Below are 140,009 nucleotides of genomic sequence, written 5' to 3' on the forward strand. Positions count from 1 at the left end.
ACACAAGATGAATACTGCGCTCAGCTCGACGCATCGCACTTAAGTTTTACATGAACAACAATTACGATACGGAAAAATTGATGTGGCCAGAGTAATTCGTATTCACTACCAGATATTTAACCACTCCAAAATATTATGATGAAACATCTCAAAAGAAACATCGCAATAATTCTGAATAACAAGATGCTGCATTTTACAACGCGTTTTCATATTTCTTTGGATTTTCACCGCCACCGAAATCCGATGTCCTTCAGTAAAATAGTATGACTTCATCACGCCCTACACGATATCATGTAAACCAGGCTCACGTGATAACGCAACAAACACTCGTAATGTTTTAAAGGTAATGATTTCTGCTAGGTTAGCGTGTTGAAAAGCCTTCTTTGTCTCCAGCTCCGTTTGACGGATGACAGGTTGCTCTTGTGGGTGAGAATCTCGACGACCCAGTGGAGCAAGATATTCTTCAGTCGTGTACAGAGTACTGTCGAAGTATATAGGCCCGATATACAAAGTACTTGACATTATTAATTGGGAGAAAAATGGAATAAATGCCTCACTTGTCACTTTCCTTCTCTCGGATATTGCTATAAAGTATTTAAGCGACTTCTAATATACTCTGTATGAAATATATAAATTACAAGGACTTTTCACCCCCTCACTATACTAATAGGAAGAACGATTTAGACGAAAAAATAAAACATTGGTTGCCTAGCTAATTTGATGGAAGTCTTCTGCACCACTTATCAAACACAATTGCTTGGTCCAGCGAAGCTTTTTCGATGGAATAATTATTTGGTTGGGGATGCGAGGGAAATGTTTCAAGTTCGTAACTTGTCAGTGGATTTCCCCATTCCGCCAACCAAACAACCACTTGCTTAAAGTCTATACCCCGGGCCGCCGCTCGGGTTCGAGTCCTGGCAGCGGCCGGGTGGAATCACACACTGTTTGGCTTGGTGGGGCTGAAGCTAGAAGCGCGTCGTTGTGTTTGGCTGCGGAGGCCCCACCGTGCTGAAGCTCAGAGTCCGGCCCCGGCCGCGGCCCCGGGCCCCCACCGCTGCCTGACGCCGAAAGACGGCGTCGTCTTGTTGTCATTGCCGCCAGCCCTTGGAGCGGTACTGGCACAGCAGGACCTTCTTGAAGGCCTGCCGGAACACCTTGTTGAAGATGGTGTAGAAGATGGGGTTGACCATGGAGGACGCGTAGCCCAGCCAGGTGGCGCAGTCGAACACGGCCGTGTGGATGCTGCGCTCGCACTCGACGCCGCAGATGGCGGGCACTAGGTTGAGCACGAAGAAGGGCGCCCAGAGCACCACGAAGGTGAAGAACACGACGCCCAGCACCTTGGTGGCCTTCTGCTCGAGGCGGATGATGCGGCCGTGGCGCGACGAGTTGCGCGACATGACGGACGAGCTGCGGGAGTGCTGGCTGCGCACCGTGTTGTTCCGCGTCAGGCTGCAACATGCGTGCGGTGGCGTTAGTCCGCGCTTCAAAGTGGGGCAAGGAACGCGGACGCGGAGCTTTTCCAATTTAGTTCGTTACTGTGCGCATGATGAACTCCCTAGATGCCTTTCATCAAAAGTGGGCCGCTTCCTGCGAGGAGCATGTGCCTGCCTCGCGTTACAGTGTACTGCGCCCCGTCTAACTACGTCAGGAATGTCGTCGGCCTGTCTATTAAGCTTACCTGACGTTGACGTCGTCCATGCCCTGGCCGTTGTTGTGGTGCCGCAGCGTGGCCGAGCGCCGCAGCAGCGGAATGCGCTGGGACAGCTTGCCGCGGTGCACCGGGGTGGAGTCCGCGCTGGCCGAGCCGCTGGAGGGCGCCTGCCTGGCGGCCGGCTGCCTGGGCGGCGCCGCGCTGCTGGCCGGCGTGCTGGTGCTGCTGTTGTCGTCCAGGCTGGAGCGGAACGTACCGTTGTCCCACGTCACCACCATGCCGCTGACCTTGGACGTCGACGGCGAGGCCGCCTCCTTGGGCATCTCGCAGCTCTTGCTGAGGTGCTGGCGCAGCGCGGAGCGCACGCCCAGCCCCGCGCCCAGCCCCGCGCCCAGGCTGCAGGCCTCGGTGGAGGGCACGATGATGATCTGCTCCGTGCTGCGGTTCGCCGCGGGCAGCTCGGCCGCCTCGCCGAAGTACGGGCAGCGGCACGGCGGCGGCAGCGGCAGCGCGGGGGGCGTCGACGCGGACCCCGTCCTGGAGGCCGCGTCGTCCTCGCCCGCCACGCGCACCTCGGGCACCTCGGACACCAAGCCGTCGCTCTGCTCGTGGTAGCTGTGCACGAGGCGCCGCGGGGTCGAGGCCTCGTCGCTGCCCTCGACGGCGGCCTCCACGTCGAACCGGTGGCGGCGGCGCACCGGGACCGGCGGCGTGTTGGCCGACTCGCCCAAGCCCACGGAGTTGTTGTCACTGCGCGAGAATGAAGAATCAGAGTGCCAGCCGCGAACGACGAACCGATGTCCGCGGTTTCGAAAACGCAAACCAAACTCACCCGAAGTTGTCGCAGCGGTGGTGCCGCATGACCAGTCCGATGCCCGGCATGGGCAGCGGCATGCGCAGGCAGGGCCGGCGCTCCGGGTCCTCGTCCTCGTCGGTGTCCTCCACGCACGAGCTGGCGGCGGCGTCCTCGGCGGCCCCCAGGCCACGCGACAGCTTGAGCATCTCGACGCCGAACTGGTGCAGGGCGGACATGGTGGAGGGTGTGGGCTCGGGCACGGAGCTCTCGGGCAGCCACAGCTCGTGCGTGTCCACCATGGTGAGCTCGGTGTCCGTGGAGGCCATGTTGTGCATGTTGTGCTGCGGCGTGGAGCACGCCGACGGCGGCTCCGACCGCGACGACCGCAGCATCAGCCGCCGCCATTTCCTCCGCCGCAGCCCTGCAAGGCACACCAACATGAAGCGCCGGGTGGCGGGGATCGAACCTGAGACCTCAAATCGGCACACTTTACCGGCGCTACACGCAGAGAATCAGAGAATCTGTATGGGCCCTGCGCGCCGCGCGCCGCACGCCGCCGCGCGCAGTCTGGAAAACGGTCACGTTACTGCCGGCAAGTGGAGCATAAGTTGCTGTCATTGGATCGTGCGCCGCGTGCCTCCAGCGGGGCCGAGGTGGGGCACAGTGGGGCAGAGCGGGGCACAGCCTGCGCCTTGTGGCCGCCAACTTGCCCTCACGCGCCGCGCCGCACCGCGCCGCCACTGCGCCGAACCAAGCCCACGCAAGCCTCTAATCCAGGCACGGGAAGGGTGTCAACCCGAAGGGAGGGGCGGGGGAAGAGGCTTTAAAACGCGCCAAAAATAAGATGAGGCTGGGGCCTACGCCGCCTCGACCCGCCACGGCCAGTGCCGGGAATCCACCCGACACCGATTACCAACCCCCCTGCCTCTCCCTCCCCCTTGGAGTGGTGGCCTCACTGCACCAAGGCATATCTCTCACCCATGAGCACCGGCAGCGGCGGCAGCCCAGCGAGCCGAGTCTGCAAGAGCCGAGTCGGTCTCCGCCTCGCCTTGGTGCTCGCCTCCGCGGCAGCAATCTGCTCGCCAACACTCGGCAGGAATTCAAAGAATAATGGGGGCAATCAGGCGGAGCCTTGAGTGGGGTTGGCTTCGAGCTTCGACTCGTGCAGCTCCTTAATTTAGCGCAGAAAGGCAAAAAAGCATAACGAAGAGGGGGAGCGGCGGGGCAGTGAGGCGGAGTGCGGCGAGCGTACTGCCGGCACTGCCGCGCAGACTCCACCTCTCGACTTGATTCCTCATCAGGCCTCACCGCCGGGCAGGCAGACAGGCAGGCGGGCAGGCAGGCAGGCGGGCAGGCAGGCAGGCGGGCAGGCAGGCAGGCGGGCAGGCAGGCAGGCAGGCAGGCAGGCAGGCAGGGAAGAAAGGCAACCTACACCTCGGAAAGACGAGACGGAGAAGGGGGAAAAAGGAGGGAAATCCCGTAGAAAAATCCTACTTCCTTTCTTTCTTGCCGGGAGCCTGATAAAGGGAGAGGGAGAGAGAGCGATGGAGTTACGTCACACGCCTTAAAGCGCATCAAACATGGATGGCGCGCACACGACGCGTAGGTTGCAGGCTCATTCCGAACGGGTCGCTCTGTCTCCCTCGCACTCATGGGAGAGGCCCGTGGCGGTGCGAGAGAGACGGAGCGACGAAACGACGCTTCGGTATCGCCCGGGCGCGCCCGGCCGTGGGAGACGCCTGTCGGGCCGGGGTTAGGCAACGCGCTGGGCACAGGTGTCGGGCGGGCCGGCCTACGCTCGGGCTGGCAGGCGCTCTGCACCGCCGCATGTGGACGCTGTGGACGCGGGGACCACCAAGCCGATGCACAGTGGGCCAGAAGATCGGTGGAGGCGGCCAAAATTCCAGACGCGTTTTCAGCTCCAGGGTCGGTAAACAGGACTCGAACCGAACGGGTGACCCCACCAATGGATTGCTCTCCGACCAAGGAATCCATTGGCGGGGTCACACGTTCTGTTCGAGTCCTGTTTAGCGACTCTGGAGCTCAAAACACGTCTAGAGTTTTGGCCGCCTCCACCGGTCTCCTGGCCCACTGTGCGGCGGCGCGGAGCGACACGTACTCGGAACGAGGAATCCATTGGTGGGGTCACACGTTCGGTTCGAGTCCTGTTTAGCGACTCTGGAGCTCAAAACGCGTCTAGAGTTTCGACCGCCTCCACCGGTCTTCTGGCCCACTGCGCGATGCCACCCGCGACAAGCAGACACGTGATTCATACCCCGGTTCAGTGCCGTGTCTCCTGGTCCGCTTGAATGCGATGCTGCTGCGGCTCCTCAGATTCCCTCGCGTGGAGCGCAGACCAGCCCATTCTCGGGCCGTTTTTAATTTACTGCTCGCCTCTTACCCAAAGTCTTTATCCTCCGATTTCAATAGCCCGATCATTCGCAAACTGCGCGCCGTCTCGTGTCGCGCGCCGGTCCCGCGCCCGCCCTCTCTCACACGCAAACCCATCCACGGCGTCAGGAAAGTGCGTGTCTTTAAATATGAACACCCTCTCTATATGTTAAAAGACACACGGGAGAAAGGAAGGAAGGCAAGGAGGAGGAAGTCTGTCGTGTTTTGCACGCGTTTTCCAGGAAAGCAGCCGTAACCCGATTTCTCCCCACAGCGAGGCCCCGCGCCCTGCACCTCGTGTTTTTGCGCCTCGTCTGTTTCATTTCACACCGCCCGGCCCCTCGCCGGTCGCCGCCCCTCGCCGCCCCGTGCCTCCACCGGTAATCGCGTCACACGCCGTCGGGGTGCACCGCGCGATGTGTGTGTGTGTGTGTGGTGTGTGTGTGTGTGTGTGTGTGTGTGTGAGAGAGAGAGAGAGAGAGAGAGAGGCCGCGCCGTACAGTCTGCTACCCGCTGGCGGCGTGATACTCACATGCCCGATATCGTCCACGCCCCAGGCCACGCCGCGCCGCGCCGTCACCTGCTGGGGCTGGCCGGGGTATGATTGCGTGAAATAATAAACGTGCCGCCATTGTCTGTGAGGGACAAAGGCCTGCACCACGTGCCCGGTGCTCCGCTCCGTGCTCCGGGCCGGACAGACGGGCTGGCAGCAACAAAGGGGGCGCCAACACTGCAGCCCTCGACCCGTTGCACCACACTGTGTCACCTGCCGACCGACTCCGAACGGTCGCTCCGTCTCTCTCGCACCGCGACGGGACGCCCCGTGAGGGCGACAGAGACAGAGCGACCGTTCGGAGTGGGCCTGCGCTGGCGCGGCGACGCCACGGCGCTGGGAGACCCGGACGAGTGGACGCACACTGCGTGTCTGGACACGATTTGAGCTTCTTGTCCTCCAGCGGGGCTCCAGTGAACCGACCGTGCGAAGGTAGCGACGGATCCCAGGGGGCAATCGACCGGTACCCTCGGGCCTCATTCGCGTCCTTTGAGCTCGGGGCGCTTTGTCTGTTTGGGATGCACTGCACTTCCAGCACTGCCACTGCACTGCGATTAGTGTCACCGTGGGGCTCTTGGCGCTTCGGGGGACGAGGGCCGCGCCGCGCCACGCCGGGCCGTAGGGCTGTGAGCCGTGCGGGTCATCAGTGAGGCAGCAGGCAGGATTGTTTGCATTGATCCGCCGGCCCGGGGGGCACATTCAGACGAAAACGCCGAGGCCGCCCTGCGTTTATCCCTTCTGATTGGCTGGTCGCTCAAGGGCCCCGTCAGAGGGCCAATCTCGTTCAAAGTGCAAGGGCTGCTGAGACTCCGGGCCCCCGCGCGGCCCAGCGCCGCCCCTGCGGGGCCGGGGATGAATAAGGACGACGCACACTCACTCTCTCACACACAAACAAAATACACTCGCAAACTCACACAAACGCGCCGCGCACCCGTCCTCTCTCTGTCGCTCCCTCTCACACACTCACACCAGTAAAACACACACACGCACACAACACGAAAATTCAACATTCTTACCTCTCGGCCGCGGCCAGCGCCTTGTTAAAATATGCAAATTAAAATTGCACGAACCTGGCGTGGAGGGGTGCCAGCCGCCGCCGCCGCAGAGGTTCTGCTGCTGCAGGGCGAGCAGGCGCACGGTGAGGGCGTAGGTGAGCAGCATCACGCCCAGCGGGATGTAGAAGCACACGATGCTGCCTATCAGCTTGTACAGCGGGTCGGGGATCTGGCAGGTGCCGTCGATGAGCACCGAGTCCTGGTTCTGCAACAGAGACACCGACGTGTTTTCACTTTCGGACGAGGAAAAGAGGGGTGTTTTCTCGCGGGGCTGGGGCCGTATCCGGTTTAGCTGGCCGTCAACGGTGGCATGGACTGCACGACGTGGGCGTTGGGGGGTCGCGCAGCGAACAGTCCTGCCCACCTTCCTCCCCTCGCTCTCCCCTACCGGCCGCGCTAGCTATTATTCAAGGCGCGGCCGCCAGCCGACTCTGAAGAGTCCGCCGCGCGGTCTCTCTCGCACCCCGCCGCGAGAGCGACAGAGACGGTGTGCCCCTCCGGAGTCGGCCCCGGGCGGAAGGGCGAGACGAGGAGGCACGGCGGTACCGCCAAGTCGCACCGGCACGCCGCCGCCGCCGCCACGCAGGCCCTCGTCCTCATCGTGAAGCAGGCCGCCGCGCCAGCGCGCCGCTCAAGGTCGCGAAGCTCCGGCAGCCCGACGGCAGCCCCTCATCGCGGTCGACTTGGGGCCGGGCTAAGTGATCTGGTCCTGGTCCCCACTCCGCACAGTGGGCCAGAAGACCTGCAGAGGCGGCTAAAACTCTAGACGCGTTTTGAGCTCAGGAGTCGCTAAACCGGGCTCGAACCGCACGTGTGACCCTACCAAAGGATTTCTCGTTCGGAGAGCTATCCATTGGTAGGGTCACAATTCCAATTCGTGTCCCATTTGGCGGCTTCGGAGCTCAAAACGCGACCGGGATTTTGGCCGCCTCCACCAGTCTTCTGGCCCACTGTGCTCCGTCTGCCAGTCTCCCATCGACCCCACACTCGTTAAAGACCAGGCCGCCTTCTTTTGGTCGCGCCCACGCTGATATGTCGCCCCAACTAGTGGCCTCCGCCCGCTCCACCCTCAACCCCCGCGCGTTAATGAAGCCCCGATTAAGCCGAGGGCGGTGGCAGTGCTCCTCGCTCCGGGACGGCCCCCGCAGCCGAAAGGGTTGCGGCACACTGGCACACGTGCGCGGCGCGCAGCCGCTCCCACGGTCAGGGCCATCGAGGCCATCGGGGCCGTCATCGTCATCCCTAACGGCCAGGCAGTAGTGCCGCGCCACTGTGCAGCACTGCCCGGCACTGCCCAGGGCGAAGGGCTACTTTGTTGCGCTGGCTGCACTCTGGCCTCGCGATGGCCGCGCGGTGGGTTCGCGGTGGGTTCGCGGTGGGTTCGCGGTGGGTTCGCGGTGGGTTCGCGGTGGCCTCGCGGTGGGTTCGCGGTGGGTTCGCGGTGCGGTGCTGTGGTCAGACGGGCTGCCCTCACGTGCAAAATAAACGGATCTCGACTTTGAAATTTTTCAACGACCCAGTTCTCCTTTTCCAAAAAAAACTCTTTTGAAGTTGTTTACCTTTATAACGCCATTTGTCTGGAATTTCTGCTCGAGTTTCGAGACGCAACATTCCAAATCAGTTTTTTTTACTGAGTGTTTTGCTGCCTGTGGTGAGAAAAGTGTCGAAAAATGCCACTGCCAGGACCCTGGACCTTCTTCTTTTTTTTCGCGTGCACTGAAAAACCAAACGTGGTCTAGACCGCACCACTGGTGTGGTCAGATGGATGCCATTTTGACCGCATCAGTTGGTGTGGTCTGGACCACGTTTGGCCACGTTTGGTGTGGTCTAGACCACACCAAACGCCCCAAACGTGGTCTAGACCACACCAACTGATGCGGTCAAAATGGCATCCATTTGACCACACCAGTTGGTGCGGTCTAGACCACGTTTGGTTTTTCAGTGTGTTGGGGAAGGGGCCCACGCGTTGCTTCGCACTCGCCGCAGGGAACACTTTGAGAATATTGAAAAAAACATGACCGCGTGGTCTGCGAGGCGAGGCGACCGGGTCCCAGCCCACCTTGGCGCCCTCGGCGGCCTCGGCGGGGCTTACCCGCCGGAAAGGACGTGCCGGCAGCGTGCCGCCGGGTCGCGGAAGCGCGAGGAGTGGCGTGGGTGGCGACGACGCCGAGGCTGCGTCCGAGTACCGGCTGTCGGAAGAGTGAGTCAGCGTGGAGATCGGAAAACAGATAGTTGGAGAACTTCCGGAACTTCCGGCCCAGCCTGGCGGCGCGGCCTGGCGCGGCGTGGCCGGCTCAAGATGACGGCGTGAACGAACGCGGGACGCGCTAATACGCCCTCGCTGAGACGAATGTGAGTTTTGGCTGTTCTTTATCTGGGAAAGCCATGCGGAGCGCGGAAGCTCGGCAGAAGGGACCGGCCGGTTGAACCGCGTCGTCGCCGCTCCTTTTTTCCTTGCGTTTTTTTCCTGTCGCGCAGTGGACAGAGGCCGTACTCGTGCGGCAGGGGCTCGACAGTCTTGGTCACGGGACTTGAATTTGTCATGACACCCGCCCCGCCCCTCGCGAGGAGGGTCGGAATAATGAAGGAGGCTGAAGCGCTGCACCGAGTCAGGCCGAGTCTGCACTAGTTACAGTGTGGGGCCTCGCACCTGCACCAGGTGACGTACTGGAGAGTCGCTTTGGCCGGGACAGCCGGGCCGCCGGGGCAGAGCCGGCGGAGCGCTCGATCCAGACGAACATTCCACGACGGTCCTGGCGCCCGGGGCGGGGGCTCCGGGGACCGCTCCGCCCCGCCCCTCCCCACCCCCGGGGTGTTTGCAGGCGGCTGCCTCCGTCGCTGCCCCGGCATGACACAGAAAGGCACGCCGCAGAAACTTTGGTGCCGATGCCACGCGAATTTTGCTCCAGGCTGTCGCGCCTCGCCGGCTCGTTCTCCGAGTGGCCGTCGCCGTCGCCAGCAGGCAGACCTGGCGAGGGGACAGGTTTCAGAGCTGCTCGCGTTGTACAGCCCCGGCACTCTAAAAAAAAATTCTTACTTTATGCCGAGTTTGGAACTGCACTGACACCAGCCGGCCGGGCACAATAGACAACTCTTTACCGAACTCGTTGAAAATGACGTCAAGTTGTCCCCTCCCTTCCCCGAAAGTCCGCGCACGGTATTGCGGCCGGTCTGTGCCGCGGACTGTCACCTGCCAGGAGCTGCCAGGCTGCCGGGGCTCCGGACACTGATTAAAAACGCGTCGTCCTCGTCGTCCTGGCTGTGGTGGCCGCTCTCTGACGGACGAGCAGGACGTTGGGGAAGATGGGGCCATAAGTCTGTTGGGCAAGCCAGGCAGCCAGTGAGGCAGGCAGGCAGGCAGCCAGTCAGGCAGCGAGGCAGCCAAGCGGGCGAGGCGACGGAAACGCGCAGCACACCGCCGCCCCACTCCGCCCCACGGCCACGCGGCGCGACGTGAACATGCGCATTTATCAAACAAAACAATTTGGGGAATGGGCGCGCGATGGCCCCGCCCGGACGCTACGCCACAGCCACGGCGCGACCACAGCGCCACTCCGCCGCCTACACTGGAGGAGGGGTAGACACGCTGCGGGTCCGCGGCCTCTACACTCCGAGTTCCCCGAGCACCTCCACGACGACGACGGTGTTGTCCTCCTGCTTCGAGAGCACCTACTCGTTTTCGGATGGCGTATCGGTGCGAGTGCAATGCGGGGCCCAAGGGAGGAGGGGCAGCGGGGGAGGTTCTCGGCGCGCAAACTCCTTGGTTGTTGCAGCACTCCGTCTTTACGAGAAGCAAGCGGAGCAGCAGCTCAGAGAAAAGTGAACAAAATGCGCGCTCTGGGCCGCCGGACCCGCATAGCTTCCGCCTCCTCATCGCAAAGACGATTAAAAGTAGGGAGCAGGAAAACAAGTTGCCCTGCTGGATACAGCTCGGCGCGCAGCATCGAGCTGGTGTTGAACGCGCGCCCCGGGGCCCTGGCTGGGCCTGGGCGGACATCCCTGAACAGCTCCTTTACAAACTTGAGTTACAAAGCCTCCTGGCGGGCGGGCCGGCTGGCGGCGATCAGACGTCGAAGCGGAAACGACAACGAGGACAACGTCGCGGGAGCAGGTTTTAATAAAGGCACGCTGTCGTTAACAGGCGGCCCACGGCACAGCCCTTCTGACCTGATCGCCTCAGCGCCGCAGTCGGCTCCCAGGGGCCCTAGATGGCTGGGCCAGGCAACAGCGCTGCGCTGCTTGGTGCCCCAGGAGGGGCACCAAAATCCGGCCGAGAGGAGCGCCAAAATGCTCAAATTAATTAGGACCCGCTCCCCCCTCTCTCCCTCCGCGCGTCGACGCGCGAGCTCTCTATTTTTCGTCTGATTTCCGGTCACCACTAATTTGGCCGCTTTCGTCCGCAGTCTGCAGGTGGAATTGAAGACGACCGGAGCGGCAAAATCGATTCCGGAGGGCCAATGGACGTGATGGAACACCTCGGTCGAGTGGCCGGGAACCGACGGGAGCCGAGGGAGCCGAGGGAACCGAGGGAACCGCAGCACGGCCTGGAGGAGGCGGCGGGACTCCGGGCCTATTTCGAGTGCCGTTCCGGGAATGGGACTGGATCAAACACACATTGTGGTTCCAATGAGGAATACACCGCGTTGGTTTGAGGAGGACGGCTGAAACCGTTCCAGCGCTGTTGGGTCCCACCTGCGAGTGGAGGGCCAGGTAGCTGTATTAACGAAACGAAGCGGGTTGGCGCCGCTGTCCGAGAGGAGGGCCATTCTGCGGCCATCTGCCATGACAATGACGGATTGGCCAGCCCCGTCCCCCGCCACACCCCGCCGCCTACCGACACGGCGCGGCGCAGCGCGGGCCTTGTCTGGATTGCCACAAGCTGGGTGCGATCCCCATCAAGGCCCGCCCTCTCCGCCTCCATCCACGGCACACACATGGGGCTGGTGCGTTGTTTCCTCGTGAGATCCTCCCCCCTCCTCTCTGCTCGACGGTAATGCTTTGTGTCAATGTGCCGAGACGCTTCAAGTGTGACTAAAGTCGTTGGTTAGCCCGGTGATTTCCACGAAAATGACACGAAGAGGAATCCAGTCCGCAAACATTTAGTCGCCTCTGCAGTCATTCGGATTGTTATTGGACCACTTTCCTTTTCCGTGTAGGAAGTTAATCGCGTTTGTTTCCGCGACGGTTACAGCTGTCGAAAAGTTTCCTTCGAGGAGTGATTTGACGGCCTCCCCTCCCACAGGCCGCGCCGTGGATGTCACTGCCACTGGTGACGCCGTAGTTGATGGCGGGGAGGGTGGCTGCCGGTGGCTGCCGGTGTCTGCGCGTTGTGATCGGCGTGGCAGCGACGCCCAGAATCGGCATCCCAGCCATTTCCGCTTGGTGCTGACTCAGCTTCAGGTGGCCACACCATATCGAACCGCCGTCGTGCCAGGCGCCACTACTTTTTATCCGCGTGCTCTCTCAAAGCTCGCTCGGCCCAGATGGCCGACCGGCCGCGGGAGCGAGCTTTTTCAGCCGCATAAGCGGGTGCCACTAGCCGCGCGGGGAGCAGGGTTAGTCTGTGCCAAATTTCGATGTGTGGCAGTATCTGCGGCGCCGCTACTTCTTCCAGCGCGTCTTTTTTCACTCGGCAGTCCTTTCCGCTTTAAGAACCTCGTCGGCAGGGCGGAGTCAGGGCGGAGGCAGCGGTGCCCTCGGCCTCGCCGGACTCAAGGGCCTCCGTTTTTTCCCTTTCCAGTCCTTTTTTTTCCACGATGTAGTGTGTGACACGGACGTGGTCTCTGCTCCGCACTCCGACATTAGCCCGCGACCTTGCCGGGCTCGCCACGCTTGCCACGCTTGCCGCCGCGCGGCCCGCCAAACTTTCAAACTGATGAGCGTGGGTTGCTAATGAGTTGGCGCGCAGCGCACGCGACGGCACGCACCCGACACGCCGACAGCCCCTCGACCCACATAGAGGCACGGTCAGGTGGGACAGATATATATATTTCTCATGTACCGCGACCCTGAATTCTCGGATTTGATCTAAACTCAACCGGAGGTATTACTTTGGGTGCCCTTATGCGTTTCCGACGATAACCAGACCCCGTGGAATTGGGAAAGGGGCAAGGTCCAAACAGAGGTGCCACTCGGCGAGGTGACGCGGTGAATGCTGGCAGCCATTTATCAACACCTCGCGGGTCGGCTCTGGGGTTGGCAACTTGATCTGTCCCTCCCCCTCCCTTTTCTCTAAGTCCTTTGTGGGCCGCGCAATCATTAGTCGCTTGGCGGGATGGTGTTGTATCGATTCGCGGCCGCCTTTGACCTCCCTCTGCATTTAGCGGTGTGAGTGTCCCGTCCGGATCCGGGAAACCCTGGCCGCGGCCTGGCCCCCTCCGCCTCCAGAGGCCTCGGTAGGACGGTGGGGCTGTATTTGATCAAAAGACTCTCCCGGCCGATTGCAAGGCCCGTTTGTGTATACACTGTGCGGCGAGGAGGCCGCCGAGCGGGGCTCAGTGCCGCTAGCGGGATGTCTGGTTGTGCGATCATGAATACGCCAGCCCCCTGCCCTGTGTATAGTGTTCGCAGGGGGCTGCGGTGTCCTAGTTTGCAAACACACCCTGTAATATGCACCGTCCAAGTCAGAAAAAAAATGTTTACCTGCGAATACATGAGGCTGAGCGGCAAGCTCATCGCGATCGAGAGCAGCCACACGAAGACGATCTTGAGCGTGACCCGCCTGCGCGTCTTGTTGCGGCCGAAGCGCATCGGGTAGCGCAGGCTGAGGTAGCGGTCCACGGAGATGGTGCACAGGTGCATGATGGAGGCCGTGCAGAACAGCACGTCCAGGCAGATCCACACCAGGCAGTACACGGAGGGCAGCGGGAAGAAGCCTGCAACAAGCGGGGCCGCAGTGTTTCAGAAAAAAAGAAAAATGAAGCATGAATATAACGGGCAGGAAAGACGCGCATCTCCGGGCAAATCGCTCCGCCCGCCAACGTGCTGTATACCTGCAGGCGTCGCGCTGTCTGGCCGCCAGCTCGGGCGCCCGGCTGCGAATATAGGTTGCCTTTTCCACGCCATGTACCGGGGCCGCGCTGCCTCGGCAGTGCCAGGGCCGTGCCAAGGCCGGGAGTTTGCAGCCTCCCTGAGCATCGGGATTGATATAAATCGGGATGGATGAGATATGCGCTGAGGCGGAACGAATCGGCCCGGGTCCCCGTCGCGAGTCAGACGCCGGGGGGGGGGGGGGGGCACGTGCGAGTTGAGGGTCCTGGAGACCACCATGCACCACGCCACGCACACACACACAGGAAGCACGCAACCCCGGCAATAACACGCCACATGCGAACAGAGCAGCGTGTGTGTGAGTGTGTGTGTTGAGCAATCTAATTTCTCATACGCTTTGAGGCCCCCTGATGACATCCTCTCCTCCCCGAAGCCCCTCAGCGACCAGAGGACCCTATGTGACCGCAGACACCGCATTTGGGTAGGCGTAGAGTGTTGCTGCAGCCCTCCCCACCCTCAAGACAGGGATTGGACAGCCGTGTGCGGTTCACGTCCCGAGGGCCGGGCCTAAGGCCAGGCCTGTCTGGCAGCGCTCAACACAAACCTGAAGTAGTGGCGCAGGTGAGGAGGCAGCCCCAGACAATGCAAATAGGCTGGCCTCAAAGCAAGAAACACCCACCACATCACAGAAACGCGCTTACACACACACAGCGAGAGAGTTCCCCATAACTCCGCCCGAGTACTAGTATCCTCTCCGTCAAGCTAATTTGTGTGAAGCCGTTGCTCTTCTCGCCCCCTCTCCTTTCAACTCAACGTCGCATCTCGTCCGTCCACTTTACATGATAGACTGATTCAATGAGGTGACCGACCTACCCGTTGCTTGTGCCGCAACCAATTTTCCCCTGGCCATACGGTCGTTGTGATTTTCGCTTAACCTGGCCCTGCCCCAAGGTAGGACACCTAAATCCCGGCTCGCCCCTGCCGCCCGGCAGGTTTGCCTCCCGGAGCACCTCGCCGAACCACCTGCCTCGCACCCGAACACTTTCCATCCCCGTCCTCATCCACCCGGCCAGGGTCCACCAACGTGGTCACGGTTGGGCCCTAAACTTGATCTCGGCCAGTGTAGCGCGTCTCATAACGACGTGGAGCTCCGTCACGAGTGTGTCACGCTTCGTGTCCCGCATGCCGTCACAGGCGTGCCTCGCGCTCCCTCACGGGTGAAGCTCGCGCGCACGGCGCCAACCTGTTTGCCGCACACATTCAGCTGACGAGCAGAGCGGCACCGCGACGAATATTTCATGTACCGAGAGATGAAAATATCGAGCAAGTCGGGAGGGCGAGGCGCACCGTCAGTCCGCGGACAGAAAGGGGAACTCAGTCAGACTGCTCCTTTTGCTGACGGTGGCAAAAAAGCAGTCAAAAGTGATAGGTACTACACTCAATAAAAAGGCAGAAAGAAAACAGAGAAACAGAATAGACAGATGGAGAAGCAGCAGTGGCCGCGTGATCGATCCCTTTCCTAAGCCCACCCCGACATGTTTTGTCAATTTCTCTCTGCTGTACCTAAGTGCTATTTAAACGAAGCGAACGCGGGGCGCAAGCACACGCAGCACATTATTCGGGATGTTTATTTCATGGGGGGTGAGTCATGGCCCAGTATGGCATTCCGCTTTGCTTGCTTTGCTTGGCAGGCTGCAGTGTTGGACCCCGAGTTGCACGGACCAGAAAAAGAAGAAGAAAAAGAGGAAATAATGTAGTTTTAAAGCAAAATTTTACAGGAACTGTTGGTTTTTCTCGGGTGGCTCCAGCACGGGCGGGGATAGGTGTAGTAATGATCTTATAACCACAACATGGTGACTCCAGCACCGCACCGCCAAATCGTGACAAAGTGAGCTTGGGCATTAGGCTGCTGTGGGAATGTCTTGGGGACAACGCTTGACCCAGACAAAAACGCAATGCTGAAAGATGTTCGTTCCAAAACTGTGCAAAACTACAAATATGATTGGAACGTGGCTGAATTGCACTGCTGCAGCCTTTGCAAGTGTGTGCTTGATCAATGATATTCTTTCTGAATTACGCACTGATTCTTGGGGTGGGTTTGTGAAGTGACCTTAGCTTTTTCTTGGATCCAATTTCCGGAGTCGAATGCCGTGACCTCTTGGGCGGACCGAAACGGCCATAGCTATTATTTTAAAAGGGCGCGGCAGGTGGAGAAGAAACCGCGTTATACACTCCCACAGCCCATGCTATCGAGTTCCAGGTCAGCAGCCTAGCGCATGGTCAAATCGTATGTTCTTTTCTCGATTACGTTGAAGCCTTGCTCCAGGAGGCAGTTAAGGTGACCGCCGACGCCATTTTAGCTGCTCCCATCCGTTCTGCCGAAGGCCCCGTCACATCGATGCCATGCTACACCCTGAGAGGTGCCATTAGGGGCAGAGCGGACCATCCATCTCGACTAGCAAACTGCTTCCAATCATTGCTCCGTGGCTCTACGGAAGCCCCGTAAGTGTGAGAGAGACAAAGCGACTCTATTGCGAATCAACCTGCTGTCAGCCCTTCCCCTACCGTCCTGCATGTCATCACTCCGAGCGTCGTCGGCAGCGTTAACAAGGCAGGCTGCAGCATAACCCACACGGCAGGTAAGTGTCGCGAACAGGGCCTCAGTTTTTAAACAGTTTTATGCAAACGACATTAAAAATGAGTCACGCTGCTGGAATTATTCACTGAATCTACGGATCCCGCCCGCCTGAGGGCCTCGAGGAACCAGGTCATGGCGCAGAAAGCTGGGAGCCTCGGGAAAAGCCACGCACGGCCGAATGCAGAGTTGACGGTGCTCCTTATCTTCCCTCCAGGCGACTGGATCGCCTCCTCACGCCTCGCCCGGGCCTCGCCCAGGCCTCGCCCGACTTTAGAGAGAGTTGGTCTTGGCGACGCGAGACGTCGCAAGGCGCCGCGATCCCCTGCAGACTGATAATGCTATCGGGGCGCGAATTATCGCCCGGAATTACTTTCCGCCGGCACTCTGTCTCTTTCTCTTTCTCCGGGCCGAGCGACGTCCTGGTCCTTCGACGGCGCGGCTGCCCTGCAGACGCGTTCTAAACAGCATCGCCCCATCCATCTCGCACCCATGATGGTTTGGCCCCGGTGGGAGGGAGAAAGAGCGACGAAAGACCGTTCGGAATCAGCCTGCAGGCCTGGCCAATTGAAACGAACGGTTTAATTAGGCTGGATAATGCGGCATGGCGGGCCACGGCTCCCGAAAGACGTCCGTTTGGCTGTCTGTCTGTCTGCCCATCCTTTCCCTGGACACAAAGAAAGGGACGTGCAGAAAGAGTGGACAGAAAGAAGGTGCGTCTTTGATGACGGCGAGATTAACGATGCCTCACCCCTTGCCGAAATGATCACGTGCAAAGTGAGTTAGAATCCCCCGAAAGAAGGGTCGGACCAGACAGGACCAGAAGAGTGCCGTCTCTATCGCATTCGCGTTGCGTGGAGGTGCGAGAGAGACAGAAAGCACTCCTCGGAATGGGTCTGCCGGCCCAAGTGCCCTCCGGCGATCGTGCGCTGAATCACGACGCCGGGAGTCGCGGCAAGCAGCCCCGGACCGGCAAGCATTCCGCCAACTCAAAACAACAGCCATTCGATTGGATTCCAAACTCCGCGGAACGGCCATTATGGCCTGCCGTTGGAATTGCCTCAAAATTAAACGTAACGTGATTGAGAACTAGGTTTGGAAAGAATTGGGTCCCGCAGGCGGCAGTGACGCGGCCCGCAAGAATGGAGGATGAAAATGGCGGGAAGTGGTAAGGCCCCAGCTGGGTCTCACTCGTCCGTGTACCTGGGACAACCACAAATCTGCAACTGGCAGTAGCTTTGGGTCTCCTGAGGTATTTTTCCATGCGAGGAGTACATCGTTTACGAAGAAGTCCGTTCGAAGTTACTCCCACTCCCCACAGAGGCGCGACTACAAGCTCGCAGCACTGTCTTTTCCTCACCTGCGAGACAAACATTTTGTAACCCCACTCTCCCCACCCCTAGCAGGGGAATTCGCTCTAGAGGGCTCCAACAATAACCACCCCACCTTGCCCTCGAGAGGGGCGCGGTGCCGCGGGGTGGGGCGGCTAGGGCGCGTTGGGGTGCGATGCAGCCCCCCGTCGCGTGCCACGGCGTGTCGGACCCCGCCACGTTAATTGTCTGCTTGATTTGACACGACATACCCTCTCATCGCCCAGACACCCATCACTTCATTGGACAAAGGAACAAGCCACACAGAGATACAGCGGAAGAAATACAATAAACAATTATTCGGAATCCGTTTTTGTTTAGACATTGACGCGGCTCGGTACGTTTTCAGTTTGTTTGGGAAGCCACGCTCCATGGTGTTGCATTTTTGAAGAGGCAGCGTAGTTATTGGCTTTTGGCTCGGCCGTTTCGTTGTCCGCAGGCAGGCGCATATTTGCGCCCAGTAAGCATCGGTGGTGGCGCCCAGCAGGCCCAGCCCTCCCCCAGGCCAGGCATAAACCGTCGAAACAATTTGGCCGAAACGCGGTGGCAGCTCCAGGGTGCGCCGAATAAGCTAGACTGGACATAGCGAACAGTCTGCAACAAGTCGTGAGGTGCAATCATACGTGTGTGTAGAGAGCGTGCCCTCTCACCTGCCTGTGTTCTGTTCTCTCTCCCACGGGCAGCGTGCGACCGGCAGTGTGCGAGGGCAGATATAAAACCGGCATCGGCCCTTTTTTGAAGCCTCGGCATCCAATTATTATGGCCCCGCGCAGTTAATATGGAACTAACTCGTGTTTTCCAACGATAAACAAGGGCAAACAATGAACAAAATCAAATATTGATGAGGCAGAACACTTTTAATGAACGATCGTAGTCTTTACAGGGCGCAGTCAGACAGGGACATGCAAACTTATACAAAATGTCGGGTATTCAAATTATGAAACAGTAAACAGTACACAATTGGAAACGGGACTCTTCTATCAAATACAACTGCAGCAAACGAACACCACATAACGATTTTTCTGACACGCTTAATATTCATGATCCATGGTGCTCTTCCGTATTTCAATAAAGAGCAACACGTTGAACATTTTTTAAAACACGTTCTAAGGAACAAGATTTGTTCAACAGAGTTGAGCAATCCGTCCTCCCTTCCCTGAAGTATTTACAGCGACTAAAGCGCAGATATTGGGAAAAGCTTTGATTGCGGTGAGACAGTTAGCTTACTCCAATAAAGGTAGGGAGAACCTCAAGGACACCTGCAAGAATATTATCTTGAGGACTCTGCGTTGCGAGGAAATAACTCATTGATTCGTGGTCTTGTATTTATCAGCGGATATAAACAGGAGAGTTATGAAGTTGAAACACACTAAACAGATGCTATTGTTCACTGACAAACACATTACCTGTGAAAAAGTTAAGTCTGACTGACTTATTAGTTAGCTTCGCTTATTTTTACTGCGGGGCAGTTTCTTAATCGATTCACCATTCCTTACGATATGAACTAAATTTGAGTCGATTCAATTCATTTTTCGACAGTGTTAACTTATTGTGAGGACGTTGCAGGGTGAAAATGACCGATGTCATACACATTCAATATAAATTCAATATCAAAAAAAGTAACAGCAATCATGTTCACTCTGCACCACAGCACGCACTTTTTACACCATCTTGCGCAGGTCGGCTTCCTCCAGGATGTAGATGGGTGGCGACTGCACGTCCTTCTTGACCAGGATCTTGCCGTAGCGGGACCAGACAAAGCGGTAGCCGAGCTCCCTGGCGCGCTGCCTCGTCCTCCACATGAGGCTGCCGTAGAGGGGCGAGGCGGCCATGTACGAGTACCCGCCGCGCACGGGGCCGGGCGCGGACCCCCTGGGCGTGAAGGTGCGCTCCGTGGCGGGAGTGGGCGGCGGTGGCGGTGGATCCGGAGCGGCAGAGCGGCGAGTGACGACCGTGGAGGCCACCTTGATGACGGGTGGCGCCCCGGCCCGCTCCAACAGCTCCACCTTGAGGCGCACCTGGATGTCGCTGTTCACGTCCACGACGACGTCCTGGGGCTCGGCCCGCCGCGTCTGCAGCACCTCGATGTGGTTGTCCACCACGGTAGACGAGCGCGCGGCGGCGGCCGCCGTGAGGGCCGCGATGGTGGCGTCACGCTCGCGCAGTTGGCCGCGGAGCTCCCGGATGGTGGCGGCCAGGTTGGTCAGCTTGGAGTTGGACGAGTGCAGCAGCAGCTTGAGGTTCTCGAACTGCTCCGCGGTGCATGGCGGCGCTGGCAGTGGCTTCACGTCGCGGTGGAGGGTCACGTAGTGAGAGGGGATCAGCTTGTACACGGACATGGTGGCGGCGGGCGGGCGGCGGGGAGGCGTGCAACAGGTCAACACATGACCTGGTCAGACTGGACCGCGCCGGGACCAGGGCGGTGTGTCGCGGTCGCCGTCAGGAGGACGTCTGCGGTGCAGGCGGAGGCGAGCCGACGCCAGGCCGATGCCGTGCTGAGCGATGATTCCAAAAACACTGGCGGCTCCAGGCGGCTCGCGGCGCGGCCCGCAAGGCGCACCCCGACAACCTGCACCACCCCGCCACCCTTCCCTTCCCGCCCACTTGCGTTTCTTGGTGCCTGGCAGTGCTGGCAGTGTTCCGCGGGCCGGGGGCGGGCCGGGGGCGGGTCGGGGGCCTCCTGGGGAGGGGGAGTGGTACACACACGCCACGCCCGCCGTGCCACACCGGGCCACCGAAACTCCGACAAGGACAGCGCGCACGCGAAGGAGCCATTTCATCAACAGCTGTCCTTGGCCCCACCTCGCCCCGCACGCGTCCCGGCACTGCCTTGGCACTGCCTGGGTCTGCTCCCCAGACGGTTGTTTTCTTCCAAAGTCATCTCGGAAAAGAAGATGAATTTTCAGAGCCACCGCCGGAAGGTTTCGAACCTGCGGGCTCGCGGTGTTGGCCGTCTTCCAGCATCACACAGAACGGCGTGGAACGGGGAGCAGCCGGGCCGGGGCCGGCCTTCCGACTTGCTTGCCTTCCCCGCCGCTGCGGTCGGCGCGGTCCAGTCGGACGGTCCGGCTGGACGCGCCGAGCGGCCGAGCGGCTGGCCGCAGGACAGTGGCGGCGCTTCGATGTGCGGATTAATGCCGGCAGAGCGCGTTGGCGGGGCTGGGCTGGGCGGGCAACCCCGCCTTGTTCCGTTGCGATTGGGGTGGGTTCGGCCCCAATCACTGCACAGAGTGCATGTGCACGTTTCGCCGTCATTAGTGCCAGACAGGCTTTACCGGCCGAAGACCCGGCGGCTTTGTAACGTGGCGCAATCACTCACTCACACGGACACACACGCACTCACACAGACACGGCACGCTCGGGGCGGCGGCATTTTTTAATCTCCGTAAATAATCGCGTTTGCTTTCGATAACGCGAATTGGCCGGCAACGGGGCCGCACATATGTGTTGCTCGTATCGAGTGCCACATTCCTTTTAAGTGACAAGCTTTTCTCGTGATTCGACGCTTTTGCCACTTATCCGCGCGACGTTCCGAGAAATATCCGAAAAGGCAGTGTGGGATGGAGCGGCGCTCTGATCGACATTCCAATTTTTGCTGCACCCCCATCCCGCTCTGCTCTCGCTGCAGGCAGTGCTTTTCGTCGCTCTCTATCACACACACTCAAAGGGCGTCCCGTGGGGGCGCGAGAGAGACAGGGCGACGTGTGTGGAATCGCTTTGCCGCATGCGAGTGGTGGCTAATTGAAAGCCGCCCGATGTTTTTTTGTCGAGCGTTTCGCGGCTGGGTTGCTGAATAACGCAGTGGCGAGGGGGAGGGGGTAAATCATGCACGGCGCTGTGTCGCCTCGGGACGGCTGGCGCGGGTTGCGCACTCCGAGCACCGTGGAACAGATTCCCCCTGGCTTCAACGGGCTTCAGAGTCAGTGACAGCTACGGCAGTGTCTCGGAGCGACAACCAACCACATATTTCAACCTTCTTATGATTTATGCCATAGTCTAGCGTCTTCGACGCAAAGTCTTTCGAGTTCAAGCTGACTGCGATAGTTGTATCGCCTTCGAATCAGACCGGAGTTCCCTAAATCCCCTCTCTCCGAATCATGCTAGTGTTGGCTCGTTTTTTACGTTTGCCAACGAGCAAAAAAGTGCGACATGCTGGATGCACGCACAGCAGAGCGGGTTATCGAACCGATAACGGGCAAAGGCTATGCGGCAACGGCAACACAACGACGAGTGTGGAAAACGAGATGAGTTTCGGGAAAGGTCCTCTCGGAAACACGGAATCGCTCAGCTCGTGTCAATAATACAAAAATAATTGAATTTGTATTTGAGTTTTTCACCATGTCAACATACAATCAACCCGTGTCTAAAATCAGTTTTTTCCAGATTTATTTCGGACACATCCCAAGTGTAGTGGCGCCTCTCAGTGCTCCAGTCCTGCTCACGTCTTCGCCTGTCACTTCCGCGGGGTCTTTGTGGCCCCGCGTTTCCGCTGTGGCTGTCTGTGGGTGGTCGCAACCTCCATAGCCTCGACAGCCCACTTCGGAATGGCGTCCAACAATCGGGCCGGCCGTCAAGCAGCGCAAAGGCGCTTATGTGCGTTCTCGGTGCTGCTCAAGCCCCGGCCCAAGTGAGCGTAAAAATACCCGCGCTGGAACAACAACTGTGAGCCCAACCGCGTTGCCCCGCCCCCGCCTGCCTCGCCCCACCCGGCCTGGGTTCGTCGGGACGGGCTGGTAAATTATTACCCCTGGCCGATTCAGTCCCCGCAGTGGACTCGCGAGGCTTAGGTTTAGCCGCGTCACCGGGGGCACACTGCTCGGCGTGGGTGGAGGCATCAAGTCCACTCGGGGAAACCGCCGTGACAAATAGGGAAGACAGGGTACTCGAAACCGCCATGACTTTACTTTCTCACCAAACTCTGAAGTTTCCGAGACTCGCTCTGTGGTGGATTTTAAGAGCAAAGCGATATTTTATTGGACAGGTTCGCAGAGAGTTTTCTGGCAGTGTATGCACTGGCCAGTGTCCAACAAGCTGCGAGAGAGATAGAGAAGAGAGAGAGCAACAAACATTTCCATCTCTCCCGCGTTTTAAACCTCCGCGTAATATGCAATCCGGTTCAGCTTCCTTCCTTTTTTTACCTCCGGATTATGACACGGCCGGGCTCGTGGGAAAAGGCGCCCCCGCCACACCGCGCCGCGCAGCACACCGCGTGGGTGGCAAGCTGTTGTGGGGCAGTGGCCATGATTAATGCTGCCTTGTCTCGCCTCGTCCCGCCCCCTCACACTTCGTTTTAATTTTAATCATTTCTCGGGCGGCGGTAAGACCAAGACGTGCCGCCGCGCGGTCCTCCCTCCCCGCCAACTCGTTTCCAGAGTCGTTCTCGTCTCTCTCTCTCTCTCTCGCACTCCCGGAGCGTTCCCCTTGGGCGCGAGAGAGACGGAGCGACGAAAACGACTCTCGGATCAGTCTACTGCTGGAGCGAAACGCAGCGAAGCGCGCGCGCGCCGACCGCCAACTAGTTGGGGTCGAGGGGAGCGTGCTTTGCTGCGGGCTGTTGCCGAACGCGGCTGCGTCGCTCTGTCTCTCTCACTCTCGCAGTGCGTGCCGCAGGGGTGCGAGAGAGACAGAGCGACGACAGCTCGGCCGGCCACACCACTGGCAAGGAGAGTGGAAAACCGCGACGACTGCAGCGACTGTAGTCGGCCGCCGTTTGTTCTCTAGAACACGCGTGGTGTCTAATTTTAGAGGGCGTAAATCACCGCGCGCCGCCCTTCCAGTGTCAACACGCTGGAACAGCCGCCAGGCCCACCAGGAACCACCAGGAGGAGCAGTTTACAGTGGAGTGCCGCAAGGGAAAAACCTAGGTCAAAACTATGTTGCAAGCGGCGAGTCAAAAAATTGTTTTTTTTTTATTAATTTTGTTTTTTCTTTTGGCTAAATTTGTTAGTTGAAACACTTTTGCTTGTTCTCGTGCAGAGGATCCCCGTCAAAAAAATAAATACGAAACCGTGACGCGCAAAGGCGTCCGCGCGAAAGAGGCCCTCTCTCGTTCTGTTTGCAGCGAAACGACACGCGGCTGCTGCTCATTACGTCGTCACTCCGTCTCTCTCGCACTCGCAAGGCAGCGCGCGAGAGAGACAGAGAGATGTGTCCGTTCGGACGCAGCCTGCAGGTGCATCGTGACGCAAAAACAAAAGACTGTCACCGTGGCCGTGACTGAGCCGGGCCCACCGGGCCGCACTACGTCTTGCTTATCGGCCGGACACTAAATCAAAGCGCGCAGCCACGGCGCAGCCTTGTGAGTGTTTTAATAGCGGGCCATTCTTCTCTGTAGCCCTCCGCCGGCCCTTGCTGGCCGTCGCTGGCCCTCCGCTGGCCCTGGAGGGCCTGGACAACGGGGATAATGAATGCGTCGACTTCCCTCTTCCTCGCGGGGACTCGCTTGCTGGGCCTCTCGGGGGCCCGTCCCGATGCAAAGGACAAAGCCGGGTCGTCTCTGTTGGGCCTTGGCAAACGCGCGCGTCCCCGTCGGCCCCAAGGCATCCCTCCCAAGTGCAGCTCGGCAGGGACGCGTGCGTGTTTGCAGTCGAATCGACGGGGCCGAAAGAACATGATTAGCAGCGTGCAGGTGGGGGCAGGGCCCCCGCCCCCCCGCCCCCTCTCCCCCTCTCTCTCACTCATCCGCGTTGCGATTGGGCCGTCCCCCTACGTGTGATTACCTCGCCCGTTCTCGGAAGCGCAACACAATCGCGTTAAAAGCAGCCCGGTTTAACTTTCCACAAAAATCTTTGGATTTCGCTTTTCAACATGACGCAATGAAGTGGTGAGATGAACCACTCTTCCTGCTCATTTTTAACAGAAAGCGTTGTTTCATCCTCATGGCTCACACTTCAACGGTGCCCCGCTCCCTGGACCCAGTGTGTCCTCGAGGACAACGGACAGTGAGCCTCGTGAACAGTTGTACAGCATGGAATGCTTTCCCTTTTTTATTTCTTACAAACCATTTTTTTTTCGAGTGGCCAGAGGGTCGGACGAGAAGAGCCATCCTTGATGCAGATGTGGATCGATAGGACTATGCAACCCCCTCCCCCTCGGCCCCACACCCCTTCAAGTGTCATAGATGCCAGGCTAGACTTCATGTGGCGGCCCGGAACGAACATGTTCGGATCTTTTTTTTCTTTCTGGAAGGGATTTGTTGTTTATTCATTGACACTTTTTCTGCTGGAGGGATCGGAGACAAAGTCATTGTAGCTTCAATTAAATACACGAAGCGGCCCTGCCCCAAACAGCACTCACGGGCAGAAGACGTTTGAGCTAAATGGAAACTGTCTGTAAAAAAATTAATCATCGACGTTGTGGAAGTGTATAAGCGAAAACCAAATTTGGTCTTATCGACCTCGGACTTTGCGAAATGTTGAAAACGTCTTTTGTTACGTTACGACGGACCTGACAACCACAATATCGACGGTGGCGGAGGGCCAGACCAGGCCGGGCCGGGCGGGACGTCAGAGCAGGGCACAAAGGCAGCAGAATGGTGATAAATCGCGTAGATAACCCTAAAGGGGCCCTTTGCTACCAGGGCCGTGGGCCGTGGTGGCCCTGGTGAAATGACCAATCAAACTTCCTGACAGAAAAGTATTATTTGGGAAAGTTGTTATTTTTTTTCGTTGTCTTCTGAGTTGACGGCGAGCACTGACCGCCTGACAAGATTTCCTTTTGGGTCACACTTAAAAGTCGCTGCAGTATTTACAAGCAGTTTTTGAGCACGGCGATGCATTATTTCTGTACACAGGGCGGCCAAATCGACGGCCTTGACTGCTTTCCAAACACGCCGTATGTACTCGTGCACCAGCCTCCCAGAGGGAAGCGGGGCGCGCTGGCGGCAGAGCTTTGGCTTTGTCCGCTCGGCTGCTCAACCGTGCCAGGCAAAACGGCACACACATAAATTGGACACATGACCTATTCAGCGTCTTCAGAGGGAAGGGAGGAGGTTTACTCGGGGCATTTCCGAGAAAAAACATGCTGCCTCGTGATTGCTGTTGACTGGCGTGTTGACACGTCACGGTATTTTGTCCGCGAGCTTCGCGACGGACGACGAGGCCCCTTCGCGGGAAATGCACACAGCAGGACAACCGGGCGAGTGCAGACACGTAAAAACGCACCAAAAGACATTTTTGATGCATCACAAGTCTCCTACGGAAGGTATGACAAGGGTTGTGCGTGTGGCCTCGATCCACTCGTAAAATTGGCAGGGACCAATGAAAAGGTCGCTCTCCACTAGGAGCGAGAAAGCGAGAGAGAAGGGAGGGAGCGCGGGTAGAGTGACGCAGTCCAAAGTCATTCGGCATCCCTGGGGCATTTGCGGCCACAGATTGGCTGAGCACAAAAAGTGTCGTCCTCAACTCAATCCAAAGTCGGCGCAACTCAAGCGCGCCGCAATCAGCACCCTCCTCTTTCCGTCGCCGTCCGACGCCGTCCTCGCGGCGTCCGCCAACGCAAACACGAGTCGACGCTACGAGGAAGGGGCGTCGCCTGCAAAGGGGCGTTGCACACTGCGAATCCTCTCGCATTTCTTGATTGAGTTACAGCATGTACGCCATTTGTCGAGGCAAAGCGCGCCGAAGCGAAACAAATCGTCAAGTTATGACACAACTTTTCCTCGCCCAGAGAGCTTCTCTGCCGTCGCTTACGAACCAACCCCTCCCTTCCTCCCGGACTCGGCCGACTCAGCGCCACGATCCCTTCAGTTCCGTCCTTTTGCGGCGGGGAGGATTCGCGTGTCACGAGCAGGAAGACCGAGCGAGTTGTATTTTTACATCGCGCCGGCTAGCATCGGGGCGTCCACGGGCCGTCCGCGTGGCCCGGCCATTCCACGCGTCCATTTCGAGCGTTTGTCCCCCGGCCGGAAAAAAAAGGTGGTGAAATTCGATGTCGCCTTGTTTGTGGATGAGCGGGAAGAAGCGGCCCAGCGGGTGGCGTCGCGAGATAAGGCACATGATAGATTGTTTGTCGTGGAGGTGAGCCGGGGGAGGGGAGGGGGGCTAGATTAGGGCAAGGTTAAGGTGGGGATGGCGCAGGCCGGAGGAGCGCGGCTCGAAATGACGGGGCGTTGCGATGGCAGCCAAACGGGCAGCCAGACGGACAGCCAGACAGAGAGGCAAAGCCGCCAACGGTTGTCGCCAAAAATGGTGAGGCTGGACGTCGGCGTGCCCCTCGGGAAGCAGAGCAGATGCCGTTGTTGTCGCTGGCGCTGCTGGCGGTGCTGGCAGTGCGCGTGGGAGGACTCCAGGAAACACATTCACCATCACGGAGATTTTTCCCTAATGGGAAAAGAGGTTATCCAAACGAGGGGGGTTCGGCTCACTCTGTCAGTTAGCGCGTTTCTTTTCAGTTCTTTCTCCTCTTTTTTTTTAGCTTTGCACGGCAAAAACGGAACCTGGTTTTCCCAGGAAGCCTATGGTAGAGGCATAGGCGATTTCCAGGGAGCTCCTGGGAAAACCAGGAACCGTTTTTACCGTGTGGCAAAGGCTTGGGCATCAAACGCAGGGGATCAAAGGCGGTACAAAAGGCGACGGCGCGAAGGCGGGGCGGGCCAAGTACGGCAGAGCGCCTCGTTTGGCCACTTCTACTTTGACTGCACGCCAGTATGTTAACAACCGGGCCCTTAAGGGACACCCGGCCAACTTTTCATTTGCCTTTTCTCTCAGGTTCACCTGCCTCACGCTGCGCGACGCTGTGCCGCTCCGTCGCGTTCCCTGCCGCTCGTTCGGGTGCTTCCGGCAGCGCGTCTCTGTCGGGTCTGTCGCCCGGGGGCGGCGGTGGGGCGCGGCGGGGCTCGCGTGCGCGCAAGCTCTGCCGTCTGCAAACCGGTTTCGGTTTGTGCGGTACGAAAACGAGTGTCACTCCGTATCGACCATACACCGATTCGCGGCGGACGGGGATGGGGCCAGTCAACAGAGCTTGGGGCAAAACGAGGGAGACAGTGCAGTCCTCGTTACGCGGAGTCACGCCCCGCCACGCGCCGGCACGCGCACGCCACGCGGCCCGCCCGTTCCGGAGCGTTTTATGACAAGTTTATGTCGCGGTGTGGCGTGCATCCCCTCGGCATCCTCCCAGCCGCACCGTTTCCGGCGGCCAGACTCGGCGGCCGGGAAGTAATCGAACGATTACTCGAAAAAAAAAAGGAACTAGTGAAAAGGACGACATTACAGGCCAGTTAGAGCGTCCTTTGCCGGCAAATTGGAACCGTTTAGAAGCCGCCCCGCCGGCCCAGGGTACTCTGCCGGTCAAAGGGCATCGGCAACGCCACGCGGGTACTCATTCGCGGGCTGCGCGGCAGGACCGCCCAAAACGGCCACTCGTTCGCAGGGTGTGCGGCCCGAAAGCGGGATTCATCCATTCACGGGGTTCAGCCGGAATCCTCAGCCAGCTGCGTTTTATTACGCAAGCCCGCTCCTCTGCGCGGATCGGTCCGTGTTTACATTGAATTAATCTGAGGACAGTGTTGCCGTTGTGAGCGGCGGCGCTCCCGATATCGAGACCCCCGCAATATCTCCCACGGCGATGAAAAGGCAGCACCAGAGAAAAAAAGCAGGGAAAAAAGGGATCAGGCGCCGATATTGTCAACCGTGCCGAAATTTAATGTCTGAACGAAATTGCCTTCCTGTGGAGCCCCCTCTGTTTTCGACTTATTAATAAAATGAAAGCCGGAGATGGTGAGGTTTTTCGTGGTGAAATGAAAAAACAGTTGTTGTTAAGTTGTGAAGCACGCCAGACAGCCAATCAATGATTGAGCCGGATCTGGACCTTGCACTGACGTGTTTTGTGGAAACACGTCACTGCTTCATTTCTGATGACCGTCAAACGCACGTCCAGCGGCAACAACCAACACGGCATTCGGTATTCTGCGTTTTAATTTGAAATGCTTAAGTACGTCACAAACAGGGAGGGAGCAACAATTTGTTTTTTTAGAAAATTACATGAACTTACATAAAATATGAACGGGTGTGAGCATGTCTGAGTGACCTTGCATAAAAGTGTGAGAGGTAAGAGGCTTCCCTTCGTGGTGTGGTGGCATGGAACCGCGGAGGACGGCGGCGCCTTGCGCGACGAAGACAGACGAAGGGGTGGGTGCGCTCGGCCCATGGCGCGCACGGCGCCCACAGGGTCCAGGCACGGCGGTATCAAACTTGAATGCGATTAGCGTGCGGCTGGCTGGGTGGCACGGCGCGGCACGGCGCGGCACGGCGTGGGGCAGGCGGGCAGGCCGCAGTGCGAGAGGCGGTGCGCCGAATCCACAGGTGTGGCGGCACCACAATGGGCTGGCACCGCGACTAGCGCGTCTAGCCAAGCGAGCGACGCAAGCGACGCAAGCGAAGCAAAGCGAAGCGGCCCCACGCATTGTAAGCCGCGGTCGCGGGGTTGTTTGTTTCCAAGCGGCGTCTGCTTGGACCTTGGCACGGTGCCTGCACGACCACACACACAGTCAGTTGCTCTTTCTTTGGGATTTATGCATTCGAACCACCGGCGCCGCTCCCCCGAAAATTAGATCCAAAGTCCAGGAGGAAAGGGGGCACTCTTTGGTTTATTTATTTTTATTTTGTTACCTTTTTTTTTCGGGACGCGTCTCTTTGTGTGGGCTTTGACCGTAATTACCGTGCCTTCGTATTCATGAATATGCAGCCATTGAAGCCGGTTCCTGTTTTTTCGCCGGGCGACGGGACCTGCCTGGACCTGGCCAATTTCGGCGCTGCCGGCCGCCGCCTTGCCGCCTTGGCGCCTCGCGTTTCGCCCGCCGCGCTGCCGCCGCGCTGCCGCGCCCAAAAGGGGAGGGAAGGTAGCAAAAAGTAAAGAGGGCGGTGACGAGCCCTCGCCTCACGAAGCGCAGCGCGCGCAGCGGCCGCAGAGGTTTTCAGCTTCCATCTACATTATCATTCCCAACGGCTTGCTCGCTACTCGCGGCAGCGACACGGAGTCATCAAGGTCGTGAAAGCTGTGGAGTACGTATTTGCAGAAATTACGCCGAGAGCCACTCGTGGGATGGAGCCTAAACAGCGACATCAAGTAAACAACACGGTCTCCATCGCGCTCACTGATAATTCACGTCGTGTACTTACGTTCGGTTACTGTCTAACTAAACAAACTTTGGTCCAATTCATTCCCGGCTTTGTTGGTGTGTGTTCGGGTCGCGCCATCATTCCAACCTGCCCGTGGTGCTCTGGAGATCCCTGCTGGCGCGGCCGGGACAGTGCTTCCTGAGCTTGCAGTGTGTGCGCGGCTGCGCGGCGGGAGGGTTGGGGTCGCCGAGCGATTATCGGGGGTTTGGAACGCGGCTGCCTTGGGGTTTGTGTTGGGGTTTGGAGGATAGGGCGGGTTTAGTCCGGCGGGGCCTGGCGTGGCCTGCAGCCACGGCTGGGACGGGTCGCCGGGCGGTGTCCTGGAGTGGGTGGCTTTGAGTTAGAAGGTCCATACCACTCACACGGTGCCTCTCCTGAGTGCTCCGCAAATGAAACCTGACACCTTCACCTCCCCGGCCAGCAGCCCGGCCTGCACGGTCTGCCAGGCCGGGCCCCTTCACACTCCTTTTTGTTCCACCCCTTTCACCATTCTATTAGGGCCGGGCCAGGACAGCACTCATCCGTACTGCGACACTGTGATTCGCGCGAGCTTGCCCGCCCCCAACTCGCTTGTCCTGCAGAACGCGGCCCGGAAGCAAACTGCGCTGTTTTGTCGGTTTCTCCGGAGCCAAAGAAAGTCGGAGTTATCAAAGCTCAACTTTTTACGGCCGCGCGGTGGAGCCGGGCGAGGCCCAGCCGTGCAGTCACAATAAAAGTAAATCGGCGGGGCGATTGGATGCAGGAACACACATCCAGTGCACGCAAGCGGCGCACAGTGGGCCAGAGGACCGGTGGAGGAGGCCGAAACTCCAGACGCGTTTTGAGCTCCAGAGTAGCTAAGCAGGACTTGAACCGAACGTGTGACCCTCGTTCGAATAGATTCCTCGTTCGGAGAGCAATCCATTGGTGGGGTCACACGTTCGGTTCGGTCGGCCCACGGCTTGCCGCGCATTGAGGTGGAGGTCCCCCTCCCCTCCAGGAGCACGCAGCGAGGACGTCTCCGCTGGGGAATTCCGGCGCTCCTGTTCCACTACAAGCAGGTATGTAAGGACGATCCCCGCCCCGGGCTAGGCGAGCAAGGCGAGCAAGGCCGCCTTGAATGCCACCCGCGTGCTTTTAGAGTGGACGACGCTCGAGTCAAGTGACTAAACAGCGCGTAATTTAATTTTTCGATATCCGCGCCGCGCCCCCGCCCCGTCAAGATAATGCGGCTCCACTCCACTGCAAAAAAAGGGAGTGAGAGGGAGAGAGAGCTGGCGGTAAACAGCATTGTTGGTGGATGCACGCGGAAGAGCACTTTATCCGCCTCCCCTGACACGACGCCATCATCACTTCCGCAAAGAAATGGCGGCGCCACGAGACCAGAATACGCCGCGGTTTCAAGTTCAACGACAAAAAAAAAGTTGGTTTTCGAGATTTTTAGTTTTTATTCGGGCTCGGTCGCACAATGTCCCTCCTTGGCATGCTCCCAAATTAATGATGCCTGGTTTTGGCGGTTGCAAGGCAGGCGAGGCGGGTCAGCCGAGTACTTTTCGTTTTGTTGCTGATCTCTCTTGTTGCTGAAGTTACTGTTGCATGAGATGATAAATCATGCAGGCGTATCGAACCCCCGGCGTCGCCCCGCGCCGCCCTGCGACTCCCGAGTCGAGTCCCGCTCTTGCCAAACAGACTGAAAGAGCTCAGTAGTGCGTTGTGTACCGGCGAGGCCGCCGGGCGAAAAATCGCAGAAAGGGGAACTGCACGCGCGCTTGCGGTCCCTGGGTCTCAGTTTCAGCAGCGAGGAACTCTCGGAGGAAAATCAAAGGGGAAATCCAACTCGATTTTGACAGGTTTGGCTGGCAAACGGAAGACTCTGTCGCTAACTGCTGGCGGCACGGCCGGCACGGACGCTGTGGGCGGTGGCTCGGAAGCCAAAGCCAAAGTCACCAGTTTGGACCGCTAGTTCGCCGCAAATCCGCCGGTCGCCACGCCGTCTGGCTTCTCGCTTTAGCTGCCAGCTCGGGCTGGCTGGCCGGCCGGCTGCTCGGGGGCCAGGGCGCGCCAGACTCGGCGGTGTTTACTTCGGCTTTTACTTGCCAAGTTTCCAAATTAAAAGTTGCGGCGCGATGATCGATGCTCCTTCTTCATTGTCTCTCTTTGAATGGACACCGCAGACGGCGGCGGCGCGGCAGGGGCCTGGGCCGCGGCCAGCCTGGGCCGTCCTGGGCCGCGAGTCGCACCGGGACACGCGTAGTCACACTCTGCTCACACACTCAATCTTTCTCTTTCTTCTAAACTTCTTGTTCTTTTACGGATACGTCTCTCTCCCGGTCCCCTGCCGCTACTCCCCTGACGAAACCCCCGACCGGCGGACAGTGTAGGCAACGCGGCAACGCGGCGTGTGTGGCGGCACTGCCTACCCCGCGCATCGCAGGCGCTCTCTCTCCCTCCCTTCTTCTATGCTGTTTATCTCTATCTTTATCCCCCTCTCTCTCTCTCTCTCTCTCTCTCTCTCTCTCTCTCTCTCTCTCTCTCTCTCTCTCTCTCTCTCTCTCTCTTTCTATCTGTCTGTCTGTCTGTCTGTCTGTCTGTCTCTCTCTCTCGGACTCGCCCCATTACTTGTCACAGCCAGGGCGTCGTGATATAAAGAGGCAGCGGGGTGCAGCCAAGATCCGCAAGGCCATATCCTCTGTCCCCATTTTGCTCCTCACGGTCCGTATCGTTGACTTGGTGGTTCCAATGACTTCGTCTCTCTCTCTCTCTCTCTCTCTCGCACGCGCGCACACACACACACACACACACACACGCACGCACACAGCCACGCTCTAAGTGGACGCACCGGGCTGGTTATGAGGGGGGAGGGGGGTTACGTGAAATCGGCGAAACCCACTCCCAATTTGATAACTTTAAAAAAGATCTGCAAAATAATGTGGCGCGAGGGAGATATCTTGGACGGAAAATCATTCCGCTCCGCGCCATTTGCTCCGCGCTTTCGCGCCTGCCGAGAGGAATAACGAGAAACTTGGCGGCGGCGTTAAATGTTAGCTCAGGCCTTTCCTTCTCTCTCTCTCTCTCTCTCTCTCTCTCTCTCTCTCTCTCTCTCTCTCTGCGCGCCGCGCCCTCTGCCAGCGCAGGGCAATCTCCGCAGCCGGCGAATATTTAATAACGAGCGAAGCGGAGCGGTTTGGGGTAAGCACGGGTAAGTGGGGCAGCTGTAGGCAACCCACAAAGCACGCGGAGAGAGCGAGCGAGCGAGAGAGAGAGAGAGAGAGAGAGAGAGAGAGAGAGAGAGAGAGAGAGAGAGAGAGAGAGATGGAAAAATAAAAATCGATGCCTGTGAAGTGGCGACGCACTTGGCTTTTGTTTCCCCACACACAGCCAGGAGGCAGAAGGGCGTTCTACAGTGGGCAGAAGATCGGTGCAGGCGGCTAAATTTCCAGACGCGTTTAGAGGTCCAGAGTCGTGAAATGGGACTCGAACCGAACGTGTGACCCAGCCAATGGATTCCTCGTTGGGTGAGCAATCCTTCGGTGGGGTCACACGTTCGGTTCGAGCGACTCTGGAGCTCAAAACGCGTCCGGGAGTTTTACCGCCTCTACCGGTCCTCTGGCCCACTGTGCGCAGGCGCGGATCCAAGGGGGGGGCGTGAAAGGTAGGCAAAAAGTCGCACATTACCCCTGTAGGTAGGCAACTTTCGCGACATCCCCCCCCCTGAACCCGTCCCTGGATCCGCCCTTGACTGTGCGAAGGGCGTTGTTTAACCGCGGTGCCGTACTGCCAGCTCTGCCAAGCGGTGCCAAGAAGGTCGCCAAGCACATCCCTCTCGTCTGTATTCATACGAGGGCGATGGAGTCCCTCCCCGAGGACGGGCAGCCCGGCAGCCCCAGGCCGTGGAGCGGCGGCAGCAGCAAGAAACTGTTGGTCCTGTCGGCGGGGCGGCCCGCCGCGGCCCGCCTTGACGGGGGCGCCTCATAATTCTTGCGTCCTGGTGACAGCCTCCGGAGCAGCAGGCGGGCAGGCCGGTGCCCCGTGCACCATGGTGCTTGAATCTGCGGCCGGCCCCCTCCTCTCCAGCAGCGTGCTTGCAGGACGTGCTCGTCTCTCCGGAAGTTGTATCTTCTTGCAGGCGAGCCGGGGCTAGGCCGTCCCGTCCTCCGCCACCTCGCCGCCTTGCCGCGCTAGGCCGGGCGTCTCCACCTCGACGGCGTTCTTGCCGCCCCGGCCGCCCCGGGGGACGCGGGGACACAGACTGCAGCTTGCCGCCGTTTGGACTGCCGCGCTGGCTCTGTTTCCCTCTCTCTCTTTCTCTCTCCTTCTCGTCGTAACGCCCCGAAGGCCGCACAGTGGGCCAGAGACCGGTGGAGGCGGCCAAAACTCTAGACGCGTTTTGAGCTTCAGAGTCGCTGAATAGGCCTCGAACCGAACGTGTGACCCCTCCAATGGATTGCTCTCCGAACGAGGAATCCATTGGTGGGGTCACACGTTCGGTTCGAGGCCTGTTCAGCGACTCTGGAGCTCAAAACGCGTCTAGAGTTTTGGCCGCCTCCACCGGTCTCTGGCCCACTGTGGGCCGGTAGGTCCCGACCCTGCCGCGCAGGTGGGTGGCGGTCCCAGGGAAGAGCGTCGCCAATTGAGAATAATGTGTTCCGAGCGGCCGTCCCAGAAGAATGATTCCGAATGCGGGCCTCTCTCTCCTTGTCTCTCTGTTCCGCACTCCAGGGGCGTTCCACGCGGGTGCGAGAGAGACCGCCCGCCTGGCGTGCCCGTGAGTGTGACCCTGTTCGAGACTTAGTCCCCCGTCGACCCGCCCACGAGCAAGCCTAATCACGAGCCCGTCGCTCTCTCTCTCTCTCTCTCTCTCTCTCTCTCTCTCTCTCTCTCTCTCTCTCTCTCTCTCTCTCTCTCTCTCTCTCGTACCCCTGCGAGGCGCCCCGTTAGCGCGACAGAGAGACACGTTCGGTTCGGATCGGAATCAGTCTGCTTGGCACAGCCCTGTATCCAAACACGCCGCTTTCCGGTCGGAGTTCGCAGCGGTAAACAAGGAAGCGTTATTAATCGACGTCTGCCTGCTTACTGCGTATACTGCGTGCTGCGCGGCCCACGGAGCCGCGCCGTAATCCGGATATGGCCGTAGCCCTAGGTAATTGAATGGAACGCGAACCGTGCGGGACACCCGATACACTGTCACTCTTCCGCTTTCACCTGCCAATACACCTCCACACCTCATGAAAAACCACCATTTAAAAACAAAAAACTTCCGAAAAAAAAAATGTTTAGAGTGAGGGGATAAACACGCCGCCGGGGTGTACGGTTACTTCGGAGAGTATTTTGGCGCGCATCCCGTTACCACAACGTAGCACGCCCCGCGCCGGCGACCCGCCTCGCCCCGCCTCGCTCTCCAAAAAGCGAGCTCGTCCCTCTTGAGGCGCTCGGCGTGCGGGGCGCTGCGGGGTGCCGCGCCAGCTGGCGGCCGAGTCCGGACGGCGCGAAAATCACCGCGTCTCTCTCGCGCTCGCGTCGCGGTCCCAAGGCGTGCGACGGAGACTGGGAGAGCGCCCTCCAGGGCGGGGTGCCGCGCGCGCCAAACTTTACACGGCCTCTTTTGCATAAACAATCGACACGCCCAAGTTTGCAGCGAAAGTACACAAGGGGGAGCGCAACAGGGACTTGCATCTTAAAGGGTCACTGCACGCCGTGAGGGCCGCGAGGCTGGACGGACCGCCGTTCAGGGAAAAGGAGAGAGCCTGTCAGTTTTATCGAAAGGCCCAAAGGGCTGGGCCGCCAAGCCTGGCCAAGCCGACCGCAGGCTGCCCTCCCCCTCCTCGCCAGTCAGCCGACGGGACAAAATCCGACAGGAACTAATCTTTGTGGCCGCATCCTGGCCGCGCCACGCCGCGCCACGCCGCGCCACCACAAAGGGACAGTCTTCTGCTCAAATAGCCATCGCCCTAAAGAAAATAATGGAAAGGACTCGATGCAAAGCCTTTGTACGGCGAATCTGGTGCTGCGCGCTTCCGACAGCTCTGCGTGGAGTGGACGCACGTCAGGGGTTCAAATCCCAACCATTTTTTTTTTGTCCGGCAGCGTTGTAGAATTTAGCCGCTGACCTCGTGACCCGATACACCGCTTGCCGAAGGAGTCCCCGGCGGGGCCCCGAGTCCCGGGGGACGTCGCGGCAGTCGCGGCCAATCGGGCACGGTGACGTGACGGCACACTGCCCGCAGCGCTCTCGTCGCTCTGTCTCTCTCGCACTCACGGGGCGCCCCGCAGTGGTGCGAGAGAGACGGGGCAACGACAGCCCGGTCCGGAGCGAGCCTGGCTGGCCTGGTCCCGGCGGGGCCGACACGGCCGTGCCAGCAGCGCCAGCGCGCCGCACAGTGGGCCAGAAGCCGGTGGAGGCGGCCAAAACTCTAGACGCGTTTTGAGCTCCAGAGTCGCTAAATGGGACTCGAACCGAACGTGTGACCCCACCAATGGATTCCTCGTTCGGAGAGCAATCCATTGGTGGGGTCACACGTTCGGTTCGAGTCCCATTTAGCGACTCTGGAGCTCAAAACGCGTCTAGAGTTTTGGCCGCCTCCACCGGCTTCTGGCCCACTGTGCGCCGCGGCATTGAGGCGCTAGTCGCTGGCTTTATGATTGCTGCCTGCTCCCCGATTCTACTCTGGACACCTCAGGTCGTGTGTGCTCGAGCGACAGAAAGCAGCAGTAGCAGTACGGGACCGTTGTCAAGCTTTACCCCCTTTGCCCCGAACAGTCCCGCTCCGTCGCTGTGCTCTGCTCAACGAGCCGCCTTCAAGCTCCGTGTGACGCGGGTTTCTTTTCCAGTTTTTCCTTTTTTTCTTCTTCCAGCTGGCCGGCCGGGCTGCCGCGTCGGCGGCGACGTCGTCCTCGTGCAGCACGACGCCGCCACGAAGCAGGGAGGGCCGCCCCGCCACGCCGCGGCCCGGACGGACTGACCCACGATTCCACATTCATGAAGGGCGCGTGAATATTAATGCGGCCGGCTGGCGTGTGGCGGGGTGGGGCGGGGCGGGGCGGGGCGCCACCTGGGCCGACTGCCTTTGTCGTACGCCGCGCCATACACCTGCGGTAGTTTCCAGGTCTGCCTCGGGACGCGCAGGATCAACCGCGGGCTGCGGGTATCGGATCGGAGCCAAATCGGCAGCGGCCATTTCCGAGAACCGCTGCTCACGTTTGGCCCTGTTTGAGTCTGGAGGGCTCCGGTCCGAAATCAGTCGAGTGATTCAATTGCATTCCCTGCCGGACGGGGACGGGCAGCGGTAGCAGCGGCGCCCTAATGCAAGGTGCAGTAGACCGTCCCTGATTGCCGTGTGCGCATCGCCATCAGGGCGAGAGGCGCCCCCTAGCGGCCGGAGGCGGAAGTGCCGCCAGTAATCATTTTGGCAGTGTGCCAAGAAACAGTCTCGTTAGCCATTTTTGCTGCTGCTGTTGTTGTTGATGTTTGCCCGTCTGGATAAAAGGCACGACGGACATGCGTGCTGAGAATGCCTAGCGCTCTGCGACGAAAAAGATTCCCGCTCCTCCACGACGCCGCGCAGTCCATTTAAAAAAAGAAACAACTACTGAAAAACTGAACCACAACAAGATGTAATACATCACCGTCGCGAAGAAAAGCAGCAGCAACAACGAAAACAACAACAGGGGGGGTGTGAGGGTCGCATCTTTATTAGGGCTATTTGTGTACTGCCGGGGCCGGGCTTAAGGTCCGACCTTGCTGGGCTCCGCTTTCCCCCTCCACCCCCTTCCCCAGCCCTCCCCCTTCCCCGATGGTCAGCCACGTGTGACTAATGTAGGCCGGAGTATAATATCAGGAGGGTGACCCCAACGTGAGGGAAGGAGATAGCTTAAGGGGCGCGCACCGCCCTCTCGCCTCGGCGCCGTGTCTGCCAGCCCTGCCGAGGTGGCGTGGGCGGCGCTGGCAGCGCCATGGCGGGGCTCTGCTCGCGGGGAGCTCGCGAAGCAGCACATTCCACCGGCCAACTTCCGCTGCCAGCAATACTCGATTCCATCCGCGGCAAGGCGGGCTCTTTTCCCGCGAATTTGTGTCCCCCCCCCCCTCTCTCTCCAACAAAACCAGGAAGTTGCCCCTCTCTGTTTCGACGCGGCGCGCTGGCGGTGGCGGTTCGTTGTGGCTGGAAGGCAACTCGCTGCGTGCATCGCAGACTCGGCTATAGCTGTGCGGACACACGCGGCGTCGCACAGCTTGGCATGCCTTCCTCACACACTCTCTCTCTCTCTCTCTCTCTCTCTCTCTCTCTCACAACCCTCCGGCACGCCCCGCGAGTGCGAGAGAGACGTGGCCACGCACGAGCAGGCCGCAAACCATGGCGAAACGTGCCGCCATGGAAATGCCGCGCCGTGTCGCCGAGGATGGAAAAATTTGCCTGGGGAGAAACTAATAAGAAGCGTTATCTTGCCAGTGTGTGTGTGTGTGTGAGAGAGAGAGAGAGGGGGGGGGTGAGAGAGGATAGAGGCGGATAGAGGGGCTTCCGAGGGGGTGGTCTCCCCAAACTTAGTGATAGAGCAGAGCATTCTGCCATCAGCTGCTGGGTCCCGTGCAGAGGGGCCGCGCCGGACAGGCCCTCGAAAATTGGTCCCCCGGGACATTCAGTCTGTTTAACCGCGTCTTTTGCAAAGGACGTCCTCGCGCTGAGTGACATCGGAACCGTGAGCAGGTCGCGTCATGAAAAATGGCAACGCAAATGGCAGGCAGGTCGGGGCATGACGCTGAATCCGAAAGAATTTAATAACAAGGAGGCATTTTACTCGACTGCAGCGAGTGGTGGCTGTCTGCCCCCCTCCCTCATCTTTTTTTTTGCACCGCTCCAATAACGCAGCTGACCCACCGAGCCACCGCGCAGCCCAGGGCGCAGTCCATGGCGCAACCTTCATGCTTATTATACTAAAAAAGAGGAACACAACACACACGACCAATATTTGCTCCAACAATTACCTCCCGAGCGCGGCGCGGTAACAGCATGACCACCGGAGAGAGACAGAAAGAGAAAAGAGAGAGAGGAGAGAGAGAGAGCTAGCAAAAAATATTTAAAAAGATTCAAATTGGGCTGCTACTTACAAGCACCGCCGCCGCCACGAAATGTCGCTGTGACCTCTCCAAACTTGGCGTCACTCTTTGCCGCGCGCAAACGCATACGCTCGGAAGTTTTACAGAACTTCAGTCAGGGTTTGTTGTTGATTTTTTTTGTAAGTTTTTTTTTGTCAAGGAAAAGGACACGCAAATTGCCTCATAGTGCAGCAGTCGCACAAGTATGGCATATGTTCGATAAGGGTCGCAAGCCAGGCAGCAAGAAGTGTGTGTGTGTGTGTGTTGGGAAACGGGCAATCACGGGTTCGCCCCACCACGCAAGCATGGGATGCAGGCGCGGCGCACTTCGTCGTGTGAAACTCGGTGAATCGAGCACCAGAAAGGAGGGTGGGTCAGGCCGCGCGTCGCGTCGCCTCGCGTCGCGTTTGTCCCAAGGGGTAACCAACTCAAGATTTTCACGTACACCGAAAATTTAGAGTATGATAACATGTGATTTCTTTTGATTATATTTTTATTAATCACTGATTATAGGAGGTTATTATGTTGATTATTGGGAAATTTTGGGGATTATTTGAGCGCCGACCTCGGAAAGCTGTTAAAGTGTCGGAAATTCAATATTAGTGACTTTGGGCAGCCACTGCGTCAAATTTAGTTGCGGTCATGGGCCTTCCTCGACGCCTTACTATTCTGAAGACCCTACTCTTTCATGCCCCGCCTCGGGAAGGCTTTGACCGCAGATAGTTTGGGAGCAGTGGCCTCGCAAAAATGGTCAAAAAGTGAATGAATTTCAGAAAATCGCCGTTTTTGCTGACTTTGAGCGGTCACTGCATCCAATTTAGTTGTGGTCAAAGGCCTCCCTCGACGCCTTACTATTCTGAAGACCCTACTCTTTCATGCCCCGCCTCGGGAAGGCTTTGACCGCAGATAGTTTGGGAGCAGTGGCCTTGCAAAAATGGTCAAAAAGTGAATGAATTTTAGAAAATCACCGTTTTTGCTGACTTTGAGCGGTCACTGCATCCAATTTAGTTGCGGTCAAAGGCCTCCCTCGACGCCTTACTATTCTGAAGACACTACTCTTTTAAGGCCCGCCTCGGGAAGGCTTTGATCGCCGATAGCTTGGGAGCAGTGGTCTCACAAAAATGGTCAAAAGTGATATTGAATCCCCGAAAGTACGATTGTCATTTCATTGGATGATGTTGATTTCACTGATTACCAACTAGACGTGCAATGATTATCTTGAGTTGGGTACCCCTTGGTTTGTCCTGTTAGCGAAACGTGGTTGGAACGAGCGGGCCGAAGGCTTAGCGAATTCTCATAGGGGAATCCTTGTTGGTTTAACGCAGAGTGAACGAATCAGGCGATGGAATGGCTGTTACAAAAGAGAAGCGGTGGGGTTGTGGATAGCCGCGGATGGCGGGCGTTGTGTCTAAGTCCCGGCCTCGCCGAGGCAGGTCGTTTTCGTCGCTCTGTCTCCTTCGCACATATACGGAACGCCCCATGAGTGCAAGGGAGACAGAGCGACGAAAACGACCAAGTCTGCCGGTGTCAGCGTGAACCTATACCCCCTTACCCAGGGTACTATTTCACTAGGAGGAAAGTACCTTGCCTAAGGGGAGGGTAATAATTCCCTAGGGATATCATACTCATGCAGGGTGGGGGGTAATATTTTCCTAGGGTAACTTTACCCCCTCTAGGGGGGGTAATAATCCACTAGGGGAAAAATACCCTCTCTCTGGAGGGGGTAAAAATTCCCTAGGAAAAAAATACCCATCACAGGGGGGCTATCATACACTAGTAATTTCTTACCCTCTCTCCGGAGAGAGGTACATGCCCACTAGGGTTAAGTTACCCAGGGGATCATAATTTACTAGTGAATTCGTACTTCCCCACCAGAAAAACGAGTGTGAAGATGAAAAAAAACACAGGGGGGTATCACAGGGGGGTAATCATACACTAGTAATTTCTTACCCTCTCTCCTGAGAGGGTACATGGCCACTAGGGTAAAATTGGGTTAATAATTTACTAGGGCATTTGTACTCCCTCACCAGAAAACGAGCATTAAGGTGTTGAAAGACACGTTCCACACGCAATTTCAGAAAAATCAAATTTAAAAAAAGTAAATTGGATTTTTACATAATCCAAGGATAAGCCAAAGCGGGCGCCCATTCCTGAGTTTTGGGCATTCGTCTACCTACCTGACTAACTCATCGTTTATTTCGCAAAGTTTAAAATTAAGAAAAAAATGACCTATGGTGCTGAAAACATTAAAATTCGTGAATCAAGTTGTTTTCTGTGTTAAGAATTTATTTTGACTCTTTTTGTATATGACTTGCTTTCTCGAATTGCTTGTGGATTTTTTTTTCATCTTCACACTCGTTTTTCTGGTGGGGAAGTACGAATTCACTAGTAAATTATGATCCCCTGGGTAACTTAACCCTAGTGGGCATGTACCTCTCTCCGGAGAGAGGGTAAGAAATTACTAGTGTATGATAGCCCCCCTGTGATGGGTATTTTTTTCCTAGGGAATTTTTACCCCCTCCAGAGAGAGGGTATTTTTCCCCTAGTGGATTATTACCCCCCCTAGAGGGGGTAAAGTTACCCTAGGAAAATATTACCCCCCACCCTGCATGAGTATGATATCCCTAGGGAATTATTACCCTCCCCTTAGGCAAGGTACTTTCCTCCTAGTGAAATAGTACCCTAGGTAAGGGGGTAAAGATACACGCTTACACCGGCCAAGAAGCGAATCGATGCGCGAGGCGCGAAGCCCTAGCGGCCAGCTTGCTTGCTTTGCACTGCAGCCGCAAATACGGGAACTCGGAGCAGGACTCGCGACCCATGTTGGTCACTCCACCACGCGCTGTCGATCAATACCGGAGCATCAACCTTTCGAACGCACCCCGTCGCGACATATCACGACTCGACGCGAGAATAGCCAACCAGCAGGCTGGCTCTGAAAGTCACTCTGTCTCCCTCGGATCCCCGCTAAACGCCCCTCGAGTGCGAGAGAGACAGAGCGACAAGAGCACTGAGGCAGCCCACCACCACGCACGGCCCCGTGAATGCCACGCCAAAGGGAAGGGCACTGCTGCACTTTGCACACTGCGAGGACTTGTTGTCGGTGTCGCGAATAGGGACCCTCGCCACAAGCCGCCCCTCTCCCACCTTGCCCCCGACCCGACGCGGCGCACGCCTACCCGGGCCGGCTAACTAACTCCTACAAAGGGCGGCATACCGCTGCTGTGCTGCGCTGCCGGTGGAGCACCGCCAGCACCGCCGGCACCACCGGCAGCCGGCGAATTTATCATACACGCTGACATTTCAACCCCCACACAAAGAGGGTCGCCGGTCGCCAGGCCGCGTCTTGGGGACCCCTTCTTTGCTCCGTGCTCGTGGCCCAGCCCGGACCGAGTCGCAGAAACGAAGATCTCACTTCTGCCCGTAAAACCCCGCGTCAACAAGCTGGAAAACTCATCCCTTCGCGATTGATTCGCAGCTCTTGAATTTATTTTGAGAGGGTTAGCTGTGCCCTGTCAGGGGGACGAACCGTGGACGAATCATGGATACGAAACGAATCGTGGACGAATGGTTTGGGGGCGCGGCCACCACTCGTTTATAGAAGAGCCGTGCCGAGCTAACGCGACTGATTAAACGGTGCGGCCTGCCTTTTGACGAGCGCCACTTCAATCGGAATACGGGCCGAAGGCCGAAGGCCTGCATTCGTTACACGGCACTTCGACCACCTCTTTGTAGTAGGCCATTCGTCGATCACCAATTTTTAATGTTATTGTTGATTTTAAAAAAAAAAATTTTACTGTGATACCGATAGTCTAGAGTCATCGTCTGCACAAGTTACGAGCAGTGGCACAAAGTTTGACGCTCGAAGCGCGCGGCGCGGCGCCATGCACCTTCCCTTATCACCCACGTGTGCTCCAAAACACTCTCGTTGAACTGGGTAAAGTACACTCAGCTGCACGGGGCGAAGTACCCCGCCGCGCAGTCTGCCAGGCACCCCCCGCCAGTGTGCTCCCCCGCATTCCTGAGGGGGGAAAGAAGTTCCCGTGGGGTGAGCCGCCCCGCGCTATTGCTAAACCATTAGCCTGGAGACTGCGCGGGACACACCTCTTGGGCTCCATCGTGGCGACGTTCACGACGCGAATAAATGAAAGACACCCCCCCCCCTTGTTTCTCTCCATTTGGTGCGCGCGGCCGCGAGAGCGGCGGACTGGGACTACGGAACGACGCGGGTGCCTCACTCGAAAACGAGAAACAAAAAGGGGTAGAAAGCGGAGTAAGAAACGGAAACCCACTGAGATCACCTTACAACAGGGGCCGCGGAGGACGCTTGGTGTTTTCAGTTTCCCGGTTCAAAGAAGCAACATTTAAAAATAAAATTCAGACAGGAAAAAAAAAGTTTTTGCATTATAGAAAGAGTACTATTCAAAAAATGATTCGGCCTTGTTCGAAGACCAAGAGCGACGACATAGAAGAAGGAGAACTGACCCATGATCCGGGGGTGTGACTTGTAAACGAGGTCTCTTGTCAGGACTGGCTCGTCATGGCTGGACATGGCAGGACCCCCTTAAATCACGCCAGGATTCATTCCCAGAGCCCTGAGGCGTGACGTGGCGTGGAGGGGCGTGGCGCCGTGGCGGATGGCCGCAGGATAGCACACTCCGCGCAAAATGGAGGAGGACTGGTCAGGGGAAACATGATTATCATCCATCAACATCATTATCCCCGCTTCCAAGGAAGGCCGCAAGAAGGCTCAACAAAAATAGCAGCCACCTGTTTTTGCGACCATTCTTCGCGGAGGCCGTGGCAGGCGGTCTCGGCCTGCTTGTTGGTGTGATTTTGGGGAGGGGAGGGGGGTACTTATTTCCCCTTGGGTTGTACCGTCGCTATCGAAATTACGACAGTGAAATTTTAACACAGATTCCCATAGTACCAGTCTGACACCCTGGAATGTGGTTCCGTGACGCAGTCCTTGCGGTCAGGGCCCCGGGTCACTTGCCACTCCAAGCTCGGCAAAGCCACAAGAGTGCATTGCCCGCGTGGACCGGATAGGAATTTAGCTAAGATCGAGGCGGTCGGGAATGCACTAGGGGTGTACACCACAGAAGTGGCAGCTCTGCGGTTGCAGAAATCCCCAACTACTCCCTCACCCCCTCAATCTCGTCTTCTCTCTGGCCACGCGCAGTCTGGCCCGATCGCCGAGACGCGCCGTAAACCCGCCATAACCGTGGAGGTGGGCTGAGGTTCAAGGGGCACCGTGGTGTGCACACACACACACACACACACACACCTGGCGCAGGCACGGCCACGCATGGAGAGAGGAGTAGAGACCCTACTTGAAAGCACTTACTGGGAGGGCGGGCAGACCCAGGTAAGGTCCAGACGCGGAAGCCGGAAGTAGGGGAGAGAGGGGGTGACCGGAAAGCAAGTACGGGTAGGGAAGCCTGTTCGGAAAAGGGGCCCGGGGAGCGAAGAGCGACGGTGCGACAAACATGCGAGTTTACGCAGCTCACCGCGGCAAAAACTTTCTGAAGGGTCGCTCCGGTTTGAAGCCTACCCGTACAGCGCCAGCGCACAGTGGCCCAGAAGACCAGTGGAGGCGACCAAAACTCCAGACGCGTTTTGAGCTCTAGAGTCACTACATGGGACTCGAACTGGACGTGTGACCCCACCAATGGATTGCTTTCCGAACGAGGAATCCATTGGTGGGGTCACACGTCCAGTTCGAGCCCTGTTAAGCGACTCTAGAGCTCAAAACGCGTCTAGAGTTTTGGCCCCCTCCGCCGGTCTTCTGGCTCGATGTGCAGTGCCACCCAATGCTAGAACCGGAAAATAGCCCTTTTCATTTTCGGTATGGCTCCCCAGCCCAGTCATACACGAGGTATCGAAAGCGAGAAAGAGATGCTGCCAACAAAGGCAACGTATCGGGTTTTTGGCGCCGGGCCGCGGCCACTTTGATGCTCCCCAGCCTGCTTTCAATCAAAAACAATGCATCGTACGGCATGGCCGCGCGCTGGGATTCGTAGGGGGCGGGGCTGATGATGGATTTGCTTTGGCGCTTTCCTTGCACGGAACTTCGCAGGCCGTCAGAGAGGCTTATCGGTCTTCCTAAGAACGACCATCCGGAGGGATTCCACTCGGACCGTTTACTCCACTGCGAATCCGGCCGGCCGGGACCTCCACTGTGCGGCCCTTCAAAGGGCCCGTTGTGTGGGGGCCGCGCCGTCCGCCCAAAACAAAAATAAAACCGATTGCAATATCGTTCCGCGCTGCCTTCGGGTCCGTCTCCGTCCGAGAGTGGGTTAAACGTATTCCGACCCGAACCAAGCGCAATTGTAAAACAATAACGTTGTGTTTATTTTTCGTTTTGTTGAATGGCCTTGGTTTGACGAGAATCTTCATTAAGGCAACTTAGTCGTCGCCAAAACTAAGAGAAATGTTGGGAAATGTCGGAAAGGGGGGGGGGGCTGCCTTATGGAAACGGAGGACGATCGCTTGCTTAAATAACTGAGGTGGAATAGCAGGAGACTGTCGTTGCTGTCAACAGGCCGGGCACGTCGGAACGCCCCTGAGTCAGGCCGACCGCGGCGGGGCGGGGCGGGGTGGCGGACTCTGCCCGGCCAGCCACTGGCGCCACTGGCACATCCCAGTCCCGAGGGGCTCAGGGGGATTGGTCCGACCGGGTCCGACCGGGTCCGACCGGGTCCGAGCCCTCACTGCCTCACCCCAGCGCCGCTGGACGTCGGCCCAACGGGCTGCACGGCGCCCCGGTTTAGTCTTCTCCCAAATAACCAGTTCCGTTCCTGTTTTTCGTTTCGAGTTTAGACTTTTTTTTCTGTCGGGTGCAATAATTATGCTAGAAGGGGATCTGTATAAACCTCCGCGCAGAACTCCCTTTCGCGTAGCCTTTTTCGTAACTTTGCTGTATCCCGTTTTCCTCATTTTGCCTTCCTTTTTTGTTTGACTCAATAATTACGCCGGCGGGGGATTCTTTCGAAGCCTCTGCCGCGAACTCTCTCCTAGAAAGTGGTATTTATTTCTATTAGCCCTCTGTCCGGCCGTGAGCGACCTTGGCCTCCGAGAAGGCCGCCGTGCCGGCCTCACGGCCCCACGTGCGTCCCGAGGGTGACCTGTGTGTGGATGAGCCCGACTAATGGTGCAGGAGAAGCTGCGCGGCCAAGCGACAGACACTGCCACCACCGAACCGGTGCATCGCGGGGCACCTCACCGCCACTGCCCGCTGTGGTTCAACGTCGCGAAAAAAAATGGAATAATGGAGGGTAAGCTTATGGGCCGTTGTCACTGAGCCATAATTTCCTGAAAGAACCCACGCAACAGGGATACTTTTGGTGAGTACGTTCGAGGTGACGTGAGAGCGTGATTGACGCTGTAAGTGCCGCGCAGTGCCACCTGGGTCACGAACGACAACCTGCGCCGTCCTCTCCTGGACGGACATGCCCTTGGACAGGCCGGATGTGAACGTGTGAGCCGCTACACCCGGAAAAAAACCCTCAGTCGGCCCAACTCTGCTAGGGTCCCATTCTTACAGCGGCCGCGGCCGCTCAAAAAGGGTCCTGGGAGAGATGATGGCAAGGCGAGGCAATGGGGTTAGGCGAGAGAACAGCCCGGCGGGCCGGCGATTGCGGCGGCCGTCTACAAGCTGTTTGAAGTTGGCAGACCGGAGTAGGGTGCATAAATTGGAGGGGGCGACAGGTGCTCGCGCAAGTCGACTCCAGCAGTTGGCGTGGCAAGACCCTCCGGGCCCCTTTCCCCCTGTCGCCCCCTGGCATCTACCGTCTTCACAAAGGACAGGAGGGCAAAAGGGCGGTGTCGCTTCTTTGGAGAAGGCGGAGCCGGCCCGGCCATTTCCGGCCGGCCCGCCACCCCCTGACTTCCGCGACGCTCATTCCCCGGTGCGGCCGAGGCTTTCCGCCAGTCGAGACCCCTGTGCTAGGGTCCCATTCTTACAGAGTTATTACTACAAAAATGGTCGTGAATGATGATAGATGGCAAGGCGAGGAAAGGGGTTGAGGCGAGCAGAAGAGCAGCGACCATGGCAGACGGGGTAGGTGCATAAATTGGAGGGGGCGAGAGGTCTCTCTCAAGTCGTACTCCAAAGTTGGTGTGGCAAGACCCTCCACCCCCTCCCCCTCGCCTCTCGGTACATGAACGTGAGACAAAGGACACGACGCGGTCAAAAGGCGCGGTGGGGTCTCGGAGTCTCGGAGTCCCGGCCCGGCATAGTTCCGGCGCGGCCCGCACGCACAGTGACGCACAGCGACGCTCAGCCACCGGCGAGGCTCGAGGCTCGCAGCACCGCGTAGCTCGCACTGTGATGTGGGTCCCGAGACGTCCCGGGCTGGCGCGGCCTGGCGCGGCCCGAGATCCCCAATTTGCTACCTAATCCCCAGCCTTCTAAACTTAACCGCTTGTCTAGTGGCGGCGCCGCCGAGGAGGGTGTCTGTTGGGTGCCGGCGGTGCGAGCACCTCCGCGTCGAGGCCGTCGAGGCCGTCGAGGCCTTCGACGACGTCGAGAACGTCTCGGAGCGTTGGAACGCCCTCGCACAATCACCCCCAGCAACGTCATTGCGAGGACCTTTTTACAGTGACAGCCCTGCGACAAGCGGCGTGTCGATTTGATTGGTGTCATGGCCCCCAATGAGCGCGCGTGTGTGTCCCTCCGTGTGTGTGTGTGTGTGTGAGAGTCTGTGTGTGTGAATGCGGCACTGCGGCTCAATTATAGCGGGCCCTGATTGAAACATCCTCGCCATTATATCGCACTGCGTATTCATCAGCCCATTATAATTGACTGCGCTGCCGGAATGAAGAAAAAGTTTCGTCCGACACGCGGCGGAAGGGAGGAGTGAGAAAAAGGGGAGGGGGAAAGGGAAAGAGGAGGGAGAGAGGGGAGAGAGGGGAAGGGGACGGAAAGGGAGGGTCAGGCGGGGTGCACTGGCTGGGCGGTGCTGCATACGGCCAATTATTCGGCACACGTGTGACGCTTTTGTGCGACGCGGAATTGGACCGGCATTCACGCGATGACAGTGTGGGGGATCTGAGAAAAGAGGGGAGGGGGGTGTTCTCCCTCACACCAGCCGGGTCCCATTGTGCGCCCCCTGTTGACTGCACGAGCCGAGAGAGCGGGCGAGCGAGCTGGTTGATATAGTTGGCGTCTGTGGCCCCGGGCAGTGGAGCCGTGAGCCGCGCGGGCGCTTTCGTCACGACAGTGGAGGCGCGGGGCTGATGCCGAGAGTCGCTATACCATGTCGCTCTCGCACTCACGCGGCACTCCGTATGTGTGCGAGAGAGACAGAGCGACGGGGACGCTTCTGGGAATCAGTCTTTCTGCTGCGGGCGGGCCCACCACGCTGCCAGTCGCCTCAGTGATTTAATGGGCAATTTCCCACGCGAGGGTCTCGGTCGCCTCAGCCGTCCGGCCGTTCGGAGACACGGCGGCAGCGCGGCAGAGCGGCAGCCACGCCACGCCAGATGCTGCCGATGGCCGGCATTTTATTAAACGAAAATAAAGACGTCCTGTCCTCCTGCCTCGACGGGCAGCTCTGTTGTGTCGCTTGACGAAGGTGGCGGTGTCAGCGTCTCGCGCCTCTGTGTGTGTGTGTGTGTGTGTGTAAGAGAGAGAGAGAAGGGCGAGGGATTGCAGCGGCGACACGTCAGTTCCCAGCAGGACGGGCCCTGCCTGGGCACGGCCCTGCCTGGCCGGGTGAGGCGCTGGCAGGCCGGGGATTATCGGCGCGGGTAAAAGATGAAATGTGGGCCAACTGGGGCGCGGCGGGGCGCGGCGGGGTGGGGAAGGCACCCACCCCGGCGGGCGAGGGAGAGTGATGATTGTCTCGGTGTAGCGGGGGTGCACATTCAGCCGCGTGGTGGCGGCGGTGCAAGCTCTTTGTCTCTCCGCCAGAGTCGGCCGCCCCGCCCCGCCCCAGTCTGCGCGAGGTAATTGCTTTACCGAAGGCGGACTGGACAGCGCAGCCGCAGCGCCGCCACAGCGTAGCCGGCGACATTCGCCGGTCCTTAACGACGTTCGAGGGCCTGGAGATGGCTTCGGGGTCCCACGGCCCCAGCCCGGCCCAGGCCGGCCCGGACCGGCCCGCCGTGGCGAGCAGACGCCGGCGGCGCGCTTCCCTGGCGCTGCCCCCCGACTCCCCGACGTCACCCGCCTGGCTGTGCCGGGCTTGGCTTATCGTGGCGGTGCTCGCGCCGTCCTCGCGCACAGTGGGCCAGAAGACCGGTGGAGGCGGCCAAAACTCTAGACGCCCTGGCGTTTTTCTGGCGGCGCTGATCGCATTGCAACGCGTTCCATGTGCGTTCCTTTGAGTTCGTGAGAGTTCTGACGTGTTCCTCACGGTAAACCGTCTCTAGGCGTTTTGTAAGACGCCAAGCCCGGCTAGCGAATGTGCCGGCACTGTCACATTGTGTCAGGTCGAGTAGACGGAATTTTGTATCACTTTTGCTAGGTCTACCACATTTTTAAGAAGAACCGCTTATCTTCACGGGACCTCGTAACTGCTGCCAGTGGGCGGCTGTAGGCGACTGTGGTAACTCCAGTAGGCGATTTCGCCTAGAGCGCCCCGCCGCGCCGTCGCCCTCTGGCGAGGCGCTCCCCAACTACGCATTCCTCCCCCGCTCCAGCCTGCTCCAGCGTCTCTCCCTGAAGCGCGCGCGTCACTCACTCGTCATGTATTCACGGTCTCATCGAAAAACTATTTGAAGTGAACAACTTACTGGCCATAGGTGGCCTACTTCGCAAGGCTTGAGAGCACAAAGGATGGGCAGGTAAGTGATAAACTCGTAGTATTCGTTTTATAAAAATAAAACCTTGAAAGGCGAAAAATCTTGTGAAATGTATAGAAGCGTACTTTGGCCTCGGTCCTGTTTCTTCCTATTTTGCTCAATATTACCCTTCAATTTGCCACAATCTGAATTTTTAATCCGAGAGCCTTTGCTTTGGTTTTAGAAAATGGTTTACCTTTGATAAATAAGTTTGCAACTAACCTGAAAAGTAAACATTCTGAAAACAGGGAACTAACCTTTACTCTAGCCAGGATAATGTAGTTTGTCCTCAAATATGTTTTTAAATACATGAGCGGGCCGAAGGCTTCCTATCTTATCTTGTTAGCAATATGTTATTAACTTTGCTCTCATTTTATATAAATTGAGCTGACTTTTGTCTTTGTTGTTTGATTGTAGTTTATTTTTCTTGTTCTAGGCTTTCGATGAACAGAAGGCATGAAACTTGGCCTTCGATAAGGATACTGAACACCAGTTTAATGTTATCACTTGCCGTAGCAGCTACCAAACAATGAAATTATTGTTTCATGGAATCAAATTGGCCCAGAGAGCCTACAACTTTCCATCTTCTTATTTTGTGGGCTATATTAACAACATGTAAGTACAAGTTGCTCTCGTTGTATAAAAATTGAGCTGACTTTTGTCTTTGGTGTTTGACTGTAAATTTATTTTCCTTGTTCTAGGCTTCTGATGAAGAGAAGTCACGAAACTTGGCCTTCGATTAGGATACTGAACACCAGTTCATTGTTTTCTCTTGCCGCAGCGGCAATCAAACATAAAAATAATATTTTCTTGGATTCAAATTTGCCCAGACAACCTACAACAATCCATCTTCTTATTTTATGGGCTATTCAAGCAAAATGTAAGTACAAGTTTCTTTCATTTTATAAAAATTGTGCTGACTTTTGTCTTTTGTGTTTGAGTGTAATTTATTTTTCTTATTCTAGACTTCCGATCAAGAGAAGTCAGGAAACTTGGCCTTCGATAAGGATACTGAACACCAGTTTACTGTTTTCACTTGCCGCAGCAGCTACCAACTTTCATGGAATCAAATTGGCCCAGACAACCTACAACTTTCCATCTTATTTTGTGGTCTATTTTAGCAATATGTAAGTACAAGTTGCTCTCATCTTATATAAATTGAGCTGACTTCTGCTTTTGGTGTTCGATTGTAAATTTATTTTCCTTGTTCTAGGCTTCCGATGAAGAGGAGTCATTTAAAAATAGAGGGACAAAATTTAAGTGTTAAAATTATTTAGATGTCAATAAACCTAATTTTTTTAATTTCCTGTTTACTTCCTCTTTTGTATCCTGAGCCAATGTACCAACTCAGCCAGCCTGGTCACGTGAACAGGACTGCCCACCCGGCTTGCCGGGGGACGGCCCGCCCGACTGCACATCATTGCCTGCCCGACTAGGCGAAATGTGGTAGAGGCTGCTGGCAGAAACGCCAGCTCCGACCAGCGCGCGGGAGGACGGCCGGGCGGTATGAAAAATTCAGACTGGCGACTAGGCGGTTTTCCAAACCGCCTAGTCGAGTTGGACATCCACTAGGCGCCAATGTGCTACTGTGACTTACCAGTCATGTAACAATTATGGCTAGGCGAAACCGCCTAGCGACGGTTTACCGTGCTAGTGCGTTCTCATGCGCAACGGAACACATTCTGAAAGGATCACAGAAGGAACGCATTCGGTACTCAGTATGGTGCGATCTCAACGTGTTCCAAAGTGCTCCTGAACGCATGGTGCGGTGTGTCCCTTGTGAGTTCGGGGCAACACAAAGGAACGCACGCGTAAGCGTTCTCATCGCGTTCCAACGTGTTCCAGAACGCACGGTGCGTTGAGGCTGCGGTGTGTTCTTTGTGAGTTCGGGGCAACACCAAGGAACGCACGCGTAAGCGTTCTCAACGCGTTCCAACGTGTTCCAGAACGCACGGTGCGTCGAGGCTGCGGTGTGTTCCTTGTGAGTTCGGGGCAACACCAAGGAACGCACGCGTAAGCGTTCTCAACGCGTTCCAACGTGTTCCAGAACGCACGGTGCGGCGAGGCTGCGGTGTGTTCCTTGTGAGTTCGGGGCAACACCAAGGAACGCACGCGTAAGCGTTCTCAACGCGTTCCAGCGTGTTCCAGAACGCACGGTGCGGTGAGGCAGCGGTGTGTGTGTTCTTTGTGAGTTTGGGGCAACACTAAGGAACGCACGGCGACAACGCGTCCTCAAGTGCGTTCCTTTTGCGGTGCGGAACGCAGTTGGAGTTGGCGCCCTGCACCAGTGACGCTCACTCTACGTTCACTGTTAAATTTCTTCTCTTCCTGCACGTCGGCCAGAGTTGTGCACAACTAACTTTGCCATCGTTGAGAACTACCTGTTACCAACATTGGTGACCAACGTCGGAAGTCCCGATGAGCCCATGGCACGGCGCGAGGCGATGGCCAGGAAAGTTATCGAAGCACGCAGTAATCACGCAACGGGTTTGCAGACCACCCGGCCCGGGGCGCATTCCGTCACTTACTGATGTATTATTTAAAATGCCCGGGCGTTCCTTAACTGTCTATGTGTGCATGTCGTGTCACATTCTATTTGGATCGCACAAATATACCAACGCTTGATACGCTATGGTTCCTGCACAGCGATTTCGCTGCCGACACTCATCGCTGTGTCTCTCGCACTTGGAGAGTGCGGTGGAGGTGCGAGAGAGACGCGGGCGGCGGGATCGGGCAGCGCGGGTCGCTCGCCCCGCCTCCGGAGCCAACGTCGCCCGCTTCCCCCTCCCCCTCAGCGACAGCTGCCGCCGCGCCGGGCAGCGGGCACGCTCGGTGTCATCGGCAGCCCGAGGATCCATCCACAGCGCTCTACCATGGTGTAATGGGCAGCACGGCAGTCCAGCAAAGCAGTGGTCCGGGGTTCCATTACTAACCAGTGTTCTCTTTCCAGCTACGTGTGTGTGTGTGTGTGTGTGTGCTTGTGTGAGTGTTTGTGTGTGTGTCTGACTCTGTATAACCCAATGCCTTCCTTCCAGAAAAGCAGCCTACCTGATCCCTTCCCGTCACCCGCCTTCGCAGAACACAAAGCCGCTTAATTGCTTTTGGGCGCGTCCGCCGCAAGTGCGTTCCGGAACGCACTGTGAGCGCAGTGCAGTGCGTTCCAGTGCGCTCCATCTGCGTTTCGGACCGCGTTGGCGTGTGGTGCCCAGTGTGGTCCCGTGCGTTCCGGAACTCACGCGAGCACACCGAACGGCACTAGAAACGCTTCCGAACGCACTGCTGTGTGTTCCGAGAACACAAAACTGTCGATATAATGCGTTGCGAACACATTACAACGAGTTCAGATGGGTTCCATGCGCGTTCCGCAACGCACAACGATGCGTTCTGGAACACAGTAAAGCCGCAAAGAAAAACGCCAGGGGCGTTTTGAGCTTCAGAGTCGCTAAACAGGACTCGAACCGAACGTGTGACCCCACCTATGGATTACTCTCCGAACGAGGAATCCATTGGTGGGGTCATACATTCGGTTCGAGTCCCATTTAACGACGCTGGAGCTCAAAACGCGTCTAGAGTTTTGGCCGCCTCCGCCGGTCTTCTGGCCCACTGTGTCGCGCCGCGCACACAGCCCGACTTCAACTTTTGTATTGAACTTCCACAATGAGTTGGCCGACACATTGTGCCGCGCGGGGACAATGGAACACAAAAGGGGGGCCGGAGCTTTCTCGAGTCTCCAAGTGCTGGAACAAAAGCGGCGCCTATTTTCGTTCAGACATGCACCAGGAGCTTCGTACGTACCCGACCCGCGCGCCCTCCAGCCGGGGAGGTAGGCAGGGCCAGGCCGGCGACACACTGGAGTCCAGCGGGCTGGCCTACCCTGGCCTCGTCGGGCGCTCGGCCCGCCGCCTGGGAGGTAGGCAGGGCCAGGCCGGCGACACACTGGAGTCCAGCGGGCTGGCCTACCCTGGCCTCGTCGGGCGCTTCACCCGCACCAAGTGGTCAAGCGCCATAGACACTAGGCGCGGGAGTTGGGAATGGCTGCGCTCGGTCCAGGCCGGGCGGGGGCAATGGCGTGAGCAGGGCGAGCTCCGGGACGCTGGCGCGCGGCCAGACCGGACAGAACACGCCGCAGTGGACCGACCTGTGGTTCCCTTCCTCTCTCTATATCCCTCTCTCTCTCTTTCGTTATTCTTCCTTCCCCTCTCTCTGTTTTCTTTGCACCTGGCCACTGCTTGCTTTCAGGAGCCCTTTGCTTTTACAGTCCACGCCCGGTGTATCTTTTGTCATTATCCATGCATAATTTATTTTTTGCGCGCCACCTTTTCACCATGTTTGTATACTTTTTGTTTTCCAGTTGACGTCTTTTTTGTGTTCTAGAGGTTTGCAAGGCGGAGGATCAGATCTCCATACGATCGAGATCAGTTGGGCCACACCGAGGGTGTCGCCGGCCAAGACCGCATCGTTCGGGCAATCCACTGGCATCGTTAGGGAATGAGATCATAAATTGAGTGTCTTCGCTGTCGTGGGGGAGAGGGGGAGGGAGTGGGTGACGGTCTGTGCGGCGAGGCTTGGCCACCTCGATAAGGACGGAAAGGTTCCCACGCGAATCCCTTACAGACGATTTACTTTTGACTTTCGACAAGGAGAAGGAGAACGAGAAGAAGGAAAAGTGAGCGGGGAAAAGCAGGGAGTGGGCCCTCACCGGTGTGAAGCGGGACACTCTGCTGGACGCGCTCCGACCTTCCCCTTCCCGGAATGCGACTATCGAGTCAAACGCGGCGGGTGGCCTCCTCGATGGATCGCCCTGCCAACGGGGAATGTATAGAGTCCGCCGCGCGCTGATTCGAGTCCGGCGCACAGTGGGCCAGAAGAGCAGTGGACGCGGCCAAAACTCTAGACGCGTTTTGAGCTCCAGGGTCGCTGAACAGGACTCGAACCGAACGTGTGACCCCACCAATGGATTCCTCGTTCGGAGAGCAATCCATTGGTGGGGTCACACGTTCGGTTTGAGTCCTGTTTAGCGACTCTGGAGCTCAAAACGCGTCTAGAGTTTTGGCCGCGTCCACCGCTCTTCTGGCCCACTGTGCGGCGCGAAGGGCGTGGAGCTCGAGACGTGCTCTGCTCACAGTGTGCCTGCACCAGCCACCCGGCCCGCACCGTGCCCGGGCTCCGCAGGCATAGGGCCGTGAGGCGCGGCCCTCAAAGGGCCCTCGCACTTCGCCGTGCGAAATTAATAAGCACAAGCAGATCCACAATTGGGCATGAAAGGGGCCAATCAGGGGCCGGCACCGATGAGTGATTGAGTGATTGAATTAGTGCACAGTTCATGTACTAGTTCGCCGTTTCGATCGGCGTGTAGGACGCAGGTGCACTGTAGAAAGGTACTTTCCCCCATTTTTTAAAAAAGTACTTCTCTGACGTGTTGGTCGAGTAGTTGATAAAGTACTTTTAAAATCAAAAAGCCTTACGCAAAGTGAAACTTATTGTTTCGTTTCGGACTTGTTGTGTTGTGCCGCGTCAGGTATGGCAAACAATGCTTCTCAATATTGTAGTATTATAGCCCAGCGTGCAGCTGGCATTGTCATAGCAGCGTGCAGCGCGCGCTTCTCATACTGGCCTCAACAGAAGCAGTAGCTTTGTTAGCAAGCGGTGGCCCGCCGCGCTTGGATCGTCTGGTAGCCATTGTATCGTGTATCGTGTTAGCTTCATTAAAATCAGTCTACATCTACGTCTTCGCTTCAGTTACCTACCCCCGGTGCTAACTAGCTAGCGAGGTGGCTGATGCGTCTGGAAGAGTTTCGTTTCGAGATTCGGCACATGAAAGGAAAGGACCTCACAAATGCAGATGCTTTGTCGAGACGTCCTAATCGGCCTTGCGCGCCAGACTGCAGGACCTGTCTGCGCTTGGAAGAAAGAGAACTAGCGGCTGAGCAAAACTGCGAGTTCCAAGTGAAACTTCTCACCATTTGCCCAGTTGGGGATTGGGAGAGTGAAGAGGTGTCCGCCAGTCAACAAGTTGACCCGGATATTGGACCCATCTACGTAGCAGTTCAGCTGGGAAAGAGACCTCACTTCCAGGAGATAGTTGGATAGAGCGGATTTCTCGTTCCCCCTCCACGCGAGCGCTCCCGCACCCTTCCTCTCCGCCTCAGCCCCCGCGGCTCCCCCCACCACCGCCGTTGCCTAGCGACCAGGTTTCCAAACAAAAGCAGCGCGCCGGGCGACATAACCTTGCACTGCACGCCGTTCGGTTAGCCGCTCGCCCGGAGGAAAATCTCTTCTCTACCTAAAATGGGGAAGTGTTATGATCCTGGATGCTCACATCGGTCCGAAAGGGACGCCTGTTCCTTTTTTAAGTTTCCGAAGAGTCCAGGAACGAAGAAAAAGTGGACTAATGCGTTGGAGTAAGTGTGTTGTTTCGAAGCAGATATGGCTTGGGAAGAAGGTTATGACTAGTATTTATTTGAACAACTTGTTTTGCAGTCGTTCTGATCGAAAGGAACCAAGTGGTAGTGCACTTTTGTGCAGCTGCCACTTTCCTGACAAAAATAGGAAAAGGACCCCAAAATTTAAACTTCATAGCAGCACTAGCTCACCAAGGAGAAGTCTGGGTACATGGTTAGTAATCATAAATACTTTCTCTTTAAGCGAAGCGCGTCCATGGCATTCAATAAATTTTACCTTCTGCAGGGGAGCCAGAAGGAAACTGGCCCTTAACGTTCTGCGGAACACACCCAGTAAACAAAAGGAAAAACAAAGTGCTCGCTCTCCATGGAAAGTCTCGACAGAGGCCAGCCTGTAAGTGAAGAAGAAATTTAATTTTTTAATCATGCTTACAAGAATGGTTGTCTTTAGTTTAATATTTAAGGTATGATAATTGAATTTATTTCACAGGGACCCAACGGTTAATAATGATGAAAATGTGATAACGACACCCAGAAAATCAGAACAAACTTCTCAAGTCTCTCCGTGGAAAGTTACTTCTGTTGACTTGTGAGTTTCTTGCTTATCAGTTCAATTTGATTTATTTCTATGTTGCATGTTTAATCTTATTTCTTTTGGTTGCAGGGATTTCAATAACTCTGATACCGTACATGACCTCCTGTTGAATGCTACGTAAGTTGATGAAAGTATTGAAAAGTTTTCCTAGCGATACTAAATTCTGAAACATAATTTGTTGACCCGATGTTGAATTTCTCTTTTCAGGCCCCAGGTAACTTGCTTCTCTGTCGCTTCTCCCTCCCAAAGCCACCCAGCAAAGCCCTCTGAGAGTCCAGACTATGAGTATGCATAAATTTTTGTCCTTTTTGAAATAGTATATTTTACATTTAGACCAAGACTCACTATCCATTTTTGTGCTCCTTACAGGGAAATGTTCCAAAATTTAAGGTATGAGAAAGAGGCTTTACTGAATGAAGTGACAAGTCTCTCAGCAAAAAATGAAGAACTGCAGAGAGAGAAAGAAGAGCTCAACAAGAAATTTAATGAAGTGACAATTCTCATGGCCAAAAATGAAGAACTGCAGAGAGAGAAAGAGGAGCTCAATGACAAATTGAATGAAGTGAGACAAGAGCAAAGTGAACTACAGAAGGAGAGTGATATCTTAAGGGCTGAAAGAGACAAATCTAATGTAGAGGTGAAAAGTTTGTTAGGAAAAATCGAAAAGCTTCAACAGGACATTAATGGCATGCTTCAAGTATCTCAAGTTTTAAAGAAGGAAAAAGAAATGTTATTAGATAAAGTTAAATTACTTGAGAACCCCTTTGCATTTGATAAAGTGTGTACTGATGAAAATATTGCACATTTCACTGGGCTGCCTAATGTAAATACATTCTACTGGTTATTGAGCATGGTACCTGAAAATTTGACTTACATTTTTAAATCTCAAGTGAAGTGTTTATCTAAGGTTGACCAGTTATTTCTGACTTTGTTTAAACTTAGAAGGAATGTCACTCACTTGACACTGAGTATGATGTTTAAAGTGAGCCAATCTGTTGTAAGTAATGTTGTACTCACACATGTTAGTGCACTCCACACTGTGCTAGTTAAAGGTATTATGGGCACTGTTCCTTCATTGGCCAAAATCCAGCTGTCTATGCCAGAGGCGTTTGCTGATTACCCAAATTGCAGGATGATAATTGACTGTACCGAAGTAACCACCCAAATTCCTACTGCCATGTCAAAACACAATCTGACTTTCAGCAGTTACAAGAAGAGGACAACATTTAAAGGTTTGAAGGGTATAGTTCCTAATGGGACGACAGTATTTGTAAGCCAGCTATACCCTGGCTCTACCTCGGACAACACAATTGTGGAAAAATGTGGAATTTTAGATGTGTTTGAGCCTGGTGATGCAGTCATGGCTGACAAGGGATTTTTGATCAAAGATTTACTTCCAAGAGGTGTCTCATTAAACATTCCACCATTTAAGGAAACTGAACAATTTACAAGAGGGCAAATATTTGAGACATTGAAAATAGCAAGAAGTAGAATACATATTGAGAGGGCGATACAAAGAATGAAAAGGTATCATATTCTTGATCTGATCCCAGCTTCCATGTTCTCCTATGCTTCCGAAATTTTTCAAGTTTGTGGAGCCTTATGCAATCTGATGAGACCCTTAATCTGTGAGGTTGAAGATCTAATGAGACAAAGCTGAAAAACAGCAAGCATCTGTTTATTATTGTGAAATTGTTACACGTAAATGTCTACATGTATAAAATATTGTTTCTTTACAAAATGTCCTGTAACATAAAATACAATTAAATATTTTCTCCTAAATAAAATAAAGTTTAAAGAAATTTTCATTCCGAAAATTATTTCAACTTATTTTCTAGGTGAGGTACAAGCCATTTCTCATGGAAAATTAACATCTTGTCTAGGTTCTTAGACCAGTCATTATTAATTTTAATAGGAATAATTTCCAGATTGGAGAGAGGTTTCTCTTTATCACTGGGCGCCCAGATAACGAGGTGGCACAATTTTCTTTGAGTGATGTGCAGTTGTCCTTGTATCTGATGGTAGTACTGATGGGCTTCGTTGATGATGTACTTCTTATGTTTCATGGACCAACGTACTATGTACTCTTCTGACTTCTTGGCAGGTATCTTGGAGAGAGATTTCTTCAAATCTTTTGTGTGACGATGAGAATATGGACATTTAATTTCAATTATACTGTCTGATCCTACGAACCCGTCAGGGCTAGCGCCAAGGAGACCAGACTGGTGAAGCCAAAGGCCTGTCAGTTCAACCTGCAAAATTATTATTTTTAAAACTCATTTTCAGTACAACATTTTTTCAAAAAAATTAAGAGAATAATAAATACCTTCACATTCATTTTTTTCTCAAACTCTCCACGTGCTGTGGCTTCATTGTCACAGCCCCAAGCAATGGCATGGATTTTTTTTAAGTCTCTCTTTTCTGTCAATTTTGTCATAAGAGTAGCACAAGGCTTTCTCTTTCCATTAATGGCTTTAATTACATCTCCAAAGTTGCTAGCAGTAATGACACCAATTCGAAGATGTTGCCACAAAGGGCTCTTGGACTGATCCACTGTAGCTGCAGCAACTTCTTTGATAAGCTGCGGTGTCACTTTCACTTGATCCTGAAGGTATCTACCTTTGTCCTTTGCTTCTTGGTATGCACTGCTTCTTATGACATCACTAACAGTAGTTAAATGCAGCAGTTCAGCAGATGCTTCAACAGCAACCGGTTCTGGTGACATCAACCACATAAAGCCAGCACCACCATCACCACACATGCCTCCAGTACGGTAAAATCTGTCTATATCCTCCTCAGTGAGTGGATTTTGAACTGCACAATACTGGGGATTGGTACGAGGAAAAAGCTCATTGACAGACTCCCCCGAGTTCTTGTCAAGTCTTGTAGCTGGCTCACTCCATGAACAAGCAACATCTGTTACACTCACATTATAGTGAGCGGTCAACAACAATGCCATCATGTGATGGCAAACAGCTTGGCCTTTGACACAAGTGCACGTGCCACCTTCAACCTTCTTGTCATCATCAAATGTTATCTAAGACATAAAAAAAATATTTAAAAATTCCAAGACATTTTTTTTAAGACAAGCGTACCTTTATTCAAGGGCGCTTTCTTAAAAAACATGCCTTGAACACAACACACATACACATTTAGTTCATGCGCACTATCCAGTTGTGAAAGAGCGAAACAAGAAATAAGTGAAGCCGCAAACCAGGAGTGCATTAAGAAGCACACACATGTCACCACACGATTTTATTTTAATGCATGAAATTCATGACAAACCATGCAATGAAAATACACTGACAAAAAATTACATTACCTCTGTGTTGAAACTCAATCCAACATGTTTCAATGAGACACAACGCAACCAGTGTTATTAAACCGATCACAGCGAAAAACTGTCACAGCTCAGAGACAGTCAGTAACAAAATACCAAACAAGTGCATAATAGGAGGGACAACAAGTAAGAGAATGACAGTTAGGACATTCACCTAGACGCGACGGATAAAAGCACTTCCATCGACCCTGCAACATTATGGACAAGCAAAGTATACACTGACACTGTTCGCAAATTGTGTCTCATTCATACATGTTCAGGTCCTGAAATCATAGTAGATGGCTGTTTAGATATTGTTTTATGGCCACCAAGTAATAAAACATTACCATACCCGAATACTTACTTTAATACTGTACATTCGATCTTTCATGCTGGCTTGGACGGTGCCAGCCAGCACATTTGTTTCTGGATCATACACCATCTTCTTAACATGTCCAGACTCTACGGCATTTTCGCCTCTTTTCAGTAGAGACGACTGATGGGCACAAAACTCAGCTATCACGTTCAATTTAATTATGCTTTTACGAGCCATTTCGGTGTATTCATTTCCGAGTTTGTAGGCGTGCAGTGCAAGGTTATGTCGCCCGGCGCGCTGCTTTTGTTTGGAAACCTGGTCGCTAGGCAACGGCGGTGGTGGGGGGAGCCGCGGGGGCTGAGGCGGAGAGGAAGGGTGCGGGAGCGCTCGCGTGGAGGGGGAACGAGAAATCCGCTCTATTTGGTCCGGCAACTAGAAGCCTTTGGGTGCAGTTCAAATCTCTGTTCATTGAAAAAGGGATTCTGAAAAGGCGGCTGGAGCATCCTACAGGTGACCCTAAACTTGCTGAGGCACAAATAGTGGTCCCTGGAAATAGGACTAAGGACCTCGTGGTGGACTTTCATCAAGGACCAAGCACTGGTTCCCACTTTGGAGTGTCCAAAACCTATGCCTTGTTGAGGGAAAGGTTTTATTGGCCTGGAATGTTCCAGACTGTTACAGACTGTGTGTCTTGCTGTCTTCGTTGCGCTGAGGTCAAAGGACCCAGGCACAAGACCCGTGCCCCTATGAAAGTGTTCCGTGAAGGAGTACTCTTTGGGAGGTGGCATGCGGATTTTGTAGGACCATTTGAGGCGTCACCTGAAGGGTACCGGTACGTCTTGGTTCTAGTTGAAGCGTTTAGCTCATGGCCTGAGGCGATTCCTATCAAGACTCTCAAAGCGCCCGAGGTAGCTGACGCGTTGGTCAAACACGTTTTCAGTCGTCTAGGTGCGCCTTATTCGATTGTAACTGACCACGGTAGCACCTTTGAGAGCAAGCTTTTCAAAGAAGTTATGGCAATCTATAAGACCCGCAAGTGTCGTGTGTCTCCGGGTAAACCGTCTAGTAATGGAAAGGTAGAAAACTACATTCGTAGTTTGACCCGACAGATTGCTCTTCTGGCTGATGAGGCCCCCAGGAACTGGCCGGACCTGATACCGCACATTTTGCACTCGTATCGAGCGTCCGCTGGAGCCGTTGCTGGTTTCTCGCCTTATGAAATTTTGTTTGGTCGGCACATGCGAGTCCCTCTTGATTTGGTTTATGGTGTGCCTCCAACTGGAGAAACATCTAGACTGAAAAGGCCACAAGAATACACTGCAGCGCTGAGGGAACGATTAGACAAAAATTTATAGTTTGGTCAGGAACAGCATTCGTGGCGCAGCTTCTCGTATGAAAGAGCATTATGACAAATTGTCGACTCTTGTCTATTTCAAGCCAGGTGACGTTGTCTTGTTGTACAATCGTCGGCGTAGGCGTAAGAAATCGACAAAGTTGTACGCGCATTGGCATGGACCTTTCGTTATCACTGACATGCTTAATGATTGCATTGCCAGGATTGAGGAAGTGCGTCCAAGCCGTGTCGTTTCCAAACGACCGAGACCGCCAAAACGAATGATTTTTTTCATGTGGACCGGTTAGCTGCAATTGGTTCTCACATGGTGGACCAAAATGGCCAGTGGCAAAAATTTTTCTGAGTCCTAATTGCTTCGTGTTTTTTTCCCAGACCTTGCCCCTGCCCCCCCTTTGAGCATGTCCGTCAAGTCCAAGTAGTTGGTCCCCGGTCCCGAAGTCGTGGCGACATGTCGCGAAGCTGTAGTCCAGCATCCGACAAGGGTGCGGACGCAGAATGCTCTCGGCTCGGAGCGACCTTCAATCAAGGACCGTTTGGGCAAACGAGATGAAGAAAGCCTAAGAAAAAAAGGCTGAATCCTCATCGCCGTCGTAAGCAAGCGGAGCAAGAAGCGAAGCAGCAGCAGCAGCAGCAAAAGCAGCAGAAGCAAAAGCAGCAGAAACAGAAGCCTAAACCCCAAACCCAAGCAGCAGCAGAAGCAACAGCCCAAGCAGCAGCCAAAACAACAGCCGAAGCAGCAGCATTGGCAGAAGTATCGTGATGAAGCAGCTGCTGCTCGTGAACAACAAAGCATGATGGCGCAACAGCTAGAACAACAACATCAAGCGTTGCAACATTATGCGCAACAACAGCAGCTCATGCAAGCACAATTGCAGCAAACCCCGTTGCAACAACAACAATTGGTGCAGCATTTGCGTAATGCTCAAGTTCATCAGATGCAAGCGATGCAACCCCAGCTTCCTGGCTACCCGGGCTTCTCGGGTTACCAGTACCCGCCTTATCCATTCGGCTTTGGGCGTCCTGCCATGTAAATTAATTGAATTATATTCAGAAGCCTTGTTATGAATTTAGATAGTTGTCATGTGTCATTCCTTTTCCCACCCCTCAATCATCTGAGTCGCAATGAGAGAGAGAGAAGTGGGAGAGCTTGACCAGACCATGTGCCAGTCAGACGTGCCACACCTGACGCACAATTCAGAAAATTTTCAAGCTCTCAAGCCAACTGTACACATCCGAGATGCAGCAATGCAGCACACACGTTCCTGAATGCAGCAACATGATGCAGCCTCCAGGCAGCCAGCGGTTCCTGAATGCGGCTGTCAACTAAGATTGCAAGGAAAGTAGCGTTTCTTTTAGCAACATGCCGTTCCGAGTAATGTCCAGATAGTCCTGTTGCAGTTCAATCCAGAAATTAGACCACTAGAAGCACGCAGTGCCTTCCAGAAACGACCCACAGGCTAAGTCCCAGCAACCTAACCTTTCTTACAGGTTCCCCTTTTTGTAAAACAAAACGCTTTCCGATCTGTAAATGTTACAGTGACCGTTCGTCCTGCCCCGTCCCTTGCCCTGACCCTGTCCTTCCCTACGAGTCGTTGCGCGCTACCATGGGTTTGGCCAGCCCCCCCAAAGTCGGTGACGGGTAGCACGTCAAGAAGGAGATCCCGGTCCTGAGTGGAGAGGTAACCGCCTCCCCGTGCTATCGTCCTGGTGGTAGCACTTCAAGAAGGAGACCCGGGCCCCTGAGTGGAGAGGATTCCCCCTCCCAGTGCTGCACCCAGTCGAGCCATCTCAAGCGGCCCTGATTGTGAGATGGTTCGGTGCACATTTTTTTTCCCCCTTAAACCCCTTTAAGTCACTGTGTCCTTCCAAAAGGGACGTTCCCTATTATTGCCCCTAAAACCCTTAAAAACCACGTTTCCCCATCAATTTTGGGTCTGAAACGCAACCCCCGGGTGTCCTGAGTGCAATTTGAAATTTCCAGACCGGAAATGCTTCGCGCGAGTCCTTTGGGGGGGCGATGCCTAGAGCCGGTCATCGCCCTCCTGGGCAGCTGAGTCCCGAGTAATGTTTGGGGGCCTACCTTTCGGGCGGGGTGAGTATATTTTTGAATGGAAAGTGTCAGAATTTGTAGTCAAAGCGTCACTCTTTCAAGTAGTGGTCCAAGATACGAGAAAACTTGAATAGTTTGCGCTGTGTGATAGTTTTTTTTTTACTGTCATTCCTATAGGACACTGTGACTTAGCGTTTTTTCAGGGCTTCTTTTGTTTTTCTTGGGGGGTGAAAAAAAACAAACTATATTTGGATCAAACGGAAGAAAAAAAATGTTTTTTGGTCGATTAGTTTCCGAGTCATGGATTGTCCTTCCAGAAGGACATTGTGACTTGCTAAAAAAACAAGGTTTCCATTTTTGGCGTTCCAAAGGATAAATTTTTTTTAAAATTTGGTTTGAATTGATGCGTCGGCCACTTTTGAAGACACTTACAAGTCACACATTCCAAAAATTCCAGCAAATGAATGATTTTCCTGTTCATCCGAAAAGTGACTTTTTGGTACATGCTTCATACAGACTAATTACACCCGATACTGTCTTGCATGGGTCAAATAGACTTGCACGGCGGAGGATGACCCCGAAACACCAGAATACCATATCAGAATGGCACTATTGTCATTTGACCTCAAGACCTTTCTTTCCAGCAAATCACAATGTCCCTTTTGGAAGGACAATCCATAACTCGGGAACTAATCAACCGATTTTGATGATATTTACATTTTTGGATTCAGAAAGGCTTCAGCATGCATACTATGGCTCTGCTCATTACTTTTTGGCCCATATTCTGGGTGCGTGACTTAAAGGGTTAAAGAAGGTTTTCCTGGCCCCTACTATTGCCGAAATCGGGAACTCATCTTTGGGGCTAAATGTCTGTTGAGGTTAGCGTTTCCTTGTTGGGGTGGTCCTAACCTCTCAAAAGAAAAGGGAGGAGTAATTGTAGTATTATAGCCCAGCGTGCAGCTGGCATTGTCATAGCAGCGTGCAGCGCGCGCTTCTCATACTGGCCTCAACAGAAGCAGTAGCTTTGTTAGCAAGCGGTGGCCCGCCGCGCTTGGATCGTCTGGTAGCCATTGTATCGTGTATCGTGTTAGCTTCATTAAAATCAGTCTACATCTACGTCTTCGCTTCAGTTACCTACCCCCGGTGCTAACTTTACAATATACATAAAGGTAACGAACACACTGGAGGCGCCCCACCGGCCCGGGCGGCCCCGTCCGACGAGCCGCACCGCAAGGCCTCACTAGGCCGGGGCCGCGGGGGCCCAGGGGCAGGGGGCCAGGGGCAGGGGGCCCCGCTGGGGGAGCGACCGCGATTCGGCCGCCTTGGCCTATGGCGGGGCGGGGCCGGCGGGGCTGTCGGGGCTGAGGTATATCGATAAGAGTAATCGGCGTGTAAAGCAAGGATTGGGTTAGCCGGGAGGGGATCGGAAGGCAATGAGGCGAACGGCACTGCAAAAAGGAAAATGTGCTCCTCGTGTCTTTTCTTCGGTTTTTGTGACAGTTCCGTACAGAATGCCACACAGAGCCCCCCCGCCACCGAACAAGTCGTCCAGTCTACCTTCAAAGTGACGCCTGAAATCACTGACGGGATTGGCCAGCTACACTGGTGACCCGGTTCAGTTGGTGAAAATAAGGCTGGCCGTGGGTCCCGGTGCAGCGAGGCAGCGAGACTGCTTCGTCAGCCCGACTGGCCGGCTCTCGGCCCTTGGCCTCTATCTTCAATATTAACGGAGGCACGCTCTTGCACCGCCAGGGCACCGCCAGGGCACCGCCAGGGCCTTTGAGATGGCCATTAGCACGGGGCCACTGCAAGGCCACAAGGGCCTCAAGGGCCACAGGGAGGGCCACAGGGCGACTACCCACTGGGCCCTCAAAGCCCAGGCCAGCCCTTAGTGCAGGCTAGCTGCGGACGACCCGGACTCGCCCACACTGGACGCCAGAATGCAGGAAGTGAGGTGGGAAGCATTTCGCCAGCAGCCATCGATAACGAAGGCTTACGGGAACTGGGCCGGCCTGGCGTGGCGTGGCGTGGCTGGCCTGGCCGGGACTGTGGACGTTATAGTATCAGTAGTGCGCCGCCGTGCCGTCCGGAGCAGACCCGAGGGCCAGCGGGCCACGCCCCACCACGCCCCGCCACGCCCCGCCACGCCCCACCTCGCCCCGCCACGCCCCACCCCGACACGACACGACACGCCGCGGGTCCAGTTTACACCGTAACCAAACAACTGGCTCCCTGATTTTGGCATTCTAGCAATAATAGTGAGAAAGGACAACTGAGTTATCACAAAAGGAGCGAAAACAGAAAACTATATTAACACGAGTTCAACATCGTCTTTTGAACACGGCCCCAAAAATGCATCAAATCGACGAAGAATAAGTAAGTTATATTTGGACAATGCCCCCATCTTCGATAGCTAACACAGCTTGGTCGAATTGATTTACCCTTTTGGAGAGTGGTCCCCCTTGGAACACATTTCCGCTTGCCGAGGCCCGTGGCGTGCGCCCCTCTTTTCCTGCGAGTGGATGTAGGAAGGCAGCGAGGGTCGCCCGCCGCAGTTTAAAAACTGACCATCCCCCTCGTAAGTGCGCGTCGTTACCAGCCTGCTTCTGGTGAAATGTGGCAGTTGTTTTGCTTGCCCGAACCCCTCTATAAATCAGCGTCCGGGTGAAGGCAGGGCTGGCCGGGCGGGCTGTGTACACGGCCGGGGCAGAGGCCAGGGCCTGGCCGCCAGGGCCACGGCAGAAGCAGAGGCCACCCACCCGCGGCCACCCCGCCGTGGGGCCGCGGGGGCCGCGAGGCGAGGTGGGTTTTGTTGCGCCTACCTGCCCCTTCCCCCAACATCCTTATTTCGCAATCCGCCACACTCTTTCCACCGACGCGGCCGTCACAGCCGCCGCGCATTTCCATAAGGCAGGCGGCGTTCTAATGGCCAGCCGCACGCGCTGCGAGGAACCTTTCGGGCACCAGCGGCCTCCAGCCTGGCCAAACACGGTCAAAGACGGGGAAAACACTCAACGAGCAGCCAACACAGCCGCACGAAACCAAAACAATTCCATAAAACCGACAACAGAGGCAACAATCAACAAATCAAAAAACCGAACGAAACAAAACAATCAGCCGACAAGAAATGAGAACATTTTCCTCTATTATTCAGCCGACAAAAAGGCGGGGTGTGACGCATCTCTAAAATGGTGGACCGACTGCTGCTGCTTGTCGAGGAGGGGGAAAAGAGAAACGCTTTCCGTCCGACTGGCGGCGGGGCGGGGCGGGGCGAGAAAGACGCGCCGCCTCCCCGCAACTTCCAATTCCGGCCCCAACACTTGATTTCACTCTAATGGACTTGGAAACATCCTTCAGTGCGGCCCCCGCGGCCCCCGCGGCCCCGCCGACCGGTCGGGACGGGTCGGGACCCCGCGGCAGACCGATTCCTCCGTCTCTCTCGCACTCACGGGGCGTTCCGCGCAGGTGCGAGAGGGGCCGGGCGGCGAAAACGAGTCTCTGTCCGCAGGGCGTCCGCGCGTCGCGCCTTCCGGGACACCGGCGGAGCACAAAGAGGGCCTTGATGAGGAGCACGGGGCGGGTCGGTGGACACGCCGCGCTGTGTCCGCAAACAGGATCAGTGGAATCAAACACGGTACCGCTCCTCGTGCCGAGTCCACTACCGGTACGGGACCGGTACCGTCAATGCGCCCCGCCCCACCGGCCCCGCCCTTCGATTGCTGTTTGACGACGGCTAGAGAGCTCGAGAGGCGGGCGATATATCGACGTGGCCCTCCCACTGAGCCGCACTGCCACCCACACTGCGAAACACTGTGTCATCGGTAATCGGTGGCACTTTGCTGTAGCACCAAGTCCCTCTGCCGGGAAAGCGCCGTGGGAAAGCGAGGCCGGCCGCGAAACAAAACACCGGCAAAAGGACGGGGGAGGGGGGAAGCTGGAGAACAGCGTGGTGACGTGAGAGACGAGCCCACCCTCTGGGCGCTGTGTGTGTGTGTGTGTGTGTCTCCTGCAAGTGTGTGCGTGTAAAGGGCTGGGAGAGGGGACGTGCGCCCATAACAAGCCCCACGGGGATCTTTAAACGATCCACGCAGGTGAATGGTGCATACACGCGCTCGCTCCGCCCTCTCGTGCCGGCCTCGCCATGCCGCACTCCACGTGTCCACCACACTGCCGCTCGCGTCCCCCAAGAAGGCGGGCGCGAGTTACAAACAGCATTAACACAGTGGAGTTACGCGGAAGCTGTTTCAAAGATAGCACAATTGCTGCGACCCGACTGCCCCCCCCCACGAAAGGTCACAAAAGGGACCGTAATAAATAACCTCTATGAAAAAAACCGTTTCTTGATTTTCCCAGAACGCTGGGATTCCAAAATATTTAAGAGATAGGAGCAGGAGATCCTGGGTCGCAGGCGGCCGTGCAGACACTGTCAGTGGTATTCTCAAGAGCGCACGCCCCATAACTCGCAATGGTTTTCGAGCCCCTTTACATTCAACTTTTTTCGGATGTCATTCACTTTTATTAGGCAGAAAGTGTTGGCCAAAAGTTTCTCTCGAAAGGACGGAAGACTGAAATTTTCATCCGGCCGCTGTAATAAATGGGCAAGGTGGACGCGGAGCTACGCGGCGTCTCCTCGAACAAACACAAACAGAGAGTCGGCGGTGGAGGCGGCGCTTTGCGGAGCGTCGGAGTTCGGGGCAATGACGCGCGGCGACGTCTGCGGCAGCCTGGCTCATTTGTGTGACTTTTGACGCGAGCGGGACGCGCCGCCGCGCCGCCGCGCCGCCACGGCCAGGTCGTCCGAGCCGCTCTCCTTTGAGTCCGCCTTTGTGCTTTCGGGCTAATTGTCTCGGGATGAAAACGCAATTCGATCATCCAGTGGCGCGGCGTGGCGGGGAACGAGATGGTTCCGCCTGCGGCGCCGCCATCGCCATTGGCCACGTGCTTACAGCCCAACTGTCCCCCCCCCCCGTTTTTGTTTTTTGTTGTGGTCGTTTTTGCGTGGCGAATTAACACCGCGGCCGAAGAGGCGACGCGCCAATTGGAAAGTTGCCGCGGCAATTTTCGCAACGGAATTCGCAGTCGGAAGTGTCCCTCGGTTTCCGGCCGTGGCGACGCGGCACAGTGGGCCAGAAGACCGGCGCAGGTAGCCAAAACTCCAGAGACGCTACACAGGTCTCGAAACGAACGAGTGATCCCACCAATGGCCCGCTCTCTGAATGACGAATCCATTGGTGGGGTCACACGTTCCGTTCGAATCCCATTTAGCGACTCTGGAGCTAAAAACGCGTCTAGAGTTTCGGCCGCCTCCCCCGGTGTCCTGGTCCACTGTGCACGGGCCGGGATCTTTGTCGTCACGGTACAGGGGGGTCTTAGTGGCAGGACGGGCGGGCGAGATCCGCCTAAGGAAGCTCCAGGGGGGAAGTCCGTTTGCGCTGAGCCACAACAACGTTTTTGGTACATCCTAATCTCACAGGTGTCAGCAGAGTCGCTTAAGGGGTCGGACCGCACGCACAGGGCTGCGCCGTGGCTACGTCATGGCGTGCCGCGGCCGACCCGGCTAGAGCGTTTGGCCCCCAGGCAGTGCCCCGAGGCAGTGCCCGATACGACGTTAATGACGATTCGACGGCACTCTTATCGTGTAGCGGCGGATACGCGCGCGGCGTGTGAACGCCGCCAGCCGCCACCTTGCCGCCCCACAGTGGTCCCAATCGTCTCAAACGCGGCCAAAACTAATTTATCGGCGTGCCGTAAGCTGCAAGGCACAGTTTTAGGCACTTGTGAAGGTTTTAAGGGGCGCAAACTGCAAATCTTCAATTTTTTCCTCGTTTTGAAAATCACAAGGGGCGTAAAAAAGGGGGAAATTTCCAAAACCCGTTCCAAAAGTCGTTTTTGTTACAGATTAGACATTTTTGATGTCGAATAGTAAGAATCTGCATTTAGTTTTTGCGGTTTGTTCATTGTTTAGCCCATAATCAAAGAGAAACTGAAAGTCGTGAGCGGAGCAGAAGCCAAAAGTTATAACACGTATATATTTTATCTCTGACTCTAAGCGGATGGGCCACTCGAACTGCGGTAAGTCCTCGGCCCTATTCACCCTCAGACGACGCGATATTGTAAAGAAAACAGTCGAAAAATGTAAAAACAAGACATTTTTACTTTAGAGGTTAGGAGGTTATATTCAATTTATGTATATATTTAAAAGAAAACCGCATTGTTTCGCGTTCTGGCGCTTGTTCCTACTTAAAGAGTTTTATCTAAGGAATCTTATGAGCCATGAGCGAAATGCCAACTCTTACTACTTCGTTTTATATTTCAAAATGAAATTTTTGTAGCCACAACTAAAATGTTGCGAAGCAACAGCTCATTTTTGGCGTTTGCAGGCGTTTAATTGAATTGTGGACGTACAGTCAACTTAAAAAAAGACCGAACATTCAATTATTGATATTGGTCAGCGAGGATTTGGTGAGAAACGTAAGAAAACCGGAGCTGATTTTCAGCACCAAAACCGGCGTCGGAGAAGGCCTCTTTTCAAGGCCGTTGTTCTGGGCTTTACCCTCTTCTGATTGACATTAAAAACGTGGGGTTGTGTACCTGGATGCTTTATCTTTCGGACCTGATAAGCGAAATTCACGGGTATTGCGTTCTGAAAAGGGGGTTTTGGCCGCGTTTTCGGCATTTGGGACCACTGTGCGCCCCGATCGGCCGACCAGTGCACAGTGGGCCAGCAGACCGTTGGAGGCTGCCAAAATTCTAAACCGTCGCTAAATGGGACTCGAACCGAGCGTAGGGCCCCATCAATGGATTCCTCTCCGAGCGAGGATTCCATTGGTGGGGTCACACTTTCGGATCGAGCCCTGTTTAGCGACTCTGGAGCTCAAAACGCGTCTAGAGTTTTGGCCGACTGCGCGTGGGCCTGCTTCGTGGTCCTCAGTGCGCCACCTTCCGGTTGACGAACCAGAGAGGCGCGCGCTCAGCCAATGACGAGTCAACAGACCACTCGGGTGCGGCCCGCGCGGCGTGGGGCGGCGGGGCTTGTGGCAGGGCACGCTCCACCGCGCTCCACCGACACCGTGAAAAAAAAAATAACAAAACAAAAAGAGCCGGCAGGCATGCACGCGGAAAAGTCGTAACAACAGACGAACGAGATTAATTGTGGGTGCGATTGTTATCGAGGCCGAGCCAGGCCGAAGCCAGGCCGAGCGCGCTGCGACGAATGTACTGCGATTTATTGGCGGGAAGTCATTGCCAGATGGCGGCGAGGACGTCGATAAGGCCACGAGGCACCGCGAGGCACCGCGACGTGGCAGCGGCGGCCACCTCGAGCAATCGCAATCGGAGTGCGACGTCGAACTTGTTGTTTGGCGTGTCGCGGACTTTCCAGTGCGGCGGAACGAAGCAAAGTCGCGCTCCTCCTCCCTACGCTGCCTTGCGCTGCTCCGGGCGGCTCCGCGAACCATAAAACAAAACCCGGAGCACACCGTGGCGGGAGGCCGCCGGTGCGGGGCCCAGGCCCGGGGCCCCGCAGCAAGGGAGGCGCGCAAACGAAATATATGTTGACATAAATTGTGAGGTTGGAGGCACGCGCTGGCGGGGACGGCCGCGAGCAGGCCGAGGAGGCCGAGGGCCAGCAGCCTTGCGCGCCTCGCCGGCAGTTTGGCGCGTAATTTGTCGTCCGCACAGATTCAAAAAGACGAACTGGTGCATCGGGCCGCGGCATTTCTGGCGGCCAGAAAGGAGAGAGAAGGAAAGAAAAGAAAGAGGAATGGCCGGCAGTAAGGATATGTCGAGCGACGCTCGCACGCGAAGTGAGAAACTGCGTTCTGATGAAACCAAATCAATCCGAAGCTGTCGTGCGGCAAGCGGGCACCGTTGCGCATGCTGCCTGCTCGCCTCCGCTCCGGCGCGTCGCGGCGTCGCAGCGTCGCGGCGTCGCAGCGTCGCGGCGCCCTGACGACGGTGGTGACCATCGCTTTGAAAGCGGACAAGTTCGTCCTGAAAACACCGGCCAACACGAGGCGGTGTGCACCCACGGCCTGTCCCAGAATACCCTCGCTCCAGCCCCAAGACTCCAGCCTCCAGAGTCTTCAGACGCAGCGACTGCTTAAATGCCGCAAAGTTGATCAACGGTCACAAATGTCTGTGAAAAATCGTGTTTTGGGCCGAGTTTAAACATCTACTGCGGCTGATCCGAGGCGGTATTTCGTCCTCCCTCAACGGGCAATTGGTCTTTGGACCTTTCTTTTGTATGCCTTTGTTACGGAGTGCGATTATCTGCCTCAAAGGGAACGTTTTCAGGTGTCAGGAGCCGATTGCTCCCGTACTTCGGGATCTTAAAGACCACCTTAAAAAAAGAATTTTCGGCACCCACAGTTCGTGCTGAAAGTCACTACAACGCCCTAAAATAAAAGTTGAAAATTGACCAACTTTCATAAACTTGACCAAAAAATTTATCTTCAAAGAACGTCTATGAAAGCAGATGATTCTTAGTTCCCGACGAAAAAAATTAAGAGCAGAAATTACAATTTGCCATGGTAATTGTTTTAGTTTGAAAAGGTCTTATGAATTTTCCCAGCCTATTAAAAATTGAAAATGAAATATATTGGATCAGAAGAGGCTTTCCAAGGACCCACAGCACCGTGCGGGACACCATTACCCCTGCCACACCGCAGGACCTCTGACCATCCGAGCCTATCCTTTCCTCGTTTCGTTGTTTTTGTTTTTGGGGGTGGAGCACAAATACCCCAGGACATCTCGCAAGTGCCCGCGCCCGCGTACAAGCTCAGTGGGGCTGGCTAGGAGGGTCATCGAGACGGTGCTCGGAAGCGGCCTTCTGGCATTGCGAGAGACTCTGAAGAGGCAACTCGCTCGCTTGCCCTCGCTAGACTTAACGACATTGGGGATCTCGCTAGGCGCAGACGAGCAAGTACGACAGTCGCACAAGAAGCTGGCTAGAGGCCCACTAGAAGTTTGGAGGCTCAACTGGAGCCAGGCACGCCTGACCTTTACACCCGAGGAGTCGCCACAGTCCCCAAAGGCTTGCCACAGCAAGCGCCGACCCAGGCAAGGTGCACCAGGGATGAGTGAGCCCCCCTCAGAAACAGAAACAAAGGGGAACGAGAAGAGGGTAGGAAAACAGGGATTCCGCAAGATCGTGCAGTTTGCGAAGTTGATTTCCTTACTGTTCAGGTTTGACCAAACAGTGGTGGGGTGGATTTCGGTAAAACCCGCGGTGGCAATGCCAACGGCCTAGTGGCCTAGCAACAATAGGAGTGACAACTCGAAGTGACACACGCACTTTCGCCGCGTGACCCGACTGACTGGCCACTGGCCGCCGTCCGACGGCTTGGCCAAAACGGGCCGGCCCTGACCTTGAACTTTCATTTTAGGGCGTTGTAGTGACTGTTAGCACGAACTGTGGGTGCCGAAAATTCTTCCTTGAAATGGTCCTTAAGATCCCAAAGTATAGGAGCAATCGGCTCCTGACACCTGAAAACGTTCCCTTGCCAGTTTGGGAGCAGTATTGCCGCAAAGTTGATCAAAACGGTCACAAATGTCTGAAAAATCGTGTTTTGATCAACTTTGCGCCAATACTGCTCCCAAACTAAGGCAGATAATCGCACTCCGTAACAAAGGCATGCAAAAGAAAGGTTTAAAGATCAATTGCCCGTTGAGGGAGGACGAAATACCGCCTCGGATCAGACGCAGTAGATGCTTAAAGTCGGCCCAAAACACGATTTTTCACAGACATTTGTGACCGTTTTTATCAGCTTTGAGACAATACTGCTTCCAAACTCAGCCGGATTATCGAACTTTGTATCAAAAAGCATGCTAAAGGAGGGGTCGCGTGGGGTCGCGAAATTTTTCCTGGGGGTCGCGGAAATTTTTGGCTACAAATTTGGGGTCGCGAACCGAAAAAGGTTGGGAACCGCTGCCCAAGACTCCAGCCCCAAGACTCCAGCCCCAAAACTCATCCAGCCCCAAGACTCATCCAGCCCCAAGACTCATCCAGCCCCAAGACTCATCCAGCCCCAAGACTCATCCAGCCCCAAGACTATCCAGCCCCAAGACTCATCCAGCCCCAAGACTCATCCAGCCCCAAGACTCATCCAGCCCCAAGACTCATCCAGCCCCAAGACTCATCCAGCCCCAAGACTCATCCAGCCCCAAGACTCATCCAGCCCCAAGACTCATCCAGCCCCAAGACTCATCCAGCCCCAAGACTCATCCAGCCCCAAGACTCATCCAGCCCCAAGACTCATCCAGCCACAAGACTCATCCAGCCCCAAGACTCATCCAGCCCCAAGACGCCAGCCCCAAGACTCCAGCCCCAAGACTCCAGACCCAAGACCCCAGCACTCATCCAGCGCGTCGCCGACAGTCTGGCCGGCCGGGACTGGAGAAGGCTGGAGCATCGATATCACAGGCAACAAATTGGATTTGCGTCCACTTTTCTTTATTTGATGCGGCATACATGTTACTGGCAGAGCGAGCGGGCGCGGTCGGCATGCAAAGGGCCTCTGCGACGCTCCGCCAGGCTCCGCCAGCCAGAACAAGGGAGACGCGCACAAACCAAAGGACGCTCTTGAGCGGGATTCGAACCCGGGGCCGCTCGTGCTATCTCGCCTTTGAAAAAAGAAACACCTTATTGGCCGAGCGGCGCCGAGTGGCTGCGCGGAGACGGGGAATGGAATTGTGGTGGCGTGGAGAAACGGCGCAGCGCACCTCAACAGGTTTTGGACCCTTTTCGAAGAAAAAGGATAAAAAAAACACTTGGTTTGAATGGTTGGTGCTGCTGCCTCGCTGAATGGCTCCGCAGTGACTCGCAGCTCGCGAAGGACGCCTTTGGAGGACGGGGAGGGCCCGCGGAGTGCAATGAGCGGCAGCGAATTAGATCTCCTTTGTGGAAGTCCCTGGCTGGCTGCACGCCTCGCTGCAAACGGGGGAAACGGAGCCAGGCAGCCAGTCAGGCAGCCAGCCAGGCAGCCAGCCAGCCAGCCAGGCAGCCAGGCAGCCAGCCAGGCAGCCAGCCAGCCAGCCAGGCAGCCAGGCAGCCAGCCAGGCAGCCAGCCAGGCAGCCAGGCAGCCAGCCAGCAAGCCAGCCACCCAGGCAGCCAGCCAGCCAGCCAGCCAGGCAGCCAGCGCAGCAGCCAGCGCAGCCAGCCAGGCAGCCAGCCAGCCAGGCAGCCAGCCAGCCAGCAGCAGCCAGCCAGCCAGCCAGGCAGCCAGGCAGCCAGCCATGGCAGCCAGCCAGGCAGCCAGCCAGCCAGCCAGGCAGCCAGCCAGGCAGCCAGCCAGGCAGCCAGCCAGCCAGCCAGGCAGCCAGGCAGCCAGCCAGCCAGCCAGCCAGGCAGCCAGGCAGCCAGCCAGCCAGCCAGGCAGCCAGGCAGCCAGCCAGCCAGCCAGCCAGCCAGGCAGCCAGCCAGCCAGCCAGGCAGCCAGCCAGCCAGGCAGCCAGCCAGCCAGCACCACATACGAGCGCCAATAAAAGCACCGATCATGTTTTCGCCTCCGCCTGCACTCCGGCTGGCTTACTCGCGTATGTTTTTCGCGGCGCGCTGCTGCCGGTGTGGCCGAGAGGCGGAAAATACTTTGAGGCAAACGCCGCGGCGCGCGTCAAAGAGGTGAAAGAACCAGGCCCTCCTCAACGCGGCCACAACTTTTCCACCCCCTGTCGAAGAATGTCGATAGGCGTGCCGGTGGGGTGCCGAGCCGCGCCACTTTTGGTTAAACTGGGACGGCCCATGCCACCTCCGGAAAATCAAGTCTGATTCATGGCCTTTCCAGCACAGAGCGGGGAAGGCTTGTGGAGGGAGGATCCCCTCTTTTGACTTGAATCAAAGTAAATTTTCTTAGAAATGTCACTGACCGGAAAGGGGGGGGGGCAACAATTCGGAATATCTTACCACTTGGTACTTTAAAAAAAACGCGACAAGTAGGATAGGAATTAAAGCAATTCGCTTCCCTTTTTTTCGGGCAGCCAGGCAAAGTAAAATACAAAATTGCAAAGTTGATTGAAAACCTTTTTTTTTTTTACAGGAAATAAATATTAATGGAATGCCCGATTAACAGCTCGGAGGCTTGCTAGCTGGTCGAGGACTGAGGAGCTATTAGCCCATTGTGGTGCTGGCTGGCGTGGCCATGGCCGTGGCCTGCCCACCGACACCCTCTCCCCCTCTAGCAGGTCGTTTCCGAACATCATCGCTCCGTCTCGCTCGCGCTCGTGGGGCGTCGCGTGGAGGCGCGAGGGAGACAGAGCGGCGAAGCTAAAGCAGCCCCCTACCTCCCTCGCTGCTGATCCTCGGCAAACAATGGTAATGAGTCGCGGTTCTAACCGGCGTCTATTTGCATTTAGCTTTCCACGCACCCTCATCCTTTCCAATCCGAGTCGCGCGAGTTAAGCGGTGCGAGTGACGCAAGCCGGCAGGCCGGCGTGGCGTTTGCCCCGCGGAAGAAGATGATGTAACACTTTTGAGCATGCGGCAGGCCCTCCCCTGTATACCCCCTTTGCCCCCGCAGCCTGCCATCTTTCCAGAGAGCTCTGCCTCCTTGGGTCGAAGCGACTCCACGCAGCCAGAAGGCCGGCGCTGGCGGCCAAGACGGGTTTTATTGAACTCCAAGTCGCTCCAGGACTCGAACCAGACGTGTGACCCCACCAATGGATTCCTCCTTCTTGTCAGAGCAATCCATTGTTGGGGTCACACGTTCGGTTCGACTCTGGGGCTCAAAACGCGTTTGGAATGTTGACCGCCTCCGCCGGTCTTCTGGCCCACTGTGCGCTGCGTGCGTGTAGATTACCCTGTCCGTCCCAACGGCCTTATTCCGAGGGGCGCCGGACTGGCCGGCTCGCCACGGCCCGGCTTGTCCCGGTGATGAATGACGAATTAATTTGCAGAGTGATCGCGGCCCGGCAGTCCGGCCGGCCGGCCGAGCCCGGCCGTGGGGTCCGGCCAGTCTGACACATCAATCATTGGCACGAGTCGGCGGGGCCCGGCCGGGCCGCACAGTGGGCCAGAAGACCAGTGGAGGCGGCCAAAACTCTAGACGCCTTTTGAGCTCCAGAGTCGCTGAATGGGACTCGAACCGAACGTGTGACCCCACCAATCGATTCCTCGTTCGGAGAGCAATCCATTGGTGGGGTCACACGTTCGGTTCGAGTCCCGTTTGGCGACTCTGGAGCTCAAAACGCGTCCGGGGTTTTGGCCGCCTCCACCGGCTTCTGGCCCACTGTGGGCCGCCCTCCCGGGGCCGCGGGGCCGCGGGGGCCACACGGGCCATACGGACCGAACGGGACGTCGGATCAACGCGGAAAAAAGCGTCGAAATGTCGCTCGGTTTGTCAGTCGGAATGCCGAACACACCGGCAAAAACAGGCAAGGGTCATTCCATCCTACTTTTACATCCCGTTACATCGACCCCCTCCGATTTGCTCCAAATTTTGGTCAAATGTTACCTACCTATAGATAAGTCGTCCACCAAAAAATTAGACCTCTACAATGCATGTTGGCTAAAACGCATTTTTTTTTTGACCTTTTTTCTTATTAGTGTAGGTTTTACGAAAACGGCTATAATTCCTTTCTAATCGCAAGACTCCGTTCAAACTTGGTACTCCCACTCGAAATCGAACAAGGAATCCAAATCTGCCGTCGGAATTGACCTAGGGTCCCCCAAAGTTGGTCAAATGTCCAAAATACGAAAAAAATTGACATTTTTGCCAATACTTAGCTGCAACACTTACAGGGCTCCTAGACAGCTCAAAATCTTCTGAAAAGTGCCCTCTTTAAGAATCTGAATGCAGAAGTCCCAGTATATGCTTCCTAAGGGTCAGTTTTTGACCAAAACGCGAAAACCGCCCAAAACCGCTAGTTTCACCCTCCCACGGACGCCACCTGGGCGGCACGGGTCACTCCGCGTGTTTGAAGGACTAGCTGGGTCATTTTGGGGTGCAGGTGGGCACCCCGCACTGTAAAGTACTCTAGAACGAAGGCCCACGCGCCTCCAAGGTCGCACACAATTAGGCGCACATCACGTATTTTGCCTAGATTCGGAATGAGCAGCGTAGCGCCTGGAGGTAGGCCATCCCGTCGACCTCTGCAGTGCTGTTGGTGGCCTGCCCAGGAAGAGTGCTTCTGGCCGCCGGTGAGAAGGCTGAGAAAAATTTGATGGGAAGAGTAAATTGAAGAACAGAAATTTTCATTGTGTCTCTTGTTTTTTATAATATTCAGATTAATTTTGTACACCCCCTATTTGCTACGCAGCAATTGTTGGCGGCTCCTGGCACGCAAATTTAAACTATGATCTACGAATGTGGCAGTTCAAATTGAACATCATTTAACTCAATCAAGTTCACTTTACACAAAACTTCAGGGAGGTGCAACGTGCACCGGGCCAGCTAATTTTGTCGATGGAAGGGGTGGCAGTAGAGAGCTAGATCCGAATTCCGAATCTGGGCAAAATACGTGATGTGCGCCTAATTGTGTGCGACCTTGGAGGCGCGTGGGCCTTCGTCCTAGAGTACTTTACAGTGCCCACCTGCACCCCAAAATGACCCAGCTAGTCCTTCAAACACGCGGAGGACCCGTGCCGTCCAGGTGGCGTCGTGGGAGGGTGAAATAGCGTTTTGGGCGGTTTTCGCGTTTTGGTCAAAACTGACCCTTAGGAAGCATATACTGGGACTTCTGCATTCAGATTCTTAAAGAGGGCACTTTTCAGAAGATTTTGAGCTGTCTAGGAGCCCTGTAAGTGTTGCAGCTAAGCATTGGCAAAAATGTCAATTTTTTTCGTATTTTGGACTTCGCCCAACGGCCTTATTCCGAGGGGCCCGGACTGGCCGGCTCGCCACGGCCCGGCTTGTCCCGGTGATGAATGACGAATTAATTTGCAGAGTGATCGCGGCCCGGCAGTCCGGCCGGCCGGCCGAGCCCGGCCGTGGGGTCCGGCCAGTCTGACACATCAATCATTGGCACGAGTCGGCGGGGCCCGGCCGGGCCGCACAGTGGGCCAGAAGACTGGTGGAGGCGGCCAAAACTCTAGACGCCTTTTGAGCTCCAGAGTCGCTGAATGGGACTCGAACCGAACGTGTGACCTCACCAATCGATTCCTCGTTCGGAGAGCAATCCATTGGTGGGGTCACACGTTCGGTTCGAGTCCCGTTTGGTGACTCTGGAGCTCAAAACGCGTCCGGGGTTTCGGCCGCCTCCACCGGCTTCTGGCCCACTGTGGGCCGCCCTCCCGGGGCCGCGGGGCCGCGGGGGCCACACGGGCCATACGGACCGAACGGGACGTCGGATCAACGCGGAAAAAAGCGTCGAAATGTCGCTCGGTTTGTCAGTCGGAATGCCGAACACACCGGCAAAAACAGGCAACCCAGTGGCGCGGATGGCGGCACTTCGCGAGCTTTCGAATCGCTCGCCGTGGCCCGGTGAATTTCAGTTTCCGTCTCCTGGGCACTGTCTTGGAACCCCACGTGTTCGTTTACTTTACTTGTTTTTGTTCCCATCGCGAAAAAAAAGATATCACCACGCCGTCGCCTGACTAGCGCAGCGCAGCTCAGTCCACGGAAGTGAATCATGAATATTAAAAACGCTATTCTTCACGTGCTGACAATGAAACGGTCGCAACGGTTTCTTTTTCTGTTGTCGCGACCGTTTGTTCCCGAGAGAACAGACAACCCCACGCATGCCCCGCGCGGAGGAGGGGGGGGGGGAGGTAGGCGGCCTGCGGGCGGTTGTGCAGCTGGAGGCAGCGAGGCATGGGCGCAACGCGCAGCCCGCGCGAGGTGAGAAAAGAATGCCAAGACAGGCTGCAGCGCAGCGCCCCTTTGTTCTTCTCTGCATTTATTTATTCTTGTTTCTTTTTTCCCTTTTTTTTGTAAAAAAAATAATAATAAACAGGACGAAAATGATTCAGAGGCAGAGTGAAATGCGGTGTGCGGCCGCCCCTTCTACGACTCCTTTTGAGGACTCCTTTCCAGGACACCTTTTCAGGACTACTCCAGGGCACCTTTCCAGGACACCTTTCCAGGACACCTTTCCAGGACACCTTTCCAGGACACATTTCCAGGACACATTTCCAGGACACCTTTCCAGGACACATTTCCAGGACACCTTTCCAGGACACCTTTCCCGGACCCCTCTTCGGGACAGCTCGGCCGGAACGGCAGTCGTTGACGTGAGGCGAATCCGGATATATGTCTCGGCACACACACACACACCACACACACACACACACTGACGGCGTGGCGGTGCGACGTGGCCCCCGGCCGCCCCAGGCCGCCCCGGGCCCAGGCTTAAGCCCGAGCCCTATCCTGCGACTCCATCTCTGTCAGAAGGGCGTCCCTGTCCACGGGCACGCCGCGCGCGCCGCGCACACGCAGTCGTGCATCGGGAAATGGGAAATCATTTCCCCGATACAGGAAAAGGGAACGAGGAAGGGCACTACACACTGAAAACTCAACTCAGTACGTACCCACTTAAGTTTCCAGTGTACTTTTGGAAGCCACTGACGGTCTGTGTTCGAAAGCGCGCCGCTTGCCAGGGACACAACAGGACCAGGCAGGACGGGACAAGGCCCCGAGCGGGGCCAACCCTAATGGATTGGTGTCCCGTTGCCAATTCGCTGAGGTATCTACTTGCCGCAGCAGGCGAAGCAGGCGAAGCAGGCTGCGACGAAAAGCCGCGTCTCCGGTTTCGAACCGGAAACAGTCACCGCGAAGCGCGGCTCCGGAAACAGACTGCCGCTCCGCCTCATTCCCAATGCACAGCCATCGTTACTTCGCAGATTTGTGGGCAGGAATGCAAAGACAATCAGGAGCACACCGGAATTTCTACACGGAAAAAAAGGATTAGTTGTGACAACTAACATCCCTTATAAAACGGGGAAGGCTCCGAAATGGGTCCGATCGGACGATCCGAAATTTTCCGGAGGACAGTCCGTCAGTCCCCGCCGGACAGGACCGAAATCTTTCCCGGACTTGCCGGGAATTGGTCGAAAAGTACCACAATCAGAAGGATTTCGGGGAGTCCGACAGGGCTGGTCGGGCTCGTTCCGGGCCGTCCGAGACGAGTCCGGAAAAAAATGAAACTGGCGTCGGCCGTGGTGGGACTACTGTGGCTGGATTCGTTCCCGGGCCCCTCTCCTTTCGACTTTCCTCGCTGCTTGCTGTCGACGTCGCTGACCACTGCGCTAACCTGAAACATGAGGGCCAGGCCCGCAGGCGAGCCTCTTCACCGGCGCGGCGCTCCTTCCTCCTCTCTGTGGCGAGCGCACCGCGCGCTATGCAAGCTACAAGGGTGCGGTTTTCGACGCGCATCTTGTCTGAATCACCTGTACAGCGGGACTCGACATAGCGGCTCACATATTTTAAATTAGATCTGGCAAAATTTGAGCGGCTTTGGTCGTACTCACTATGTGAAAAAAATATATATTCATGGAAAATTTCTTTGCTGTCAAGCATCAACAGATTTAGGTCATTACCGTATTGAACGAGTAATATTTTAACATGCCGCCCTGCATGTTACAGTTTGACGCTGCTTATTTTTGCAAAATAGATGTGATATAATACAGCGTGCTGTCCGATGACACTGTGTTTTTACCACTTTACCTGTGCATCTGCGCAGGTATGGGCGGGTTAGAGGCGTTCCGCCGGGCCGGGGTAACCCGTCCCCTCGCGCGACCCGGCGGCGGGGGCTTTCCCGCGAGGCAAACAATCCCTTTGGAATTATTCGCTACAAATTCTAGGAATCTGAGGCAAACAAGAGTACGCCTAGCCATGATAGAGAATACCGGTCTACTAGCCGTTATCAGGCATTGCCACATGTTCAAAAGTTCTTACTTGTCCTAACAAGATTGAGTGTATCCCGGCCGGCACTAACCCAAGGCTTTCCGGTGGTCACCCCTGCATCCGGACTGTATCGGACAGACCGTCGGACAGATTCGGACTCTCCGACAGCCTTCGGCAAATAATCGGGCTGTCCGCTTCGCCTGTCCCCGGATTCGGACTCGAAAAGTCGAGTCCCGGACAGAAAAAGGACTGTCCTGGGCCAGTCGGACAGCTTTGGATGCGTCCTCGGCCAGTTTCGGATGATTTCGGTTGTGTAAGGGATGTTAGTTGAAAAGCGTCCAAAGAAGATTTTAGTTTTCACGACTAAAAGTTTGCTGCTCGAACGAATTTATAAGTTGGAACGACTAAAAAACTACAGTTGGCTCAAGGATAAAGTTGATTGTGCCTACACTATGTTAGTTGTGATGACTAACATGAGCGTCACGAGAGAAAAGAAGCTTCGTATAAGAAAAACCTTCAACGGGTATCGATCGCGGAATCTGTGATCTGAGAGCTGCTGAGGCTATCCACTGCGCTGTGGTGAGCTGATGGCGGGAGAATGACCAATGACGCTGATACAGCAAACTGACCGATGCTAGGACAAGCGACGATTAAATGATCGCCCGAAAGTCGGGTCTCCTAAGAATGTCCGCAGCGCAGTGGGCAGCGTCTCTGATTGACAAGCGACAGGTCCTAAGTTCGATTCCCGCCGCAGATTTTTTTTCTGTGCGTGGTTTATTTTCTTCCGTGACGGTCGTGTTAATCCTCACAACTAACATAGTGTAGGCACAATCAACTTTATCCTTGAGCCAACTGTAGTTTTTTAGTCGTTCCAACTTATAAATTCGTTCGAGCAGCAAACTTTTAGTCGTGGAAACTAAAATCTTCTTTGGACGCTTTTCAACTAACATGTCAGTTGTCACAACTAATCCTTTTTTTCCGTGTAATCATTTCAGAAAACATGATAGCATGTAACCACGACATTCCACTGTCGTCAGTGAAAGCAAAATTCTAAGAAATGGATCTAACGAGATTCCTTTTAAATTTAAACCAGGCATCGTTTCGAATCCGGGCTGAGGGCTGCAGGCAGTCCAGCCGCGCGCCGTGCCGCCTGCAGTGGAGGAGTTCTCGCGCGGGACTGCGGGACTCCGCCGAGGCGTAACTTCTGGTCTAAGGAGATTGCAGAGCACAGAGCAGGGCAGTGGAGCTCGACGAGGCGACGACGGCCCTGGAAGGGGTCTCAAAGTCCGGAGGGGGGGGGGGTCTCAAAGTCACCGCCGGCCCGGACTCGTTGACGTCTGAGTCGGCGCGGCCGGCGCGGCCACAGCACACTTGGGGCGCGCCGCAGAGGACCGCACAGGGTTCCAAACATGGTGTTCGTCTCTATCGCACGCGGCAGGCGCCCTCAATGGGTGCGAGAGAGGCGGAGGTCTGTCGGCGAAGCGTGCCGGGGCTGCGTTGCCAGACGCCACTTGATGGCTCGGGCGCCACCAGATTTACATGGCCGACCCCATCCGGTTAACTCAGACGATGGAAAAATAACAGGAAAAGTAGCGATATTCATCGGCAACTTTGGCCCGTCCCGTACATTAAGAAACGTACAAATTTCGCCTATGTTTGACCCTGACGGGAATTAAACCTGAGTCTGGGGTTTAAAAAAATGTAGTTTTCGTCATCAGCACCCTCAAAAACATCAGAAACAATGCAAAAACTCAAATAAAAAGAATGTTCAAAAAATACCCCGCTGGGATTTGAACCCGGGTCCGAAATTCTCCGATTCGCTCGAAACTGGCACCATTGGTTTCTTCTCGTCGCCCCGATTCCAAAAATACCCCTACATGCCCTTCTAGCTGCATCCGTTGCCGAGATCCTCCTCGACCCCATGAAGACCATGATGCACCTGCAGCAGCGCCCCCGGGGCTCGGATCGGATTTGCTGCCACCGGGCGGTTTATAGGGTCACCCAAGGAGGCTGCATACCAAATTTGGTCAAGATCGGACCACGGGAAGTCCTCGGACGGACGAACGGACAAACGGACGAACGGACGGACGGACGCACAGCAGGGATCATACTATATGCCCGTCCCTCCGTCATTTTTTTACAAACAATAAACGGGACGGGCCAAAAAGGGTGCTCCGGTCAACCAAAAAGCCGATCCCGCCTTCGGAAAAAAAAATGTTGGACGGAGGGCGTGAGTTTTGCCGTACGGATCGACTGGTCGATAAACTGGGACCCACACGAAGTCTCGCTTGTCGCGGTCCACCATCGATCCCCAACACGGACGCACAGCTTGATTTGAAGCAACCCATTCCTGCCGCTGAAATTCCCCTTTTGGCGCGCTTGCGGTGCGGAACCCACGCCGTCCCACGGCTGAAAAGCTAAAAGGGCGGGCGCGCGACCCAGCCACGGCTAGCACAAGATGACGGAAGATGACTCATCTTCCGGAAGCGAGTGTAGGGCAAAGCCGCACGTAGTCCGCAGTGGCGTGGCGGCGTGGCGCGGCCGAGCGCTGCCGAGCCGGCCCGCCTACTTCACCACGTGGGAGGCACTCGAGAGCACTGAAGTGGTGCCGAGGTAGGCGAAGCGCGGGGCGCAGAGCGCGCGGAGCCGAGGCCGGCCCGGACGGAAGGCACACAGCTTCAACTAGAAGGTTACCGTGGGCTTGGAGAACCTGGCGGGCCTGGCGGGCCTGGCGGGCTGGGACCCAATGCCAACTTTCTTGTGGGAGAAGTTTCCCCCCGGCTGCTGGGCGGCAGGGCGGCAGGGACCGCTCCACTGGAAGGCTGGAAGGCCCTGTGCCTTCCTGGAGGAGTCTCAAGTACTGCACCCCCGCACCGCGGCCCCGCGGCCACACCGTGCACCGTGTCTCGGCATTATTTGTTTTCCGGTGCCCCAGTTCGAGCCTGCCTCGCCCTGCCGCGCCCCGCCGAAGGGTTTTCGACAACTTCTGCCGCAGACGAGGACGAGAGTGCGCCTATATATATAGCCGGCAAAAGTGTTGGGACTGTAACGACGGCCAGGTAATCTGCCGTGGGAGGGCGGCCAGCCGGCGTCGTCGCCTACACCGTGCACCCCGCCCCGCCCCGCCCCGCCCCGCCCCGCCTTCCTCAATGTCCTGAATCCGGCTATGGCCGGGGGAGCGCAACCCTGCGATGGCCTCCCTCGCCACTGCAGCCAAGGTCGCCAACATCAAATCCTCCCATGACGCCGAAAACAAATAAAACGAGTCGACGGCTACAGTGGGCAGTCTTCTGGACCTTGCTGGCAGGGCAATACACGAGGCTGCGGCAGCGATGGCCCCGGCATGCACTTTCATTAATTAAGGGTGTCTGTGAAGGGTTGCCACACGCACACACACACACAAGCACTGCCTATCTCGTCTCACACACAGTCTGTATCTCTCTCTCTCTCTCACACTCACTCACACCCAAACACGCCTCGAGAACAAAGAGAAGGAAGGGTGATGAGGGGGGACGAACCTTGCCTTTCATAATTGCATGTAAGGCGCTCCCTGGCGCTCCCTGGCGGCCGGGCACATTGGCCTGGCCTAGGGCCTGGCGGAGCCTGGCTGAAACAGGCAATCCCTGCCGTCATTTCCCAGCCCCCCCCCCCCGCCCCGCCACGAGCAGGATCAGAAACTACGTGGATCAAGGACACTAGCCCTGTTTTGCTCAGAAAATTTTCAATAATGAAAACGAAGAGAATCCCTTTAAAATGTTTTCTTTACCCCACCTATTGTTACTCCCACAGGTGTTGGGCAGCTCATAGCTCATCACGTCCCGCGGTTCCCCCCCCCCCCCACACACACACACCCCATGACATCCCCACTGCTGACACGATGGAGTAGCCTTGCATATGTAACACAACGCCGCAGAGTATAACCAGGAAAGAAAGCATGGTCATTTCTCTCCGAGCAGAATAATTCGGGCCGGCAAAGCAGTACAGCCCCATTCTCGTCACACACACACGGACACGCCCATCCACAGTCTCTCGGCATCTCCATCTCGTTCTATATTATGTCCACTTGGCGTAAATGGCGAGGGATGTGTTTGCAGGAACTCGAAACATTAACGGCTGGCTTTGTCTTTTTTTTTCTTTTTCTGTTGCTGTTTGCTTGTGGCCACACGGCAGGTGACGCTTCAAACACACGGCCGCACACACTCACCGCTATCTTTTTATGCCCTCCGTTTTTTTTTGTATGAAAAAAATAGGAATAAATATTTTTCCGGGTAAAGTAGTGCTGCCCGGGAGGTCGCGTGTCGTGTCAAAGGAGGGGGTCCATGTTGGCCTCCGAGATAACCCACGGAGTAGGCGCTGCATACCCGCCACCCGCCCCACCCCCACCCCCAACATTCCCCCTTGCATATTTCATATGCTGGTGCCAGGGAACGTTAGAGAAAGGGGGACAGACAGAGAGTGAGTGAGCGAGTGAGTGAGTGAGTGAGGTAGAGAGAGAGAGAAGAGAGAGAGAGAGAGAGAGAGAGAGAGAGAGAGAGAGAGACCGCCAGCCTCCCTCCTTCAACATTAATGAAAAGTGGGCCTATATGAGACGAAGGGATCCAGTGTGAGCAGCGTGGCGTGGCGGGGCGGGCGGGGGGCGGGGCGTGGGGCGTGGCGGGGCGTGGGGGCGTGGCGGGGCGTGGCGGGGGGGGCGGGGCGGGGGGGCGGGGCGGGGCGTGGCGGGGGGCGGGGGCGGGGCGGGGCGGGGCGGGGCGGGGGGGGGGGCGGGGCCACCGCCCCTTCGACGCCGGCGAGTGGAGCCACGTTAGTGAGCTTCCAGCAAATCCGTTTAACATAAACTGGCGAAAGCAGCGCGCCCCCGCAAGTCCCCGCAGCCACACGCGGCAATCATTTTGTCACCATGTCGCCATCACTTCCTCAACTCGAAGCGGAAAACACGTTGCGAGGGGGAGGGGGACGCAGCGCAGCTCGCCGAAATGGAAATAACCGACAGACGGGAAGTAACTCAAGTTTAAAACTTTTCCCCTCCAGTTTGGGTTTTGCCGCTTGGGTTAGGTTAGACCTCCCACGCTTTTTCCGCCCGCCTCGACTCCATCATGATGCCTGCCACGCCGCCCGGCCGCCCGGAGCCCCGCGCCACGGGACAAAGTGGCGGTTCCTCGCCGCGCTCCCCGACGGGTTATTAGTAAGCGAAAGCTTGTTGTACCTGGCCGCCGCCGTGGCCGCGCCGCTCGGGGGTGGCCGGGGGCACGTTCCCGTGTGGAACGAAAGTCTGTAAAGTTGTCGTAGTTTTGTCGTGATTCTCACGATGAATTAACATCAAATACACTTCGTAACTACGACGAAATAACGTCAAACTGAGCGTCAAACGCGTTTGGCGTTAAACAGCAGGTAAATTTGAAGTTTTTTTGTCGTTAAAGTGGTCCGTTTTACGTCAAAAAAACTTCAAAATGACGGTGGTCCATGGAGCAGCGAGCCAAAACAGAAGCCTACTCGCCGAGTATCGAACCGAGACCCTAGCCCACCAACGCGTTGGGGGATAAGTGTCGGAGTTCGAAGCCGCTCGGCCAAAGCGACTTGTGGCGGTCGGAGTGCATCGACGCGAACTGCTTCGCCTCGCGCTTCCCGCTCTCGCATTTTGTCGCAGCAACTTAGAGCACTTGATCTAAGTAACGCTACTTGGGGTTTGAATCAGCTGGTGTTACATAACACATTCCAGCACGGTAAAAACGGTTCCTGGTTCCCCATGAAACGTATGGTAAAGGGATTTCCAGGGAGTTCCTTGGAAAACCAGGAACCAGGTAGCGTTACTTAGATCAAGTGCTCTAAGTTGCTGCGACAAAATGCGAGAGCGGGAAGCGCGAGGCGAAGCAGTTCGCGTCGATGCACTCCGACCGCCACAAGTCGCTTTGGCCGAGCGGCTTCGAACTCCGACACTTGTCCTCCAACGCGTTGGTGGGCTAGGGTCTCGGTTCGATACTCGGTGAGTAGGCTTCTGTTTTGGCTCGCTGCTCCATGGACCACCGTCATTTTGAAGTTTTTTTGACGTAAAACGGACCACTTTAACGACAAAAAAACTTCAAATTTACCTGCTGTTTAACGCCAAACGCGTTTGACGCTCAGTTTGACGTTATTTCGTCGTAGTTACGAAGTATATTTGATGTTAATTCATCGTGAGAATCACGACAAAACTACGACAACTTTACAGACTTTCGTTCCACACGGGAATTGTCCCGGAAAGGGACGCTGGCTGCCAGTGTGCCAGCAGGCTGCCGTGCCGCCGGGCGGCGTCTTCGTTTCCAGAGATTAGTGCCCCGGGCCTGTCCACGCCCAGCGGCCCAGCAGGCCTAGCGGGCCTCGCAGGCCCAGCCGCCCCAGCCGCCCAAGCCCCAGGGAAGCCCTGGGTCCTAGATCCGGCCTCCGCACAGTGGGCCAGAGGCCGGTGGAGGCGGCCAAAACTCTAGACGCGTTTTCAGGTCCAGAGTCGCTAAATGGGACTCGAACCGAACGTGCGACCCCACCAATGGATTGCTCTCCGAACGAGGAATCCATTGGTAGGGTCACATGTTCGGTTCGAGTCCTATTTAGCGACTCTGGAGCTCAAAACGCGTCTAGAGTTTTGGCCGCCTCCACCGGCCTCTGGCCCACTGTGCTCCGCACGCCGCGAAGCGCCACGCCAGGCCTGGCTGGCTGACTCTGGCTGGCTGGCTGCACGGCCCCTTTTTGCTGGAACGCGGTGGACGCCCCGACCACCACACCACAGCCTGAGGGCCCCCCACCCTTCCCGTCGCGCCGCCACGCCCCAGTCTGACGGCTAGTGTCACAGTCGCGTTATGATGAGGCGGCTGTGGGGGGCGGTCCGGGCGGCGCGACGGAGTTAACGATTAGGGCCTGCTCCTCCAGCTCCACGAGGATGACTGGGTGCAGCGCGTCACCGCCGCCCGGGCTAGCGGTCCGGTTCGGGACGACAGAGAGGGTAAAGAGATGTCTCCCGCTCCCGACTCCGCCGTCAGCCAGCAGTATGACACTTCACCCTCTCCACCTTCCCGTACTTTTCTGTGACAGCTCCCGCCCCGCACCGCCCTGCCCGCTCCGCCTCGGTGCGGAGTAGCACTCGACGTGCTCGCCGGGCAAATTGCCACCAGCAATAAAGGTTATTGCAGCAAGACACGAACTCCACTTGAAGCGGCGCAGCGGCGCAGCGGCGAAGCGGCGGCGGCACATACGCGACTCTGCTGCCGCGCCGTCGCCGCTCCGCCGAGGCTCTCTACTTCGTCCTCTTTGGCGCCCGGCTCGCCCGGCGCGAGGCCCCAGTGTGCGGTCGGTCCCTCGGCGCGGCTCGGCTCGGCGCGGCCGCTTCTGCATCCAATGGGCTTGTCGTTGGTGGCGGGGTGCGGTCTGCGGCGCGGGCCCAGCCACGGCCACGGCTGATTCAGAAATGTGCTCCGTCGCCGTGTCTCTTTCCCGCAGCCCGGCGCACAGTGGGCCAGAAGACCGGTGAAGGCGGCCAAAACTCCAGACGCGTTTTGAGCACCAGAGTCGCTAAGCAGGACTCGAATCGAGCGTGTGACCCCACCAATGGATTCCTCGTTCGGAGAGCAATCCATTGGTGGGGTCACACGTTCGGTGCGAGTCCCGTTTAGCGACTCTGGAGCTCAAAACGCGTCTAGAGTTTTGGCCGCTTCCACCGGCTTCTGGCCCACTGTGCGGCGGGACGCTCTGTGAGTGCGAGAGAGACGGAGTGACGACAGCTCTGTTGAGCCCGCTCCTCGGGCGGCGAAGAGACAGCCCTCTCGGAAAGCCAGCGGCCTGTGGTTCGGGTCCGTCTTCGTTCCGCTAACCTGGGCGGCGGTGCGGCGGTTCGGCTCGGCAGGGCGGACCCTCGCCGCCACCAGGCCACTTTGAGGCGCGAGAGGGGCGAGAAGTGACGGGTTGGACGAAGCTGCCTCGGGGATATTGCACTTCCTGGGCGGGAATTAAAGTCTCTCCGGAGGGCACCGGAGGGGACGCCTTGACCCGTCTGCCAGCGCGGGCTGTCGGCTGCTGCTGCCAGCCCCGCCAGACCCGCCTCACTCATCTCGCCCCCTCCGTGTGTGTCTCTGTCTTCCGCCCTCGGCTGGCGCTGGACGGGCAAACTTTCTCGTACCTTCCATTGTGGGGGCGTGGGGCGGCCAAGAGCGGCGATTCCGGGCCGGGCACTGTCAATACGCGGCGCGTGACGGCGCTGCAGTCATCCGGAGCGGCGGTGGCGAAGGCCGGAGCAACAGGCGGACAGGCCCGGACAGACAGGCCCCTCAAAACAAACAGTCCTAATGGAACTCACCCTTGAAGAGCGTGAGGATGCCCACGGGCATGACGAGCACGGCCACCATGAGGTCGGTGATGGCCAGCGACATGAGGAAGTAGTTGGTGACGTTCTGCAGGCGGCGCTCCCACGTGATGGCGAGGCACACCAGGATGTTGCCGGCCGCCGTGGCCACCACCAGGAAGAGGGCGAGCAGCGCCCACCAGTTGTTGCGGTTGTCGGGCTCGGCCTCGGCGTCGAACGGGTTGGCCGTGTCGTTGACGGGCCGCACCGACCAGATGGTGGAGTTGCCGTCCCAGCTCGAGCCCAGTGCCCAGGCCGACGTCGTGGTGGTGGTGAAGTCGACCACGCCCCCGATGGCTGCGGACACGAGAGCGACATGCACTGCTGGGGGCGCGCGCCCTGGGGGAATGGAGTGGCCCCTTGTCGAGCAAGAGGAAGAGAGGCTCGCCTCGGGAGCTGGCTGGCCGATAGCTTCCACTGACTCTGAACAGCGTCGCTCTGTCTCTCTCGCACCCCATGCGACACGCCATGAGTGCGAGAGAGACAGGGCGACGCTGTGCGAGGACCCCGTGTGCCCTGGGCACGGTGTCACATGCAGCCGGCTCCAGGGATGACAACAGCAGCTGCGTCTGCAGCTCAACGATATTCCAATATCCCGTAAACGAGAGCCTGCGTCGCAGGAAAACGAAATTTCCCCAACAGCTGCTCGAAGCAGTTTGTAACGACTCGCGGCAACACTTCGTCACGTTACCGGCCCTGCGACGGACGGTGTTCCGACGGTGAGCACCCGTTGGCAGGGTGTACAAAGGGTACCCCCTCCCTGTTCTACGCGCCTGCGAAGCTAGCGCAGCTTACCTGTTGCCTGCGTACTGGCGCGCAGCACGGTCGATGGAGGAGGCCTCTTGGCGGCATGCGAGGAGTTGACGATGTGGCGAGTCAGCTGGCTGAGAATACTCGGCGCGGGGTTGGGCCCCGGCAGCCCCGGCCCCGCCCGGTACGGGTAGGGGTCCCGCATCTGGAACGCAAACAAGCAAGTAAGGATCCTCGTCGTCGGCCTCGCCTCGGCCTCGCCGCCACAAGAGAACAAAGGCTGGCTTTGCGCCCACATGGCCCCGTCTAACAGGCTCCGAACGTATCGAGGCACTGCCCGTCGCTCTGTCTCTCTCGCACTCGCGGTGCGGTGTGATGCGGTGCGAGAGAGACAGAGCGACGACACGCTGCGCGAAATCAGTCCCGAGTTTGTCCGAGGCACCGCGGAGGCACCAGCCGTGGGCGCGTTTCCAACGCGTTTCCGCCGCCCTGTGTCGGCGTGCTTCCAGCGGGGCGGTTCCGAAGAGGCGTTCCTTCGCTCTGTCTCTCTCGCGCTCCTTGGCGACGCCTGAGTGCGACGGAGACAGAGCAGCGAGACGATCCTTCCGGCACGTACTGCTGTCACGGCTCCCTTGATCTTTGCATCCCCTTCCCAGCGGGCCCACTGTGGGGCCCCAGCGTCCGGGTGCCGGCTGCCCGACGGCGCCACGGCGTCCCCGCGCACTGATTCCGAGAGTCGCTCTGTCTCTCTCGCACCTATACGGGATGGCACATGAAAACGAGAGAGTCGGTCTCTCAGTCTGTCGACGCGGCCCAGACCAGCCGGCCACGGACCGCACGGCCTAATTTGATTATTCGTCTCGTCCCAAGCAGCAAGCACCGTCGGGCAGCAGACTGATTCCGAGAGTCGTTTTCGTCGCTCTGTCTCTCTTGCTCCTACAGGGCGCCCCATGAGTGCGAGAGAGACAGCAGCGCGTCGCCTGGCCGCCATTAGCGAGGGACTCATCCCGGTGGCGTGGCGTGACGGCACCAAGCATTCGGTGCGCTGGGCCCCGCTAACTGCCGCTAACCCTCTCAATGCAGGCCAAGTACTTCCAAAAGCCGCACCGCCCCGCCCTCGATGCCGGCACACAGTGGGCCAGAAGACCGGTGGAGGCGGCCAAAACTCTAGACGCGTTTTGGGCTCCAGAGTCGCTAAGCAGGACTCGAACCGAACGTGTGACCCCACCAATGGATTCCTCATTCGGAGAGCAATCCATTGGTGGGGTCACACGTTCGGTTCGAGGCCCATTTAGAGACTCTGGAGCTCAAAACGCGTCTAGAGTTTTGGCCGCCTCCACTGGTCTTCTGGCCCACTGTGCGGCACCCACAGGCAGCCGCCCCGCAAACCCATTCCCAAAAACAGCACTGTCTTCCTCGCACTCTTTGGTCATGCCATCGAGGCGGGAGAGAGACAGAGCGTCGGCCGAGAAGACGGCGCGGGGCCGCGGCCAAGCCCGTCCTTTTGTGCGTTGTATCTGGTGGCGGCAGAAGGACCCGCTGGGGGTGGAGCATTCGGTACTGCGGTGAGGGAAGGGGGATTCTGCCCTGGCACCCCTCGGCATGTCAAGCTGTCAAGCTCATCCACTGTGTTCTAATCGCCCGATCCGCAAACTCTGCATTCCGCTAAGACGAACAGAGACAGTGGGGCGTAAGTGGAGGAGGGCCTGGGGAGGGGGGAGGGGAGGGGGGAGGGGAGGGGGGAGGGGAGGGGGGGAGGGGGAGGGGAGGGGGGAGGGGAGGGGGGGCGCTCTCGCGCTTGCGTGCGTGCGGCGTCAGCCCGGCCCTGCGAGGAGCTCCGCGCTCCGCTTTCAATAAGGACCAACACAAGACAAAGTGAGAGACGGGGCCCGGCGCGCGGTCAGGTTCAAGTGCTCCTTGGGCTCCTTGGGGCGATTGGCCGTCGGGCCGTGTTGCCGTGCAGGGCGGTGCAGGGTTACATAGCGGCCGAGTACAGCTCCCCCCGCGGCGGCAAGGACGATGGAGTCGTCCGGGAGCACGTCGAGGCCATCATTCTTAAAGCGGGAAAGCCATTTGTACCTGCGAACCGCCGAACGTGCGTCACCAGCACGCCGTTTTGCGACAAGTTCGCGTCCCGGCGTGCGGCCTGCGGTAGACGGAGAGGGCGGCGCTGCGGAGTCGCTGCGCAAATACAGTGTGTGCGCTCGTCTCGTCTGCGCGGACTCCTCCCGTCTCGTGCGTGTACAGTGTACACACACCCCGCCGGCTCACGCCGTGTCCTTTTGGAGCCAACTGCCCGTGCAAACGCTGCCCCCTCCCCTCCCCGGATTCCTCTCTGGCGTCCGCGCGACGTCGCCGTCGTGGAGGACGCCGTCGAGGTAGGCCGACCCGCCGCGCGGACGCGGACCTCGGGTTGCCTAGCCGCGACTCCGCGGGCGCTTCGCCGCTCCTAGCCTGCCCACTGCACGGCCTGCAGACAGACTGGGAGAGGCGTTTGCGTCGCTCTGTCTCTCTCACACCAACGGGGCGTTCCCTTTGGGTGCGAGAGAGACGGAGCGACGCAAACGCCTCTCGGAATCGGCCTACTGGTCAGCGGCAGCGGGAGAGGCTGGGTGGCTGGGTGCACCGAGGCGCGGCCTAAGTGGGCTAAATTGAGTGGTGTTGGGCCAGGCTTCGCGGCCGCGCTCGCGCGCTCGCCACCGCGGCGGCTGTGAAAGGCGTCCGACCGCCCCGCCCCGCCCCGCCCCGCCCCGCCCCGCCCCGCCCCGCCCGCCCCGCCTTCCCGGGCCTACATCAACACCGCGCCATTAATCTTGTGACTTGCAGACCCGTCCCCGGGCGTCCTCCCCGTGCGAGGAAGGGAGCGCGATGTATCGGTGCGCCCCTCCCCTTTTTTCGGGGAATCGATTCAGAATGTGTCCTACACTGTCAGCCAGCCCCAGCAGAGTCCATGTGCTAAAACTGACAATTGAAACAAAGTATTGGCTGCTTTTCTGGCGGATTCGCTGTATCCCACCCCCACCCCATCCCCCCGCGAGTCCAGTCATTACATACGGCGGTGAAAAGATCCGCCATTACGGTGTGCCCTCCACTCGCGCGAGTACCGGCCGCGTAACGAGCAGGCCAACGACCGGACGGACGGCGCGCGGCAGCGCAGGCCGCCTGATGAATGCATGATGAATGAACGCGCCAACAAACCAACGAATGAGGAGGAACAGACAAACGAATGCTCCACGGACCACCGCACCGCAAAGTTGGTGAAAACCGGTGAAAACGACGACAAATGCCAAGACATCGTAGTGCGGCCAGATTTTTGCCGACCGCTGCGTCCAATCTAAGCCGGGAAATAGTGCTTCCTCCGGGCGAGGGGAGGCCCGCTGCGTGGATAGCGACAATTTTCGGCATCGAGACTCTCGATTCGAGAGCCGTCCGGAACAAGGACAGCAACAACAAAAGATGCCGGGAAAGTTAGCTAACGAAGTAAGAGCGTGTTTCAATGTGGCCCGCGTCGTCTGCTTGTTTTGCAGTAGTTTGCTCGCCTCAGAGATTTCATGCGCCGTTCGCGGGAGAGAAAGAGACGGACGCTACGCGGAACGGCCGAGGCAAAACGAGCGAGCGAGAGAGAGAGAGAGAGAGAGAGAGAGAGAGAGAGAGAGAGAGAGAGAGAGAGAGAGAGAGAGAGAGAGACGCAGATCCAAGCGGACCGGCCGAGGCAAACGACGCAAAAACTTTCTAATTTATTATCATGTATTAGACCTGATTGGGGTGGAGATACTCGGACGGCGCGCGGGACGCAAGTTCGAACTGCGGAACGCGGTTGAAGTATGGGCGTTCCTCGTTCCTAGTTCCCCGTTCCTCGTCTCTCGTTCATCTTCTTCGTTCCCGGTTCCTCGTTCCCATTGTCACTGGCGGCACAGCTGCACCGCACGGCGTAGCGAAAACGGCGGCCTGGTCGGCTTTCATTACGGTGTTACTGTTTTAGCAGTCAATAGGCTCCAACGGGCGGGACGCCACACGGCGAGCCACACGGCGAGCCACACGGCCACAGCCGTGCGGCCGCAGCCACGCAGCCACGCCGGCCGCCAGAATGTTATTCAAATTGTAATCTGGCATTATGTATGCGAAGTAGTAGTGCGGGGGCCGACGGGGACGACGGACCGACGGCCGAAACAGTGGCGGTGCCGCCGCACTAGGTGTGCCTACAATGTGGCGCATTCAAAACCATATTAATATTGCAATATTGACAAAAGTCGGAGGGCATTGGCGCCAATAGCACGATAATGCCGGCGTGCGAGAGCAAGCAGCAGCCGCAGCGACCCCGCGGGCGGTACGCCGCCGCGCCACGCCGCGCCGCACAGTGGGCCAGAAGACCGGTGGAGCGGCCAAAACTCTAGACGCGTTTTGAGCTCCAGAGCCGATAAATGGGCCTCGAACCGAACGTGTGACCCCACCAATGGATTGCTCTCCGAACGAGGAATCCATTGGTGGGGTCACACGTTCGATTCGAGTCCCATTGAGCGACTCTGGAGCTCAAAACGCGTCTAGAGTTTTAGTCGCTCCACCGGTCCTCTGGCCCACTGTGCGCCGCTGGCTCGCGTTCCCGCCAGTTCCCGCCAGTTTGCGCACGGGGATGAGAAATTGCCGCGTCGTAACGAGCCCTGCTCTAGCAGTGCTCTAGCGCTCTGGCCCCGCCGTGTCCGTGGCTCGTTATTGCCCACCCGATTTGAATGTGAATGTGGACGCGAATGCAAGACGCGCCGCCGCATTGGCACTGCAGTCGCTCTGTCTCTCTCGCTCTCGAAGGGCACTGACGCACCGCAAAGGGTGCGAGAGAGACGGAGCGACGAAACGCTGTTCGGGAATCAGGCTGCTGGTGGTGGTGTGTTGCGCGCCGCGCCCCGCTGCCCTGTGTTGTCGAAGCCGGCTTTCATAATAATTGCGTGTGTTTGGCCACTGTAACGTGTTTCGCGCGCATTGGGTGCCCCCCCCCCCCACACACACACACACAGCGGGGAACAGACCAAGGGGTGGGACGCGTGAACCTGTGATCAGTGGATCGAGTGCTTCAAGCCCACGGTTACTTGACGCGTCGCGTCCCCGCGGTGCCGCGCGGGCCGCGCCGAGATTTTGTTGGCCCTTGCTTGTTTCGCGGCCATTGTTGCGGCCCATTGTGGGCCGGCTGCTCGGTGTGGCCGGCCGGGCCAGGGCCGGGCCCTCCAGGGAGGCATCCATCAGCCTGGCTGGCGGGGCTGGCGGGGCTGGCAGACACACATCCATAGGGATGTGGCGGGCCGCCATTGTGGCCGCACTCCGCGGCTCCGCGAGGCATGCCGCCATGGCCGAATCGAGGCCGCCCTTCAAATAGACTCTTCGCGTTCCTCGCCCGTCTTCATTGGTTGCCATTTTTACCGGCGAGTCGCGGGATCGATCCCCGGCAGCGGCGAGATCATTTCGGCGGGGACCGCTCCGACAAGGCCCCACTCGAGGAGAAGGAGAGTTTGACGTAGGCAGTCGCTCCTGCAGACCGAGAGTCGCTCTCTCTCGCACTCGTGGGGCGCCCCGAACAGGAGCGAGAGAGAGAGACAGAGCGACGACTCTCGGAATCATTTTGCTGCAGGCATTGCAGGCATGCCGCCGAGCGGCGGACTAATAGATCATCCGCGGAGTCCCCGCGCCTGCACGCCCTGCCGCGCCTTGCCGCGCCTTGCGTGGCCGGAGGAGGGCGAGCCTGCCGAGGTCGGGGCCTCGCCTAGCCTCGCCTAGCCTCGCCTGAGGGCGCAGGGGCCGTGGCGCACCTAGGGAGAGGGGCCCGGCCCCGGCTGTGCACAGCACCGACTTGGGTATAAGCCGAGCTGGAGATGCTGACAAGCAGATCTGCAGCTTACCGGCCTGTGCCTGTGCCTTCAGTCCCTTCAGTTCGTCGTCTTCCGGCTGTATTGGTCCCGGATAACCCCCGCCCCCGCTTCACCTTCACGCCGCCCTCGCAGAGGCGGGCCCAGGAGGGCCCGGCTGGCCCCGGGGCAGGGCGCCAGGGCGCCAGGGGTGCGTTTGTTTGTTTGTGTGGGAGTGCGCGCGGCAGAGAGAGAGAGAAGATGTAGGGACGCAGAGAAGGTGCGCTTCAATGGCGACGAGAGGAGGGAAAGGTGGGAAGGAAAATAGATCCCGAGACCGGCCGGTGTGTTCACATAACGGCGCAACACACGCCGAGGCATGCGGGGTGGGGTGGGGTGGGGTGAGGTGGGGTGGGGCGGGGTGGGGCGGGGCGCCGGCATAGGGCCCGAGACAAGGTAGGACGCACACCTCTGTGTCCATACTGGGATAGAAATGTCTGTGTGCGACATCTTAAGAGCTCCGTTCGTGGAATTGTTGTATTTTGTATCTTTTTTCGCCTACACAGTCAGAAAGGACAGATTCTGTTTTCGAGATTTGCCGGTTTCTGGTCAGCGTCACTCGGCCGTAAGCGACCAGCGGCAGACGCAGCCCGGCGGCTCGCCGCCGCACGGAACGGTATTTTGGCCAAAGCTGCTAAACCGTTGAAATTAAATGGGTATAGTAAGCGAGTCGATTGTAGATCTCGGTTCGAACTACAATCGGCTCGCTTACTACACCCCTCTAGCTATCACGGTTTAAAAGTAAGAATCAATAAACTACCCGTCGCGGCGCTGGCGGCGTCTGGGAGTAGAGGTTATGTTTCGGTCGACGGCTGAATTTCACTCACCTACTGACTACAGATGGATACAAAATAGACATGACGTGTAGCTCCAGGCACACCACGAAAGACACTTCACAGCACAGCGAAGCAATGTCACGCAACACCCGCGAGTCACTCACGAAACACTTCTCAAAACATAAATACACACGTCCGAGCGCGCGTCGCGCCGTGTCGCGCCACTGCCACCGCTTGTTTGTTCTCAAACCGTTGACTCGGTTTCCGAGCGCGCGGCTCGGAAGGAGGTCCAACTCGGCGAAAGGTGGATTTCGCGCGCCAAATGGGAGCAATCTCTTCGAAAACCAGAAATGGACACTTCAGGGTAACTCGGAATCGGATTTTCGTTTATCGTGCACAAACTGCGCAAAAGCGTTCAAATTCATGTCGCGAATGGGACGTGCGTGCGGCGAGACAGTTCGATATATCGCGACAAAGTCGAGTGGATTTCGATTCCCGCGTCTTTCGCGGACTACGCAGACGTGGCTATGATATGCATGGATATGTGGCGCGGGGTGAATGATTCAGAAGACGCCGTCGTCTCGTCTGGGGGCTGCGCGTCACTCGTGCCACAGGTCGCGTCGTGACAAGTCACGTGACAGGTCATTACGTCACGCGGGGTCAGGCGGGGGAAGCCAGTGCGCTACCCCGCCGCGAGCCACGTAACGGTTTCGAGGCTCTGGACTTCGACGGCCGCCCCACCTCCCGCCGTCCCTCCATCCCCTTTTGTGGGATCTGACTAATCATCCAAGCCATTCATAAGCAGCCAAGGTCATCACGCGTGGGCCGAAACACGCAGCCCCGCCCCGCCCACCGTCCCCACCCCTTTTGATTGGTCGCGTGGTTTGCGAACGGTAACTTTGAGCCAGTTTGGCGAGCACCACAGATTCCACGAGCGTACACACACACACACACACGCGCGCGCGCGCGACCGCGTGCTTCCGCGGCACACCCAAACACCCTGGTCCCGGGTGCCGCGGTGCCGCCTCCCCGTTGGCCGTAAAAGAGAAGAGCCCCGCTGCGCGGCGGCGCGGCGGCCCCCTTGACGAACTGCCCCGCGGGAGGTACTGTACGGCGTGCGACCGAAATCCCGTTCCGCGCGTCGTGTCGCGAGGCGCGGCATGCGGGACCGCGGTTCGCGGGAGCTCCCCTCCGGATAGAGTGAAGTAAGAGGGCTGCTGCTGCAGACTGATTCCGAGAAACGCTTTCGCCGCTGTCTCTCTCGCACCATACCGGAACGCCCCATGAGTGCGACGGAGCGACGACAACGACTCTCGAGACCTGTCTGCTTGGCATGTGGTGTGTGCGGTGAGCCTCGCGGTGAGCGCCACCCTTCCCCAGGATGCGCGGGGAAGGTTAGAAATAAATAAAAGTGTCAAGTAGCACTCGCACGTCACTTTGGCCGTTGGGTGATTGTCAGGTCCTTGGCGCCGGCGTAACTTTTAAATCCCCACAACCCTAAAAGTGGCGCGAGATTGCGCGATGAGCGACGCGCCACAAAAACGTGAAGACCGCCTCCCCTCCCCTCCGCGACTCAAGAAGTCCCCCGCCTCTCCCTCCGAAACCCCCCACCTTCCCACCGGGGGGCAAACAGTTAACATCTCGAATGACTCAAGGAGGGCCCTTCCAGTTGAACCGGAGTAATCCCGTTCCCGGCGCACTTCAACCCACAATGGCAGTCAAGTTCGCCCCGCCGGAGCGCTGGTGTCCGCCGAGTGGACCAAAGTGGACCCCCTCGATAATTCGCTCTCGCGAGCCAATACCGCCGCCGCTCCTTTGGACGGCCCGACGCGCAGTGGGCCCGAAGACCGGTGGAGGCGGCCAAAACTCTAGCTGTAGAGTCTCTAAATGGGACTCGAACCGAACATGTGACCCCATCAATGGATTCCTCGTTCGGGGAGCAATCCATTGGTGGGGTCACACGTTCGGTTCGAGTCCCATTTAGCGACTCCGGAGCTCAAAACGCGTCCGGGATTTTGACCGCGCCTCCACCGGTCTTCTGGCCCACTGTGCGACGCCAGCCCGACGGCCCTCGCCTCGGACCGCAAGCCGCACAAAGACGTTGCTTCTGTTATTGGAAGAGAGAAAACGGAGCCTGTCAATACACGTCACGCCACCCGAAAAATATGACAATATATAAGGGGCGTCCGTCTGGCTGTGCGAACTGAATGGCAAGAAACTCCTCGCCACCAGAAGAGAAAGGAAAGTCATGAAGCATTATCAGGCTCATGAACTATGAAGCGAATTTTGAGGAAGTCGTTGGACCTGGTCCGGAAAAAAATTGAATAGACTTGAATCAACATTAATGTAGACTTTTGGGAACTTGGATAAAGTCCATGAAACAAGTCTTGTTTGCGGGTGTATCGCGAGCTCCTCCAGGCTGCGTGCCGGCGAGGCCGTGGAGGCCGTGCAGGCCGTGGAGGTGCTGCCCCCTGGCCCTCGCTTGGCCCGGCTTGGCCCGGCCTGCTCGTTCCGGCGTGCCGAGGCGTGCAAACCACTTCCGGTAGCGTGGAAGAAACGCGCCTCACAATCAGACAATCGGGCGGCCATAATGCCAGGGACTCACTACTTGTTCGGGATTTTGTCCTCCCCCTGCTCTTATGGCGGCGCCACGCCAGCGCCACGGCCGTTGGATTGCCTTGCACTTCATGGAGTACTACTCACGGCACCTACGAGGCCCTGAGCCTGCTGAATCCCCCATCAGCAGAAGGCAGGGCGCCTCTAGAACACCGCCATGGCGTGCCCGGGCGTGGCGTGCCCCACGCCGCGCCCCACTGCTGCCCGCCCTCCTTCAGGCCCTCCACGCCCTGCCCCTCCACGCCCCTCACGGCGCATGGGATTTGCACTCCTCTCGGGGCGTTGTTTGGCCGCGTGCTCTATTACGGTCACGCACCGTGAGGAGTCAAGGGGGCCGGGAGGACGAGCCAGGACGAGCCAGGACGAGCCAGGACGGCCCGGCGGGTTGCCTACCCCGGACTGCTCAGGCGCCGCCCCCCTTTCCACCCGCAAGGCTCGGGCGGCGCGCGAAAAATAGAGGCGGCAAAATAAAATGCCGCTCGTTTCAAAGCGTCAATTAACACGAAGGGCGGCAGGGCGAGGAGGGGGGCGGGGCGGCGGCGGCGCGCTCTGTGGTTTTGTGGCAACCTGGCCACCGCCGCGACGCTCTACATTGTCTCCAGCCGCCGGGGGAGGGCAAAAAAGGCGCCGCGGAGAGTGCAGCCTGCGGCAGCCAGGCTCCGGAAGGGGAGGGGGTGGGGAGGGGCGAATTGGTGACTTATGGAAGAGAGCGCCGCCTCGCTCGCGAGCCAGTCTTTTCAAGGCATGACCGCGAGGCCAGGATAAGAGCCATGGAGCTGAAGCTGGCCGTGCCCGGCTTGCCCCGGTCGGGACGGCGGGGCGGCGGAACGGCCCAGGTGAAGCCATCAGTGTCACCTAGCTGTCAGAGCGGCGGCCTGGCGGGCTAAGTTTGCTCTGGTTTGCGCGGGACCGCGCGGGACGCACCTCTCCCTCGAGACGCTCTGGCCGACACCGTATCCCAGCTCCGGCTCTTGCCGCGGTCTGCTCTAAAGAGTGGATGAACCCACTTCTACTCTTGAAAGCCTCGAAGGCCTGCGACAAAAAAATGAACTTTATGTTAAAGACTTTCCACTGGAGTGGAGCTCCAGGTCTTAAGTGTTTTCCCTCGCATGACCCTGTGGGGTCCACCTGCGACATTCCCGCGGAATACTTGCCCTGTGGAGGTCCGCTCCCAAGGGCGTGCCCTGTAGGACCTACCCTAATGAACCCACCGAGATTCACCCCAAAGGGTCCGCCCTAAAAGTTCGACCCCTAGGGCTCGCTGTAGAGGGTCGACCTAAAAGCCTGCCCCGGAGCTCTCCAGCGAGCGCTCCCTCTCAGCCGCACCCCGATCAGGCGCGGATCCAGGGCCGAGTTGGGGGGGGGGGGAGGGGGCACAGTGGGTGCTTCAGCTAGAGTTGCCTACTCGCAGAGGCGCGTTTTGGCGCGAGAACCTCGAGGCCCGAGTGGACTCCGCGTCAAGCCATCGCGATGGCGGCCGTGGCTGCTGCCGTACCCAGTGTACTTACCTTACTGCCGGCTGCCGGAGAGGCCCAGGAAGCAGCAGGGTTTCGCGGACGCGGGGCGAGCAGGGCCGCGAGGGCGACGCGCAGGACGCGCAGGACGCGCGACGGAAGTGTCAAGACAGTCGAGACCGGGCGGCTCACTGCGGGCCTTACTCATCGCAGTGGCCGTGCCGCCGTGCCAGAGCCGCCTTGGCGTTGGCGGTCTTTGCACTGGGCCGGCGGGGCGGCAAAGTCCGCGCGGCGCGGCGGTGCGGCCTGGTCGGGGGGCTCGCTGCAGGCTGCGCGCTGCACCGGCTGCACGCTGCGGGACGCACGCGGTCGCGCGTCGCCACGCGGTCTACTTGTTGCCGGGCGGCGCGGCGGCGCGGCGGCGGACGCGGACGTCCTCGCGGACTGGCGGCGCGACGACGGCGGCCTCGGTTCGCGCACGCGATCGCGGAGGAGGACAAGCAGAGCCGAGATCGAGATGGTGCACGTATCACGGCGGGCAGGGCAGCCAGGCGGGGCAGCCACCCCGATGCAGGAGAGCTCCGCGCGGGTGGAGGCGTGGGGCACGTCTGTGCCCGCCGCGGGGCACCGGGCGCGCTGCCTTGGGGAAGGCCAGGGTGGGGGGGATGATGGCCCGTTGGCGCGCTGGCGCGCTGGCTCGCTCTAGTCTGGCGCGACGCTGTCTGCCACCCCCGTCCCCATCGTGCCCACCCCCTGCCCAGCGCCATCTAGCGGGCCTGGCCGGCCGCCCCGCACTGCGGCGATACTCCGCGCGTCCCGGCGGCTGCGGAGCACTGCGGAGCACTGCGGAGCGTCAGCCCATGTCGGACGATGAATCCCTTCTGCTCGAACCTTGTTCTCAGATTGAGCCAAAAAGTGCGCGCGGTCTGGCTTCAAGTATTTAAAAGCCAACCGCGTCTCAATGAGAAACTTTCATCATCTATGAGACTGAACGGTGACGAAATCTTCTGGTAAGTTGCTACTCGTTTATGTGGTCTTGTGGTTTCGGCTCTAGTTTCTGTCAAAATATAATTGTTCCGGAAAGTCCTTTGACTGAGTTTGCATCTGCCGCGCGGCTACGTCCGAAAAGGCAGTATGAGAAAGTCCTGTATAGGCAAGCAGCATGGTATGAGAAATTGAGGTCGCTTCGTCGTCGCATCGGACGGAGAGTTTTCTGCCTGACGATGATGGGTTTCTTTGTCAAGAACATTTGGTACATTTCCTGCTGATAGTACAGAGGTCGTTTAATCTCAGCATTCGATACCTTTTCGCGGTACGTACCATGCCCTGTGTTGTCTCTGTTTTCATTATAGGCCTGGCCGGAAACATAGGCTTCCTCTAGTGACTCATTGATTGTTTTGATGTTGTGGGAGGGACTTGTTAAATTTCAAAGCAGACGTATTGGTGACCTTCAATATTCACGTGCCTTTAAATTCGTCGAACTGAATAGGCCCACCCACCGTGTTTATTTTCACTTTTCAATCAGGTAACTGATCTAGGAAATAAACAAGTCTGTAAGGCCTTTGTTATTCCATAGGTTAACCTCCAAAAACCTCAACTTTTCCTTGTTTATCTACCGAGTTGGACTGAGTTTTTGACATTTCTATGCTAAAATCGCATTAGCTTTTGGAATTTCATATCAACATGTGTGTCTGATTGAAGACAACGATTTTGCGTTCTTTAGCTAAGGGGTTATGGTCGCATCATTACGTTTGTTTACATTTATTTGAAAATATGTTACATCTAACAATTGTTGTCGTTTTCTTTCTCCTGAAAATATCCTAAGGTCACCTTAATTTTAACCACATCTTTCTTTTGTTTCCAGAGATCATGGCTCTGTCAAATGTACTGCTTCTTAGCCAAGTGGCAGGCTATGTCATAGCCCTTATCTTGTCTCTGTGCATCACTGTACCAATGAGTTTTCATCAAGACGAGTTTCTGTAAGTATTTCTCCAGAGTGAGTAAATTAGCATTGATGAAATAAACATTCTACCATCTAATGTTATCTCATTCTCCAGGGGTCACTGCTTGCTTTTCTCAACTGGAGAATGGCAAGAATCTGACGGCCAGTTCGTTGTAAACTGGGCATCTCAAGCTTACTGCAACTACACTATTTTTGTTGGTGTCATATTATTCCTTGCATCAGCCATTCAAATTTATCGAATGTCAATGTACCTGTACAAAGGCACAGACAGGTAAGCGACTCTTATTTTTAAACTCAATTTTAGAATGTTGTCATATTAAGAACACATTCTTCTATATCAGATTAATGTGAGGTATTGACGTAGGTGTTTTTAAGTTACATTATTTGTAAATCTGTTTCAGCTCGTTTCTGTCCGCATTCACTGATGTTGTGGGCAGTCTTTCGCTTTGTGCCATGTGTCTTGTAACAGCATTACTTATCACCCTGGGCTTCACAGTTTGGTGCCAAAACATGACTCAAAGATTTCCATCGTAAGTTTGGGTTTGGCATTCCCTACGTTATCATTTATTCTTGAAAGTTTTTAGATTAATATGTTTACCATCTCTATTTTCCCAGGTGTGAAGTTGCTGCTGGCAACCAATTTGATAACAAGGACGGCATTAACACATCTGGATTCCACATTGAATTGGGAACTGCTCAAGTAAGAGGAGTTTTCCTTAGGCTGTGTGTGGCTTGGACTGTGACTGATTGTCTGATTGTCTTGATTGTCTGTTTCAGTTTGGTGCTTGGGCATCATGGACCTGCTGGGTTGGTCTCTCAGTGTTTGCTGTTTTGAAGCTTGTAAGTCAGCATCAACTACGAAACCTTCGTGTGAGCATGTTCCGTGAAAGGCAACGACTTATCAACGGAGGACAGGGTCCAGACAAAGAACCGACTGCAAGTGGAAGCACAACTGTTGCTACAGTGGAAGCTGTGTCTGCAAGTGCTCAACCATCCCAAAATGTAGTTCCTGCTAATGGGTTGTTTGAATAATCTTATCTAAAACTGCATCCAAAATGCATGTTTTATCCTGCATATGTTATTGATTTACTACGTGATAATTACAGAAAAACAGGTCTTATGATTTCATGTTAATCCAATTCTTATAATTATTTATTATTCACTTTTGGAGAGCTCCTATTTGTATGTGTGCATCATTGTATGTTCTGTGTTCATTTCCATCTGTAACTGGGCAGTGTGCCTAATCCAATTCTTACTCTTGGACTTCAATTATGTAGTCTAAGAATAAAAAGAAATTGTCTTAGTGTCTGCAGTGTCTGCTTGTTTAATTTTCTCAAAGCAAAGCTGTGCACAGCACAATGAATTCTTCTGCGCTTATTGCAAAATGATTTACATCGTCAAAAAATTATTATAGTTGTGTGGTTTCATTCTATAGATCTTCATCTTACTGTGATATTGTACCAAATCACTTGGAATCATGTTTTTAAAATAATGTTTCTTTTTTTTATTTTGACAGTAACAAGTCTATGTGTATTTGCCTTTGGTGTTTCATTTTATTGCTTTGTATCGAATCATTGCTGACTGATCAATATTGCTGATGTAAATTCGAGTTTCAGTGGACTTATTTGGGATGGAGTGCACATTTTTTTATGGCTATCTTCAATGAGATACTGATTATTATTTCTGTTTGCTTTTGTACTTTAAATCAATTTCATGTACCTTATTATGTAGTCTCTCAGATAGTCTCCAATTGCTGGGTTTCATTTTATATACTCCATGAAGTAAACCACATATTTTGTTCTTAGGAGATACACTTCAAATTTAAGATTTGTACTAGTAATTAACTTCTTTTAGTTTATTGCTGTTATGTGTTTTAAAATCAAAGCTACTCTTTTATCTTTTTTTTTCCACAAATTTAAAAGGTTTTAAATTTTCTGTATACTAGATAATCCATCCTTGTACATAATGTATTCCATTTCTATTTTTCTAAAGAGTGATAGATGTCTGATATGTGGATGAGACTTGTTTGTTAGAAAGTGTTAGTTAAATGTTAGGTGATACGAATGTGATACACTTTGTAGGTGATGGCAAGTTATAGGGGTGGTGAAACAGTAGTTACGAACTGGTTGTCTTGATAAAAATTGAGTATTAGCAAGAACAAGGATTTACTTTTTAGGTTTCTCAATTTCGTGTTTCACAATTTCAAACGACATCCTTTTATTGAGGTCATCTGTGCCTCTTCTGTTGGAGCATGTCATACCTTGTAAGAATTTTTATCAGGCCAGATGTAATTTTTGCACAATTCTCCCCTCCAGTTCTCAAATTGCTATTCGAAAGACAGGAATAAACTTCGAGAGGACTTATCTGATTCGACTTCGCGTTATTTCAATCGCTTCTCCTTGTCCACGCTGCGCGCCTGGCAGGCAGGCAGCCCAACCAACTTGCGTGCCGGATGGCTTGCCTGCCCCGCCGGCGCGCCGGTTGCCGCTGTCTCTCTCTCGCACTCCTGGGGCGCTCGGCTGCGGCGTGAGAGAGACAGTGATGACACACTGAGAGGCCATGGATTCTGCTTGCCGGTGGTCGTGGTGCCCGGTGGGATGCCCGTCGACGCCATGAGGAGCATGAGGCTCGCCTAGTGGGCCTCGCCTTCACAGTGGCGTGGCGGTCGGCGCGCTCTCTGTCGGAGGAACGCCGCACTTCGCTTTCTCCTTTCTCGGGCACCCCTCCCTGCCCCTCCCCTGTCCCTCCCCGGGGCCGACGTGCTGACTGTGACTGTGACTACCACGGGTCTCGTGGCTGTGGTTCTGCGGTGGGCCGCGCTGCTTTGTCGGGGCAAGGGGCGAGGAGGGGGTGGGAGAGAGAGGGGAGGGGGGCGTTGATGGTCTAGTTCGCGACACTGCTCCATTTCTCGACGCTGCTGAGGCTGTCACTGTCACCGAAGGAGCGGGAGGGAGGAGGGCGGAGGGGATGGAAACGGAAGTAGGCGCGCTTTTCATGTTTTTATCATTTATTTTGATTAATTGTTTTACGGGGAGCGATACTGTTCTGGTTTAAGGTTGGGAGGAATTGATATCCTTCGTGTTTGCACTTTGGCGGACCCTCTGCAGCACTGTGGGTTCGTTTCAAGTTCTGGAAGAAAACAGAATTGCGGGTTAGTCTTGGAGGGCTTGCTTACGGACGCCGCGTACCTAGAGCTGGATGTGCTAGACAGTGGTCCGTCCAGCCCAAGTCTCGCTAGCTCTGCAAATTGAAGTGTGTACATAGTACACTCTTATTGGAGCATACTTCCAAGTACACTCTTAGTTACAGCATACTTGCTAGGCACACGCTAAAATAGAGTGTACATTGCATGTACACGCTAAATAAGAGTGTACCTGGAGAGTACACTTAAACTAGCCCATGCTTTTAGATAGGACTAATCGACTGCATTTTAGCGTGTACTTGCAAGGTACACACTTATTTAGCGTGTACATGCCAGGCACACTCTATTTTAGCGTGTGCCTAGCATGTATGCTGTAAATAAGAGTGTACTTGGAAGTATGCTCTAATAAGAGTGTACTATGTACACACTTCAGTTTGCAGAGAGCCCCCCCCCCCCCCCCTCGTCTAGGCCGACGCTCCCTTTCAGCCTGCACGACTTTCTCTCGCCCATTAATCACCAACTTGGGGTCCAGCCGCCTCATTCCGAAGGATCCTACCGTCGCTCTGTCTCTGTCACACTCATGGGTCGTCCCGTTGAGGCGCGAGAGAGACAGAGCGACGAGAGCGACCGTCCGGAATCAGGCGGCTTGTGTTTTTATCATCAGCATGCACGAGGCCGGCCGGTGCGGGGCATTGGCTCGGCCGAGCTCGGCCCGACTGCGAGACAAATTTAGTCCGGGTTCAGCTCACGGCCAATGCGGATCCCTTTTTCTGCGCAGGTTTCAATGCAGGCCTATATGAGAAAGGGGGCAAGAAAAACAAAAGGACGCGCTTGATGCGCGTTTATTACACGCACCTGTGCAGTGTACTGTGCGTACTCGGGCCGGTGGACGCTTTGGGGGGGGGGCACGTAAAGGGGTAAAGGGGGCGCTGCAGAGTCGAGGGCCAAAAAACGAGACGGTGCCACTTTGGGAGTTGTGGGACTGGCCCGGGCCAGGCAGGCAGCCGGTCATGCCGGTCACGGGCACGGCGGCGGCGGTGGTGGTGGTGGCGGTGGTGGTGGTGGTGGTGGCGGCGGTGGAGGGGCGTGCGTCCGGTGCCGCGGCGCGTCAGGCGCGTCTGCTCGCAAATTCGGGGCACTAGGCTGCACGGTGCGGCGGGTAGGCTCCGGGCGCGCCACGCCGCGCCTCGGCAGGGCACGGCACGGCGTGAGCCTCGCCGGCTGGCCTGGCTGGCGCGGTCTTTTCGGGCGGGCCGGCTTGCTCACTGAACGGCGCAGGCACGCCGCGGGCGTGGAACGTGAGGCTCGAGGTGCCGGTCGACGCCGAGCCCGGGCTTCAGGCCTACCTCCGCAGCCCACCCCGGACCTACCTAAACGCATGAGAGCGAGAGAGACGAAAGCACTCGAACGCGCTGTTCCGTTCGGAACGAGCCATCTGCCAAGCCGAAGCGCCGGCTGAAAATTAGCCTGGCCCGATTGCCGCCGCGTTGCAGCCCGAGCAGTGCATCGCCAAGGCCTCGCTCCTCCACTTGCCAGTCCAGCCCGGTTCCGCGGAGAGCGCGCCGCTTCACGCGAAGCACTGCGACCACAGCGACGACGACGACACCTTCCCAGTGTCCTCGCATTTGCGGCCGCCTCCATGTCTCGACTGTCTCGGACGCTCCTTTTGCTTTTTGTTTTCGCCGAGCTCGCCAAAGAGGGCGCCTTTGTCGAAGGCGACCACTCAAATTAGAGCTTCGCCACCCAGTCGTAAATAAAATTCCGGCCGCAGCGTGAGGGCACCCCGCCCCGCCCCTGTCTTCGCTGACCCCTTTCCATTTCCTCCTTCTGGGAAACTCGGCGGGGGGGGGGGTCCTTTGGGGACGCGGCCGCTCAGTGGGCCAACACCGGACCGACACCCGAAACAAGCAGCCAGGCAGGAGCAGGTTGATTCCGAAATGTGCTTTCGTCGCTCTGTCTCTCTCGCGCCCGAGGGGCGCCTCACAGGGGCGCGAGAGAGACAGAGCGACGACTGGTTCGGAGGGTGCGACATCCTGGCCGTTGCCGCCAATACGGCCCTTTTGCCTCTGGACGTTTTGCGTGCAGGTTCGTTTTGCTTGCGTTAGCGTCCCCCTTCAGTGCCAAGGCCCCCCTCTCTTTTGGACGCTCGCTGCGCTGCCGCCGCTGCGACTGGAAGTTGCAACCCGTGATGCAACTTGCAACGTGCACCGCACGACAGGACTGCACGCGAACGCACGCGCCTCATGCACGCCAGCGACCCGCCGTCTGCCGCGTGTGTGTGTGTGTATATGTGTGTGTGTGTGTATGTGTGTGTGTGCGTGTAAGTGCGCATGTGTGAGTGCGTGCCGGGGGCGTGCCCGCTTGCCCCGGTCCGTCCTGCCGCCGGCCATCCTCGGCATCTGTGTCAATGCCGACGCTCGCGCACAGTGTACTTGAAGGACCGTCCCCCCGCCAAAAAAGTCATTTGAGAGTTAACATGCACTCATTTTTATTTGGCGTTTGACATTACTAAATGCGTCCGTGCTGCGAGATTGGAGATTGGAGGGGGCGAAATGGTCCGGGGGAGGGGGCAGGGGGGGGGGCACGCTTACACGGAGACCTGGTCTTCATAACGGGAGTCCAGTTGATGACCCCGTCAGTATTCGGCCATAAAGTTATCGGTTGCAGCGAGCAGACGATGCAGGACGAGGCAAGGTCATGCAACGCGTGCTGAGTGCTGCAGGCTGCATGCCAAGGCGGACAGTCAGAAAAAAAAAGAAGAAAAATACCAAAACTAATGAAAGTTAATTTACTGGACCTAATGAAATGAAATATTCTCCCTGAACAAGTGTTTCTAGTTCAGAATTTATTCAGTGCGCTTCGGGAAATCATTCAAACGCGCAACGGGGGAAAAATAATCGGCCAACGAAAATTGCCCGAGTCTTTGATTTGCGGTTTCTTACGCAGAATTCACCTGTCAGTCTTTTTGTCTTTTTGGCAGGTAAGTACGCCGGCCGTCCTGGGCAGTGTACCGCCAGTCACAACACGGCGAGGCGGAGCGTAGCCGCACCCTCCAGAATATATACACTGTAACCAGCAAGGTGTAGTATCGCACTATCGCACGGCACATTCGCCCATTCGGCACGGAGGGGACATTCTGTTTTCATCAAAGGTGACAGCTTTGTTTTACGGCCGGCAGGGTGACGCCCCGCCCCGCCCCGCCCCACCCCGCCCCACCCCGCCCCACCCCCCCACCCCGCCCCACCCCGCCCCACCCCGCCCCACCCCGGCACCCCACCCTTCTGTGTGTGCAAAGCAGACAATCGTTTTGCTCCTTCCTGGGTGAACGACCAGGCACGTCTCTCCGCGAAAAATAAAATTCGCTCATTGAGTAAGCAAACCACACTCGTGTAAATCTTGTCAGGATGTCAGAAACCTGTCTGAAAACCTGACCAAATTTCGCGCACCTCTGAAAGCTGAAAACATCTCCTGACATTCTGTAGAACTCGAACCATCAATATCGGAGGAAGTTTTCGGAATTTCAGCTTTCAGAGGTGCGCGAATTTTGATCAGGATCTCAGACATGTTTCTGAAACTCTGCCAAAATTTACACGAGTGCATCACGTCATAAAGTAAAGTAAAGTACGGTGGAGGGCAGCTGGCACGCGTTCGACGTTCGACAAGTCAAAAAATAATTGAATGTGAGAAGTAATCATCTGCTAAAAAGTATTTTTCTCCCGTTTTTGTCTTCCCGGTGTGTGCGTGCATGCTTGTTGCCGAAAACGCGGGCGGCTGTCCGATCAGCAACGGTCCCCGGCGTCACCGTGTTCTCGGGGCGGCTGTCGGCGAGTCAGGCGAGTCAGTGACCGGACTAGGAAGTCAAAGGCGAGGCGGCGGGCCTAGGCGGGCCCCCGAACCCCAAACAAAGACCCCAGGGAGCCGCGTGATCGCGTCGAGAGCCCGAATAATGCCTAATACCTGTGCAACAAGGAAACAAGGTGCGACAACAGTGTGCCGGGCAGGGTGCCGCGCTGGGTGCCGCGCTGGGTGCGGGAGAGGTCGTGCCCTCGGCCGCGGTCAGTCACTCCTGGAGGACAATATCGCGGAGGAAAGGGTCCTGCCGTCCTGCCAATGCAACGGCAATGCCGATGAATCCGATTCACACGTTTGCGGAGGACAGGGGCATGACGGGTCGGGATCGGGACCCTCCTCGTCTGGTTTGTTTGTGTCGGCCGGGCAATGGCCACCACTGGGTGCCCTGGGTGGCATCGAAGGCGCGCAACGGCCCTTTCGACACACTTGCCTAACGGTTTGGCCACATTCGACGCCTGTTGACACCACAAATGACGCTCTGGCTTCACAGCTGCACCGTGTGCTGCGCGCAATGCCTAGGCGACGAGGTGGGGCGCAAGCCGATCGCTTGTCGCGAACATGCACGGGGCGACGGCGAGCCCCCCGGCGCCCTGCCGGTACCCCCGAGCGACCTCCGCTTTGACGCGAAGCAGCGACTCGGGCTTTCGGGGTAAGTGTGTCAGCCGGGCATTTGGTCACACGGCGAGGGCCGTCCGGGGCCGTCGCTACCACTGCAAGGGCGAGGGCCCCAAAGGGCCCCAGAGGGGGCACAAAAAGCGGCCGGCCAATCCGTTCCGTCGGTTTTTGTGCATGTCAGCGCGCGACGGCACCGCGGTACGACGGCCTGCCCCTTGATAAGCGCAGCAGCAGCGGCAGCCGGTGGTCAAGGTCAACGCAGCCGGAGCAGATGCCTCGAGTCAAAACGGTAGCCTGGCGACAGACAAGGCGTCAAAGGATTCATTACATTTTTTTCAATTTTCAAACCCTGTGGTAGTGGTATGTCAACGTGATGGTTTTTTCTGAAAGTTTATCAGCAGATTTTGGCCGATGCGCCGCTTGGACGGCCGGAACGGGGCGGGCGCACACTGTGTGCGCGCCGACCGTAAGAGTAACTGGTGTGCATAAGCATTTTATTGCAACGCGCTCGGACATGATGCATGACAGAGAGAGACAGACATGTCGCCGTTATGCTGTACCTGAGCCTCTACATACCTGGGCCTCCACCTGCAGTGCGGGCTGCTCCCGGACGCCGCTTTCGTCTCTCTCTCTCTCTCTCTCTCTCTCTCTCTCTCTCTCTCTCTCTCTCTCTCTCTCTCTCTCTCTCTCCATCCTGTGCTTCGGTCCAATGTGCGAGAGAGACAGAGCGTCGGGGCGCGTCCACTCCGCGCGTATTGTGACAGATTTACTGGGCCTTGTTTGCGCCGCAGTGGCGCGGTCTCGGTCACGGCCACATTCACCAATTTCCACGACCGGATTGTTTGGCGACGCTTGCAGTGGGTGGCCGACGTGGTCGTCGAACGTGCGATTTGGCTCCAACGCGCGCACCCATCGCGCGATGAGTCTTTCAAGCTCGCTAGAAAAAGGCTGAAAAAGAAACAATGACAAAAAAGGAGTATCAGCCGGGTCTCGAACCCGGGTTTTCGCTGAACTCAATACGCTTGTGGAGGTTGCATGTCGAGTTTGTTTTAGACGAAGGGCTTGAAGTGCACCGCCGCGAAAGCTGAAAAAGAAATGTCGGGACTCGAACCCCGGTAACGCGCGCGTCGCTTCGCCTCCGCCCCTCATTCAAGTCTCCGCCGAGAGCGGGGGCCTCGACAAACGGCAGGAGCATCCGTGGCATTAGGAAAACAAAAACAAAGACAAAAACAAACACGAAAACTCGGCCGTGCCGTCCCATACGCTGCGCGCGCTGCGAGTCCCGAGTCGCACGCTCCTCAAAAATAAGCATACGAATAAGTGGGTCAGTGTGTGAGCCGCGCGGAGCATTCGCAGTTCGCGCGGTTCGCAGCATCCTGCATAAAATGACGAGGGAGCGAGAAGAATGGAGTTCGGCCACCAGGATGCGTGTGGCTCCCTTTGTTTCAGACGCCGACGTGTGTGTGAGTATGTACCGCACGTCTGTGTGTGTGTGTAGGTGAGTGTGTGTGAGTGTATGAGTGTTGTGTGTGAGAGAGTCGCGTGGCAGACGCGTCCCCTTAGACACAGCAGCGCGACAAAACGAGGCCGCAATTTAGTACAGCGCGAGTACAGTCAACTTAGCGCACCGGCCTTAACTAGACATTAGCATAAATTAATTAATTCGTAATTTGACGCGTACATGCACACTGTCACTATCCAGTCGTAGTCGTCGATCGCGTGCAGAATGAAGACACGCATGCGCCGAAACAATACGTACATAATTAATTATCGCGAGCGGAGCGAAAAAAAAGTAAGAGAAGACAACTGAGTCGGGGCTTTCTAATAGCAGTCGGCGTGCTTCTACGTGCATTGTAATGATGGTCAGGGAGGCGTGGAGCGCCCAAAAGTCGGGGCGTGGCGTGCACGCCGAGGAGCACCGAAGTGTCACTGTCTCTCTCGCACGCCTGCGGGACGCCCCGTGAGTGCGACAGAGACAGAGCGACGAGACGACGACTCAGGATCAGTTCGCTGGGCCCGCCTGGCCCGCCTGGCCCACCGAGGTAGCGGCCGTGGCGGCGAGCGGCGAGGCGGCGGCGCCCCTGACCTTGATGCCCCTCAGTCCTTGGCAGTGGAGGGGCCGGGAGGGAGAGAGAGGGCGCGGTGGGAGGAGCGGGAGGTCCGTGAAAGGGGAAGAGAGAGGGGAGAGAGGGGAGGGGGCACGAGGAGCGCGGCGCAGGAGCAGACTGCACCTTCTTTTCATTCATTTCGGTTGTTTTCCCACGCCGCCGCACTCTGAAGCTTGACTTCGCCGACTGCAGGGAAAATGCGGCGCCTGGACGACGACACGCCGGTGTGGTGGGCCGCAGCCTACTTTGACACTTCTGCGACGCGCCGTGCGTTGCCGCGCAACCAGGCGAACATTACTAGATGATTTGGTTAGGTTCGGACCTTAAAGATAGCCGACGTGAGACTGAACGGACGACTGTCGACTCCCAAGTCCACAAAACGAAACGAGGTCAAAGGTTGGATTAAAATAGTTGCTCTCAGTTGAAAAACGGCATAAACCAAACAAAATTACAAAATTTCCCAAACGAGGAACTCATCCCCATTTTCACAACGTTGCGCAATATGGACTGCCATCATCACCACCACAGTGCAACGGGTTCCTCTGGGCGGTGGTGCCGGAGGCTGATTCCGAGAGTTCGTTTCGTCGCTCCGTCTCTCTCGCACCTACAGGCGACGCCCACAAGAGTGCGAGAGAGGCGGAGCGACGAAAACGGCTTTCGGAATCTGGTCGGTGCGTCTCGTCTGCCTTGTCGAGACCTGCGGGCCGGCCGGGCAGCGGGACCACACATTTGGGGCTCAAGGGGAAGCGGGCGGGGGGGGGGGGGAGGGGGAGGGGAAGGGGGTTTGTAGCGGCGTCGACACACGGGCGTAGGGAGCGGGTTTATTTAAGAAAAGCAGGACCTTACAACGACCCCCTTGGATTTCGCTGATTTTTTGGTGGTTAGTAGTCCCCCATGGTGGGGTTCATGGCCAAAATTTCAGACCTCAAAAAAATTTTCTCTGGGAGATATGGGTTTTTAAATTTTTTTGGGGTATTTTTACACAAATTTTTGGGGTATTTTTTATATCTCGGGACTTTTTGTCCGATTGGTTTCAGATTCGGGTTCTAGCTTCAAAATTGAACGGGGAACACGATCGTGCCGTCAGATTTGACCTAAAAAAATTTTTTTCATGGGAAAACTCACTTTTTCTCGAAAAATTACATAAAAAGTCCCAAATCTTGGGATTTTGCAGTTTCAAGTACCCGATCTTTTTGAAACTGGTCTCATCTTACGCAGAAAGGTCCGCTGAATCCAAAAATCACAACCCCAGATTTTTCCGACGAACCGTTCCGGAGATATTCCACTTCAAAGTCAGGCAATTTTTTTTTGGGCTTAAAAGTTGTGCGATTTTGCTGGGCTTTACATTCTGAGGCATTGGGCGGTGAGTTCCAGTGACGCTGGCCTTGTGCGCCGGCTGGTGTTCCCTAGCGTGCCCTTATAGCGCCCGCCAGGTAGGCGAAGCCGTACCGCAACACATGCGTGTCCGACTGGTGTCCTATCTCGCCATTACCATTACCATTAAGGGCTAGACCACATATGATCGTATGCCATTTCGGGCCCGACACATGCCCGCCTGCACTGAAAAACGGGACATGGTCGTCCTTACTAGGGGAGAACTTTACCTCGGGGGGGAAAAACCTCAAGGGGCTACATGCCCCTGGCTCGCAGAGTGCCTTCCCCGGGGGTTAGTGACAGGCCTTTCCCGTGAGGGTTGTGCCGTCCCTACCCTGGGCCAGCCTCTTTTGAGCTTGACCGAGTCCGGAACCCGCCTGCTTCGTCCCTTATTCTCGGGAACAGTTGCACTTTCGGTATCTTCTTCTCTTCTTTCTTGACGCGTCTTGGCAATTGTTACTTTGCTTCACCCCTACCCTTTTCTTGATGCGACCTCTCGGCTGGAACAGGACTCTAACCCGAGGCATTACGCCCACCCCATACTCGTGTTCGGCCGCCACGGCGTCCGTCGGTGCGAGGCCTGGAGCCCTTCCCCGCGATGCTCCTCTGTGTCGCTCTGCGTGCTGGTGTAGGCCTGCGACTACGAGAGAGAGGGCATGTGCCCCGCCTCCTCCGTGCAACCCAACATGCAACGACTGGTTAAGTGCGAGGCTGGTGTTCTTCGGTCACAAGGGTCGTGGGGGCTGGAGGGGCGTTGCGCTGTATCCGCTCTCGGGGTGTGGGACAGCGCGTTGCTCTCGGGCCCCGGCTGGCCGGCCGGTCTGTCTGCTGAGCGCCAAACCGCGGCCCATGCTGACAGCCGGTCGCGCCATGCGGACGGGGTTTGTCGTGCTCCCGATGGGAGCGCCCGATAGGTAGGCAACCCCTTGGAGCCCACCGTTGTTGGTGCTGCCTACTCGCCGGGCGCGTGGGTGGTTGGCGCTGCGCCGCCGCTGTGACCGCGACCTCGGCAGGCCGTGCGTCCCCTGTTGACTGCAGCGGCGGCGGCGACGGCGGGGAGGGGGTGACCGCCCGGTCAGCCAACCGCAGAGAGGTGGACACCAAAACCAACCCACAACCAGCCCAGGAACCATAACCAAAATTAAAAACGGCACTCATCCCTAGGTGTAGTTTTATTTTCCTTCCTTATGACTCCACGGCGTGGTGTTATCCTGGTGCGCCCCTCCGGGTGCGCAGTAGTTTGTCCGCACTGAAAAACCAAAAGTGGTCCAGACCGCACCACTGGGGTGGTCAGATGGGTGCCATTTTGACCGCATCAGTTGGTGTGGGCTAGACCACGTTTGGCCACGTTTGGTGCGGTCTAGACCACGTTTGACCACGTTTGGTGTGGTCTAGACCGCATCAAAAGCCCAAAACGTGGTCTAGACCACACCAACTGATGCGGTCAAAATGGCATCCATTTGACCACACCAGTTGGTGCGGTCTACACCACGTTTAGTTTTTCAGTGCGGTGTCTAGGAATGTGGCAACACGGGACGTTGTCGCGCTGACCTGGCCATCTGCATTGCCTGCCACTGTACTGCATCTGGTCGGCGCCGTCGGTGCGAGTCGAGCTGTCCGAGCCTAGCCGAGCCCCAGGAGACGCGGTCGGTGTGCCGAGCCGGGTAATCCCCAATCCTCCGGCAGGTCCCTGCTCGGCATGGCTCGGCGGTCCAGCCGGTCCGCTCCGGACAACGCCTCGTCGTGCCGTCTCTCTCGCTCCCTTTGGGGGAACCCACGAGAGCGAGAGAGACGCAGCAACAAGGGCACACCCCGGACTCAGCCTGCAGGCGGTGCGCTGCACGTGCGCCGCCGTGCGCGCGCTCGCTCGCACAATGACGGCGACTTTTCCCGTGCGCTACAGGGCCCCGCCGAGAAATTTCCCGCGCAGTGAATGCTTCTCTGATCGCCTTGTTGAACACGGGTGAACGGCACATCGGGGCAGCATGGCAGGTAGGGGGGGGACGCAGGGGGCACACAACCGCTGCACTGGTGGATCCATGGCCGGCCGCTTGCCCAAAGGACGCAACGGCCTGGGTGTTGCACTGAACACCGCACTGAACACTGCACTGAACACTGCACTGAACACTGAACACTGGGCACTGCGCGGACACCGGTTGGGGCACTGGCTGCTGGTTTTTCGCGGTACGTCAGCCCTGCGACCGGCAGGTCGGTGGACACGGTCGCCGCTGTAGTGGCCTGGCTGGACGGACGCTGCCTTGTAAACAAGGCGCCAAAAACTAATTTGCACAGAACTCGGACACTGTTGCACCGATCACCGCGACACTTCGAGCCTCGACGCACGGCGTCCACACGGACCGACTGGTACCACGTTCGACCCGGGAAAAACCCACTTTGTACCACCGAAAATCAAGGACAAACACGGAGCGACGTGACCCGCGTTGAGTCGACTCGAGCCCAACATGGCGACCCGTCCTATCTCGCCCCTGACGCAAGCCGCTACCGCCGCAAACAAAGGCTCCGCGCTCCGTTCGCTGGACCAGCTGCTTCCCCTTCCATGACTCCACTGCCCTTGGTCCTTCTGGTCTTCTCTTCACCACCTCCCCCTCCGTCTCCCATCATCAACCCCTGCCTGCATTCTGCCGGTAGCGTACCGTACCCCCTACCGTACCCCCTTTGTTTACATTGTGTCGCACGCGTCGCTGTCTTCGCCTAAGACTTTGCGGACTCTGCAAACTGAAGTGTGTACATAGTACACTCTTATTAGAGCATGCTTCCAAGTACACTCTTATTTACGGCATACTTGCCAGGTACACACTAAAATAGAGTTTACATTGCATGTGCACGCTAAATAAGAGTGTACCTGGCAGGTACAAACTGGCCTATGCTTTTAGATAGGACTTATCGAGTGTATTTTAGCGTGTTCACGGAAGGTACACACTTATAGCGTGTACTTGCCAGGCACACTCTACTTTAGCGTGTGTCTAGCAAGTATGCTGTAAATAAGAGTGTACTTGGAAGCATGCTCTAATAAGAGTGTACTATGTACACACTTCAGTTTGCAGAGGAGCTGAGTTTCTTTAACCACTCGGTTCTTGTACAACTGTGGTTGTCATCCGCAGCGTGGAGGACTCGGGTGTGTTTTGGGATTAATTTGAGGAGAAATCTGTGTTTTATTCTACTAATTTTCAGTTCCTGCCTTCAGGGCCGTAAACCGGGGAGTCATTGTGTGCCGAAGAACCAGAGGGTAGTGGAAACAGCGAGGGCGTAGTGACCAAGAGTGGGACTCTAGGAGGGCGAAGCGGCTGAGTCAGCGAACGCACGGAGCGCGGAGTGCCTTTGCTTGCGGCGGTAGCGGCTTGCGTCAGGGGCGAGATAGGCCACCAGTCGGACACGCATGTGTTGCGGTACGGCTTCGCCTACCTGGCGGGCGCTATAAGGGCACGCTAGGGAACACCAGCCGGCGCACAAGGCCAGCGTCACTGGAACTCACCGCCCAATGCCTCAAAATGAAAAGCCCAGGAAAATCGCACAACTATTAGGCCGTAAAAAAAATTGCCTGACTTTGAAGTGGAATATCTCCGGAACGGTTCGTCGGAAAAATCTGGGGTTGTGATTTTTGGATTCAGCGGACCTTTCTGCGTAAGATGAGACCAGTTTCAAAAAGATCGCGTACTTGAAACTGCAAAATCCCAAGATTTGGGACTTTTTATGTAATTTTTCGAGAAAAAGTGAGTTTTCCCCATGAAAAAATTATTTTAGGTCAAATCTGACGGCACGATCGTGTTCCCCGTTCAATTTTAAAGCTAGAACCCGAATCTGAAACCAATCGGACAAAAAGTCCCTGAGATATAAAAAATACCCAAAATTAGTGTAAAAATACCCCAAAAAACTTAAAATCCCCATATCTCCCAGAGAAAATTTTTTTGAGGTCTGAAATTTTGGCCATGAACTCCCACCATGGGGGACTACTAACCACCAAAAAATCGGCGAAATCCAAGGGGGTCGTTGTAAGGTCCTGCTTTTCTTAAATAAACCTGCTCAGGAGGGCGGGGCGGGGCGCACCAAGTTTGTGATTCGCCGGGCAGTGCGTGTGAGGGGGACAGGGGCTGCCACTGTCGCGTCTGGAGGACGGCGAGGAGAGGAGGAAGGGGAGGGCGTACGCAGCGGTCCCCGTCGTGAGGATTACACGGCGTATGAATGAGAGGACGCGACGAGCAGCGGGCACGCCGAGCACGCCGAGCACGCCGAGCGCACGGCCCCAGCGCACAGAGTAGTACAGCACGCCGAGGTAAAGTTCGGCCGCGTCGCGCCCCGCCCCACCCCGCTGCGCCTCGCCCCGCCCCACCCCGCCCCGCCCCGCCCCGCCCCTCCCCGCCCCGCCCCGCCCCGCCCCGCCCCGCGCACGGAGCCATGTCCCGTTGTAAGCCTCTGTGGCAGTCAGGCTGGGCTGGGGCGCTCCACGCGGGGAGGGGCGGGGCGGGGTGGGGCGGGAGGCGGGCGCCCGGCCCACGGCAGACAGATCGTCATGGACCGATGAGCTAAGCCCAGGCACACCACGACCATGGTGATGTGTCACAAGGGCTCATCGGCGTGGCCGACGCGATGGCGTCCGAAATTCCCGGGCCAGTCTAGGAGGTGTCAAGTCTAGGAGGTGTCAGGCGAGTGGGTGGGAGCGTCGGTCCACTGCCCGTATAGGTGACGCCTGACGGGGACCTGCAGCGACTCTTCAAGAAGCTGCACTTGCGGTGCAGTGACTGGAGCTGGAGCTGCACCGACAAAACTTGGTTCTCAGACCAAAACAAGTAGATTTTTCCAAGCCTTTTTCTAACCGCCCTGACTTCCTTCTCCGCGTGACCCTGAACCTCACCTCCTGCCCGGCTGCCCGGCCTGACTAGTCCTGACACGTGGAGCCCTGGCCGCCCTGGCCGCCGCGGTGGCGCGGTGCGTCAAGGGCCGTGTACGCTGGAGTCGCTGGAGGAGGCGGTCCAGTGCGGCACGGCCGAGGGCATGGCGGCGCGGCGCTGTCCGTCAGGCCGGCCGCCGCGGCGTGGCGGCGTGGCCCTGGAGCCCTGGAATGCCGGGGCCCGACGGTCCCTGGGCCGCGGCCGCGCTGCTCACGATGGCCGTGGTACCGTGGGTGGTCACGCGTGGTTCTGGTCGCCGCGTGCCGCCGTGGCTTGGTGGCGCAGGGTTCACCCTGTGTGCGGGCTGCGGCGTGGCTGCACCGGGAGGACCAAGGAGGAGCCGGGAACGCGAACGCCGCGGCCGACGGCCTGGTCGGCGTGTGGCCGATCAAGAATTCCCCGCGGCGCAGTACGCGCTCTGCGGCGCTCTGTCTCTCTCGCTCCTCTACGGTGCGGCCTCTGAGTGCGAGCGGGACAGAGAGACGCTGCTCGCGCTGCGCCGCGCATGCGCAGAGACGCCGCAGCATGAATGATTCAAAGGGATCCTGGTTCCGGTGTCCCGACGTCGACGGCGACGTCCCGCGTGTCCGCGGCGGCCCGGCCGGTCGTGGGCGTGGCGCGGCGCGGCGTGGCGGCAGCGGGCTGCAGTAGGTCAGGACGTGACGGGGGCAGGGTGTGGTGGGGCCAGGCGGGGCGGGGCGGGGTGGAGCGAGGTGGGACGGGGCCTCCGGGCCCGAGGAGCCGGAGACGGATACACGACATGTCATTCTCCATCCTGGTCAGGCAGCCAAGCCCCTACTTCAAGTCGGTAGCGAAAGAGATCCCATGCACTGCGCGCACGACAACTGTCCATCGCTCGCCATCCAGATTGGACGTACAGCAGCGGCAGCTTGAGCGGCAGCGGGTCCGCTCACATTATATGCCACCAGAAACCACAAGTCAGCGGACTGACTCCGAAGTGCCTCGCCGTTATCTCTCTCGCACTTCCACCGGAAGCCCGATGGGCGTGAGAGAGACGCCGCCGTTCGGATTCGGCCTGCAGGCTGGCGACCGGCCATGCTGCGGTGGCTGCGGGGGCAAAGCGGCAAAGCAGAATGACCATCAGCGAGGCAGCGGGGCAGCCACTGCCGCGGTTCACCGCCGGGCCGCAGGCCATTCGGAAGCGGGTCACACACATCCGTATTGTTTGAGCCCCCTCCCCCTATCCCACTTGGACCTGCTCCAGACTCCGGACCCGGTCCAGCAGGACCCTTTCGAACCCACAGGACCTACTCCGGGACTCCGGGTACACACCCCTGACACAGGACGCCTACTCTGCAGATCCCCATGGGATCACTCCCCACCAAGAGCCACGGCTATGACTCCAGGACGCCCGAGACCTACTCTGGCATTTCCCATAGCATTCCAGCATGACTCCAGGAGACCTCTGCAGACTGCAGGACGCACTCCTGTGGAGTGGACACTTGAGAGGCAGCTGCAGGGCTCCAGGCACCTGTCGGAGCACTGCAGGACAAACACTCAACAGTGGAGTGGACGTGACTCCTGCAAGCACCGCGGTTACTAGAAATCATCACTCATTACTTTTTGCCAGAGGAAAAAAGAAACTAACTTTATGAAAATGAGTTATAGTACATCACGACAATGGGCCACAAAAGTAGAAATTTATGCAAATCCTTATGGAGTAAAAAGTACAAAACATTTTTTTTAAATACGAGTAATGTGTTATCTGCCATAAATTCTACAAACTAGATGTGTGCTGCTCATAGAAGGTCCCGTCTGCAGCGTCCGCCCCACTCCTGTATTCTCGCCTGACCGAAGAAACGAGCACAGAGAGATGAATTAGGAAACTGGAATCGGTGGGCCGAATTATTTCATTCATAAGGGCAGCTGAGCGTGGGGCCGTGGCGGGCCGTGGCTGTAGCGGGGCGCCATGGGCCCTGGCGGCCAGGCAGCCCAGGGCGCGGCGCGTTGGCCGAGGCACGGTGCGGCGCGGCGCGGCACGGCGAGGTCTGGTGTGGATAACGGTGCACATCGAGGCCATGGCGTTCAGGCCAAGCCGGCCGGGCCGCGCTGCCGGGCCGGGACTGGGGCGGCGGGGCGGGCCTGCAGGGCGCGGCACGGCACGGCACGGCACGGCGGGGCTGTGGTCGGGATGCCAGGCGGGCGCGGCGCGGCGCAGCACCTAGGGAGCGGCAGCAGGGCCTTCATGTCCATGATGTCCCTCACGCCCCTCGTGCCGCCGCGTCCACGTCAGTCCACGTCGCGGGCGTGAAGTCATCCCGCAACGACCGGCGTGACGGCGCGGACGCTCGCCGCCGCGATCCTGGCTCGATCTGATAACTCACACAAGCACCCCTCTCCCCCTCTCCTTCCTTCCTCCTTTTTGTGAAAAGTATCTGCCGGCCGCCATTCATATGCAAATATAGCGGTCGCGGCGTCGCGGCGGCGTCAAGGCAGCCAAAACGGGCCACGCCGTCGCCCCGCCCCGCCCCGCCCCACCCCGCCCCGCCCCGCCCCGCCCCGCCCCACAAAGTCGCTTTACATACGCGTCTGCGCGACGGCGGGGCGGACACGGGGCGGCGTAATCCGTCCGCACCTAGCACGGCGTCAACCTCGTCAGCGCCGTCGGCGTCGTCGGCGTCGTCGCACGTACTATCGGCCAGCTCATCGAGGCCCTCGTTAAGCACGCCTGCACACGCCTTATCGAGCGCATCGCAGTGCACTGCAGTGCACCGAGCAAGCAAGCGCAGCGCCTGGCCGAGTGCAGTGCGGTGCAGCAGGGAAAACCACAACGACCCGCCCAGTGCGTCGCGGTCACCGTCACACGCGCGCCGCATTGGAAAACCAATTGGGAGGGACTCTTCAAAAATTGGAGGTTCAAGTTTAGCACTCGAATCAAACACATGGCACCGAAAACGACACCCATCCTTCGAACGATGCGGTGCGGTGTTTACTCGCCACGCGGCGGGCAGGCAGGCGCAGGCAGGAGGCAGGCAGGCAGGCAGGCAGGCAGGCAGGCAGGCAGGCAGGCAGGCAGGCAGGCAGGCAGGCAGGCAGGCAGGCAGCAGGCAGGCAGGCAGGCAGGGCAGGCAGGCAGGGGCAGGCAGGCAGGCAGGCAGGCAGGCAGGCAGGCAGGCAGGCAGGCAGGCAGGCAGGCAGGCAGGCAGGCAGGCAGGCAGGCAGGCGGGCAGGCGGGCAGGCAGGCGGTGGGCCACATTGCGACACTTTCCTAGAGACGGTGGCTCGGCCGGCGGACCCCACCCCGGCGATGAAGCCGTACACAGCCGTATGCTTAATTGATTCGTCCAGTGTTGCGCCACAGGGCAGACCCATTCCGCTCCGTCTCTTTCGCACTCGTCTTCGGAACGGGACGCGCCCTCAGTGCGAGAGAGACGGAGAGCGGAGAGGCTCTTGTTGCGAGCCGCACTAATCCGGCTGGGCCGTGCGCCCCTCCCGCCGGCACACGGACACGCGCCTCGCGAACGAGGGTGCGAGAGAGACAGACGCGCCTCGCGAACGAGGGTGCGAGAGAGACAGACGCGCCTCGCGAACGAGGGTGCGAGAGAGACAGACGCGCCTCGCGAACGAGGGGGCGAGAGAGACAGACACGCCTCGCGAACGAGGGGGCGAGAGAGACAGACGCGCCTCGCGAACGAGGGGGCGAGAGAGACAGACGCGCCTCGCGAACGAGGGTGCGAGAGAGACAGACGCGCCTCGCGAACGAGGGTGCGAGAGAGACAGACGCGCCTCGCGAACGAGGGTGCGAGAGAGACAGACGCGCCTCGCGAACGAGGGTGCGAGAGAGACAGACGCGCCTCGCGAACGAGGGTGCGAGAGAGACAGACGCGCCTCGCGAACGAGGGTGCGAGAGAGACAGACGCGCCTCGCGAACGAGGGTGCGAGAGAGACAGACGCGCCTCGCGAACGAGGGTGCGAGAGAGGCCCGCGATACACGCGACAGCGCGACACGCTGGCAACCGCCAGCAAAACAACACGCCGGCGTCACGCAGCAAGATGCCCTACAGCGGGGCTTGGCGGCAGGCTGCACCCCGTCTCTGTCTCTCTCGCACTCTAGCGCGTCCCGTAGGCCCGCAGGGGTGCGAGAGAGACGACCACCCTGCGCGGAATTACACTGATGCGCCGCCGGAACGGGTCAGGGCGGGCTTTTCGACGCGGGGGGAGGGGCAGGGCAACCGAATTCGGGGTCATGGCACGCTTGATAAGAAAACCGTGGAAAAGGGTGCGAGAGAGACGACGCGCCTCGCGAACGAGGGTGCGAGAGAGACAGACGCGCCTCGCGAACGAGGGGCGAGAGAGACAGACGCGCCTCGCGAACGAGGGCGCGAGAGAGACAGACGCGCCTCGCGAACGAGGGTGCGAGAGAGACAGACGCGCCTCGCGAACGAGGGTGCGAGAGAGACAGACGCGCCTCGCGAACGAGGGTGCGAGAGAGACAGACGCGCCTCGCGAACGAGGGTGCGAGAGAGACAGACGCGCCTCGCGAACGAGGGTGCGAGAGGCCCGCGATACACGCGACACGCGACACGCTGGCACCGCCACACTAAACACGCCGGCGTCACGCAGCAAGATGCCCTACAGCGGGGCTTGGCGGCAGGCTGCACCCCGTCTCTGTCTCTCTCGCACTCTAGCGCGTCCCGTAGGCCCCGCAGGGGTGCGAGAGAGACGACCACCCTGCGCGGAATTACACTGTGATGCGCCGCCGGGACCCGTGGCGGGCTTTTCACGCGGGGAGGGGAGGGGAGGGGCAACCAGATTTCGGGGTCATGGCACGCTTGATAAGAAAACCGTGACAGCGGCGCGCGGCCGCGGCGCCACGGACGGAGCGAAGAAGGCAATCAAGGTGAGCCTGGCACCCAAAGGACGAACGACGCGAGACGAGAGGCCTCTCGCAACCCTTTTACACTACACCGTGATTTTGAAACGAGACAAACTTAGGGGAAATTTTTTTTAAATGCTGTAGTGTTTGTGGCAGAGTCCTCGCTGATCTGCTATTTAACGGAAGGCGGTCGCCAGGGACCGGGAATTTCTTCGAGTCACATACGGGATCTCGGCGACTTGGTGTGTACACTGTACAGCTGCACACCCACAGCCAGCGGGCCTCGCCACGCAGCACGCTTATTGATTACGAGGAACGGGAATCCGTTTGGCGGGGCCTGCCTGCCTCGCCTGCTTCGCCTGCTTAGAGTTGCTAATGCGCCGCGTTAACGCGACACACGCTGAGCGCGGCGCACGCACCTCCAGACATTGTCGTGGGTTCGACTCCCCCCGGGGCCACCTGTGCCGATTTTCGCGATTTTCACCCCTGGGACCGCATACGACGCGGCTCTTTTCCTTGGGATGTTGGCAACACGAGGAACCCAAGTGTCCGGAATTCAGATTTGATGCAAATTTATGAGAGCAAAGCAATGAATGATTCGCAACGCGTTGATCCGATTCAAGTTCATAAAAGCATTTCACGGCTGGGCTGCGGGTATCTCCCGGCAACAGGGCCGGCCCCACTTCCAGCCTCCTCTCTGTCTCTCTCGCACCCGTACGGGCCGCCCCGGCCGCCCCCGCGAGTGCGAGAGAGACCGACAACCGCTCGCATCCAGCCCTCCCTCCAGCCTTCCAGCGCGGGCACACGAGCGTGGAGCGCGGCGCGCGTGCCGTCTGTTGTGCCGCCTGCGTGCCGCCGGACGGCCAATTAACACGTACAGTACACTGTGGCAGTGCACCGCCAATTGTTGCACGCCCGTGTCCCGCCGAATCACGGCAAGGAGGGCCGACGCTCACTCACACACACATACTACACACACATTCGACCACAATGCAGACTATGCGAGATGGAGACCTAAACGCTGGGCGGTCGCTGCGTCCTCACAGCCTTTGAGACCCTCTTCTCCGCGACGCGCCGCCGCGGTGGGCTGCCCGTCGGCGCGCGCCCCGCCGCCCCGCCATTGTCATGGCCTAGGCCGCCTAGGCCGCTGGGCGCCAGGCTGCCCGGCTGCCGCTCCTAGCCCCCTCGCCCCGCCGTGGGTCCGCCAAGCTAGACGCCAAGCTAGACGCGAAGCGCCTCGCGAGTCCCCGCGGAGAAAGTCGAAGTCAGCGGCCGTGAGAAGAGCAGTGCACACTGTGTGCGGCACCGCGGCACCGCCGGGGCACGGCCAACCTAGCTAGGCACCGCCACCAGGCACCACCGCGTCGCACAGTTCAGTTCCATTTCATCGAAATGACTATGGAAAGCACTCACTTCCTGTGCTCGCCGTGCCCCAGTCCGAACTGCGCACTGCGCACTGCCACCGCACTGCCACCGGGGGCACCTAGGGGCACCCACTGTCCATTCCATTCCCTTCAGTTCGTCGCTCTCGGCTCGAATATGCAGACCACTGCAGTGTGGAAAGGGGCAGAGGTCGCAGTGCTGCTGGCTGTTTTCATGGTGCTCTGCCCTCGGTCGCCTTCGGTCGCCTTCGGTGGCGGAGGCGGGGATGTTGCCTGGCAAATGATTAAGTCGAAATAGGTCTCTTTGAGAGAAGAAGTAGCCCCTCCTCCGCTCGACAGCACTAACACCGCGAAACTAATCTCGGATGAGTTTGCAAGGGCTTTAAAGATGTCCTGACTTTCCAAGACACGTCTGGACAGTGTATCCTGCAGAGCTCCTGCTGTGTGGTCGAGTGGCCACAGCGGGGCAATAAATGCACCGGTGGGTCCTAACGTCCCAACAACAAAAAGAAGGGCGAGAGCGTCTTCTTAGCGACGGAAGCCCCGCGTTTGGAGAGCGCGCTGCCGGCCTAGAAGCAGGCCTGGAGGCTGGCCTGGGCCTTCCCTGCATCCCGGAGCGTCCTCCCCGCACACCTTTCTTTCTTCCCGGAGCCCCGCCGGCCGGCCAGCCGGACTCGTGTTCGTCCGGAGCCGTCGACGGCCGCTCGGGTGCGCTCGGGGCTCCGTTCGGGCCGCGTCGGTGGCGCGGCGGCGTGGCGGGGCGTGGCGCGTAGCGGGCCGACGGCCTGCCGACGGCCGGGCCTGCCGGGCCGAGCCCCTCCGGACCCCTTCCCTCGGCCGCCTCGCCGCCTGGCAGTGCAGCTCCGCCAGTCAAGACGACCACGTCGCGTACGTCCGCGTCGTCCGCGTCTTCCGCGCCGCCCCGGTCGAGTCCCGCGGACCCTAACCTCCACGTCGACCTGCGAGGGCCGCCACCCCGCACCCCGCCCGCCACGCCCTCGAGCCGTGCTGCCACCAAGCAGCGGCCACACCTGTGATTGGATTACGCGCCTTCGCCAGTGTGACCAGTGTGACTGTGACACGAGACAGCGTGTGACAAGTGTGACGCTGTTTGTTGGTGCGCATGGCTCGGACTGACGGCGGAGGCCGCAGCGGCCGCCAGCCCCTTGGCCAGCCCCGCTTGGGGCGCTAGTGCTCGCTAGTGCACGCTAGTGCAGCCAGTGCGATACAGTGCAGTGATTGTGTGCCTTTGGATACCTCGCCACCCCTGCACCGCCGCCCTCTGGATTACTACTGCAAGGATACTGCAAGGATACTCCCCCCCTCTTGACGGTCACACCGTGAGTTAACCCTAGCGTCGCTACGCCTACCGCCCCTTTGATTCTCTCATAGAACCCACCCACCCCTTCCCCCTGTTTTTTTCTTGTCGTTCCTCAGTTCCTCCAGTTTGAGCGATGGGGTCGCTCGAGCGCCAACACCCCGCCTGACGGCCTGCCCGAAGGCCTGACGCTCCTCATGGCGTCCTCGTGGGCTGAGCGGCCCTGTCCCCTATCACCACAAGCACCACACACACAGTGACCATGGGTGGGTTTAACCCCTTCCCCTTGCGGAGAGCATTGGGTCCTTCGTCGTACCTCCTCCAACGGTGGCTACCTCAACCAGGTAAAGAGGAATCCAGAGAGTGCAGTCTGGTCTGAGCCCCGCGCACATTCCTCGAGAGCGCAGCGGAGCCGGTGTGTGTGCGGGTGCCTGTCATGGAGCGCCGGCTGGGAAGGTTGACCTGGGTTCAAATACTGGCGCCGGCTGTACCTTCAGGCGGTGGAATTCCCTCAGCCTTCCACGCGTGGCAACGCAGAGCACAGCGCACCCACCGTCACGTCCTTCTCGGACTTCGTGGCGGGGCTCAGACCAGAAGTATACAGATAAGTTCTCGGCGCGGCCGGCGTGCTGCGAAGTGCGCCGCCCTGGCCGCGGTCAAGGCAGCCGCCAGGCAGCCCCGGTGGAGCCATGCCACTGCTGGCGCCCTAAGAGTGTAAATCGACCGTCATCCAGACCTCCACAGCCTCGCGAGCTCCCCGACGACACGGCGACGCCGGACCGCTCTGTCGCGCCCATTCCCGTCCCGTTCGATTCGCGATCCGCCGATTTTGGGTGGAAGTTGCCCTGCACCCGGTGCGACCCGCCCGAGGCCCTCCCGAGGCGGCCTGCTTGGGGCCCGGCGACGCGTAGCGGTGTGAGTCGCTCTGTGGGTCCCCCCTGTGGGCCCCCCAGCGCCCCGTCCCCCCGTGCCCCTCCGCTGGGAGGTGGGCCGCCTCTCCTGTAACGGGACCGCGTTTCGCATGTCCAGGACGACATTTCGCAACATTTCGCGATCGCTCCAAAATAATCCGCAGAGTGACTCTGGATTCGATGACTCTGTGGTCGACTTCGCCTGTTCAGAGACGAAATGTCAGTAGATTAGCCCCCACACCTCCACCAAGCAGTGTTGTTAATTGCTACTGTAAAAAATCGATAAAAAAAAGTTTTTCTGTATTCAAAAAAGCTTGGTAAAACTGGATTTTCAAAATTTAATAATGTTTGCACTGTAGAGGTGGAAACATCGATCTGAGATTTGTCGTGCCAAACCCGTTTTCACGCCGCTGGTTTTGTTTTGGTTTGAGCCAGTGTGGTTCACGTTCACGTGCATCCCCGCGCTAGACGGCGGGCGTTGCCTTCGTGTTGACAACATCTACTGCCACCGCCGCCCCGGGGCGGATGTATCGGAGATGTTGGCGGAGATAGCCCCTGGAAGAGTCTGCCCCCACGGAGATATGGTTTTGACGGTCAATACACCTGGTGGGCAAAGCGAGCCAAGCGGCCACTGGACTCCACCGTGGCCCCTCGGGTTCACAACGCAGCGCGCCACCGCGCCGCCAGAGAGCAGCACCTGTCAATAGTTTCCTTTTAAAAGGACACAGCTCGGGGCGAGCGCAATCACAAGAGCCGATAGGAACTCGAAGAAGGCTAGTTCACGCACGCACCGGGGCAACGTTGTTGTGACCATAAACTAGATAAAACTGTTGTTTAAAGTCGTACCCACAAAAATTAGTGTGAGAAAGTGTTTTTCATTTTGTTTCTGTCTGGTCACGTTGCCCGTTTGTTTTAAAATTAGTTTCAGTTCGATTTTGTCGAACATAATTAATTGCGATTGTAAGAGAAATCTTGCCCAAATCTTACTAAATGAATCAAGTAATTTAGCAAATTAACTCAGATTCCCCCAAGAATGAACAAAAAATAGTTAAATTCTTTCAACACTATTTTGTTGTTGTCCCTGAGGGCCTACCGGCTGCCGTCCAGTGCCAGAACTGGGACGGGTAGAGGAAGTTCTTCGCGACGAGCCAGGGGCGCTGTGATTGGCGGAAGCCTCGCGTTGAGTTGTTTTGATTGGTAGGTATTGGCCGCAGCCACTGCGCTGCGAGGTGTCTTCTCGGACGCGCTCTTCTTGTCCTGTCCATGCACCGCTTCTACGGAGCAGGCCACGAGAGTCGGACCAAACTTGAACTAATTTCATGGCAAAGGGAGAAGACATTTTGAATGGAATTTTTCATGTCTGCATTCAGTCCATTTCATCGTGTGACTGTAACAATCTGTTTGGAAGCACAGAGAAATGTAATCGATCAGTGCTTAAATATGTTAATATTATCTCAACAATGGTTTAGTATTTTAAAAAGAAATGAAATTAGTTTGAATTTGTCACGATTTGACGTGGCGTCGACACTATATTATTTCGGCTGGAGGGCCATTGTTTATCACACACTAACATGAATGGATACGTTCCACTTCTTATTCGCTCTATCGTTTGCTTTTCTACAACACCATTTTTTATTTGTGACACTTACATATACATGCGAGGGTGACCAGTAACTGAATACTGTGTACAGAAACAACACGAAAACGAACATTTGACACAGTGCCTTGCCTTTTCTGTAGCCTGTAGCGGGCGAGGCGTTCCGCCTAACACACTCGGCACCTCCAGCGGCCCAATCCATTTGGGCTCCTCTTCCAGTCTTTCATATTTCGGTTCAGCGTTGTCCGGTTCTTCGGAGCCTCACTAAACCCTCCCAGAGAGCTTTGAATCCAAACCCACAGACCTCCGATGCGTAAACCGTGAGCATATCAGCTATCGGGAGAGTCCATCCCCTCCAGGATGGAACTCACGCGTCTCACATCTTTCTAGGATATACTTCTTAGCCATTCGTTTCAGAAATCATGCCCATGGCAGGAAGAAAAAGCTGTTTGCATTTTTTGATCAAGCCAGTTAGCTTTTCCGATGAAATTCATTTTGCAACACCTATTGCTGCTGTTGTTGAAATAAAAAAGAAATGGATGACACATCTTCCACGCGTGTCGTGTCCCAGTTTCCTTGTCGTGACACGAATGGCTATGAATGGATTCCTCGTTTTGTTCCCGATAGCTTCGAGTCTCCTATCATTTTTTTTCGGGATGTGTCATTCATGAGACTCTCGAGAGTGAATAAGTGGCACGTGTGTCAGAGAGATAGAGTAAAAAGCGAATGCCGCAAAAACGTCGACCCACCCCAAAATACTCCAACTCCTACCCTCCCAACCAACCCCTATCCCAATTAACCGCAATTTTTTCTCCACCTGTATTTTTTAAAATTTTTATTTTCTTGTGCCTTCTTCTTCCTTCTAAAAAATATATATGCATGGCCACACTTTGGCAACTTGAAACTTTTGTACTCCTTCCTTGCATGTGAATCTTTCCTTTCTGTATCATATTATATTTCCATGTCGATAATTAACGTCGTATGAATATGCTATATCGGCATACATTATCCGACGTTGCAGTGTGCATGCATGTGTTTCTTTTTCTTTTGAACAGGAGTTTGTCTGGCAGGCAGTGTGCAGTGTACTTTTGGCTCGGTACAGGTTGGACGCGTTGCGGCTGTAGCGGCTCCCAGAGCCTCGTCCAGAGCCCGTCCCGACCTTTGGCAAGGCATCAATTCGTTGATAACGTGGCTCCATACGCGTACCGCGTACGGTTTCTGCTACCGGTGGGGCATTCCTCGGATGTTAACTGTTCGAACCGGTACCGCAGGCATCAAAATCGAACCGCACGGCGGGCCGGCGTCGAACTCGCGATGGGCTGGCTGGAGTCGAGCCGGCCGGGCCAACTCGTGGCCCCTTTTGGGGCTCACCGCTCGCCGTCCCTGTGGCCCGCGGCGGCCCGCGGCGGCGAGGGGCCCCGCGCCGCGCGCCCCGCGAGTGCGTCAGAGGCAGACAGGTGCCGTTCCGGACGTGGCCGCGCCGCGTTCTCAAAATTAGTGGGCCAGCGGTATGGGCTGGGCCTGGCTGGGCCAGCGGCAGGGCGGCAGGGCGGCAGCCAGGCCTCACGGCGGAGCGGCCGGGCCCGGCTGGCTAGCGGTATGGCCGCTCCGGTGGGCCGCGCCGAGCCGAGCCCCAGCCGAGCCGAGCGCAGCCGAGCCCGCCCGAAGCAGGGTGCAGCCGGAGCCGAGCCGGCCGACGAGCCGAGCCCACAGGGTAGCCGTCGACGTGCGACGTGCGGGCGGGGCCAAACCGAACGGCCGAACCGAACGGCCAAACCAGCAGAACGCACCGCACCGCACGTCGCTGGGTCGCTGGTCATTCATCCCTGGTCGGGTCGTCCCCAAGGCGGAGCAGTCCCAGCCGATGGTATCGCGGTCGCCGATTTGTACCGAATCAAACTGATGTCTATCTGCTAATTAACCGACTCCAGCCAGCGCTGGCCGTCCGCGGCTCGCGGCCTCCGCACGTATGCATCCAACTGGCGCTACGCAGTGGGCCGCCGGGCCGCGCCGCGCGCCGCCGGTGTACCGGTGTTAGCAAGTGGGCCATCAGCGATGCCGTGGCGCGGCGGGGTGCGGCAGTGGCGCGCCGCTCGGGGCTGCCTGGAGGGGACCACGGCCATGCACATGTCCGGTGCAATATGTCGCCAATTTTCGGAGACCATGCGAAAATGAGGACGACTTCCCGTCATTTCCTTCTTTCACCGCGAGGCAAAAAAAATATGGATGAATCTAGTGCAATTCGGTCGCTAGGTTACGACCGTGCCCCAAGGAGTGCAGCAGGAAACGCACGCCGCGCCTTGCTGCCGCCGTGACGTGGAGTCGCGGGCCCGCGGGGACGCAGCGGTTCCTAGGGCCCTGAAACGGGCGCTGTGCTGCGCTGTGCTGTGCTCATGCGAGCCGAACGCATCGCTCCGATCCAACGACCGCGCTTCGGCCGCGGCACTCATTCCGGGCCGTGCTTCGTGGCGCCGTCTCTCTCGCTCCCCTCCGGGACGCCCGTGACTGTGAGAGAGACAGAGCGACCGAGGCACTGTTCGGCATGCAGCCCGTTGGCTGGCCGTTGGCGTCGTTAAGACGGAACGTCGATCGTCGAATACGGCGTGATGGGTGGCGTCCCGTCGGCGGTGTACCCTATGCCGTTGGCTTGCAGTTGGCTTGCCGTCGGCTGGCCAACTGGCGTCGTTGTCGCTCGGCCGGAGTAAACTCGTCGAACCGACTTAACAGCTTAACGAGATATTTTGTCAAAAGTTCCATGCGGCGTCAGAGGTTTTTTTTTCGTCTGCGTGTCCAAATTCTTATTCTGAAGTAGGATCGCGGTGTTCGAGGCGCACCCTGCGGGTACACTGCTGCCGTTGGCCGCCGTGAGGGGTGTCTACTGCTGCGCAAGGCGAGGCTGGCGGTGCGGCGGAGAGCGCCCGGCGGGTAGGCAACCCGGCGCGCGGGGGCGTTCGACGGGACCCTCTATCCTCGCTGCTGCAGGCGGCGAGCTGCCGAGCCGGGGAGGCTGGTGGCAGAGGTGAGAAAAGTGACCCGCTCCTGACCCGCCGTCATCCGCTCCGAAATTCAAGTGCCATTATCTCCAAAACGGTGGCCGGTACATGCAATAACCATAAAATAACATTAAATGGAAATAAAATTTCCAAAACAAGTCACTTTATGCATAATACTCGTGCGTCCCTTAGTTTGCGAGATATCGACACCTATATTTCGGAGCGGATGACGGCGGGTCAGGAGCGGGTCACTTTTCTCACCTCTGGCTGGTGGCTAGTAGGGCGTGGCACAGTGGGCCAGAAGACCGGTGGAGGCGGCCAAGACGCGTTTTGAGCTCCAGAGTCGCTAAACAGGCCTCGAACCGAACGTGTGACCCCACCAATGGATTCCCCGTTCGGAGAGCAATCCATTGATGGGGTCACACGTTCGGTTCGAGTTCTGCTTAGCGACTCTGGAGCTCGAAACGCGTCCAGAGTTTTGTCCGCCTCCACCGGCTTCTGGCCGCGCTTTAGCCAGCGCCCCGCGTTCAGCTCACTCCATCGCCTTTGAGTCTCTCGTTCGAGTCCGTGCTTCCAGTGTGCCACTTGACGCTCCACGGCGCCAGTGCTCTAAATCGAAAGGAAATTGTCACCGCGTCGCGTGTCCCATCGTCGCGGGGAAAGTGCCGGTGGCTGTGGCTGCAGCAGTTGCAGAGCGTGGTGGCGCGCGCCTCGCAAACTTACTGACAAATTAACTGGAAGTCTCAAACGTTGCTCAGTGGCAGATGGGAGTCTCTGCTGCACTGTACAGACCACGGTGGAACGCATGGTTGTTCCGATTGATTCCGCGTTGGATGGGCAAGCATTGGTACCTGTGTCATGTGTGCGATTCGGGTCCTTTTTTTGAGGTGCCTAGGGTAATGTTTGGCAAAGCAGGCCTTTAGGACACAGCGTGACAATGCCACGAAATGCTTGCAGTGTGTTTGGTCGCCTTGAATGGCCAAGTACACCGGACAGCAAGGCAGCACTAGAGTCCTGGAATAGGTGTTTCCAGGCTGATCTGGCGTTGGATGACGAGAGGCAACGGAAAGGTCCTTCGTAGCCTGCGATGAATTTCTTCGCAGCATCGCAGGCTGCAGAGCCGCCGTTTTCTTCGCATCACAAAGAACGTTCTTTGTGGGGTTCTAAGTGCGTTCGTCTCTCTCCCTCCCATGCGGCGCCTCGTCAAGGTGCGAGAGAGAGAGAGAGAGAGAGAGAGAGAGAGAGAGAGAGAGAGAGAGAGAGAGAGAGAGAGAGAGAGAGAGAGAGAGAGAGCAATTAGCCGAGGAAGCAGAGCTTCGCGGCCTCGCATCGCGACGTCCGTAGAAAGCCCTTGGACTCGCGGTTTGATCTGGATCTCTTTCCACTCGTTCCCAAATTTCCCCCACGTCCCAGAAGCGTCCCAGGGCGTCCCAGAGCGTCTCAGTGCGTCTCAGAGCGTCCCAGAGGGTCCCAGAGACGTCCCAGCCAGCCAGTCCCGGTGCATTGCATTACGGTAACGGGACTTGATACGTCCTTCTTGATTAATGGACATGGCGGGGCACTGATATCGAATCTCGTCCCGGTACGTCCGTGCGCCCGGCCAAGAGGGCCCCGCACTGTAGAACGGCCCACAGTGTGATGGCCCTCTGTGGCCGCGTCTGTGGCCGCGCCGCGCCCGCGCGCTCTGTTGTCGTAGTTCCCTCAGGAACCCGTTGTCCCGGGAGGCCGGCGGGCCGGCAGGTCCGGGGAGGGGGGCACTAGGCCGCTGGGTCGGGACGCGGCGGCGCGGCGGCGCGGGATGATCCCTCTTCCCTCGGGACTCGAGGAGCCGAGCGTAGCCGAGCCGCGAGGAGCCTTCAACTTGGCCTTTGCCAACAGCTGGCGGCTCGGCGGGGCGGCCAGGCGTGCTGCCCCCACCTTGCCACGCCGTCGCGGCGCACGGCGGCGGCCCCCTCCCCTCCGGCGTTGGAATGCGTGGTGGGGCGCGGAGGCGTCCTTCTCCGGGAGGGGGAGGGAGGAGACGAGGAAAGCAAGCGGCCGGTGAAAGTAGGTACAGTGTCGCCGAGGCTCACCGAGCCAAGGCCCAGTAGTCCCAGGCCCAGTCCGGGTCGGGCCCAGCCGGGCCCAGTCGGGCCCACTGCCCTGGCCGGCACTTGGACCGGGACCACTGCCCGTGGGGGATCCTCTAGCCTAGGCACTGGTCGCCGGATACAATGAAATAATAAAAAGTTTGGGCTGGGTCGTAATGATGTACTTCCCCACAGTCAAACGAGTTACCACGCGAGTAAGTCACGCACGGGGCAGCGACGGACGAATGGACTCCTGGGTCCTACTACGCCAATCTGGCAAAAAAAAAAAAAACAATGACGCTCGCGTGAATTGGCTTCCTGGTACGCTTTTATCTGTGACCACAAAAAAATCTAAAAATAGGCAGATTTGCGAGTCTTACGTGTCAGTCTCAACTACACAATGGTGGTCAAAGTTTCGGTTAAAATTTCAATCTTGCCAACGCAAATTTGTGGTCGGTGTCTTGGTCGAAGTCTCCGTGTTCTTCTCAGAGTTGATGTAGTCGAAAATTCGGCCGTGTGGTCGACGCGACACGTCAGTCGCTCCGTCTCTCTCGCACCCGTGCGAGTGACAGAGGCAGAGCGACGGCGGCACTGTAGAGCCTGCAGGTGCAAAGGCCCCGCGCCAGCCGCGGCGCTAGCCCTGGCCGTGGACCCCACCGAGGCTGTCGACCCCGCATGCCTCCAGGCTCGCCTCCAGACCGCCCCTAGCTTTCTGCGCGGCCCGGACGTGCACGGCGGCGCGGTTCGGCCGGGTCACCGGTCCCAGAGTGGGTCTCGCTGAATGCAATCGCAAGTCATCCTGGACAATAATTTCATTCCTGCAGCCGCCCTACGGCTCGGCCCTGGCGCACAGCGCGCACTGTTCGCGATTCTGGTTTGCAAAAAAGGGAGGGGAAGGGGGGGCCGGTGAAAGTGCAGCCTGGAGGGGGCCCCTCCCTCCCCCCTCCCTGCCCCCTCCGCGCGACGCTGCTGCTCACTTGCGCTGTGTGCCAATGCCCTCGATCCGCGAGGCGGCGCGGCAGCGAGCAGCACAGTGTGCCGCACACCGGATCTGCCGCGCCGCGCCGTGCCGTGCCGCGCCGCGCCGTGCAGAGCGTCATTCGCGTTGATTCATGACAGGCTGGCCGGGCTTCATGGAACGGCAGGTCGAGTGCTTCGCGTGGAGCGAGTCATGGACCGGTCGCCGTTTCGGGGGCCTTCATGCCTTTATGGCCTCATGGCAGCCAAGAGCGCAACTCGCAAGCAGTTTCCGTGCGACACTGTGAGAAAAAAGTACGGAAAAAGTACGGAACATGTCTGGTCAATAATTTGCCTGGACCGTCCGTACTTGCCAACTACGGAACGTTCCGTACCTTTTTTCCGTACCCATTTACATGGGTTCATATGGAGCAAGTACGGAACGTTCCGTACTTTTCTCCGTACCTCCCTACTATATTTTTCTGTACCATTTCCGTACAAAAGTACGGAATTTTTTACAGTGGACGTACCCCGTCCTGCAGACCGATTCCGAGAGTGGTTTTCGCTGCGGTCTCCCTCGCACCAACACAGGGCGCCCTGTGAGTGCGAGAGAGACGAAAGTGACTGGTCCAATTGCCCCTGTGTGAGCGTCTTTTAGGGCCACCGGTCGTATCAACGGCCCGGCCAAAAGCAATGACATGTTAAGGGCGTCGTTAGAAAGTACGCGGACTTTTCGCCGGGGCTTTAGTTAATGCAGGTCGGCGCCGGCTGCGCGGCCCGGCCGCGGTGTAGCCCGGGGCGCTCGCAGCCGAGCCGCGCAGCAGTGGCGGCGCTAGTCTCCTTTTTTTCCTATTCTGCTTCGCACCAAAGTCGTGGCAAACCTGCAGTCGGATTCCGAACGGCGCTCCGTCTCTCTCTTGCCCGCGGACGCGACGCCCCGCGAGTGCGAGAGAGACCGCGCGACGAAAGCACAGGCTCGGAATCGACCCGCTGGCGAAATTAACATTGTCCGTAAAGACAATGGCGGCCTCTGGGAAGTGGAGCGGGCCCTCCGCGGTGTCCACGCCGCCGGGTGTCTTGGACGCGGGGGGATCAAGGCTCGGTCCGGGGCGGCGCGCCGTGGCGCGGGCCGAAGGTCGGCACGGCACGGCGTGGCGTGGTGTTGGTTCGCGTCGTAGGACCCACGAGAAACCCGCGGCGACGCGGAGTGGCACGGCACGGCACGGCATGGGTACGCCGCGCGCACAGCACCCACGCCGCCCGCGGCACGACGTGAATGGGGGAATGGAGGCGCACTTCGCACGGCCACACATAAAGGTGCGGCATGGGCTGCGAGGAGAGAGAGAGAGAGAGAGAGAGAGAGAGAGAGAGAGAGAGAGAGAGAGAGAGAGAGAGAGAGAGAGAGAGAGAGAGAGAGAGAGAGAGAGAGAGAAGAGAGAAGGGAGAGAGGCAGACACAGAGACATAGAGATGCCGGAGCGCCGGCTTGCCGGGGATTCTCGAGCAGCGCGGTAGTGTTGTTGTTTTTCCGCGGTCCATCTCAGCGGCCGTCTGGCGGGGACGCGTTTCACTGATGACCCAGGGCGATGACGCTCCGCAGCGGCGCCAAGCGGGGCAAAAAGTTGGACCCGGCGATGTGATGGTTTTATTTCGATTTCACAATCCGCGCGCAGCGACCGTCTGACGGACGTTTCGGACCGAGGTTTAGTACAGTGTCAGCCAGGGCAAGAACGACTCAGAATCTAGAGGAAGATTGAGATTTTTTGACGGAAGTTGGACGCGAGCGGATGGAGGAGGAAGAGACGGGAAGAAATTGGTGTTTGTTCGTTGACTCGTTCGTTCGCGCGCGTGTTTGTTTGTTGGTTTGTTTGTTTGTCATGCGTGGTCGTGGTCGTCCTGTCGGCCGAGTCTTGGATAAACATCCGTTCGAAGCCGGAGTGGCTCGGAGTGGCTCGGAGTGGCTCGGAGTGGGACAGGTGCAAGCAGCGAAGCAGCGGCACTCACGGACGCCACAAAGACGGGAACGAAGACAGGGAACGAATGACAGGCGGAGGGGAATCACAACACGACAGCCGCAGACAAATGCGTTTTTCTAATTTGTGTCTGCCGCTCCCGATAATTAACCCCGACACGTGCGCGCCGTGAGTCAGACAGAGAGAAGTAGACTGAGAGGAAGAACAAAGACACCGGGCGAGGGGCGGCGAGGGAGCCGGCGGGGGGACGGAGCGGGAGATACCAGAAGTGGGTGACCCGGTCCGCGGCGGCCTGGTTGCGGCGGGGCGGTGAAGGGGGCGGTGAAGGGGAGAGGGGAGGGGGGCGGAGAGGGGGCCGGTGAGGGGCCGTGCCGGGCGGCCGGCTAACGGTACCTGGAGAGGCTTGTAGCGACCGGGCCGTGGCGAGCCGCGCCGGCCGCGCCGCGCCAACCGCCTCGCGCCTCGCGGTGAGTCAGACAAGGGGCCGGCCCAACAGAGGAAAACGAAAGTCGACCATTTCGTAGAAAAAATGGCCGAAAATGGGTCTTTGGCTGTGCAAGGATTGGTTTCGTGGTGACGACAAAGCACGGCGACGGTCCGAGCGGCGCTGCCTCGCTGCCGCGCTGCTGGGCGGCCGAGCGCCCGGCGCCGTAGGCAACGCGGTGCATACGGGTGCAGCCTGGTTGCCTGCCGCGCAGGCGCTCGCCGCGCCGCCGAGCCATTGCCATGATGATCGTACGCCGTCCGTTCACGACACTGGAAGACAGCGATTGAACCGCTGGTATTTCGTCCCACAGTGGGCTGACGGCTGACACTTCGGGCCCATTCGGGCCGAGTGGAGCGGATCTGGACCAGGGTCTCGAGCCAGTCGCTGGCGGCGAAGCCTAGCCGAAGCCAGGGCGAAGCCCAGCCGAGCGGAAAAGTGTCCGTCACCGTCGTGCCGTAGTTCGGTTCGGTTGACGAGTCGCATCGGATCGGATCACTCCGCGAGGCGCTGCGCTGCGCTGCGCGGCGCGGCGGTGTCACAGACAGGCCGTCATGGTCGCGAGGGCGAGGGCCGGCGAGGCACGCCAGGGGTCGCGTCGAAACAGCCGAAACAGCGGCCACTGGACTGGAACTGGAAACAGCCCCTGTTGGCCACGCGGGCTTGACGAAAATTCACCAGCGCTCGCGTCTTTTCGACGGAGAAATAAGCTTTTTTGTCGACGACATCGTTGTTTCGACTGAGCCTTCGTTGAGCTTCCTGGACGCGGTTGGACGTTGGTCGCCTTGATGGTCATTACTCTTTTCTGCTCTTGATTCGAGCAACGGGACCCTTGGGTCAGGGTACGTCGAGATGCATAGGTACAAAGGTGGGGTGAGGATGTCGCGGCCAGTGTCGTTGAATTCGCAGGCTGCTTGTGGCGAAGAACGAGTCGCGTGGGCATGCGTCGCGAGCCGCCTGCGCCGTGTCCGGCTGGGGTCAATGGCGTGGTCGCCGGCCTAGCCCAGCCAGCCCGCGCAGTGCGGAGCGCGGAGCTAGCCGAGCCAACACTTTCTTTTTCCTTGTTCCTGCAGAGGATGCACTGCACACCGCAGAGCCGAGCCTCGCCTAGCCGAGTCCTGCCGAGCGGAGCCGAGCCGAGCCGAGCCGGGCCGCCGAGCCCCGGCGCGCCCGGCCACTAGCACTGCCGCCTTGCCTTATTTCTGCCTGTCAGGTGGTGGATGCGCAACTTTCACTTCTCCGGCCTTTTCACGACGATGGTCCGCGGCTCCGCGGCGCCCCTCCAGCCCCTCCGGCGGGGCTGCCTGCCCCCACGCCCCGCGGGGGGTCCGGGCGGGGCCGCGTGGCAACGTACTTTGCGCGGAGCAATGCCCTTGCCGCGGCGCCGCGCCGTGCCACGCCGTGCCGCGTCCTGGTCCTCATGGTTGTCGACTCGTTGTTGCAGGTGGTTCCCCGCTGGTCCCAGCGATGCAGCCTGCGCAGCCTGCGCCCTGCTCCCTCTGGCGCGGCGAGCCGTGTGCGCCTAGCCTCGGATGACGGCGTCCGGCCACGCTCTAGGCCTTGATGGACTGCAGTGAGACCGCCGTGCTGATAGGCAACCGCTGCGGGCTGTGGAGCGGCCTGCCCGCACTGCCCCGCACTGCGCCGCCCCGCTCCGCCCCGCAGAGACCAGCGCCGCCCCGGACGGCGCCTCGCCCGGCCCCGCCGCAGCCGCCCCCGCCGTCGCTGGCCGCCAGGCCCGCCAGCCGGGCCACCGCCGCCAGCTCCCCCGGCTACCCGATGAAGTTCCAAGGCGGCGACTCGGAGCTGCTGGGCATGCCGGCCGACTCGCTACTCATGGGCTCCATGACGTGCTGGGGGTCCGGACTCTCCGGACTGCCTAGCCCCGACCAGTACAAGCTGCTGCTGGACGAGGACAAGGGCTCCCTGGACTCGCTCGACTCCAAGGTGGCCATGGACACGTTGGACAGCTTGCTCCTCTCCTCCACTGACGACGTCAACGACGTGGACGACGTCGTGACGGAGGACAACTTCGCCGAACTGAAGCCCCTGCCGCCGTTCACGGGCTACACAGGCCACCTCAGCATCAACGGCATCTCCGGCCACCACTATCACACGATAGCGGCGCCGCTGTCCCCGGACATCGTGGAGACGAGCCTGGAGAACAACAACAACACCCAGGTGCAGAACCACAACCATGTGCACACGTCGGACTCGGCGTCGACGGCGTCCACGGCGTCCAACGGCTCGAGCGTGGGGCTGTCCTACTACCAGGACCAGCACGTGGTGTCCTCGTCCACGGGCTGCGGCCTGGACTGCGGCGACATCAAGGAGGAGGCCTCGGACTACACGAGCCTCCTGGACAACGAGGACATCGCCGCGCTCATCGGGTCGGCCATCGCGGACACCACGGTGCCCAGCGTGGTGGACAGCGTCAACGACGTG

General features: G+C 57.4%; 4 protein-coding genes and 1 long non-coding RNA gene across 6 annotated transcripts in view; 4 read left to right on the top strand and 1 right to left on the bottom strand.

The window, feature by feature from the left end:
- Positions 1 to 505: 505 nt before the first annotated feature.
- Positions 506 to 97,409, bottom strand: LOC117644020 (5-hydroxytryptamine receptor 2A). The gene is made up of 9 exons (XM_034383207.1): positions 97,065 to 97,409; positions 90,392 to 90,551; positions 89,552 to 89,893; positions 13,092 to 13,324; positions 6,465 to 6,654; positions 2,487 to 2,871; positions 2,227 to 2,404; positions 1,682 to 2,025; positions 506 to 1,452 (listed from the first exon to the last, which is right to left on the bottom strand). Exons 2-9 carry the CDS (start codon positions 90,549 to 90,551, stop codon positions 1,089 to 1,091), a joined length of 2,196 nt encoding a protein of 731 aa, XP_034239098.1. The 5' UTR covers positions 97,065 to 97,409; the 3' UTR covers positions 506 to 1,088.
- LOC117643562 lies at positions 49,266 to 50,717 on the top strand. The gene is made up of 5 exons (XM_034382510.1): positions 49,266 to 49,418; positions 49,852 to 50,030; positions 50,117 to 50,295; positions 50,381 to 50,542; positions 50,629 to 50,717. The coding sequence occupies exons 2-4, from the start codon at positions 49,945 to 49,947 to the stop codon at positions 50,419 to 50,421; spliced, it is 306 nt and encodes a 101-aa protein (XP_034238401.1). The 5' UTR covers positions 49,266 to 49,418; positions 49,852 to 49,944; the 3' UTR covers positions 50,422 to 50,542; positions 50,629 to 50,717.
- Positions 97,410 to 102,235: 4,826 nt separating the features above from the next.
- Positions 102,236 to 105,414, top strand: LOC117643750 (transmembrane protein 179). 2 transcript variants are annotated; one of them, XM_034382824.1, is made up of 6 exons: positions 102,236 to 102,395; positions 102,948 to 103,062; positions 103,141 to 103,317; positions 103,448 to 103,576; positions 103,662 to 103,746; positions 103,824 to 105,414. In XM_034382824.1, exons 2-6 carry the CDS (start codon positions 102,953 to 102,955, stop codon positions 104,076 to 104,078), a joined length of 756 nt encoding a protein of 251 aa, XP_034238715.1. In that variant the 5' UTR covers positions 102,236 to 102,395; positions 102,948 to 102,952; the 3' UTR covers positions 104,079 to 105,414. The 2 variants fall into 2 exon arrangements, with proteins under 2 accessions (XP_034238715.1, XP_034238716.1); XM_034382825.1 differs by lacking the exon at positions 102,236 to 102,395 and adding an exon at positions 102,454 to 102,608.
- A 20,816-nt stretch (positions 105,415 to 126,230) lies between these two features.
- On the top strand, positions 126,231 to 139,204 carry LOC117643485. The gene is made up of 3 exons (XR_004587619.1): positions 126,231 to 126,603; positions 126,701 to 126,925; positions 139,009 to 139,204. It is a non-coding gene; the product is annotated as an uncharacterized LOC117643485 (long non-coding RNA).
- A 97-nt stretch (positions 139,205 to 139,301) lies between these two features.
- The window catches only part of LOC117643842 (ichor), a 3,421-nt gene continuing 2,713 nt past the window's right edge, over positions 139,302 to 140,009 (top strand). The window contains exon 1 of the mRNA XM_034382958.1: positions 139,302 to 140,009. This exon is cut by the window's right edge and continues 2,713 nt beyond it. Coding sequence (XP_034238849.1) covers positions 139,344 to 140,009 — 666 coding nt within the window. The 5' untranslated portion in view covers positions 139,302 to 139,343.

Source organism: Thrips palmi, unplaced genomic scaffold (assembly GCF_012932325.1).
Source record: "Thrips palmi isolate BJ-2018 unplaced genomic scaffold, TpBJ-2018v1 HiC_scaffold_17, whole genome shotgun sequence".
Classification (NCBI taxonomy): Eukaryota; Metazoa; Arthropoda; class Insecta; order Thysanoptera; family Thripidae; genus Thrips; species Thrips palmi.

Coding starts and splice junctions, on each gene's coding strand:
- LOC117643562 (XM_034382510.1), top strand. CDS start 49,945: ATGAAATTATTGTTTCATGGAATCAAATTGGCCCAGAGAGCCTACAAC. Junction 50,031..50,116: donor GTGGGCTATATTAACAACAT/GTAAGTACAAGT, acceptor TCCTTGTTCTAG/GCTTCTGATGAAGAGAAGTC. Junction 50,296..50,380: donor ATGGGCTATTCAAGCAAAAT/GTAAGTACAAGT, acceptor TTCTTATTCTAG/ACTTCCGATCAAGAGAAGTC.
- LOC117644020 (XM_034383207.1), bottom strand. CDS start 90,551: ATGCGGGACCCCTACCCGTACCGGGCGGGGCCGGGGCTGCCGGGGCCC. Junction 13,325..89,551: donor CATCCTCACGCTCTTCAAGG/GTGAGTTCCATT, acceptor CGCTTGTTGCAG/GCTTCTTCCCGCTGCCCTCC. Junction 1,453..1,681: donor ATGGACGACGTCAACGTCAG/GTAAGCTTAATA, acceptor CGCATGTTGCAG/CCTGACGCGGAACAACACGG.
- LOC117643750 (XM_034382824.1), top strand. CDS start 102,953: ATGGCTCTGTCAAATGTACTGCTTCTTAGCCAAGTGGCAGGCTATGTC. Junction 103,063..103,140: donor TTTCATCAAGACGAGTTTCT/GTAAGTATTTCT, acceptor CTCATTCTCCAG/GGGTCACTGCTTGCTTTTCT. Junction 103,318..103,447: donor CTGTACAAAGGCACAGACAG/GTAAGCGACTCT, acceptor AATCTGTTTCAG/CTCGTTTCTGTCCGCATTCA.